Genomic DNA, 121,280 nt, shown 5'->3' on the forward strand with positions numbered 1-121,280 from the left:
TATTTCACACATTCTGCATAAATTGTAGAGACCATCACATGATATTGGATACACTAATACGCTTAAAAACAGAATTTTATCCCATGTTCTACAGAGGGCAACTTACGTTATAGCTTATTGAAATGAACCAGAAAGTCAGATCCATTTGCAAAGGGAAAACATACAGTAAAGTGGCTTATTTGTGACTTTGCCTTTTGTGTGAGCCCAGTTGCTGTTTTATAATCAATATTTTAACAATTGCAGTTTATCCAGTAAACATGATTAAACCACAGATGAGCATATGATAATGATAGTTTAATGTCTTCTGCTCACAGGAGAAGATAGATCAAAATATTCATATTCTGTATTTTATCAGTAGTGACAGTTTTAATTACAAACAATAAATTAAGCAGTTTTTAACTGAAAGTTTTAATTTGTATAGCCTCAAACCCAATAAACTATAAATATGAAGAAATATAAAATACCTAAAAATAATGTTTTTAACTGATGGCTAACTTATTTTTATTTGCTGTCTAAGTATATCCACTTAAGAAAAGCTGATATCTGAGTTGCTGCTGCCAATTTGTCTATGGAGAGTATCAGTTTTCCAGGTCCTGATTGTCCCAAAGGTGCTTTTTTAAGAGACAACTGGACTTTTCCTTGAAAATACTTAGTTTCTCATCCAAGAAGCTTTTTCAGTTCTGACCATCAAATAGAACATATCTAATTAAACATGTTTTTTACAAAAAGACATTGACAATTCCTAATTTTGGAAGAGCAGACATTCCTTTGAATGTTATTAAATGACACTGACATAAAATTACAGTGCATAAAAAATTAATAAATATTGAGTAAATATGCAGGAAATCAACATCACAATTTGAAAAGGATAATTTGACATTTTGGAAAAGCACAATTTTATTTCAGTCCCAAAGTGCAATATATAATGCTGATATCCAAGAGCACAAACATACATTTGTTCCCTTTTAATCAAAATTCAAACAAACTCTGGTCTATTCCAAAATATTTCAGGATAATATGAAGTTATGTCTCAAAAGAAAGATTGAAAGATTGAAAATAATAACCCCTAGTATATGTCTCTCAGTTTTTATTATTATATACAGTAACGACAAAAGTCTATCCATTTTCCCTTACTGTTTTCCAACTCTTACCCCTTGCAAATCATTTTCTCTGATTAAAATAAAGTCCACTGTCAATGTAATGTCAACCATAGTTTTTGAAAGCTCTATATTCTATAAGCTCAACGATAGTTTTTCCAGATTTTCAGATAATGAAATGTCTAAATAATGGGCATCATTTCAAAAAACTATGATTGAACAAAATAGATGCTTTGACCAAAAAGGGACCCCAAAATAATAGCCTAACTAGAACTAAACTCATGTTCAACTTCTTCACAAACACGGGTCCCTAAATTCTGTTGTTCTACAACTTCCATCATTCTAGAAATGTTTTAAATGTAAATTAAAATCTAAAATCTACTAACATGTTATTTCAACTCCATACATCCATACATTCTTATCGATTTCAAATTTTGTAGCATTTACTCCAAGGTGGGTATAAGATTGCGGCCTTATATTTTCCCAAACAAAATTATGGGAAACAAATACACCCTAAATTTTTAACTGCATAAGAAATGACCATAAGAAATAATAACTGTAAGCTTAAATACCTATATAGCAAATACCTATATAGCATAGATATAGCATTGCTTCCAGCTGTACGGATTCAGCTCCAGTGATCTTAGAAGCCGATGTCTTAGAAGAACTTGAACGATTAAAGATAAATAAGGCAATGGGTCCAGATGGCATCCACCCCAGAGTTCTTAAAGAACTCAGATCTGTCATTACTACCCCCATGACTGATTTGTTTAACCACTGATTTGTTTAACCAATCCTTGTTAACAGGAGAAGTTCCTGAGGATTGGAGAATGGTCAGTGTTGTGCCTATTCACAAGAAGAAGAAGCTGGTAACTACCGGCCAGTTAGCTTGACATCAGTGGTAGTTAAAATGATGGAGACTCTACTCAAAAAGAGGATAAATCAGCACCTAAAGAACAATAACTTATTGGACCCAAATCAGCATGGCTTTACTGAAGGCAAATCATGTCAGACTAATCTCATTGATTTCTTTGACTATGTCACAAAGGTGTTGGATGAAGGTGGTGCCGTGGATATTGCCTACCTGGACTTCAGCAAAGCCTTTGATATGGTTCCACATAAAGAGCTGATAGATAAATTAGTGAAGATTGGACTTAATCCCTGGATAGTTCAATGGATTTGCAGCTGGCTGAAGCATAGACATCAGAGAGTTATTGTTAATGGAGAGTATTCTGAGCAGAGTCAGGTTACAAGCGGTGTGCCACAAGGGTCTGTTCTGGGTCCTATTCTTTTTAATATGTTTGTGAGTGACATAGGGGAAGGTTTGGTAGGGAAAGTTTGCCTATTTGCCAATGACTCTAAAGTGTGCAATAGGGTTGATATTCCTGTAGGGGTCTGTAATATGGTAAATGATTTAGCTTTACTAGATAAATGGTCAAAGCAATGGAAACTGCAGTTTAATGTTTCCAAATGTAAAATAATGCACTTGGGGAAAAGGAATCCTCAGTCTGAGTATTGTATTGGCAGTTCTGTGTTAGCAAATACTTCAAAAGAAAAGGATTTAGGGGTAATGATTTCTGACAGTCTCAAAATGGGTGAACAGTGCAGTCAGGCGGTAGGGAAAGCAAGTAGGATGCTTGGCTGCATAGCTAGAGGTATAACAAGCAGGAAGAGGGAGATTATGATCCCGCTATATAGAATGCTGGTGAGACCACATTTGGAATACTGTGTTCAGTTCTGGAGACCTCACCTACAAAAAGATATTGACAAAATTGAACGGGTCCAAAGACGGGCTACAAGAATGGTGGAAGGTCTTAAGCATAAAACGTATCAGGAAAGACTTAATGAACCCAATCTGTATAGTCTGGAGGACAGAAGGGAAAGGGGGGACATGATCGAAACATTTAAATATGTTAAAGGGTTAAATAAGGTCCAGGAGGGAAGTGTTTTTAATAGGAAAGTGAACACAAGAACAAGGGGACACAATCTGAAGTTAGTTGGAAAGATCAAAAGCAAAATGAGAAAATATTATTTTACTGAAAGAGTAGTAGATCCTTGGAACAAACTTCCAGCAGACGTGGTAGATAAATCCACAGTAACTGAATTTAAACATGCCTGGGATAAACATATATCCATCCTAAGATAAAATACAGAAAATAGTATAAGGGCAGACTAGATGGACCATGAGGTCTTTTTCTGCCATCAGACTTCTATGTTTCTATGTTTCTACCTGGCACATCTTATTTTTTAGATAAATTCTTACACTGTATTTCATTTTTACGGATTCTCCAAATTCATGGATTTCACTGCCAAATTTCAGGATAAAACATGAAAGAAGCAGTACTGATATTGCTTAACAAATGCACGAACCCATCAGTTTTTTTAGAAGGAAGCAAAATATGTTTAACTGAATTTAATATTATTATGCATGCATCTATTCAAATTAATCAAAAATTAAACAGAAAATCTTGGGTATATAGACATATGCCTGATTTCAAAGAAACGATCTTTTCATGGGTGGACTTCAAAACTTTTAGCAAGTGTTCTCATTCCCGTTGCTGGGTGGGTGTGGCCATGGTGGGTGTGGCCTAGTCAGCCTCCTTCATAATGGGAGGGGCGTTTTTGCCCTCTCTGGACTCTGAAGGCTTTCTTCAAGCCTTCCTGTGCGCGAAAATGGCCTCCCCAGGCTTTAGAGGCCCTCTGGAGGCCAGAAACAGGCCTGTTTCCAGCTTTCCTGAACTTCTAGTAGGCCCATTCATTCATTCATTGTATTTATATCCCGCTCATTCCGAAGCAGATTTAAAGAGACCAACAAGTGGGATAAATACAATACAGTAGTACTAAAATACAATCAAAATGCATAATAAAATCAGTAATAGAATAAAACAATAAAATAATATCCTAAAAAGAACTATACACATACAGCAGTCAATCTATATCCAGGCCTGCTGGAAAAGCTAGGTCTTAACAGCTGCAGGTTGATTCCATAGGGTTGGAGCCGCCACAGAGAAGGTGCTGCCAACTGACATTGCTTTGCCTTCCCCAAGCTGCTGCGTGCGCCTTGCACTTACCTGTATTCAAAGTGGGTCGCGTGGTGGCTCTTGGGAGGGGTGGGGTTAGCCAGGAGTGGGATTTGGAAGTTCTCCAAACTGCACAGAATATTAGCCAGAGATTCTCCTGAACCTCTGCGAAGCCCCAGCAGCCCACCCCTGGTCATCTTGTGTGTGTGAAGTGAACTGCTACACTACAGAAACCCAATGTTGTGTGCATGGTGAGCTGCTCTGGCTGATAAGAGGAGCATGGAAGAAATCCCACAACTCAGCAGAAGTTTTCTTGAAGGGAATCAGTTTAGCAGAACTACAGTGGTGGTTGCTCTCAGAAATGCTGTACTGAGTAGTGGGTACTTTTGAAAATAATTTGGAAGAAACAGTTGAGATTTCACCCAAGTCTGATGGCAAGTCTCTCCACTTCCTCTCTGGAGCAATCCAACCCTTTTCAGAGTGAGGAACAAAAGCCTGTATGTAGTTTTTTTCCTCTTTCTCTATTTAACATTTTATTTAAGAGTCACTTTAACTTTAATAATGGATTTCTTTAAAAGGGCATCTGCTTTTCAGGGTTGTGCAGAAGCCCAGGCCTTCCCCTCCCAAGTCAAACTTCAATCATGAACAAAGAGCTCCCAATTTTAAGGCAAGGATGCCACTTCCTGTTTCCACATTTACTAAGGTAGATAAATGTATTTCAGTATACATACACAATTTGTAAAGCAAATTTGTAATTTGTTACCAGTTTTAAGAAGTAGTGGAAACAGGTCTATTCCATTAATAAAAATGACAGTGTTTAGCATAGATTATGTTACCTAGTCTGGGTAATGAAATGTCTGTAAAAAAACCAAACAAGCCCCAACTTCAGAACCAAGGACTCATTTCAACCCTGAGTTATATTTTCTTTTATTAATACAGTGGTACCTCTACTTATGAACTTAATTCGTTCCATGACCAGATTCTTAAGTAAAGAAGTTTGTAAGAAGAAGCATTTTTTCCCATCGGAATCAATATAAAAGCAAATAATGCGTGTGATTGGGGAAACCACAGGGAGGGTGGAGGCCGTTTTCTCCCAGGAGATTCCTAGAGAGACCCCACAGAGGCTTCTCCCCACCTTTTCTGGTCCTGTTTCCTCCCAGGAGATTCCTAGAGAAGCCCCACAGAGGCTTCTCCCTGCCTTTTCCGGCCCTGTTTCCTCCCAAGAAATTCCTAGAGAGGCCCCACGGAGGCTTCTCCCTGCTTTTTCTGGCCCTGTTTCCTCCCAGGAGATTCCTAGAGAGGCCCCACGGAGGCTTCTCCCTGCCTTTTCCGGTTACAGATTCGGAGGTTCGGGTTTGTAAGTGGAAAATGGTTCTTGAGAAGAGGCAAAAAAATCTTGAACATCCGGTTCTTATCTAGAAAAGTTCGTAAGTAGAGGCGTTCTTAGGTAGAGGTACCACTGTATTGCTGTTGGTTTTTTTTAAAAAAATTTCACCTCAGGATTTTTTTGAAAAGAGGAAGGTGTGTTATGTAGGCAGGCCACCTTGAGTTGTAAAAAAATTAAAAGGTAAGATAAATAAATTATAAGCAAGGTTAATTCTGTGCAAGTGGGTGTCAACTTTTAGAGACCAAATAGTTTTCCTCCACAATAAAATTGAAGTTGAATGACCTGAGACTAGATTGCAAATAATCTTTGAGCATTACTTCTGAAACCAAAATAGACTAACCAGAACATACAAAACTTTCGCCAGACCAATCCTTGAATACAGCTCATCTATCTGGAATCCACACCGCATTTCGGACATAAACACTCTCGAAAATGTCCAGAGATACTTTTCCAGCAGAGCCCTTCGCTCCTCCACTTGCAACTGAATACCCTACGAAACTAGGCTTACAATCCTAGGTTTAGAAAGCTTAGAACTACATCGCCTTAAACACGATCTAAGCATAGCCCATAAAATCCTCTGCTACAATGTCCTTCCTGTCAACAACTACTTCAGCTTCAACCACCACAACACACGAGCACTCAAAATACAAACTTAATGTAAACCACTCCAAACTCGATTGCAGGAAATACCACTTTAGTAATCGAGTACCTGACTGTAGTACCAACTCCTAACACCCAAAACTTTACCCTTAGACTATCTACTGTTGACCTCTCCTGATTCCTAAGAGGTCAGTAAGGGGCGTGCATAAGTGCACCAGCGTGCCTTCCGTCCCTCTCCTAATTTTTCTTTTTTTAAAAAAATTTACCTGTATCATGTATATGAATATTATTATAGCTTTACATACCCCCAATACGTGCTTGACAAAACAAACAAACAAATAAAAATGAATATATCTATACAATAATGCTCTTTGAAGAGAAGAACTTTTTGAGAAGCTTCTGTCCCTGCCCCAATGGAGAAGTCGCTTCAAAATTAGCCCTCTTAAATGTCTGTTCTAAACGAGGCCTGGGAAGGATCAACTTTTTCTGCCCCAGGAAATTCCCCGAAGTTTTGCCCGCCAGTTAAAATTACAGTACTGTATTTTAGACGTTAGAGCAGGGGTCTCCAATCTTGGCAACTAAGACTTTGTGAACTTCAACTCCCAGAAATCCTCATCCTTGCCGAGGTGAATTCTCAGCTTTGCTGGCTATGGAATTCTGGGAGTTGAAGTGCACAAGTCTTAAAGTTGCTAAGGTTTGGCTACCCCAAGACGCCTTCAAAATCTCGCCACAGGAGGAGAAATTCTGCCGCAAACATCGCGATAAGTGAGATTCCAGAAGTTTTAAACTTGCCAAGGTTGGAGATTTCTGCGTTAAGAGTTCCTAAAAGGCCATCAAAATCTCGCCAGGAGGAGGAGAAATTCTGCCGTAAACATCGCGATATGTGAAATTCTAGCGCGCTAAGTATCCCACTAACAACTTCTATAGGAAAATAACCGTTAACGGTTGATGGTGGACGTACGCATTCTTGACTAATAGTGATGTATTAAGGGTTTCCCCCCCTAATAATGAAGTATCTCTTAGAGATTGGGTTTTTTAATAAAAATTCCAGCTTAAATAGACGATCCCTGCAGGCAGCCATATTGTACGGTTTTCCCGGCAGCGCAGCGCGTGGAGAAAAAAAAGATCAATTTCCGCTTCCGGAAGAGGTCGCTTCTTCCTTTCTCTCTTTAGGCCTGGGCGAGTTGGCAGTGCCCGGCGAAGCGGCCTCCGCTGAATCCGACGCCATCCTCCGTCCGCCGCGGGAGCTCGAGGCTTCTCAGCCGCCGCCATGACGGAGCAGATGACACTGCGTGGGACCCTAAAGGGCCACAACGGCTGGGTGACCCAGATCGCCACCACCCCGCAATTCCCAGACATGATCCTCTCCGCTTCACGCGGTAAGGTTGGAAGCAGGACGGGCCACTCCACTAGCGGGGCAGAGGGGTGGCCCAAAGAATGGACAGGGAGAAACCATTGACGGGGAAGAACCTGGGAAAGTTACAATTTGTTTGCATGGGCGATCAGCGAGGCCAATATGGATTGCACGACCTGTTTTTTGGGGGAGAAAATTGCTCGGGGCCGGGCGGAAACAATTTATAGAGGGGGCATCATTAAGAATGGGGGGGGAGAATAGGAAGAAGATTACAACAATAAGAGGATGTTGAGTTCAGAATGGTGGGATGGTTGCAAATCTTAGGAAAGAGGTGTCTGTCCCAATGATTACATCTGACATTGTCTACTGATCTTTTTCAATGGAGGATCTGAAGACACGTCCTGCAATTATGATGGGACAGCAGAAAGAGGATCAAGAAAGGAAATAGAAGGGTTTTTAAAAACATTTTTATTTTTTTCCTCCATAAATTAAATCCCCATAAACAAAGCATAAATTTTTAAAAATCATCAAAAATACCTTGCTTTGGCGTCAATCTAAAATCTTTACTATCAATATCTGCCACTCTGGGCTTCCATTGTCTTTTCGCTTTGCCTTCCTCTACTCTTCTCCCATTTACTCTCTTTGATTTTCTCTCCCCCTTCCTTCTCCACCCTCTATCTCTTCCTACCTTCCTATTTCCTCTCCTTTCTTTCTTTATCCTGAAAATGGAAATTTTTGTTTGCTCAAAATTCAAAGCAGCGTGCTTAAACATCTTTTAGCAGTGGCCCCCAATTCAGGAAGATGTCAGTGTTAGAAATTTATTTATTAGTTTAATTTATATGCCGCCCAACTCCCTAAAGACTCTGGGTGGCTCACAACAAGGAGAACAACTTAAAAAGAACAAGGTAAAAAGATAATGTAAAACCCATATTAAAACCATGTACAATCTTTTGTGGCCCAATCTCGATGATACCTCATTTGCTCAACTTGATCAAATTTATTTATTGGATTTGCATGCTGCCCCTCTCTTTGGACTCACAGCAAATATAGAAAACATTAATACAATTGATGCAATTAATACAATTTAAAAACTTTTAAAAATCCTAAAACACTTTAAAATTTCAATTACCATTCACTCAATCTTAGGCTTTATGTATTAGTGCCAGGAAGAAAGATTTTGGACTTAAAGGGCATGGGCTTTTTAGTTGGAATTCCAAAGGGTATGGGCAAAATCCAGATGTGAAATGGTGAGCTGGGCTGGTAATTTGTGATCAAGTGCAGAACTTTATCAATAAGGATTTACAGGGACAAATCTGTCCTCACCCCCAAACACACCCCAGTCTTATATAGTAACTTTCTTAGTGGTTTGCTATAGAAAGCTTTATTTTCCAGTTCTAGCAATTATCAAACAACTGGGATCACAAGTGTTTACTGAGATCATGGTGTGTCTTATCCTGTCCTGGATTACAGGAAAACCCCAGTGAGTATTTCATATTTAGGCAACTCCATTTTAGGGTAACTCAATTCTCCTTTGGGAGCAACTGAAATTAATATCCTTGGAGGATTTACGATATTTAACCTTCTCCTCCAATAAAAGACTCTTTGGCATTAGGTTATAGCAGTGTTTCTCCACCTTGATGGCTTGAAGACATGTGGACTTCCAACTTCCAGAATTTTCCAGGCTGGGGAATGATGGGAGTTGACCCATCTACACATTTTTGAAGTAGACATGGTTGAGAAAACCCTCTTGTTATAGTGCCCAAGAAGCAGAGATAATATTAATTCATAACCCCCTTATGCTTCAAACCTTTTGCTCAGTAATTTTAGGATAGTCACTCTCAGCTCAACATGTCCCATGGGTTTATTGTGGAGGAAATAGATGGGTTGCCACCTTAAGTTTTATATATTTCAAAAAGCTGGATTAAAAAAATAGAATATAATTATTGGCCAAGTGTGATCGGACACACAAGGAATTTATCTTTGGTGCATATGCTCTCACTGTAAATAAAAGATACATTTATCAGAAATCATGAAGTACAACACTTAATGATTGTCATAGGGTACAAATAAAAAATCAGGAATAATAACAAGAGTTAAGAAAGCTGCAAAGATGGAAGTCCCAAAAACTGCTATTGAGGATGTTTTTATAACACACAAGTAGATGATGAGCAAGGGAACACTTATACTGCAATATAAGGAGTGAGAGTTTCTTCTGTCCTGGATGTTAATGTTGCTGATTGAATAAGTAGGGATGTGTAAAGATTTGAATATGAAAGTCCTTGATTAATTGATGTTTAAAGCGAGATCAAGAGATAGTTCTATTTTTAAAAAAATACCTAACTGGTTAAAGTAACCCATTTTTTATTAGAAGGAAAATTTTGGCAGGTGTCTTGTGTTGGCTATTTTTAAGATTTGTTCATTTTAACTCCCCAGCCAAACATGCCCCAAAACCAATTCTGGAAGCTGAACTCCACACGTCAAGGTTGAGAGAGACTGGTGTAAAATAAGTTGTGTGATGACTTATCGCATCATGTGGAACATAGTTCTGCATCAAAGGTTGAAAATTGTTTTTAGCTAGCATTCGACCAGCAATGTGTGGAAAATGTCCTTTGCTGATCAAGGGGGAAATCTCAAATCAACTAAAACCGCTGTACTTGCAGCTTGAGCTGTGGAGTTCACAGGGGCTTTGTTGCCACCCTGAGAACAGGATGGCATTCAGGACTGGAGATCAGAGGTCTTCAAGCATGGCAACTTTAAGACTTGTGGACTTCAACTCCCAGAATTCTCCAGCCAGCATAGCATAGTGTGGGAGTGTAGGAAGCAACCAGAAAATAGCATAGCTGGCTGGAGAATTCTGGCAATTGAAGTCCACAAGTCTTAAAGTTGCCAAGTTTGAGGGACCCCTGCTGTCGATGCAGAAGGTTGTAGCAAGAGAATCAGTTGTTTTGCTTTTGTGGGCATTTTCCTGATTTGAGGTTTAACGTAAGGAAGTAACCCTTTTGTGTCATCTTGCAGACAAGACCATCATCATGTGGAAGTTAACAAGAGACGAAACCAACTATGGGATTCCCCAGCGAGCCCTACGAGGCCACTCTCACTTTGTGAGTGATGTGGTCATCTCTTCAGATGGGCAGTTTGCCCTCTCCGGCTCTTGGGACGGTACCCTGCGCCTTTGGGATCTGACCACGTGAGTTGCAAGTTGTAAATAAAAGTGGCTTTTGTATTTCAAGAGGGGATAATTTGTTTCCTGGGGGCTTCTTGTTGTCTATTTTCTGGTTGCTTCCTACACTCACAATGATTAAATCTGGTAGTACATATCTAAAGACTCCATTATTTTGCCATTCTAGTAATAGGAAAAATGATTTTGGTTTGTTTTGAAGGATATTTATATATTTATAGCTGTGATGTTCCTTCAATACCAGGGTGATTAGACACAAAATGTAACCCTTCCCTGGTACAGAGCTGAAAGGATTGGATACTGTAGCCTAGAGGTTAATTCTCTGCCTTACAAGGCAAAGGTTGCAGGTTCAAGTCCCAGTGAGGGTATGGCTAGCTGATGAGGCCAAAATAAGGCCGAAATAGATCTATCCTAGTCTCCCTTAATTTTCAAATTCAGCAAAAACATGTGACTGACATACATACATATATATATATATTGCATAATTCCAGTGCTAAGCAGCTTGAAATGAATACCGTACCAATGTATTGATAATAAATTAAAGCCTCCAGGGGTAAGTTTGGCCGTCACTTAGGACAGATTTGCTCTTAACAGTGAAATGGTGAAGAACAGAAAGACGTTTTGTGCATCAAGGGCTCCTCTTCGAGCACATTCCAGTGCAAGGGAATAAAAGTCTCAAATCGGCTTCCTTTCAGAGGCACGACCACTCGTCGTTTTGTGGGGCATACCAAGGACGTATTGAGTGTGGCCTTCTCTTCCGACAACCGCCAGATCGTCTCCGGTTCCAGGGACAAAACCATCAAACTCTGGAACACCTTAGGTGTCTGCAAGTACACTGTGCAAGTAAGTCTCTTCTTCCAGTTCTTGGATGCTCTTAACACTCACTTAATGTGACAGTCTTTTAATCAGATGACACTGAAGTTGATCATGTACTATTGGCTGAAGACCGTCCCTGACTGTAAAGCAACACCCACCTACCCCCAAAAAAATAATTAGCTGTTAATAAAAACAGATTTATTCAATGCAAGATCAACCAAGCAGAGTCATAACATTTCCTCAAAGGCAACTCTGATTCTCTGGGATATATCCTGGGGAGGAGAAGTTTTGTTGGCACTTAATGAATAGAATATAATTTTTATTGGCCAAGTGTGATTGGACACAAGGAATTTGTCTTGGTGCATATGCTCTCAGCGTACGTAAAATAAAATATACATTTGTCAAGAATCATGTTAAGTGGGTTGTTTTGGGAGATATGTGATGCTTTCAGTTAATTTTCAGTCATCTTTTAGTTAATATTTGTGTAGTGCTATATTTACTAAAAATTTCCTAGGTAAGGAAGAGGAATGAATTTGTTATAAAATACATAATGCAAAAAATGCCACGCAGAGAAGATACAATGCAGGGGCAAATATAATGGGAATGAAACGGGTGGAGTTGTTTTTTTTTAAATGAATAGCTTTGTTGTGTTGGTAATAAACTAGCACCGAAGGATTGCTTTTCCAACCTGTTCTTTTTCTCTCTCCTATAGGACGAAAGCCACTCTGAGTGGGTGTCCTGTGTACGTTTCTCCCCCAACAGCAGCAACCCCATCATTGTTTCCTGTGGTTGGGACAAGTTGGTTAAGGTGAGGGGAATTGTTGCCCGGGATCTTCAGCCAGGCCTCCTTTTGTTTGGGGTATTCCCCCCCCCCCCCCCCCCGAAATCATGAAAGAGAGATTCCTTGCAGATTCATAAACAATGTAGAATCTCTTCATCTGTCATATACCAGAGAAGGGAGGCTGGAAACAAATGCCTGGGAGAGTACAATGGTCTTCTAAATCTATCAGGACATTTGAAGAAGTACTCTGGGGAAAAAGTAGAAATTTTAAAACAAAAGCATGTTCCATTATTCTCCAGCAGTACATGTTTACATATTCTCCTTTTATTTGTTCAACTTTAAATAGATTTGAAACTATTTGGGGGGGAAGTGATTTTCTTCACTTGAAAGTTATTTTGAAAGATGCTGCATATTTTTTTTTTCATGAAGACACAAGTAGTCTCTGAAATACTTTGCCTACCGACAGGCATTTATATAATTTTATTTCGTAAATGCATTATATTGCTACCCCTTGCCTTGTTGCAGCAACTCTGGGTAGGTTACAAAATGTTAAAAAGACTGTGCAGAATGATTAAAATTAATAAACGTTAAAAAATATACCGCATGTCTGCTATATAGCATTAGCACGTCATGCCTTGAAATGTGAATAGAATAGAATTCTTTATTGGCCAAGTGTGATTGGACACACAAAGAATTTGTCTTTGGTGCATATTCAATTCAATTTATTAGATTTGTAGGCTGCCTCTCTCCAAAGACTCTCAGTGTATAATTTCTTGTATTTCCTCCAATTTATAGGTCTGGAACTTGGCCAATTGCAAGCTGAAGACTAACCACATTGGGCACACTGGCTACCTGAACACAGTGACCGTCTCTCCTGATGGGTCATTGTGTGCTTCTGGTGGCAAGGTAAGTTAGTCTGGTGACTGAAACGAGGTCTCCAACCTTGGCAACTTTTAAGACTTGTGGACTTCAACTACCAAGAGTGCCTCAGCCATCTTTGCCAAAATTGGAGACCCCTAATTTAAAAGACCACCTTGTTTCCCTTTTTCTTTTTTCTGATTTTTAAAGATGGGCATTCTAATGAAAATTGGTTAGACAGATATCTTCTGTCCATGTTTTGATTTAGGAAATGTAAGGAGAAAGTTTTTTTTTTAATTGCACTCTTAGAATAAATGTCTGCAATTATTGGTTCAGAAGCTTTTAAAAAAGAGTGAGATTCAGGTCTTCAGGTGGGCCAATTCATTTCTTTCCCTTAACAAAGAAAGGAATCCTCACTGATGCAGCTCAGTTTGCCACCCCATTTTAATTTAATTTTTTTTTAGTATGACCGTGTTCTTAGAATGAGCATGTACCGAGGTAGATTATGATCCCGCTATATAGATTGCTGGTGAGACCACATTTGGAATACTGTGTTCAGTTCTGGAGACCTCACCTACAAAAAGATATTGACAAAATTGAACGGGTCCAAAGACGGGCTACAAGAATGGTGGAAGGTCTTAAGCATAAAACGTATCAGGAAAGACTTAATGAACTCAATCTGTATAGTCTGGAGGACAGAAGGAAAAGGGGGGACATGATCGACACATTTAAATATGTTAAAGGGTTAAATAAGGTTCAGGAGGGGAGTGTTTTTAATAGGAAAGTGAACACAAGAACAAGGGGACACAATCTGAGGTTAGTTGGGGGAAAGATCAAAAGCAACATGAGAAAATATTATTTTACTGAAAGAGTAGTAGATCCTTGGAACAAACTTCCAGCAGACGTGGTAGATAAATCCACAGTAACTGAATTTAAACATGCCTGGGATAAACATATATCCATCCTAAGATAAAATACAGGAAAATAGTATAAGGGCAGACTAGATGGACCATGAGGTCTTTTCCTGCCGTCAGACTTCTATGTTTCTATGTAACAAAGAAAGGAATCCTCACTGATGCCGCTCAGTTTGCCACCCCATTTTAATTTAATTTTTTTTTTTAGTATGACCGTGTTCTTAGAATGAGCAGCATGTACCACTTCCTAGTAAAGATTATGAAGGATCAAACCCAGTTCCTTAGGTTCTTCTATGGTGGCGGTTTTTCTAGGAAAGGATATTTGGGTACAGGATACCTTGTCTTAAGTGGGCAGGGGGAAAGCTGGACATTGGTGGCTTGCAAAGTCTCTGTGACATTTGTCACCTTAGCTGCTTTCTTGGTGGTTGGGGGTTTCAGGAAATGTGGTTCAGCTGTGATGAAACACACGAGCGCCATCTGACTCCCATGCAGATAACCCACACTCTTGTTTCTGAGCTGCCCAAATCTCTAGGTAGCGTCAGAGGGAATTTCTCAAGGGCTGTTGTATTACGAAGGGGGATTATATGACATATGGAGAAGAGCTTTATTTCCGAGCTTGTGTTTGGATTGTTTAAATAGAGCAGTGGTGATGGACCTTTTTTGGCGTGGCGTGCTAAAAGTCTAAGCGCTCACACATGCCGGCACCCATAATGCAGTGTGCGCCCCCATTTGCGCATGACCGCACTCCCCCTGCGCATGTGCTCTGCGATGCATGAAAATCCCTCGCTGCGCATGTGTGCAGCACCATCCCTGCACACGTGCCTCTCACTTCTTCCAAGAGAGCTGGTGCACCTCTTACCGGAGGACAACCAAGTACTGGTCCATTGCCTGGTGAGACAAAACGTTGTTAGCCACCCCAAGTGTACGGAGAGGGGCAGCATACAAATCCAATAAACAAATAAATAAACCAAACAGTAGCCAATCTCAAGACAGTGGCCGTTCTCTTACCACCACTATCTTAAAAGCGCCATTCTCTAGCCGGCGAAGCTCCCAATGTGTGGCCTTGCCTGGCATCCTCCCCGCTGGGAACCACCGTTTCCTGGCCGACAGCAGCTCTCTCTGGCCTCTACCCCCACCCTGGCAGCCGGAGAAGCTCCAACCATGCGACTATGCCTAGGATTCTCCTTATTGGTATCCGGCAGCAGCTTTCTCTGCCCTCCTTCCACCCCAGCAGTGCCATGTGACAGCCAGAGAAACTCCAAACGTGGCCTCGCCTGGGATTCTTTTTGCTGGAAACCACCGCTCCCTATTTGCCAGTATGGGAGAACAGTGAGCGCTGCCGGCGACTGGGGAACGGTGGATCCCAGCGGGGAGGATCCCAGGCAAGGCCGTGCGTTTGGAGCTTCTGCAGCTGCCGAGGTGGGAGAACAGTGAGCGCTGCCGGCGACTGGGGAACGGTGGATCCTAACAAGGAGCCCAGGCTGGATTCATCTCCGCAGGTAGCCCATTACCCCACCCTCGCTGGCTGCTCGTCCACCGGTGCTTTGGACTGCCTGGGGCCCCATGGGCAGGGAGGGAGGGAAGCCCTACTTACCTTGCTCTGCTCCCCTAGGAAGCGACTGCCGGGATCCCCTTAGCATCTTTTGCCACATGTGCCTGTTGCTGGACTTTGTGCTCACATGAACGCCAGAAACCAGAGGCGCTGGCCAATGCATGTATGTGCTCTGGAAATAGGAAGATCATTTTCCTGCAGTGTTCATGCACAATGGATGGCTGTTTTTCCGGTTTCTGGCACACCCTTGTGCAAGAAAACCAGCTGGCCGGCGCACCGGAACCCAGAAGGCCAAGGGGCAACAGCTCCACATACCCGGAGAAATGTCTCTGCATGCCACTTCCAGCACATGTGCCATAGTTTCGCCATCATGGAAATAGATAATACGGCTGTTAAATTTTAGTGAAGCATTAGAAAGTTTGGATCTTTATATAACGAAGGATGAAGAACACCTGGTTTAAGTGGGCTACATCTATTGACTTTTTTCTCCATTCTAGGACGGGCAGGCAATGCTGTGGGACTTGAACGAAGGCAAGCACCTTTACACATTGGACGGTGGGGACATCATCAATGCCTTATGCTTCAGCCCAAACCGCTATTGGCTGTGTGCTGCCACCGGTCCTAGCATCAAGATATGGGTATGTTGAAACAACCAACCTGTTCTAAATGCTGTGAAAAGAACAGTTGTGACAACCCCTGGTCGATGTTTCAAAGTAATAAATATGAAGCATACAAAAACTTGCCTGTGGAGGTTGTGAACGCGCCGACCCTTGAAACTTTCAAGGGGAGATTGGACTGCCATTTCTCTGGGGTGGTATAGGATCTCCTGCTCGAGCACGGGGCTGGACTAGATGACCTACAAGGTCCCTTACAACTCAAATAAGTAAATAATGGAGAACAAAAGCAAGCATTGAAAGTTTAATTTTACATTGTTGGGATTTTTTCCTTCTACAACACTTAGTGTGTCATATTCTGAGAAATACCTATGGTTGTGTCTGATATTTGTAGACTTATTTGTGATACCAACTCTAAGAGTTAAATAAGGTTCAGGAGGGAAGTGTTTTTAATAGGAAAGTGAACACAAGAAGGGGGACACAATCTGAAGTTAGTTGGGGGAAAGATCAGAAGCAACATGAGGAAATATTATTTCACTGAAAGAGTAGTAGATGCTTGGAACAAACTTCCAGCAGACGTGGTTGGTAAATCCACAGTAACTGAATTTAAACATGCCTGGGATAAAGATATATCCATCCTAAGATAAAACACAGGAAATAGCATAAGGGCAGATTAGATGGACCATGAGGTCTTTTTCTGCCGTCAGTCTTCTATGTTTCTAAGAGTGGTGTAAAATTTGTCTCAGGCTTATAGAGATTGGACACATAGTGGAAACAACTAGAAAGGACCTGGGCATACCAGAATAGAGACTTAATTTTTGTTGATGGTGGGCAGAGCCATCCCTGTCCACCATCATTGGACAGTTAGCATTGTATGCTTCTGACCTATCTATGTAACTGTGTTTCCTGGTCAGTAGCTTACGGGCAAAAGGTTGCATTTTTTGCTGTGATGAAACACACAATGCCATCTGATACAACTTCCCATGTTGAAAACCAGAGGCTGTTTCTGAGCCCATTTCTCTCAGTAGAGTTGGAAATTGAGGAAAGCCAGGGTGACGTCTCTTTGATCTCTTCTCTCCATTCTTATTTTCTCAACAGGATCTAGAAGGTAAAATCATTGTGGATGAGCTCAAGCAGGAAGTGATCACCACCAGCAGCAAGGCAGAACCCCCTCAATGCACCTCATTGGCCTGGTCTGCTGATGGGCAGGTAAGAGATGAGAATCCCATTATACAGCGGTACCTCTACTTAAGAATGCCTCTACTTAATAACTTTTCTAGATAAGAACTGGGAGTTCAAGATTGTTTTTGAATCTACTTAAGATAAATTTTCTACTTAAGAACCCAGAACAATTTCCCAGGAAATTTGAGAGTGGCACGAAAGCCTGGCCAGTTTCCTTCCATTCCCCCTTTAATCCCAGCCATCTCAGGCTTTTCTGGGCTGCCAAAGGAGCCTTTCTGTGGCGCTTAAGGAGGCTTTGGCAGTCCAGAGCAAACGGAGCGTTTTCATTTCTTTGGGCGCCACCTCAGGGTCCCTCTTTTTTTTAAAAAAAAAAAAACCCTTAAAGTTTTGGATTTTTTTGATTCCTCTCACCCAAATTCTGAGCTTTTATTTCTTTCCTAATGGGTTTGCTAAAAATGGCAGTGCTCAGTGTATAAGACGTACCAACATTTCCACCCTCTTTTGGGGAGGGAGGTGCAATTTATACTCCGAAAAATACGGTACATTACCCAGGAAGACGAAAGAGCATTTGAGTTGGCAGCCAGTTCAGAGTGCTTTAGCCAGAATGTCTTGTCTTAACTGGGAGGGAATTGCGAATGTCAGGGATAGCGGAGAGCACTAACAGCATGCAGCTGTTGACGTAGATGAGCGGTGGGGAAAGGTGGCTCCTTTATGACTTGTGGACTTTCAACTCCCAGAATTCCTGAGCCAGCCAGTCCACAGGCATGGCTGGCTCAGGAATTCTGGGAATTAGAAATCCATGACTCAAAAAAAGCCATCAGTCCACCTCATTTAGGTAGGCAGTTTCACCCTCCCCAGGTTCCAAAAACTGACTTTGGCAGTTTTATTGTTTCCCCTTAAATTTTGGTGAACTGAGTGGGGGAGCTAGACCTCAGGAAATAGCTAGAATATTGTAGGCTGGCAACTGAAAGCAGAGTTTAGTGTGCAGTATGCGGATTGCAGGTTGTGTTTTGTTTCTACTCTCACTTTCAACCCCACTTGAAAGGAAGAATTGCAAAATTAATTATATTTCTACGACGCCCAACTCCCTAGGACTTAAGGAGGCTCACAGCAAAAATAAACATAGGTCAATATAAAAACAATTCAATTTAAAATAATTGCACACACACACACAAACACAAAAATCCTTGAAGCAAGCTCTCAGGTTTATATAATGTATCCTGGTGTATTCCCTTGACTCATTTTGCTGGGCTTAGCACAGTGATTGCAAACCTTTTTTTCCTTGGGTGCTGAAAGAGCGTGGGCATGCACTATCATACATGCATGAGTGCCCACACCCATAATTTAATTCAATGCCTGGGGAGGGCTAAAATAGCTTCCCCCGCTCCCCGGAGGCCTCTGGAAACCAGAAATGGCCTATTTCCTGACTTCTGGTGGGCCCAGTAGGCTCATGTTTGGCCCTCCCCAGGCTCCAAAGGGAGCTGGGAGAGGGTAAAAATGCCCCTGGAGGCTCTTTGGAAGCCAAAAACGCCCTCCCAGAGCCTTTGTGTGAACCAAAAATCATCTGTGGCCTGTGCACAGGCACGTTGGAGGCTTAGCTAGGGCAGTGGCTCGTGTGCCATCAAATATGGCTCTGTGTGGCACCCGTGCCATAGGTTCGCCATCACTGGCTTAGCGCAAGCATTTAATATGCAACATCTGCATTTGGGATTCACGAAAGAAGATTTTAATGTTGCTGTGTACCAAAGCGATGCCAAGTCATTTCACCCTTTATCCTTCTGTTAACATTGGGGTTTTTTTCTCTTTCCATCTCCTTTCAGACTCTATTTGCTGGCTACACAGATAACCTGGTTCGTGTCTGGCAGGTCACTATCGGGACCAGATGAGAGCGGAGTTGTTGACCCACAAAGCAAAAACTATTATGTACAAATCATTCAATTAAAAAGAAACAAGGATTTGTGTACTGGAAGTGACGTGTTTTTAATAGGGAACTTAACATCCAACATTTATTCCCTTTTTTCCCTGCAGAGGTAGTTTTTTGGCTGATCCTTACTGTATTTTGGAGGATCAGCAGGGGACAGATCATGGAGGAAATGTATGTCTTCCCCAAAAACTTACTTAATGGCAGATAATCACTGTATTAATGTTTGCTTGGATAAGGCTTTGTATTTACTATTGCAGTTGTCCTGAAAGGTAAAACTAGACCTGCAAGATAAAGGTCTGCCCACCATATGTGTTTGGTTTCTCACACATACATATAAGTGACACTTATTTCAAGACAATCATTTTGCCATCTTATGAAAGTGTTGGGATTCTACCTTTATTTGCTACCGTTATTACCCCTTTGGTTGGGGAGACAGCCCTCAAATCTTCAAAGCTAACATGAAAAGTTCAGCAAAATAAATGAATATAAAAGGATTTTATAAAAAGGGCAAGGACCCTGTTTACATATAATTATGGTGGGATTCATTTTACAATGTTAATTATTATTATTTATTAGATTTGTATGCCGCCCCTCTCCGTAGACTTGGGGCGGCTCATTAATTAATTAGTTAATTCATTTTGAGGGGAAGTTGGGAGCAAGCAGTAGCAAATCTTGCAGATTTAGAAACTTGTTGAGACAGACTAAAAGAATCAGTCTACTGGTGGCTGGAGAGGCTGCGTAGATGACCACATTTTTTAGACTAGAAGATGGACTTTTTTGTTTCCAAAAGAGGAAAATGTGTATAATAATAACAATTTATTAGATTTGTATGCCGCCCCTCCGAAAACGGGGCGGCTCACGAAAATAACTATTATAGCGAAACAAATCTAATATTTAAAAAGCATATAAAACCCTATCATATTAAAAACCAAACAACACATACATACCAAACATAAAATATAAAGAGCCTGGGGGAAAGGTGTCTCAACTCCCCCATGCCTGGTGGTATAGGTGAGTCTTGAGTACTTTACGAAAGACAAGGAGAGTGGGGGCAGTTCTAATCTCTGAGGGGAGTTGATTCTAGAGGGCTGGGGCCGCCACAGAGAAGGCTCTTCCCCTGGGGCCCACCAAACGACATTGTTTAGTCGACGGGACCTGGAGAAGGCCAACTCTGGGACCTTATCGGTCGCTGGGATTCATGCGGTATTAGGCGGTTCCGGAGGTATTCTGGTCCAATGCCATGTAGGGCTTTAAAGGTCATAACCAACACTTTGAATTGTGACCGGAAACTGATCGGCAGCTAGTGCAGGCCAAGGAGTATCTTATAGATCGAATATTGCTGAAGAGACCCGCTTACCCACCGGCCTTTTTGTTCTTGCTTCCACACGCCCCCTATTTGGGCTTTTACCTGTTTTGGGGGCTTTCTGGCCTGTTTTTTTTTAGGCTTTCCCCGGGCCAGGTTATGCTGAAAAAAAGCCTTAAAATGGGCCAACATCCACCCCACCCCAAAAAACCAGGTCAAAATAGCCTCAAAACTGCCCCAAAGAACCCTGGAAAATAGGCTGAAAAATATCCTCATAAATGGGCAAAACAAAAGCTGAAATTGGCCCCCAAAATGGGGTGCATGGAAGCCGAAACCTTTTTTCTCCCTCTTTAAAATTTAGGTTTGTCTTATAGTCTGAAAAGTACAGTAATTTGGTGTGGGATTCCCTCTCAAAAGTTAGCTAAGGTAGCACAGCTTCCCAAAAAGGGCTACTTCAAGGGGCTCCCTGGGGTTTATTTACTTATTTATTGGATTTGTATGCCGCCCCTCTCCAGAGACTTGGGGCGGCTAACAGCGACAATAAAACTGTACAATAGTAATTTGGTATTGATGATTAAAAATCTATTAATATAAAAACCAAACATACATACATACATACATACCATGCATAGAATTGTAAAGGCCTAGGGGGAAAGAGGATCTCAATTCCCCCATGCCTGGCGGCAGAGGTGGGTTTTAAGTAGCTTACGAAAGGCAAGGAGGGTGGGGGCAGTTCTAATCTCTGGGGGGAGTTGGTTCCAGAGGGCCGGGGCCGCCACAGAGAAGGCTCTTCCCCTGGGTCCCGCCAGGCGACATTGCTTAGTTGACGGGACCCGGAGAAGATCCACTCTGTGGGACCTAACTGGTCGCTGGGTTGTCTTGAATACAGTGTTCCCTCGATTTTCGTGGGTTCGAACTTCGCAAAAAGTCTATACCACGGTTTTTCCCGCCCAATGACATGTCATTGCCAAATTTCATCCGCCTTTAATAATTTTTTTTAATAAACTAATAAATAAAGGATGAGTAATAATCTAAATGGTTGCTAAGGGAATGGAAAATTGTAAATTTAGGGGTTTAAAGTGTTAAGGGAAGGCTTGTGATACTGTTCATAGCCAAAAATAATGTATTTACTTCCGCATCTCTACTTCGTGGAAATTCGACTTTCGTAGGCGGTCTCGTAACGCATCCCCCACGAAAATCGAGGGAACACTACACGTGTTCTCTCCCAGCGCCAAGCCCCCCCCCAAAAAAATCAGATGCACACCACCGGATTAATAAAGGTTTTACTATACTGTATACAAAAGTCTTAGGCAGTTTGAATCTTTGTAAAGAAGGTGAAATATAGCAAAGGCTTCACCGGACTGATTATAAAAGTTTTAGCAGCTGGCCAGACTCCCAGAAACATAAATACAGCAGATAATTACTAGATCAGTGATGGCGAACCTTTTTCCCCTCCAGTGTCAAATGAGTGAGCAGATCCATAATTTAATGCATGGAGAGGACAAAAACGGCTTCCTCCACCCCCCCAGAAGCCTTCTGGAGGCCGGAAATGGCCCATTTCCCAACTTCTGGTGGGCCCAGTAGGCTCGTGTTTCACCCTCCCCAGGCTCCAAAGGCTTCTCTGGAACTGGGGAGGGTAAAAACGCCCTCCCCATCCCCCCAGAGCAGGGGTGGGCAATTAATTTTGCCACAGGGCCGCATGAGAAATTGGGATGGTTTTAGAGGCCCGGACTAATATAATTAACTCAGTTCTACCTAATACTGTAGAGACCCAGACCCTGGCCTGAAGTAAACACCCAGACGCACTCTACAGACCCCTAATTGTTTGCTTTACGACAACATGGTGCACCACAGTCACTGCGCTGGAGTGTTTGCATGGTTACTGTGCTCGGATGCTCTCGGTAGGAGGTTGGGGTCCGCTCCAGTGTGAGGATGAAAGAGGTCACCGCGTCTGCCGGGTCTCCTCCGGTTCCTGCTTTCCTCATAGAAACATAGAAGACTGACGGCAGAAAAAGACCTCATGGTCCACCTAGTCTGCCCTTATACTATTTTTTTGTATTTTATCTTACAATGGATATATGTTTATCCCAGGCATGTTTAAATTCAGTTACTGTGGATTTATCTACCACGTCTGCTGGAAGTTTGTTCCAAGGATCTACTACTCTTTCCGTAAAATAATATTTTCTCATGTTGCTTTTGATCTTTCCCCCAACTAACTTCAGATTGTGTCCCCTTGTTCTTGTGTTCACTTTCCTATTAAAAATACTTCCCTCCTGAACCTTGTTTAACCCTTTGACATATTTAAATGTTTCGATCATGTCCCCCCTTTTCCTTCTGTCCTCCAGACTATACAGATTGAGTTCATTAAGTCTTTCCTGATACGTTTTATGCTTAAGACCTTCCACCATTTTTGTAGTCCGTCTTTGGACCCGTTCAATTCTGTCAATATCTTTTTGTAGCTGAGGTCTCCAGAACTGAACACAGTATTCCAAATGTGGTCTCACCAACACTCTATACAGCGGGATCACAATCTCCTTCTTCCTGCTTGTTATACTTCTAGCTATGCAGCCAAGCATCCTACTTGCTTTTCCTACCGCCCGACCACACTGCTCACCCATCATGATTCATAAGGAAAGCAGGAACCGCACTGGAGCAGACCCCAACCTCCACGGACCGGTCACATACAGCCGACAGGCTGGATGCGACCCATGGGCCACCCCTTGCCCAGGTCTGCCCAAGAGGGATCTCCGGAAGCCAAAAACATCCACCCAGAGCCTCTGTGAGCCAAAAATAGGCTGGCGCACACATGCACGTTGGAGCTGAGCTAGGGCAATGGCTTGTGTGCCAGTAGATATAGTTCCGCGTGTCACCTGGGCACCCGTGCCATAGGTTTACCATTACTGTATTAGATTGTAGGTTTCTTATCAGAGACTTAACAGGAGTTAGCTGAAAGCCCAGAGTTCAAGAAAGCCAAGAATGGTTTTTTTAATGATGATGATGTTCTCTGCGCTGAAGCCTCCCATGACTCCATCTTAAATAGTCTGAGGACGTGGCCCAATATCCAGCAGTGCTACTCACGAGTAAGCCTCCTGGATAGCCACTCTTGTCTCCTAGAGGCCCTGTGAATCCTAGCATTGAGAAGAGGTTCCTCCTGAGTCACTCAGGAAGTGCAGAAGGCCCTGGTTGCTCTTCAGCCTTTGACACCTCATCGTCCTCGTGGTCAGTCTCGGATGCCAGGAACACAGGACGCCTGTACCACACTACTGTTTCCGAATCCTCTAGGTCAGGGATGGCAAAACTATGGCACGGGTACCACAGGTGGCACGTAGAGCCATACCTGCTGGCACGTGAGCCATTGCCCTAGCTCAACTCCCAACGTTCATGTGTGTGCCAGCCAGCTTTTTTTGGCTAGCACAGAGACTGGGAGGGCATTTTTATTTTCCAGAGAGTCTCCGGAGGGAAATGGGGGAGGGTGTTTTTGCCCTGTCCCGGCTCCAGGGAAGCCTTGGAGCCCAGGGTGGGTAAAACATGAGCCTACTGGGCCAACTAGAAGTTGGGAGAGGGCCTCCGGGAGACTGGGGGAGCCATTTTCATCCTCCCCAGGTATTGAATTATGGGTGTGGGCAACTCACGCATGCTCTTTGCCATCACTGCTCTAGGTCCATTACTTATTGCGTAGGACCACAACACGGGAAGAGAACCAAACTTGGATTGAAATTGGCAGTGAGCAAAAATAAAAATAAAAACACAGAACGCCTTTGGAGCAACTGCTGAAAGAACTCTGAAAGAAATAACTACAGTGCTGTGATGAAAGACATATCAGTTTGGATTTGTTGTTGTTTTCTTCTATGCAGTTCTCTGTGCTTACATGAAACTGGTAGTGAATCCTCTTTCCACATGGGACAGTGGTTCTCAACCTGGGGGCCGGGAACCCTTTGGGGGTCGAACGACCATTTCACAGGGGTCACCTAGGACCATGGGAAAAGGTTCAAATTTCCCAGTACATTAGGAACTAAAGCTTCTATTCTGGCACCTTGGAGCGTAGATTTACAATCCAGGCAATCAGGCGTTTACAGTGGGGGTGTCCCTCTGACCTTCCTGCCAATCAGCTTAAAGCTCTGTTGGGAGAATTGGCGCTAGGCTTATGGTTGGGGGTCACCATGTTGTGGTTAGCTCTGGCCCAGCTCCTGCCCCAAGGACTGTGGATGTGGGGGAGACATCCACATGCCGCAGGCCTGTTTTGCTCCTGGTGGAATCTGCTGATGAAGGCTCCTCTGACCAAGAAGACATGAGTGACAGGGAGGAGAGTGTGGCAGACAGCTCAGAAGGAGATCAATTATTTCTCTCCTCCTTGAATTCAGAACAAGAGTTAATGATACAAATTTCAGACACACACGTTTGAAAATTCAAAACAATATTCTTTATACTGAAAATTCAAATAAACTACGCACTCTTTTTGCATAGCAAAGAGCACTCATCTCCAAACAAACTGGTAAGTTGTACAAGTCCCTTATCAGTTCTGAGATACTTAGCTTGCAGCTGTGAGGCAATTCACAGTCCTTCTTTCACAAAGTGAAACACACTTTGCTCTGGTTTAGTTTCAAAGCGGGGAAAAATCAGCACACAAAGGTCGAAGTCAGCAAGGCAGGCACGAAACACATCAGATAATCCTCCACAATGGCCAAACCCACAGGCTGCTCTTTATAGCAGCCTCACTAATTACCACAGCCCCACCCAACCACAGGTGGCCTCATTTTGTTTGATAATAATCTCTCAGTTGTTGCTGCCTATGCATCGCTCTCCGCATGCGTGGCTGTATCATTAACTCTTGTTCCGAATCCAAGGAGGAGCTAGATAATTGATCTCCTTCTGAGCTGTCTGCCACACTCTCCTCCTCCCTGTCACTCATGTCTTCTTGGTCAGAGGAGCCTTCATCAGCAGATTCCACCGGGAGCAAAACAGGCCTGCAGCATGGGGATGTCTCCTCCACATCCACAGTCCTTGGGGCAGGAGCTGGGCCAGAGCTAACCACAACACAAGGCAGACTTTGGAGCTTGGGGAGGGTGAAACACGAGCCTACTGGGTCCACCAGACGTTGGGAAACAGGTTGTTTCAGGCCTCCAGGGGTGTGTGGGAAGCTGTTTCTGTCCTCTGCAGGTACTTAATTTTCGGTGTGGGCACTCATGCATGCGCGATAGCACACGTGCATACTTTCGGCACCTGAGGGAAAAAAGGTTCGCCATCACTGGGCTAGAAGGTCCATTCTAACCCTATGATTCTTAAAAGATGTTTTGCTCACTGCAATTGGGGAAAAAAATTGCCCTTGTCCAGGATCTGCCCAGCGGGTGAATGATCAAACATTGCATAGAGTCAGCCCTATACATGGTAGGATTGTGTTGTAATCACAGGTTCTTAGGCACTGAACATTGGGATAGAATATTGCTGAAGGGTGATGTTTTAGCCTAATGGGTGCTGTATAAACCTTATTCTTCCTCTATGGAAAGGCAGCAAAGCCCAGGCTGAGTAAGCAAGCTGCAGAATCCATGACCACGTGGAAAATAATTAACTTGATATACAGCATGAAGATAACGTACAGCTAACTTCCATATGAAATATATGCCTTGCTCTCATTCCTTTGCTAATCGCCAGTAAACATAATCCAGGAAAAGGCAATGAATGGAGCTTCCATTAATTATCTATAGGGAAGTCGCGAGGAGGTTGCCTTATACAGCGCATGACTGAATGGTAGTTGTGGTATGGCTTAATGTATGTGGCGTTCGCATGGAGGCCGTCTCACAGAGAAAATATTCTCTGTTGCTTCATTTTCATGTGCCAATTATGGCATCCTGTGCCTTCCTAGAGGTCGGCCCACTGGGGGAGGGCTGTTTGCCTTCAACTGGTGACCTCTCAACGTGATCCAGATAAAGGACACGTTTCCTGGTTTGTCCTGACTCACTGACAAAGAAGAAAGAAAAATAGTCAGCGCACCGAGGGCCGGCCATGAGCGTACGGAGCATCCTTTTCCGTGAGTATGGGATCTGAATTTTCTAAGTTGCAGATAGACCATTTTAAGGAATTCAGGGAAATAACCAGGTCATCCATTTTAATTTTGAAAAATAATGGGAAAATTTGCCTTTGCAATATTCTACTCCAGGACTGTGTAGTCCCTTCCAAAAGAACATTCTTAAGAATTCTTCATAACATTAAAAAGCCAACAACCCCCGACTGCTTTATTAAATAATTTCAAAGAATCTTCTCATTTTCAGTATTCAAATAAACCACAACAGCCAAGCTTTTGACGTGTAATCATTTATTCGTTTATTTATGTCTCAACCTTTTCCCAAAAAACTAGATTTATTTTTAGCAAAAAAATAGTTCAGAAGCAGCTCTGTCAAGCCAAAAAGAATGTTTTTTAAAAAAAACCATACATTATGGCTGGAATAGCTACTAAAACCTTCAGAGATTCAAGACACTTCACAGTGAAGGCCAAAACTAGTGAGTGACTAAAATAACTTATTTAAAGCACATGGTGGGAAGACAGAGAAAGAGGATGAGTAAGACAGCAATAATGGGATATCACAAACATTTACAATAATGACTGACATTCAACAGCTCAACAGACTTGGTACTGTTATTGCTCCAAATGGCCAGCATATGACATTTTAGAATAGATAAATGGCAGGAGAGATAGAGAAGAGCGTCAAAGGATGAAGAGACATGTCAAATGGAACATCACATGAAACCAGCGTAAAGAAGAACGTGGGACAGAACTTGCAATTTTTTATTTCTATTTTTAAATATTAGTACATTGCAAAAAAACAGGAAATCAGAATACAGGCATTGGAGCAATTAAAGAAGAATAGCATTAGAAATCTCAAAATATTTCCGTATCGTTATTTTAAACTGCAAAAGCTTATTGTGAAGGCTACAGGAATCCGGGCTCTGGAGACAGCAACACAGACGTAACTCCGGGACTATTCCTTTTCCAGATGTTACACCAGTGTCCTTCAACATTTAGGCTGTGATTCCTGGGTCTCTTAGAAACTGTCCTTCAGTAACATAGAGGGCGCACAAGCTCATCCCACCTTAAAGGTATGGACTTTCATCCAACCCCAATAACATATTGGAATAGTCATCTTGTCTGATCAGGGAAATTCAAAACACAGGAAAGTTACCACACACAGGTCTAGATTTTGTTTTAAGTAGTCAAAGCCCGACTGGAAACTTTTAGGCATCCTCAGGAAAGTCAAGGACAAGTCTTGGATTGCTAAACCCAAGTCAAAAAGCCAGGGGAGATCCACCAGCCATTATAATTGCATGCTCAATAAGGTCTAATTTCTCTTTTGAGATGCTGAAGGTCAGGGTCTCGGCTATCTAAAGATGAGGACGGTATAATCGGTCGATGTGTGATCATACCCCAAAAGTATAAGGAAAGAGAGAGACAGCAAGAGAGAGCACTTCTTCTTCTATTTTTTTGCTAAAATGGATCCGAAGCGTAAGCAAGATAAAGTCAGATTCGCGACTTGGTCAAGCACCAGAGAACTTTAACAGTGCAAAACTGAATTCACCGAAAGGAAGAATCCCTGTCAAAAAGGGATCTGAAATAGGAGTTAGATAAGGAATCCACTGAAGTCCAAGGAATGATGAGAAACTCTTATCAGCAAAATTAGGTGGGGGGGGGAGAGAGGAAGGGACGTGTGGGAGGAAGCAGAGGCCTCTCGAGGGATAAATTCAGCTATGTGCAACAGCCGCGATGGCATCAATTGCAGATTTTTATGCGGGTGCCCTTAGAAAGAATGCGGAAAAAGGGGAAGATGCGCTCGCGAAACGAAGCATTGAAGGTGTGGATGTGAGCCATGTTTTCAGCATTGTAGAATCCTAGCTGGCCCCGTTCGTAGTCCAGGTAGACACAAAAGTGCCGTAATTGCTCAGCCGAACAGAGGGACGTCTGCTCAGTGGTAGTCAAAGCCTGGTACTTCTTACCATTGGTCCCTATGCACCAGATCTCCCGTTTCTGGTGGGAACCATTGCTGGACTTCTCTTTTCGTCGGGCCGATTCGCGGGCTGCCCCTACAGCCCACCCCCGGCGGCCACCCACCTCCACTTCCCAGTAGTGGCGACCGTACGTAAAGCCCTGCATGGCCAACACGCAGTAGTCGGAATCGAAGCGTTTGGGGCTCTCCGGCAGATCCCGCCAACGTTCCCCAAGCCGGACGCTGAGAGAGTCTGAGGAAAGGGTCAGCCGTGGATGAGCGGTTTCCGCGTCCAGGCGCAAATCCGCTGTAAGAGGGGGGGGGGGGGGAGAAGAGCAAAAACGGTTTTTAAGGCGGGAGTAAAACTTTGAAGATATGCAGATTTCAACTCCCAAAATTCCCCAGCCAGCATTTGCCAAGTTTGAGAAACCATTTGAACTCCTGCAAAACACCAGGTACAAAAATAAATGGCTTTCACAGCATGGACTACAGTGGTACCTCTACTTATGAACTTAATTCGTTCCGTGACCAGGTTCTTAAGTAGAAAAGTTTGTAAGAAGCAATTTTTCCCATAGGAATCAATGTAAAAGCAAATAATGTGTACGTTTGGGGAAACCACAGGGTGGGTGGAGGCCCTGTTTCCTCCCAGGAGATTCTTAGAGAGGCCCCAGGGAGGCTTCTCGCCTTTTCTGACACTATTTCCTCCCAGGAGATTCCTAGAGAGGCCCCATAGAGGCTTCTCCCTGCCTTTTCCAGCCCTGTTTCTTCCCAGGAGATTCCTAAAGAGACCCCACGGAGGCTTCTCCCTGCCTTTTCCGGTTACAGTTTCGGAGGCTCGGGTTTGTAAGTGGAAAATGGTTCTTGAGAAGAGGCAAAAAAATCTTGAACACCCGGTTCTTATCTAGAAAAGTTTGTAAGTAGAGGTGTTTGTAGGTAGAGGTACCACTGTATATGAATCACTATTTCTGCAGAGGTTCTATTCCTTTTCTAATGACATTTTTACAATAAATAAATTCTTAGCTTCCGTTGCACAGTGCAGTGTTTCCCAACCTTGGCAACTTGAAGATATTTGGACTTCAACTCCCAGAATTCCGCAGCCAGCAAATGCTGGCTGGGGAATTCTGGGAGTTGAAGTCCAAATGTCTTCAAGTTGCCAAGGTTGGGAAACGCTGGCATAGTGGATGTACAGTATACACCTGTCTTATCCCTTAGATCCCTATTGGGACACTGACATTCTGGCAGGGAGGGAGGTCCTGGATGCTCCTTTACAAACATCACCTTGATGTACCTGCTTGGGAAAAGGAGGGGGATGGATTGGCCCGGGGCCGTTTGTTTTGTCTCGGCTCTGAAAGAACAGGCAAAGTTGTGCCTGAGAACAGCTTATCCCCTTCTCAGCTCGAGTTATTCTCACAACCTCGCACCTGTGGATTGGCTCCCCTCGGACTGGACATAAACCATTGCAGAAAACCCCTCTCTAATTGTTTTAAGTGGGAACTTCATATCCCATCTCCCTTTACTTGCTATCACTTTCTCTCAATAAAAGTTTCCTTTTTGAAATACAGTGATCCCCCGATTATCGCGAGGGTTCCGTTCCAAGACCCCTCGCAATAATCGATAACTCGCGATGTAGCGGCACGGAAGTAAAAACACCATCTGCGCATGCGCGCCCCTTTTTCCATGGCCGCACATGCGCAGATGGTGGAGTTTGCGTGTGGGCGGCGGGGAAGACCCCTTCGGCCGCCCAACAGCTGATCTGCTCCGCAGCGCGGCAGCAGCGAGGAGCCGAAGATGGGGTTTCCCCGTTGCCCAGGCAAAGGGGAAACCCCAAGATCGCTTGCCGCTTGCCCATTCGCCCGCCCACCCGGCTGCTCGCTTGCCGCTCGCTTGCAGCGCGGCAGCAGCGAGGAGCCGAAGATGGGGTTTCGCCGTTGCCCAGGCTGGTGGGCGGGCCGAAGGAACCTTCTTTGGGTGCCGCCCGCCGCTCGAGAGCAAGAGGGGGAGAGATAGAGAGAGAGAAGGAAAGAAAGAGATGAGAGAGGGAGGAAGAGAGTGTGAGAGAGGAAGAAGCAAGATAGAGAAAGAGAGAGAGAAAGAAAGATGAGAAAGGAAGGGAGTGACGTCATCGGGTGGAAAAATCACGATACAGTGATCCCCCGCTCGTTGCGAGGGTTCCGTTCCAGGACCCCCCGCAACGAGCGGGTTTTCGCGAAGTAGCGCTGCGGAAGTAAAAACACCATCTGCGCATGTGCAGATGGTGTTTTAAACTTCCGCAGCGCTAGCGAGGAGCCGAAGATTGGGGGGCGGCGCGGCTCTTTTAAAACATCGCCGCCGACATGGGGGGCTCGCTAGCACCCCCCCGAACCCCCAACCCAGGCTCAGTCATGGAAGGCAGCTGCTTGGCCCGGGATGCTGGGCCGAAAGGAGCCGGGCTTGAAGATCACAGCGCGCGTTGGCTGCGGTGGCGAGGGCTTGCGATGGAGGGTGGAGGAAGCGGCCATGGGAGGGCGAGCTGCCTCAGGGAGGAGGATCGGGCGGGACCAGGTGGGGGCTGGAATTTCTCCGCCAGGGCGAAGGGCGGGCGAGCGGCGAAGGGCGGGCGAGCGGGTGCTGGGGAGGGCTTCTCGCCCTCCCGCCAGCAAGAGGGGGAGCGAACGGCGTGGGCAGGCGAAGGGCGGGCGAGCGGCAGCGAGGAGTTTGCGTGGGCGGTGGGGAAACTCCTCGCTGATGCCAGCAAGAGGGGGAAGACCCAGGGAAGCCGCCCAGCAGCTGATCTCCCGGTTGCCATCTACGCATGCGTGCCCATAGAAAAAAAAGGGCACGCATGCGTAGATGGTATTTTGACTTCCGGGTTGAAAAATCGCAAATTACCCTGTTCGCAATGGTCGGGGACGCAATAACCGGGGGATCACTGTATAGCGATTCGCAATGATCGGGATCACGAAACTCGGGGGATCACTGTAATGCCTATTTTCAAGAGTTCTGCTTTCTTGAAGAGAGAGGAGAGGCAAATCCCTATAACATGGCTAGAAGCAAATATGTTTTTTCTCTGCATGTCTAACTGCAAGAGGAAAAGCAGCTCAATGACCTCCTTACCTTGGGGTGCTTTGCTAAAGACCTTTTCCATCTTCCTCATTAAAATATCTATAAGAAAGTAATTCCGGTATTTCTTCCCTGTGTCCACTGGCACCAACTCTGGATCTTGGAATGTGACGTTCTCACACCTGACAAAGGGACCATATCGAGAGCAAACATGTAAGGCGAGAAAAATGGCAACCAGCAAGAAAAGCATTGAGTAAGAAGAACAGAAAATACAATATACTGGACACGTGATAAGTCTATTCCTAGGGTAACTCCGCTGCTACAGAAGCCTTCCCTGGACCCAGCCATTCTTAACAACTATCGTCCAGTCTCTTGTTGAGAAGGTGGTGGCGCTCCAACTCCAACAGTCCTTGGAAGAAGCCCATTATCTAGGCCCTCAGCAGTCAGGATTCAGGCCCGGCTACAGCACGGAAACTGCTTTGGTCGTGTTGATGGATGATCTCTGGCGGGCCCGGGACAGGGGTTTATCCTCTGTTCTGGTGCTTCTCAACCTCTCAGCGGCTTTCGATACCATCGACCACGGTATCCTTCTGCGCCGGCTGGAGGGGTTGGGAGTGGGAGGCACTGTCTTGCAGTGGTTCTCCTCCTACCTCTCCGGTCGGTCGCAGTCGGTGTTAGTGGGGGGTCAGAGGTCAACTTCTAGGTTACTCCCTTGTGGGGTGCCTCAGGGGTCGGTCCTCTGCCCCCTGCTATTCAATATCTACATGAAACCGCTGAGTGAGATCATCCAGAGGCATGGGGTGAGTTATCATCAGTACGCAGATGATACCCAGTTGTACATCTCCACCCCATGTCCATTTGACAAAGCAGTAGAAGTGATGTGCCGGTGCCTGGAGGCTGTTACATTCTGGATGGGTGTCAACAGACTCAAACTCAATCCGGATAAGACGGAGTGGCTGTGGGTTTTGCCTCCCAAGGACAATCCCATCTGTCCGTCCATCACCCTGGGGAGGGGGGGAATTATTGACCCCCTCAGAGAGGGTTCGCAACTTGGGCGTCCTCCTTGGTCCACAGTTAACATTAGAGCACCATCTTTCAGCTGTGGTGAGGGGGGCATTTGCCCAGGTTCACCTGGTGCACCAGTTGCGGCCTATTTGGATCGGGAGTCACTGCTCACAGTCACTCATGCCCTCATCACCTCGAGGCTCGACTACTGTAACACTCTCTACATGGGGCTACCTTTGAAGAGTGTTCGGGAACTTCAGATCGTGCAAAATGATGCTGCAAGAGCAGTCATGGGCTTCCCTAGATATGCCCATGTCACACCAACACTCTGTATTGGTTGCCAATCAGTTTCCGGTCACAATTCAAATTGTTGGTCATGACCTATAAAGCCCTTCATAGCATTGGCCAGAATACCTCCAAGACCATCTTCTGCCAGCGACCAGTTAGGTCCCATAGAGTTGGCCTTCTCCGGGTCCCGTCGACTAAACAATGTCGTCTGGCGGGACCCAGGGGAAGAGCCTTCTCTGTGGTGGCCCTGACCCTCTGGAACCAGCTACCCCCGGAGATTAGAATTGCCCCCATCCTCCTTGTCTTTTGGAAACTTCTTAAAAACCACCTCTTCCGCCAGGCATGGGGGAACTGAGACATCTCCCCTGGGCCTATACAGTTTATGCATGGTATGCTTGTGTGTATGTTTTCTTTTTAATAAGGGGTTTTTAATGACTTTTGATTGTTAGATTTGTTATATATTGTGTTATTATTGTTGTGAGCCGCCCCGAGTTTACGGAGAGGGGCGGCATACAAATCTAATAAATTGAATTGAATTTCTCTATTTATGTAAGTTCTCCATATTATTTTCACATAGAAATGTACATGAAGCAAGCAGATTAATTCATTAAAATGGTTGAAGAACAATGCAAAAACCCATGAGGAAGATCTGTGGGCCCTCATCATATCTATGTGCAGTATTGCACTCAAATTCTGGCCAATGCTTGAAGTTCAATCCTGACGGGGCTTAAGCCTTTAGCCTTCCACCCTTCTGAGATCAGTAAAATGAAGACAGACTGATTGTTTGGGGCAATTTACCAACACTGTAAACTCCTCAGAGTGCTGTAAAAAATTATGGGGTAGTAGATAAGCCTTAAGTGTCTTTACTATTGCTATCACTACAGGTTGAAGCAGTGGTGAAATCCAAGATTTTAGTACTGGTTCTGTGGGCATAGCTTGATGGGCATGGCAGCAGAAGGATACTGCAAAAATCGCCATTCCCACCCCACTCCTGGAGGAAGGATATTGTAAAATCTATATCTCCTCTCCACTCTGGGGCCAGCCAGAGGTGATATTTGCCAGTTCTCCAAACTACCCAAAATTTCTGCTACCAGTTCACCAAAACCAGTCAATATCTGCTGGATTTCACCCCTGGAATGAAACCATTCTGAACACATGCATGTGAAGACTTTTCACTGGACCTACTTTTTCTGTTCCCAATAAAAGTCAGAAAGGACTGTGATCAGTTGATTAGCAACTACTTTGCCATAAATACCACCCTTGACCACAATAGAAAGCAGTACTGAATCACTGTAATTCCCCTGGCTCCTAGATTAGCTAGGCATTCTCTGGATACATACAGAAAATATATACGTGAACGGGTTTGCAGTAAATATTCTAACAAAATCCTTGAAAACCCAGAGTTTTAGCTTCTTAAATTAACTTTGTTAATGATGTTTCAATGTAGTCTAATAGATGCAGCAGCTAAACACAGTAAAATAATTATAGCTGCATGTTACCAGTTATACAATTGTTTGAGCTGAAACTACTAATATTGCCACATATACTTTCCCCCTATGGCCAAGCATAAATAAATGGATCTAGGTTTCTCAGGCAAAACTGCCATACGGGCATTAACCAACCTCAATGCTATTTAATGTTGTGGTTAGCTCTGGCCCAGCTCCTGCCCCAAGGACTATGGATGTGGGGGAGACATCCACATGCTGCAGGCCTGTTTTGCCCCCGGTGGAATCTGATGATGAAGGCTCCTCTGACCAAGAAGACATGAGTGACAGGGAGGAGGAGAGTGTGGCAGACAGCTCAGAAGGAGATCAATTATCTAGCTCCTCCATGGATTCAGAACAAGAGTTAATGATACACCCACGCATGTGGAGAGCGATGCATAGGCAACAACAACTGAGAGATTATTATCATAGAAAATGAGGCCACCTGTGGTTGGGTGGGGCTGTGGTGATTAGTGAGGCTGCTATAAATAGCAGCCTGTGGGTTTGGCCATTGTGGAGGATTATCTGATCGTTGTGTTTCATGACTGCTTTACTGACTTTGACTTTTTGTGTGCTGATTTTTCCCTGCTTTGAATCTAAACCAGAGCAAAGTGTGTTTCACTTTGTGAAAGAAGGACTTTGAATGGCCTCACAGCTGCAAGCTAAGTATCACAGGACTGATAAGGGACTTGTATAAATTACCAGTTTGTTTGGAGACGAGTGCTCTTTGCTATACCAAAAGAGGGCTTAGGTTAAGTGAATTTTCATTATAAAGAACATTGTTTTGAATTTTCAAACGTGTGTGTGTCTGAAATTTGTACCTGTGAATTTTTGGGAGGAGTCTACCAGAGAGCCCGACAGAACATTTAACTTCCAACAAGTTGATAAATGCCAAGTTTTCAAACCATTTTTGGGAAGTGTGTGCCTTCCTGTTGGTGGGCAATGAATAAAAATCCCTCAACTAATACTAAACTCAAACCAAGTGACAAGACTATACGATGAGATTACCAGATATTCTGGAGTACTCAGCCTGTTATTTGCAGAACTGGCTCAAAGGGGTTTGTGAAAAGCTATTAAATTATTTAAGAGTTTCGGCTACCACTTGGCTAATAGCGAAGCACAAATTTCAGGAACGTAAACCAGAAATAACCAGAAGAAATTCAACCAACCTGACTAAAGTGCCTTTGAAATCCTAGGGAAAAAGAAGAAGAAAAGTTAGGATTCTTATCCACCTAGATGTTATAAAATACAACAAATAGATTGAACGCAGGCAACCAATTTTCTGTACAATTCCCTGCGGATTTTTTCTGGAAATGGTTTTCTTGCTTTTTTGGGGGGGGCAGAGGGTCAATTTCGTAGGGTTCCAAATCTTATGTTTGTTGTCAAAAAACCACTTGTCAGGCTTCCTGGCTTGAATGCGACAGCCACTATCCAGATTCTTGACAGTGTATGGCTAGATATATTGCATATCTAGATATATTGCATATCAAGAGCCAGGGTGGCGCAGCAGGTAGAGTGCAGGCCACTGAAGCTGACTGTAGATCTGTAGGTCAGCGGTTCTAATCTCATCACTGGCTCAAGGTTGAGTCAGCCTTCCATCCTTCCGAGGTGGGTAAAATGAGGACCCGGATTGTGGGGGCAATATGCTGGCTCTGTTAAAAAGTGCTATTGCTAACATGTTGTAAGCCGCCCTGAGTCTAAGGAGAAGGGCGACATAAAAATCAAATTAATAATAAATATCAGGATGATTCACTTTAAACACGTGATTGCCTTCTTACTATGAAACTGCCTCCCCTCATAGAACTTTGTTATTATACCTGCAATAACAGCACATCCCTCCTAAGATCTGGATGGTTACAATTCAGTTGCCCTTTCTGAAGGCATTAAAATTTCTGATACTACTTCCTGATGTTAAGGAAGCCACATTGCTTGATAGCACATTGTTGCTCCAGTGATCTGAAGCAGAAGATTTTGGTTTTAGTTTTTTTTCTTTAAACTCCAGATATATTCTACAGTATAGGTTTTGTTCCTTTAAAGTCTTTGTTCATTCTAAATCAAATTCCGGGTGACTTACAATCAAACATGAAACAACATAAACATAATGGAAAATAAAAAAGAATAAAACCATCAAAAAACAGAAAAACTTGTTACTGCCAATACTTCCCTGATGCAACCCACATGTTATCTTCCACTTTAACCTCACTATCACAACTCTTGCGAAAAAGCCATGTATTAAGTTTTTCGCTGATAAAATCGCTCGGATCCGGGTGGACCTCGACTCCAATTGGATAACAGAGTCGACTGACAACGAGTCAGTCGAGGTGACTGGGGCACGTACTTGTCCACCTGTCTGGGAAGAGTTTGATCTGGTGACACCTGATGAAGTGGACAAGGCCATTGGAGCTGTGAGTTCTGCCACCTGCTTCCTGGATCCGTGTCCCTCCTGGCTGGTTTCGGCCAGCGGGGAGGTGACGCGGAGCTGGGTCCAGGAGATTGTCAACGCCTCCTTGGGGAGGGGGTCCTTTCCGGCTCCTTATAAGGAGGCACTTGTGCGCTCCCTCCTCAAGAAGCCTTCCCTGGACCCAGCCATTCTTAATAACTATCGTCCAGTCTCCAACCTCCAACCCTTTATGGGAAGTGTTCACCTTATGCTACATATTGATTTTATAAACTCTGGATTTGGGGATATAATTAAATCTTTATATGCCACCCAGCATGTCTTTGGTGAGAGGGGGGTAGGTATATATATATTATTCAAATAAATATCTCCTGCAGTTGAACTCTAGAATTTCTCATTTCATGCAGGTGACTTCCCCTCCTTCCTGCAATTCTTCAAACAGTGGCTGTGCCAGCTAATGGCGAGCATAGACACCTCTCCTCAGCTGAAGGTTGGGAGGCTGCTGTTGGCACCCTGGGGAGTCTGTGTTTCCCCTCAGGTGCTAATTCATGCCTCTCCTCCATCATCTCTCCTATAGAGATTCTGCCTGGATTTCTTTGGATTTTGAGCCTCCTACAGCTGGAGGTTTCGGGATTTCCCTCAGAACAGGGAAACACCATACCACTGTGACACTTGGCCATGCCTTCTCCTCCCCTATTTTTTGAACATAAGTATCTTCCACAGTTGAAATCTGGAATTTCTCTTTCCAGCTTTCCTAAGCTTAACAGATACCTAACGTAGTGCTTCTCATAGTGCTTTGAGGCAGTAGACTATTCACACAATCAGCATTCCTGCCCTGCCCTAGGAAACTAGCTCCACATTGTGAGCATCATTTAAAAGTTTTATAAACTTCTTATTTGTATTGTATTTGTATTTATTAGATTTGTATGCCGCCCCTCTCCGAAGACTCAATATAAAACAACAATATAAAAAGACAATGTAAACAAATCTAATATTAAAAACAATCTAAAAAACCCCAATTTAAAGAACCACTCATACATACAAGCATACCATGTATAAATTCTATAAGCCTAGGAGGAAGATAAATTTCAATTCCCCCATGCCTGACGACAGAGGTGGGTTTTAAGGAGCTTGTGAAAGGAAAGGAGGGTGGGGGCAACTCTGATATCTGGGGGGAGCTGGTTCCAGAGGGTCGGGGCCGCCACAGAGAAGGCTCTTCTCCTGGGTCCCACCAAACGACATTGCTTTGTCGACGGGACCCGGAGACGGCCAACTCTGTGGGACCTAACCGGTCACTGGGATTCGTGCGGCAGAAGGCTTATAGGAATTAATCAATAAATCATGTGGACCTGTGATCCAGCCAGCCTTTCCCCCCTCACCCCCTCTATGGCTGCTCCTCTCAAATTTGGCAGCTGACAGTATGGAAAGAAAGAATAAGAAACAAAAAGAAACATACAGAAGCAGCAGACAGGATAAAAAGGAATTAAAATGATAAATCAGCATAGGCTCAGTCACTCATTCGGATCCCCGTTTCTTAAAGGTCTTTGGAAAGTTGAAAGGATCCCTGAAAATATCTTTGTGGCTCTCAGCCCTCTTCTGCTACCAGAAGCACTCCAGCTTTGCAAAAGTCTTACCTGCTATCTGAAGTAGCATAGAATTTTTTTTTTGTTATCTTCCACATTTAATAGCTATCACTTCCTAATCTACCTGTTTTAATTCAAACACAGATCTAAAAAAAAGCAATTTCTACATGTGTGTAATACCATCCAAATCATACAAACTAATATGTGGGGCATCTACGGTAATTCAATGCAACGATCCGAATAAGTTTCCAAGTTCCACTTCTGTCCAGTTGAACAGAATATTAGTCAAATTCCCTTCCAAAGTGAATATCTGAATATCTACAAACTCCAAATATATTACAGTGGTCCCTCGATCATCGCGAGGGTTCCGTTCCAGGACCCCAAGCGATGATCGATTTTTCGCGAAGTAGCGGTGCGGAAGTAAAAACACCATCTGCGCATGCCCTTCGCCCGCCCTTCGCCCGCCCACCCCGTTGCTCGCGCCTGGGGTTTCCCCGCGCGCGTGCCGCCCGCCCGCCCACGCTGTTGCTGGGGCCGCTTCCCAGCTGGGGAGCGGAGCTGGGGTGTCCCCGCGCGTGCCGCCCGCCCGCCCACGCCGTTGCTCGCGCTGCCGCTGGGGTCTTACCGGGGCAAGAGGGGGAAGACCCAGGGAAGCCGCCCAGCTTCCCAGCTGGGGAACTCCACCATCTACGCATGCGTGGCCATAGAAAAAAGGCACGCATGCGCAGATGGTGGAGTTTACTTCCGGGTTGAAAACTCGCGAAATAGCCCTTTCGCGATGCTCGAGGACGCGAAACTCGAGGGTTCACTGTATTTATTTTGGGACTCTGGTTTGCAAATATAGGATGTGTCACATGTGCTAAATTTAACACGCTACAACTTGAAAAACAATCATTGTAGGAAATTGTCCGAACCAGCTGAAAAAAATTCCCCAAAATCCACAGGCATGTTAGCATTTATATTATAGATCATTTCCTATTAAACAGTTGAGTGTTCAAATAAAGTAAGAGATGATGATCAGATGTCCAGACAACCTCCTAAAATAAAGATGGGAAATACTGAGAGGTCAGATTTTCTGTAGAGCAGTGGTCGCCAACTGATGGTCCATGGGAAATTTTTAGTGGTCCGCAGAAAAATAATTTGCATTTTTTACATTGCACTAAATCGGGGGTCCTCAAACTACGCCCATAGGGCCACATACATGCAATTAACACTTGTGCTGCTGCAGAAAGTCTCCCTCTTTGGGGTCTTTGTGTGCAGGTCAGAGGGGAACAGAAATTCCGAGTTGGGGCCTGCTTCAGCCTCCAGGTGCTGGGCTTTGGGCAAAGGCTAGAAGCAAGCACCGCTGGTGGCAAAGAGCCAGAAGGCCTTGTTCCAGTGGGACTGTATCATGGCCTGAAGCTGGCTGACCATCTCAGTCTGCTGAGCCTCCAGACACCGGTACCTGGCCTTGCACTCCCTCTGCTTTGAAAGCCTATGCTCCTAGTCCTCAGTGAGGTGCCTCTGCTGAGCCTCTTTCTCAATCAGGTCCAATATGAACTGAACCAGCTATTTTGCCATCTCTTCCCCATGGTGGTTGCTTAGTTCCAACAACTGCATTCTGGAGCCCTAAGGAGCCGGGGCAGGCAGACAAGGAGTGGCTGGGAGGGGAGGGACGAGTAGAGGCCATTGAGGCGCCCCTCTATGTGAGTGACATTGAGTTGGCCACGCCCACCCAGTCACAGGAACACCTATCCATGCCCACCTAGCTGGTCATTAGACAGATCGTATTAGTGGTCCATGAAATTTAAAATTATGAATATAAGGGTCCTTAACAGTGTTCCCTCTAATTTCTTTGGGGGATGGGCGGAAAAGTATAGTGTCTGAGCGGCAGTCCCTTCGGGACTGGGCGGCACAAAAATAATAAACAAACAAACAAACAAACAAACAAGCAAGCAAGCAAGCAAGCAAGCAAGCAAGCAAGCAAGCAAGCAAGCAAGCAAGCAAGCAAGCAAGCAAGCAAGCAAGCAAGCAAGCAAGCAAGCAAGCAAGCAAACAAATAAAAAACCCACCCTGTTTTGCCTCAGAGAATTTCAAAATAAAATACTGTACTGTGTGTCTATAACAGTGAGCTCAGAATAGGGCAACTCAATCAATATCAAAATGCCACTTAAATAGTTGAGCTAGTTTCAAGCTAGATTTTGATTTTCTTTCTCTCTTCCTTACTCCCATTCTTTTTCTTTCTCTTTTCCTTCCTCTCTTTTTTCTATCTGTTTCTCTCTCTTCCTCTCTCTCTCCTTCCCTCTCACTCTTTCCCTCTCGGCTTCTGGGCAGGTTTGGAAAACTCGGAGTTGATGATGATTTTTAAGTGAGCGATTGCTCACTGCTCAGCTTAGAGGGAACTATGGTCCTTAAGGTCATAAAGATTGGTGACCTCTGCTGTAAAGGCTATCTAATGATGCCATATCTTAGGCCCTTTCATTAGGCTGGCAATAATGGAAGTGGAACATCTTTGGAAAAGAAACTACTCTCGCTACTACCCTTAACTATCTCTGAAAAGCAGCATGTAATCAGGCTGCCAACATTCAGCTGCCAAATGTCAATAATGCAACCTAGGGGTTCTAAGTTCAAAATCTACCCTCTGAGTCTCTCAAGGCTAAATTTCAACATTGCTATTATTTAGGGCGTGTATTTTAGATAATTGATATGCTGGTATTCTACCATCAGGATTGTTAAAATCTTGCTTGATTTAGACAACAAGCCAGATAGCTTTTAAAGCAATGTATGTATATTCCACAGGGTGAACTCTTATTTTTAACAGATCAAGCAATTCAAGGCTCATAACTTTGTATCTGTTCTTAATCATTATAACTGTCAACAGGCAGGTATGCTTGAAAGGAATCACAAAAAGGAATATGGGAAAAGAGATTTTTACCTTAAGCAGCTGCAGATCATCTTGCTTGCTCTTGTCTTCTGCTTCTGCAATAAGCCGGCTTAGGGCAGCACCTTGCTCCTCCAGGTGAGAGATGTTGCCACTCTGGTTGATTAGTAGTATGTCATAGCGATCTTCCAACTGGTGAAGCAGCATAGCTTGCTCTCCAACCAGGAACTGATGCAGCCGCTCAAAGTCTGACTCAAACTCTTTCGAATCAAGTTTCATCTTGTTCTGGGGGCAGATGAAGAAAAGAACAAGAAGGCAACACTGAGAAATGTACAAAGCCAAGATTTGGGATTATGCCACTTTATGGCAGGGAACATTAAACCTATGTCAGGTTCTTTAGCAGGCATCGGGACCAGACAATTCTGCCTGGCTTTATATACAGCAATCATGGCATCCTCTCTCCATAAATATTGTATGAATGTTTTACATCAATAAAAACAATTCTAATTGTCATACAGTTTACAAGGAAAGAAATAAAAAATGACTTTCTGCAAAAGATGAAGAGTTTTGCTGATTTCAACCATTTTAAGCATTTTCCTAAGCAGAACCTGAAATTCTACTTAAAGCCTGTTTAGACCATAAGGAATACTAAAGGAATTAGAAGATGAGACAAATTCTAATACTGATTGACCCACATAACCTCAGGCTGAGATCCTCTGATAAGTTCTTTAGAAGAATGGGACTGCACAATTCTCATGACTAGCAGATGAAGCCATCTATATAGTTAAAGCCAGGCCTCTAAAATTCAGGCTGAATCCTAGGCATGTCAATTAAGAATCTGGGATTTCTACTTCTCTAAATCCTTGACTTCAAGATAATCCCAAAGGAATCATTTTCTTAATGCAAAGACGACCATCCGCTCTTAAGACCAAGACAGTTCCTCTTGACCAAGCTTTATTAATAAAATTATACACTAAGAATACAGTAAAGCTTCAAAACAAGAGACCGACTGGAAATATAAGAGAATTTAGGGAATATTGAAGTTATTTATTTATTTATTTATTTTATTTATTACTTAGATTTGTATGCCGCCCCTCTCCGAAGACTCGGGGCGGCTCACAACACGTGGAAACAAATCATAAATAATCTAACAAATTTAAAATTAAAAGATTTAAAAGACCCCATATACTAACAGACATACACACAAGCATACCGTATATAAATTAAACATGCCCAGGGGAAGATGTTCAAGTTACCTTGATATCTGTTATCTTCTCCTCTTCACTCGACTTCTGATTCAAAACTGACTGGAGTTTACTTTTCAAGGGATCCAAATGTCTGTGGAGTTTAGTCTAAAAACAACCACAATAACAAGAATGCCACAGCTTAATTGTATTTATGTTTTACATTCATAAAAACAACAGCTGGCATAGACTTTTTGATAGCATTAAATCCTCATGTCTAGGTAACATAGTTATCACACTGTATTTGGATACTTCTGATATAAACAGATTTCCTATCTTTGCAATACAGCTTCTACACAATTCCATATTTCTCTTAAATAACTTCAATTTGTAGCTTCTATAGCTCAAGGGGAAAATGAACTATGTATTGTTTTTGACAGAAAATTGCAGGGTGGCTAAATAAGAGAATTATCTTTTACTGGTCTATTTATGTTTACATATTTGTATAAGCATATCACCCAGGGGTTTTTCTGTAGGCAAAGCAGAGACTCATAATGCCAGTATGCCATTAATGTTTGTCAAAACCTGGCAAAATTTATAGTACAGTGGTACCTCTACCTAAGAACGCCTCTACTTATGAACTTTTCTAGACAAGAACCGGGTGTTCAAGATTTTTTTGCCTCTTCTCAGGAACCATTTTCCACTTACAAACCTGAGCCTCCGAAACTGTAACTGGAAAAGGCAGGTAGGATCCTCCATGGGGCCTCTCTAAGAATCTCCTGAGAGGAAACAGGGCCTCCACCCTCCCTGTGGTTTCCCCAATTTCACACATTATTTACTTTTACATTGATTCCTATGGGAAAAATTGCTTCTTCTTACAAACTTTTCTACTTAAGAACCTGGTCACGGAATGAATTAAATTCGTAAGCAGAGGCACCACTGTATTATAAATGCTTTTATAAAACAGAGGGCTCCATCTTAACAAGATCACATACTAGCATTGGCACCATGTGGTTGCATTCCATACCTTATATTCTTGCACAATTTCTTCTAGTGGCACAACGCTGTGGTGTTTGTGGGCTCGTGACTCTCTGCACACCACGCAGATGGGCTCTTCATCGGCCTTGCAAAAGAGCTTCAGCGGCTCCTGGTGTTTCTCACACAGGGCTCTGGGAGCATGGCTGGCGGATGGCACCCCCGACGAATCTCCCGCCTCCACCATCTCCACCACATCGTCTGATGAAACAACAGGCTTCAGGGGCTGCGGGTGCATCTGCCGGATGATCTGCACCATGTTGGCCAGCTGAAGGTTGGGTCGGAAACTGCGGCGAGGGAAAGTTTTACGGCACTGAGGACAAGTGAAAGGCTGCCGCTGTGGAATCGGCGGTGTCGCCGGCACGGTGTATTCCGGCTCTTCCTCCATCACTTCCTCATCCTCGTCGTAATTATCAAAGAATAGATCATTCCCCACAGCAGCATCCCATATCTCCTGCTCCCAGTAATCGTCCCAGGGATAGTCGTCTTCATCGTCGTACTCCTCCCTGGAGGCATCCTCCTCCTCCTCCTCTTCCTCCTCCACCTCGTCGCCCATCTCTTCTCCATCGCCTAAGTAGTCACTGTCCTCCAGGTCATCGTAATCCCCGTCTTCCTCGGGGCCCAGGTCGTCGATGCCCCCGGCGCCGTCAGCGGCCCCCTCCGAGCCCGAAGCTCCCAGGTCGTCGTCGTCTTCGTCGTCGTCCCCGCCTTCTTCCTCGTCCGAGCGCCAAAGCCGAGTGATGCACACGCGGCAGAAGTTGTGGCCGCATCCGATGCTCACCGGGTCCGTTAAGTAATCCAGGCAGATGACACAGACGGCTTCCTCGTGGAGGGTCGCCACAGGGTTCAGGGAGCCGCCGGAGCCCCCCGCAGCTACTGCGGCTGCCATGAGGCCTCCAAGGTCTCCACGCCCCGAACGACTAGAAGACACTAGGCAGGGTTTCTCCGCTCGGCCTAACGGGACTTCCAGGCCTTTCCCTGCTCGCGCGCCCGCTTCTCTCCGCCCCCCCACCCCCGTAGCCCGCTCGGCCAACCCCGGGATATGCCGGTCCTGCGAGGCCCCTCGCCCTCGCGCCCTCAAGAGCCACAACCGCCGGGAGCCAGGCTGACACTCCGTCCGTCTCCCGCCGACCGAACTCTATCAAACTATCATCTTTCTCTCTCTCCCCCTCCAACCCCTCGCTTCACTCCGGAATTGAAAGGGAATGGCGTCCTAGACCGGCCTCCGCTCTATGGTACGGCGCTGCCTCGCCGGTGCGTCCCTTTAATGAACGGCGCCCGGACTGGGTTGCCGCGTGCGAAGTCCACCTTGCCTCAACGCCGTTGGCCGAGGACCAACCCCCAGGCCAAGGAGACGCGCGCTTCCAACGAGCCTTAATGGAAGCCCACAACTGTTTTGACGGCCCCCAAAGTTTCCATGTCACTTATAGTCACACACGGCGGAAGATCCGGTTTTACAGGTTTCCGGCAAAGGTACCGGAAGCCGGGGTGCGCTCTGTATCTTCCTTTTCCTCTTCCTCTTCCTCCTCCTCCTTCTCGTTATTGTTATTAATTGTTATTAATTTTTATTTTTTTATCATCGTCATCATAATCATGTCTTTTATGAGAGATGAGAGCATATGCACCAAATTCCTTGTGTGTCCAATAACACTTGGCCAATAAAATTCAATTCTTTATCCATAGAAGTTGAATGAATGAATGAATGAATGAATGTTATTGCAGAAAGCTGCAATTTCTTGATGTGTTTAATAAAATTCTTGGACATGGTAACAAGGTATTATTATTATTATTATTATTATCATCATCATCATCATCATCATCACAAAAAACTGTAATACACAGCAAATGAGATTTATATGCTGCATTTCGTATCACAATATCACAAGGGAGCTTCCCAAGTGTCTAGGACTCTGTGATATATTTTCGTATGATGCATGCAGATCCAAGTAGGGTGGCCTTTTACAGATCGTGATTTTGTCAATGTTTATTGTTTCCAAATGCCGACAGGTCTTTTGGCACAGCCGTGCCAAATTACCACTGGGACCACCTGTACTGGTTTATGCCAGAGTTGGTGTAGTTCGATTTTAAGATCCTGATATCGGCGAAGTTTTTCTTGTTGTTTTTCATCATCCCTATGATTGTGTAGGGTTCCACTTTCGAGATAGAGGAGATACCGTATGAAGAATGGGAGTGCTGTTATTTGCAAACCCCCTTAAAATGTTTTTTGCAATTGCTCATAGTTATTGCATACTACGCTTTTGCTCCATTCCTCCTCCTGCTTCTTCTTCCTCCTCTTCTTCATCTCCATCTTTTTCAGCCTCCTCCTCCTCCATTTCTCTCTCTCTTGTTCCTTCTCCTTCCAGTGGTAAATTTCCGAATAAAGATTTATCTTTGGATTACAGATTTATGTTTGGTTTTGAAAGAAAATGTCTATAAAAATTGCTTTATAACAAAAACTTAGTTTTCCCTAATCCTAAAACAACTCATTTAGTGGATAAAGGCAATTACATCTCCTTTAAGTTGTAGCATGTGACAACAAAGCAAAAATGGAAGTTGAGGAATAAAACGTGAAAGAGAGAAATTTAGGTGGCAAAATCTCTTTTTAAAATGTTATCTCCCTTCACCGTTTTTTTGAACAAGGCATATAAATGAAGGCAGATGGATTGATTATGTGCTACAAAGTTAATGTTGACTCTTATCAACCACATAAATAGGTGTTCATACGGAGGCAGAACTTACCATTATTATGAATAAAAATGGAAATAGAGCATATTTTAGTGGTATGTACAACAATCTTGACACAATGTCGTTCAATGTTTCAAACAATATTGTTTCAAGTTGAAGGAACAAACACTCCAGCTACAAATTACACAGTATAAATATCTCTGGATATTGTTGTAAGGGGTATTAAAGACTATACCATGGAAGTGAAGTAATGCAGTGTCCTCTTGATGTGTAATTATCATGACATGTCTGTTTTACCGCAAGCTTGTATTGCAGCAGGAGTTGAAGAATTTTAGACTTGAATGGCATATAAACCCTTCTAGACAAATATAGACGGCCAAACCATGATATACAGGTAGTCCTTTACTTATGACCACAATTATTGAGCCCAACATTTCTGTTGCTAAGTGAGACATGTGTTAAGTGAGTTTTCTCCCATTTTATGACCTTTCTTGCCACAGTTGTAAAGTGAATTATTGCAATTGTTAATGACATGGTTGTTAAATGATAGCTTATTTGTCAGAAGATTGCAAAAGGGGATCACATAACTCTGGGATATTGCAACGGTCATTAATATGAACCAGCTGCCAATCATCTAAAATTTGATCATGTGGCAGGGGATGCGGCAACAGTACATTAGTAAATGTAAAAAACAGTCATTTTTTTTCCAGTTCTGTTGTAACTTTGAATGATCACTATTTGAAAAATTAACATTTTTGGCAGTGTCAGAAAGAAAAAAGGCATTTTAACTTAATAATTAATTAATTAATTATTCCTCCCTTATGTATCATGCCCAGTGGATGCAGTCAATTTAAAAAATACTCTGTATGAATCACTCTTCTACTAATGCTGCCTATTTTAGCCTATTTTTTCACATGTATTTTAGAATAGAATAGAATAGAATAGAATTCTTTATTGGCCAAATCTGATTGGACACACAAGAAATTTGTCTTGGTGCATATGCTCTCACTATATATAAAATAAAAAATAATTTCATTAAGAATCATAAGGTACAACACTTAATGATAGTCCCGGTACAAATAAGCAATAAAATCATATTAGGAACCAGTCAATATAAATTGTAAGCATACAAGGAACAAAGTTACAGTCATACAGCCATTTGTGAGAGGAGATGGGTGATGGGAACGATGGGAAGAGTAATAGTGCAGACTTAGTAAATAATTTGACAGTGTTGAGAGAATTATTTATTTAGCAATGTGATGGTGATTTTTAGCCTTGAATATCAAAAGTTATTTTTAGACTTGGATATCACAATATTAATGATTCTACTGCATTTATTGTATTGGAAATACATCAGTGCCCAATAAAGCCTGTAAACAGAGTAAAATAAAATAAAATGCAACTGAGCACTCTGTCCTTACAGAAATAGGCACGCTGCCAGAGAAAAGCAATAGCTTGTTTAGCTATTGGAGTAAAACAAGACTGGGAGCCCTCTGGATGAGGTGTAGGGGCAGCAGCTTTGCTAGCTATAGTAAGAACCCTATACATTTGATACAGTACTTATGGTTCCGTGCAGGTTTTATTAGAGACTTTAATAAAATATGATTATAGCCTCTATATTTCATCTTGTCTGGCTGCTTCCCAGAATTGGCTTCCAGCAGGAATGCTTTTAAAAATATCTATCGATTAGCTCTGGGAGCTATTATTACAAGTAACCAGGAAACATTTTGCGAACGTTGTTTAGTTCCAGCACTAAAGTGTTGTAGGTTATAGGGGAAAGGCAGGAAGCAGCCGGTTTCTGTAGTGTAGTGGTTATCACGTTCGCCTCACACGCGAAAGGTCCCCGGTTCGAAACCGGGCAGAAACAGCTTGTTCTTTTTTATATAATCTTTAAAAATAATATTTCGGACGTCTATGCTTAGTGGAAACTCTTTTCCCCCCCATGATATATGTATATATCGATTTATGTTATAATTCAGAACAATCTTTTTGCTGGTTTGACGCTGCATTTCTAAACTTAAAAGCAATTTTCCAAGTAAGTCAATATCGGCCAAGATTTACTCATCAACCGAGACAATAGTAGCACAGTAGTAGTACAATAGTAAAGTATGCTGCAACACAGTAGAGCACAATAGGATAGTGGAACGAACTCAGAAATACAGAGTTAATACATTTTAGGTTAAGTGAAATTTTGGTAAAGGTGGTTTCCCAACAGCCCGGCTAGCTCAGTCGGTAGAGCATGAGACTCTTAATCTCAGGGTCGTGGGTTCGAGCCCCACGTTGGGCGCAGTATGTTTTTCCTCCCTTTAAGAAGAAAAACACCAAAAATGAATATACTGCCGTTCTTTATTATTATTTTCCCCCCAAGGGATCGCTAGTTCTATTATTTGCACTTAAAGCAACAACGGTGGGAATGAAAGAGGACGGGGGAATCATTCTAGGAGTGTTTTCTTTACTAAATTTTGGTTTTCTTCACTTCACATTCTGCCCTGAGTATACAGTACTGCACTTCCATTAGATCCGCATATCTCCGGAGTCTCCGGAGAGGGGCGGCATATAATAATAATAATACTGTAATAATAATAATAATAATAATAATAATAATAATAATAATAATAATAATAATAATAATAATAATAATAGTCTAATAAACTATGTATATAAATTGATTGCAGCCAGCTGTATATAGGTGCACGGTTTTGCAGCCTCTGAAGAGACTCTTGTGCGAGAAAAAAGTTTCAGCATTAAGCTCTAGTATTAGTATTACTGTAGTTTAGTATTAGTATTTTCTTTCATGTACCCTGAGAGCATATGCACCAATGACAAATTCCTTGTGTGCCCAATCACACTTGGCCAATATTCTATTCTATTCTATTCTATTCTATAGTGTTGTACCTTATGGCTCTTGACACATGTATATTTTCTTTTATGTACAGTACACTGAGAGCATAGGCACCAGACAAATTCCTTGTGTGCCCAATCACACTTGGCCAAGAAAAAATTCTATTCTATTCTATTCTTGTCTTGTCTAGCCTAGTCTATATTCTTTCTCCATATTCTTTTATTCTTTTTTTTTAAAAAAGTCATTGGCATTCCTTGTTTTTTAAAAAGGCAAATTGTTGTTTGCTGATGCTGAAAAGTTTAGAAAAGGGATTTTCTAAATGACAGCAAGGAAGGTTCTCCAAGTTATAAGGGGGGTGGGGAAGGGAGCCCTGATGAGCCACTCCGAGTCTCCGGAGAGGGGTGGCATACAAATCTAATAAATTGTTTTTAGATAAATAATAATAATAATAATAATAATAATAATAATAATAATAATAATAATAATAATAATAATTATTATTATTATTATTATTATTATTATTATTATAATTATTATTATTATTTTGCAAGCGTTTGGGACACCGGCTTGCTGAGGTAGATCTTTGTCCCCAAGTCCCTCGCTTCACTATCACCACCATCTTCCCCCAATAGGATCCCTAATACTAATGATATCCCATCTCTGCCAATTTTGCAATACGTATTCTATTTGGTATCCTCGCTTAAGTAAGCGGGAAACGCAGGAGAACTACACTACCCAGAGGGCCTTTTCGCGGCATCCCGTTTCTTCGCTCTCCAGACTACATTTCCCACCATGCTTATCGGGGGGGCAACACAAAAGGCCGCAAGAATCTGGACGGAAAGTGCCTCTTGCGATGAGCATCGGCGCTCCGGCGCTGCGGCTTAAGAGCCGCCTCGGGATTGAAAGTCCTCTAAAGCGGCGCGCCTGGCTTGGGCATGGAGCCCGGTAAGTTCCTGCGATGGGGCTGGAGCGAGCCAGGGGCCCGGACAACTTTCCGGGTTCCTCCCGAAGCAATGGGGTGCCTAGAAAAAAAGATGATTATGGAGCATTGCGCCGGCCGTTGGCTTCATTGATTGAAGTGGTGGCTTCTAGGTTGTGTGAACGAAGGCAGAAAAGATTTAAAACCTTTTGGGGAAAGGGTGCGAAACTTAGGCGGGCGAGCCTTTTCTTTTGTGACATGTTTGCTCGCTTTTCCATTTCAGGAAAAATAGAAACGGAATAAGTTTCTTTTCCCCTCGCAAGAATTTTGGTCCTTTACTTTGTATGAAATTATCCTTTACTTTCTTTATTAAATATATATATATAGCCGTTTATCACGCATACCTGACACTCAGCATCATACAGTAACACATTCAGGCAAGTAATATGGCCACTAAAAAATTTAAAAAACATTTTAAAAGCAAATAGAATAGAATAGAATTTTATTGGCCAAGGTTGATTGGACACACAAGGAATTTGTCGTGGTGCATATGCTCTCAGGGTACATAAAAGAAAAAGATACATTTGTCAAGAATCATAAGGTACAACACTTTAGAATAGAATTAAAATTAGAATAGAATAGAATTTTATTGGCCAAGGTTGGACACACAAGGAATTTGTCTTGGTGCATATGCTCTCAGGGTACATAAAAGAAAATATACATTTGCCAAGAATCATAAGGTACAACACTTTAGAATAGAATTAAAATTAGAATAGAGTAGAATAGAATTTTATTGGCCAAGTGTGATTGGATACACAAGGAATGTCTCAACCTTGCAGTTTGGTATTTAAGGAACCAGAAAAGAAATAGAATAGATATGCCAGAGCTAGACTTTTGACATTGATGATTTTAACAAACATAAGCCTATCTCCATCAGCGATAAGACATAACAAAGCCTTGAACGCAGTGAGAGATTTAAGTTTCCCTCTTTTTTCCCACTGGCTCCCTATTTGTTCCTCTGTGGTCAAAACCCCAGATTCCTTTTGGCCTCCTGGTGGAGAATAAATGACCAATGAGCAGCTTTTATTTATTTATTATTTATTTATTAAATTTATATGCCACCCCTCTCCGTAGACTCGGGGCGGCTCACAACAGTAATAGAAAAACAATGCAATACAAATCTAATAATTAAAACTAAAAGCCCATAATTTAAGAAAACGTACACACAACATACCATACATAAACAGTATAGGCCTGGGGAAGTTATCTCAGTTCCCCCATGCCTGACGGCAGAGGTGGGTTTTAAGTAGCTTGCGAAAGGCCAGGAGGGTGGCGGCAGTTCTAATCTCAGGGGGGAATTGGTTCCAGAGGATCGGGGCCACCACAGAGAAGGCTCTTCCCCTGGGTCCCGCCAAATGACATTGTTTAGTTGACGGGACCCAGAGAAGGCCAACTCTGGGAGCTAATCGGTCGCTTCTCTTCTTTTTAGCAGGTGAAGGCTGGATCAAGAGAGAAGGTAACGAAGGATCTCTCCAGCCCCTGAGGGATACCCTATGGGTTGATGTGGAACAGCCAATCAAAAAATTATCGGAGCAAAGTGAAGATTTCCTGGAATCTAAACCATTGAAATCTGTAAAGAGAGTTCTGGACATGCGTCAGCATCCGTTCACAGAGGAGATTTGTTTCGACTATGAGAACAGCCCTCGGAAGATGTACCCAAGCGACCGTCCCTTTAAGTGTGACATGTGCGAGAAAAGCTTCCGCCACAGTTCCAGCCTGTTAACCCACCGAAGGCTTCATACTGGGGAAAAACCGTATAAGTGCACCGACTGTGGGAAGAGCTTCAACACCAGCTCAGCGCTGATCGTGCATCGCCGGACCCACACCGGAGAGAAATCCTACGCCTGCTCAGACTGCGGGAGGCATTTCAGCGAAGGTTCGGTGCTCATCAAGCACTGGCGGATCCACACCGGAGAGAAGCCGTACAAATGCGCCATCTGTGGGAGGGGCTTCCGGCAGAGCTCCCAGCTGCGGGCCCACGAGCGGACCCACACGGGGGAGAAACCTTACGCCTGCCAGGACTGCGGGAAACGCTTCAGCACCAGCTCTAACCTCTCGGCCCACCAGCGGACTCACACGGGGGAAAAACCATACGTCTGCCCCGAGTGCGACCGACGGTTTGGTCACAAGTCGCATCTCGTCTCCCACCAGAAGACGCACACCGAGAAGCTGCACGCTTGCTCCGACTGCCCAGCAACCTTCCGCATGCTCCACCAGCTCCTGGTCCACCGAAAGTCCCATCAGGAAGAGAGGCGGTACAAATGCCTCCTGTGTGGGAAGACTTTCAGCTACAGCTCAGCCCTCTTGGCACACCAGAGGATGCACACAGGGGACCGGCCATTCAACTGCCTGGAGTGCGGGAGAAGTTTTGTCCGGAATTCAGACTTGAACAAACACCAGAGGATCCACACAGGGGAGAAACCCTACGAGTGCCCAGAGTGCGGGAAGCGATTTAACCAAAGCTCCCACTTGGTGAGCCATCGGAGAGTCCACGTGAAAAGCGCTGGGAAGAATCCTGGCTCAAATGTCCCCGTTCCAAGGGGGACGACAAATAGTGTCTTTCCGATGAGCTCTTTGGCAACGTTTCTTGATTGACAGTCTACATCAGAGGTCTCCAAACTTGGCGTACTTTAAAACTTGTGGACTTCAACTCCCAGAATTTATTCATTTATTTATTGGATTTCTATGCCGCCCTTCTCTGAAGACTCGGGGCAGCTTACAACATGTAATAAGAAAACAATAAAATACAATGGCAGATCCAATTAATCTGCATCGGACCAGAATATCTCCGGGACCGCCTTCTGCCGCACAAATCCCAGCAACCAGTTAGGTCCCACAGAGCGGGCCTTCTCCGGGTCCTGTCAACTAAACAATGTTGTTTGGCGGGGCCCAGGGGAAGAGCCTTCTCTGTGGTGGCCCCGGCCCTCTGGAACCAACTCCCCCCAGAGATCAGAATTGCCCCCACCCTCCTCGCCTTTTGTAAGCTGCTTAAAACCCACATCTGTCGTCAGGCATGGGGGAATTGAGATATACCTTCCCCCTAGGCCTATACAATTTATGCATGGTATGTTTGTGTGAAAGTTTGGTTTTTAATAAGGGTTTTTAGTAATTTAAATATTAGATTTGTTATATACTGTTTTTATTATTGTTGTTAGCCGCCCCGAGTCTATGGAGAGGGGCGGCATGCAAATCTGCTAATTAACTGAATGAATGAATGAATGAATGAATGAATGAATGAATAACCTAAAATCCCTAATACTTTAAAAATCAATCATACACATTCAGACCTGAGCCATACATAACATTCATCGTCCAGGAGGCCTAAGACCTAATTGCCCCAAGCCTGGCGACATAAATTTATTTATTTATTATTTATTAATTGGATTTGTATGCCGCCCCTTTCCGAGGACTCAGGGCGGCTCACAACATATCAGAACAATATCACAAATACATCTTAAAATCTAATTAATATGTCTAAAAAGACTTTAAAAAGCTCTAATATAGTTTAAACAGATTCATTACCATTCACTCAACAAAACATATTAATACACTCGTCGGTCAGGGGGCTAGGATCTAATGGCCCCAAGTCTGGCGGCATAAATAGGTCTTTAAACTTTTATGGAAGGAGAGGAGGGTGGGGGGAACTGATTCCAGAGGGCCGGACCCCCCACAGAGAAGGCTCTTCCCCTTGGCCCTGCCAAGCGACATTGTCTGGTTGACGGGACCTGGAGAAGGTCGACTCTTTGGGATCTAATAGGCCGCTGAGATTCATAGGGCAGAAGGATTCCCCAGCCAGTATGGAGAACTCTGGGAGTAGAAGTCCACAAATCTTAAAAGTTGCCAAAAGTTTGGAGACTCCTGGTCTATGTTATGAAGGCTGCAGTTTTGTGCTCCTTACAGGAGAATAAAATGTCGCCCCTTTCAGTGGGACTACATTAATTACAGATAAACCTGTAAGACTATTGTGGGGTTTTAAGCCACACATGAAGAAAAAAAAAATCTGCTCCAGGAGATTTCAAATGATTCATTGAATGACAATAGGTTAACCCTGTGTTTCCCAACCTTGGCAACTTGAAGATATTTGGACTTCAACTCCCAGAATTCCCCAGCCAGCATTCGCTGGTTAGGGAATTCTGGGAGTTGAAGTCCAAATATCTTCAAGTTGCCAAGGTTGGGAAACACTGGGTTAACATAGTCAGGATATCTAATGGAAGCTGAGACATAGGTTAGTTGATATAATTGGAGCTGTTTCTGTAGAAAAGATCAAAAACAGCTGCAAGACCAAGATACTGTTATCTGCTATTGAGAAATATTGTTCAGCCCTTCTCTGACGTCTGTTTGTCTTATGAAGCACGTTTTTAAGCTTATCATTGCAACAGTGAGGACTTATAAACTTGTGATATTGTTGCTGTTTAATCAAGTTATATTCTTGAACTGAAACCGTGTTTGGTCAAGGCAGTTATCTCTTTATAAGAATGCAGAATGCTGATACTGTTTAACGCAATGGTTCTCAACTTTTCTAATGCCGCGACCCCTTAATACAGTTCCTCATGTTGTGGTGACCCCCAACCATAAGTCTAGCGCCAATTCTCCCAACAGAGCTTTAAGCTGATTGGCAGGAAGTTCAGAGGGACACTTCCACTGTAAACGCCTGATTGGTCGATTGTAAAAATATGTTCCAAGGTGCCAGAATAGAAGCTTTACTTCCTAACACCATGGGAAATTTGTCTTTTCCTATGGTCTTAGGTGACTCCTGAAACGATCATTCGACCCCCAAAGAGGTCCCAACGCCAAGGTTGAGAACCACTAGTTTAACGCAACTGAATAGTGTTTTTCCCCCTCCAAAGTTGGATTTTCCCCCAGTGTTTTTAGATATGAAGAACCTCAGTGGTAAGATCCACTGGTGAAGCCAAAGTGTAGAGACAACAAACTTTACTTGATGTGGGAAAGAAGAGTTTTAATTGTTTTTTGGCTACCAAAGGTACAGAAAAATAATTTGACATCCACCTATTTTCTATAGATTGTTCTGGTTTCTGGTAGAATTTTAGCTATTACAAATAACTTTTACTAAATGCAGTATTTCATAAACAAAGAAACTCCATCTTTATTCTCTTCCGTATTCAAAATACACTTCATACTAGCACATTTCTTGTTCTCCCGTTATCTCTCCTAATTACATTCCTTTTGCATTCCTCCCAGCCTCCTCCGTTCACCAAGATTTATGTACTCACAGCATGATTCAAAAACAGCAGAAATGACTAGAAAATAACAGAATGAGTTTGCTTGCTTGGGAGCTGAATGGGAACACTTTCCATTTTTGTTCTACAACATTGAAACTCCACCCTTCTTCCCCACCGACCCCCTGACGTCCCAAATACACCATTCCAGTATTTAACCCATTCCTCCCCTTAATATCTTCTTCCAGACACTTGTTCCTTACGTTTTTGGACCCTTCTTAATTTAGGATCGACCCAGCGAATGTCTGATTCTTCCTCGCTAGATTCTGGACTCATAGCCACATCCTGTGGTTGGCCTCCCACCTGTTCTACTACCTGTAACGCTGGGCCCACCACTAATTCATAAACACTGTCTGAATCAGAGTCCACAAGTTCTTCATCATCCTCCAACTTACCAGGAGTATGTACAACATAGATCACGTATGAATGTACTATTTACTTTCAAAAGAAATAGAACTCAATTATTTTCAGTCAATTTATTTTCAGTTAACGCTCCCCTCCAGGAAGAAGTAAACATTTCGCGCTCCCCCCAACTCTCCACCGACGCGCGTCTCACGGCCTGCCCCACCCGACCTGCCACCCCCTAATTGCACCCCACCGCGAGATGCGCGTCCTACATGACAGTTCTACTGGTATCTCCATCATCTTCCTTGGCGTTGTGTTCAGAGCAGCCCGTTCTAAAATAAAACGTCTCGCGAGTTTGAGAAGTTTGAACTCACAAGACGTTTTCTTTTAGAACGGGCTGCCCTGGACACAATGCTGAGGAACACTATGGAGCTGCCGGTACAAGTGTCAGGTAGACCATGCGTACTACTCCCTGTGGGGAAAAAAAATCACATTCCCAGGGGTCACGTACCCTCTGGCATCACTCTGCGCGCCCCCAAGGGGGACGGACCCACTATTTGAGAAGCACTGCATTAACCATTCCCCTTGTCTTAATAAAACTTTAAAGCTGAAGAATACAGTGGTACCTCTACTTATGAACTTAATTCGTTCCGTGACCAGGTTCTTAAGTAGAAAAGTTTGTAAGAAGCAATTTTCCCCATAGGAATCAATGTAAAAGCAAATAATGTGTATGTTTGGGGAAACCACAGGGTGGGTGGAGGCCCTGTTTCCTCCCAGGAGATTCTTAGAGAGGCCCCAGGGAGGCTTCTCGCCTTTTCTGACACTATTTCCTCCCAGGAGATTCCTAGAGAGGCCCCATAGAGGCTTCTCCCTGCCTTTTCCAGCCCTGTTTCTTCCCAGGAGATTCCTAGAGAGGCCCCATGGAGGCTTCTCCCTTCCTTTTCCGGTTACAGTTTCGGAGGCTCGGGTTTGTAAGTGGAAATTGGTTCTTGAGAAGAGGCAAAAAAATCTTGAACACCCAGTTCTTATCTAGAAGAGTTTGTAAGTAGAAGCATTCTTAGGTATTGGTACCACTGTAGTCTTAAAGGAACGTTGTTGCCTTTTTATGTAAAAAAATGTAAGAGTGCCCTGTTTTATGTCACTTCTTTATCAAATATAGTGGCTGAGTTCATTACTACTGGCTTCTATGAGACGTCGTAATTATTACAGAAGTTGATCAGTTATAAATAATTCCCATCATCCAGATGGCTGCACTACACTTTGGATGGCTTACTTAAAAATTGTGGCATCTGAATTTTCATGTATGAAACATATATATCTCAAAGACCTGCCTGGCTTTAAGTCATCCATTTTGCCTCTTGAGCTTGTAAACCTCTTCACCATTGTGGAAATGCAGGCCACATGGGTTTAAAATTGTAGTCTTATTGTGGGGTCCTATTTTACTCAAAAGTTCTTGTCATTTAGTCTTAAGTACTGTTCTCTGGTAGAATCCTCCCAAAAATTCACAGGTACAAATTTCAGACACACACACATTTGAAAATTCAAAACAATGTTCTTTATAATGAAAATTCACTTAAACCAAGCCCTCTGTTGGTATAGCAAAGAGCACTTGTCTCCAAACAAACTGGTAATTTGTACAAGTCCCTTATCAGTTCTGTGATACTTAGCTTGCAGCTGTGAGGCAATTCACAGTCCTTCTTTCACAAAGTGAAACACACTTTGCTCTGGTTTAGTTTCAAAGCGGGGGAAAAATCAGCACACAAAGTCAAAGTCAGTAAAGCAGTCACGAAACACAAGGATCAGATAATCCTCCACAATGGCCAAACCCACAGGCTGCTATTTATAGCAGCCTCACTAATTACCACAGCCCCACCCAACCACAGGTGGCCTCATTTTCTTTGATAATAATCTCTCAGTTGTTGCTGCCTATGCATCGCTCTCCTCATGCATGGCTGTATCATTAACTCTTGTTCTGAATCCAAGGAGAGAGATAATTGGTCTCCTGAGCTGTCTGCTACACTTTCCTCCTCCCTGTCACTCATGTCTTCTTGGTCAGAGGAGCCTTCATCATCAGATTCCACCGGGGGCAAAACAAGCCTGCAGCATGTGGGTGTCTCCCCCACATCCACAGTCCTTGGGGCAGGAGCAGGGCCAGAGCTAACCACAACAAGTACTAGTTGACTTCAATCTTTTTATTAGAGTTCCATCATTATTTTTGCTCTTGACATCATTTTGCCAGCAGAAGTTTTCCCTACAAACACTGTATGGGGCCAATTCCATGACTGTTTCTTGGTCTTGATAAAGCAGCTCTCTGAAATAGAGTATATGCTGCAATAAATATGTTAGTCTTTACAACAGATGTTTAGGCCCAATTAAATATCCATTGGATCAGTTTCAGTTAAATTGTGTTTTTCTTGACAATAGACTGGGCAGCCTTTACAATGCAATAAAATAATCACCCGCACAAGAAGAATGCTGTTTTGAATAAATATGTTTATGATTTTACCTTATGGATCAAATTATCTGTTGCAAAATCCAAACCTTGCAGTGTATTTTGCACTTAAGGTAGGTCAGCCTTTCTTACTCGTTACTTGATGTGTGAAACCAGTGACAATGCCTCTGAATTTTTATTGGTGTTATAGGACAGTGATTTTCAACCTTTTTTGAACCGCGGCACATTTTTTACATTTACATTTATGAGCGTGGGGAGGGTGGGGGCTAAAAAAAGTTTGGACAAAAAAATTCTCTCTCTCTTCCTCCCTTTCGCTCTATTTCTCTCTCCCTCCCTCTTTCTCTCCCTTCCTTCTTTCTCTCTCCATCCCTCTTTCTCTTCCTTCCTTCCTCTTTTTTGCTCTCTTTCTCTCTCCCTCCCTCCCTCTGTCTTTCTCTCCTTCCCTCCCTCTCTTTCTCTCTCTATTGCTTTCTCTCTCTCTCTTGCTTTCTTTCTCTTGTTCTCTCTCTCTCTTGTTCTTTCTCTCTCTTTCTTTCTCTCTTTCTTTCTTTCTCTCTCTGAGCTTCGCGGCACACCTGACCATGTCTCACGGCACACTAGTGTGCCGGGGCACACTGTTTGAAAAACACTGTTATAGGAGACCCTCTTTAGAAAGATGTCACAATATATAAGCTGTGCAGTACACAATATTTCTTCCCTTCCTCCTCAGTTTTCCTTTCCATGTTTTTATATCAAAGCAATACAAAAATGGTCATTCAAATAATAGTGAATCAACATTGCAAAATGAAGCACGAGGAGCTGATTTGAAGCGATTGGGTATTATTCACAGTAGTGATGGGTTTTTGTTTTAAAGTAAGTGTGTCTGTGTGCCAGATTAGTTACAAAATATGTTAAACGTTGCAACCAGAAAACTCCAAATCAGCTGTATGACAGTGCAACACAAATATATGCTTTGTGCCATGGAATAGCCTTATATAAATGGATATATGATTGTATTTGCTTGCACGATTCATTTTTAAAATGTACAGTGGTATCTCTACCTACAAACACCTCAACTTATGAACTTTTGTAGATGAGAACCGGGTGTTCCAATATTTTTTTGTCTCTTCTCAAGAACCGTATTCCACTTACAAAACAGCGTCTGAAACTGTAACCGGAAAAGGCAGGGAGAGGCCTCCATGGGGCCTCACTAGGAATCTCCTGGGAGGAAACAGGGCCGGAAAAGGTGGGGAAAAGCCTCCATAGGGCCTCTCTAAGAATCTCCTGGGAGAAAACAGGGCCTCCACCCTCCCTATGGTTTCCCCAATTGCACACATTATTTGCTTTTACATTGATTCCTATGGGAAAAATTGCTTTTTCTTACAAACTTTTCTATTTAAGAACCTGGTCATGGAACGAATTACCGTAAGTTCGTAAGTAGAGGTACCACTGTACATGTTATTTCCAACTCAGTGTGGAAGTAACTTCCTAAAAGTAGGTGGGAAAAACCCCAAAGCAAATTCTGCTGGCAGTTGAAATGCAATGTGCTTCACACAGAAACCTCAGCATTGGAATAGATATAGGAAGCCTCTATAGCAGAAGAAAATGAATGGAGAGGGATGGGGTAGGTAGGAATTTCAAGACACAAAGCTCTTCTGCTCCCAGTGCATGATGTAATGGGAATATAAATTATCTACGATGTCCCAGAAATTTCTCTGTTGAAGGCTTTGACTTCAGATTAGCCAAAAAGATAGGTGGCCATCAGTTTGATTCTAAATTCTTTTTCAGATGTGTTTTTATTGATTTTTCACAGTCTACATATTATAATATTCCTCCAATGCTGGAGGAACCCTAATACACCCATTGAAAGTTTGATAATCAAGAAGATATGTGATTGCATAGAAATGTACAAATTAACTATAGAACTTAAGAGGACAAAAGGACTCAGGCACATTTATTTCATTTTGCACTCTGCTACAGAGTGGTATGGGAGAACAACTCTCCTGGGAGATAAGTGTCCATTTTCAAATCAGTGTTTTTTTTCCTCCTACCATCAGGGCTTTCTGTCAGTCAAAAGCCATTTTATACCGTTGCAACTTCTGCCATTAAAATACATCCCTGAGTGGCACTTTCAGTGACATTTAATGCTTCCCTAAAAACTCAAAAACTAATCATTCCTCTGCTGAATACAGTTAAGCAAAGAAGTCCCACAGCAATTTTCACATTGCTCATATACGTACAAAATTACGCAAGGTTTCTCGACTGGCTGAAATCCCAAGTCTGGAATAATGCAGAAGAATAATGACTTGTTTCCAATTTTGTTAGCCACCGGAGTTGGGCGGCATATAAATCCTGTTAAATAAATAAAAAATACAGTGGTACCTCATCTTATGAACGCCTCTTCTAACAAACTTTTCAAGATACGAACCCGGTGTTTTTTTGCCTCTTCTTCTGAACTATTTTCACCTTACAAACCCAAGCCGCTGCTGGTGGGATGAAGGGGTTTCTTTTCCCCCCCTTTTTTGAAGAAAGAAAAGGGAGGGGCGGCTTGGAGGGGGAAAGAGTTTGCAGAGAACAGCGTGCTTGCAGAGGTACTGAAAGGGTGTCTTTTGAAGAAAGAAAAGGGAGGGGTGGCTTGGAGGGGGAAAGAGTTTGCAGAGAACAGCGTGCTTGCAGAGGTACTGAAAGGGTGTCTTTTGAAGAAAGAAAAGGGAGGGGTGGCTTGGAGGGGGAAAGACTTTGCATTAACAAAAGTAGAACAGTGTGCTTGCAGAGGTACTGAACGGGTGTCTTTTGAAGAAAGAAAAGGGAGGGGCGCCCCCCTTGCCTTTCTTCCCACTCACCCTTTAGCCTAGCCTTGCTTCTTCCACCCGCCCCCTTTAGCTGCTCCTCCTTGCCCTCTGTTCGACTCCCTTCTAAAGTTTGGGATTTTCCTGAAGGATTTGCAGGCATTATTGGCTTTTCCATTGATTCCTATGGGAAACATTGTTTCGTCTTACGAACTTTTCACCTTACGAACCTCCTCCTGGAACCAATTAAGTTCATATCATGAGGTACCACTCTAAATCAATCTCAGGGGCATAAGGAGAGCTGAGATCCAGATGCTACCCAGAACCAAGGGTGAATCCTCTCTTGCTTGAACGAGGTGGGTGGGAAAGTAAAGATGGGAGCGTCCTGCTCTGCATCGAAAAAGGCCACCCACCCTCCCTCGTAATCCAGATGGACCCTGATCCTCTTGGGCTTCCTGGGGAGAAACAGGATAGTCCAGTGAGAGGTCAGGGCCTGCAACTGGCCCCAGCACTGCTGTATTGCCCAAACGCCTTGCTCTGGGTTGAGGTTGAGATTGCCCTTCCTTCTCACGGACTCCCGGGCAACGCCAATGGCCCAGTTGTGCTCCTGCTCGATGTTCACCACCCAGGAGTGTTTCCCAGAGCGGAAGCATTCGCGGCCCAGCACAAAGGACTCGGCATCAAATCTCTCAGGATTGTCCGGCAAGACCTTTGCATGACCCAGGTGCGTGACCGTCTTCTGATCCAAGGAGAGCGAGAGATGGCGATTGGCCGTGCGTGGGTCCAGGGTTATGCAGCTGACAGGAAAGACTGAGAGAAAGAGAAAAAGGGTGGGTGGTTATGCTGTCTTCTCAGCTCCAACCTCCTTTCTCAATTATCCAATTAATTAATGGTTATGACCTATAAACCATCTTTCAGCTGTGGCGAGGGGGGCATTTGTCCAGGTTCGCCTGGTGCACCAGTTGCGGCCCTACCTGGACCGGGACTCACTGCTCACAGTCACTCATGCCCTCATCACCTCGAGGCTCGATTACTGTAACGCTCTCTACATGGGGCTACCTTTGAAGAGTGTTCAGAAACTTCAGATCATGCAGAATGCAGCTGCGAGAGCAATCATGGGCTTCCCTAGGTATGCCCATGTTATACCAACACTCCGCAGTCTGCATTGGTTGCCGATCGGTTTCCGGTCACAATTCAAAGTGTTGGTTATGACCTATAAAGCCCTTCATGGCATCGGACCAGAATATCTCTGGGACCGCCTTCTGCCACACGAATCCCAGCGACCAGTTAGGTCCCACAGAGTTGGCCTTCTCTGGGTCCCGTCGACTAAACAATGTTGTCTGGCGGGACCCAAGGGAAGAGCCTTCTCTGTGGCGGCCCTGACTCTCTGGAACCAACTCCCCCCAGATATCAGAGTTGCCCCCACCCTCCTTGCCTTTCGCAAGCTCCTTAAAACCCACCTCTGTCATCAGGCATGGGGGAATTGACATTTTCCCTCCCCCTAGGCTTATAAAATTTATGCATGGTATGCTTGTATGTATGATTGGTTCTTTAAATTGGGGTTTTTTAGATTATTTTTAATATTAGATTTGTTTACATTGTCTTTTTTATTGTTGTTAGTTGCCCTGAGTCTTTGGAGAGGGGCGGCATACAAATCAATCAATCAATCAATCAATCAAATAAATAAATAAAAAAAGCCCTACATGGCATGGGACCAGAATGCCTACGAGACCGTCTTCTGCCGCATGAATGATGGTGAGACCACACTTGGAGTACTGTGTACAGTTCTGGTCACCTCACCTCAAGAAGGATATAATGGAACTGGAAAAGGTGCAAAAAAGGGCAACAAGAATGATCAAGGAAATGGAGCCTTGGTCTCTTCAGCCTTGAAAGACAGTGCTTAAGGGATGATTATCTTAGGATGGATATATGTTTATCCCAGGCATGTTTAAATTAAGTTAGTGTGGATTTATCCACCACGTCTGCTGGAAGTTTGTTCCAAGGATCTACTACTCTTTCAGTAAAATAATATTTTCTCATGTTGTATAGAGTTAAGAGGAACCCGCCCCTACTACGTTGTCATTGGTGTGACCTAAGTGTAGCACATAAAATGATCTGATACAAGGCCCTACATGTCAATGACTACTTCAACTTCAACCACAACCAAGCACGAGCACACAGTAGATACAAACTTAGGGTAAACCGCTCCAAACTCGATTGAAGAAATTACGACTTTCAGTAATAGAGTGATCAGTGCCTTGAGTGCACTACTTGACTCTGGTTTCTTCCCCAAACCACCAAAACCTTAACCTTAAACTGTGTACCGTTGACCTCACTCTATTCCTAAGGGGTCTCTAAGGGGTGGGCATAAGAGCACCAATGTACCTTCCATCTCTGTCCTAAAGTCCCCATGTATACTTAACCATGTTTATATGTTTTACGTATTCACTGTTAGTACAGGGTACGTGTTTGTTAGGGTTTGCCACTGTAAACTTGTACTATCACTTTAAATGTTAAATATTCTAGGCTGGTTCGTCATAAGAGGGCGCCAGTACTTTTTCCCTCAAATGACGCTATAACGTTCATTTCTGCCCTGTCATTTTTATTTTGCTTTGCCTTGAGTGGGGAGTGTATTTGCTTTGTGCGTATTTTATTGTATTTGCTTAGCGCTTATTATTAATCATTTCTATCTTATGTCTATATGTAAATAGTACTTATTAAGCATAACTAAGTCTGTGTATTTTTATTTGGCTTTATCACATATCCACGCTCTGTTAAAATTCTCTGCTCGGTGTATGTCGAAGGTCTCATAGCCTAGCTATACCGAGACATACCAACATTCACAATCGTGTTTGTACTTTTTCTGTAGTTTTATATATGCTTGCCTAAATAAATAAGTAAGTGAGTGAGTGAGTGAGTGAGTGAGTGAGTGAGTGAATGAATGAATGCCTTTGGGAGTTGCAAGTTCCAAAAGTATGCAAGAGTAAAAAAAAACCAAAAACCCATCACCAATTAAGTAGCATGACCTTTCTTACATGCTTTGAGGACATCGTTATACAATCCTTGCCGGAAGATCTGGGGATGACTGGGCTGATCAGTCTGACCCGGAATGACAGCATTAAACCTTTGAGTTTTGCTTTTCTGCAATTCGTCCATCAGTGATTCTAGACAAGAGAGAAGAATGAAGATTTAGTCCTATCACGAACACACTGGAGAATTTGCTCTTTTTACATGCACATGCACACACACACACACAAACATTTATCTATCCATCCATTCTTCCTTTCCACTGGGACGAGTTTTAAAATTGATCCCCAATGAGCCCTAGAATCTCTGAAATAAGGACTCTAAAAATTAAAAAGATTCGGAAAATTTCTGCTCAAAAAATTGTCACAGTTCTTAGAAACATAGAAGATTGACAGTAGAAAGAGACCTCATGGTCCATCTAGTCTGCCCTTATACTATTACAAAGTATATAAAATATTATATTATATTATATATTATATTTATATAGTGTTCCCTCGATTTTCACTGGGGATGCGTTCCGAGACCGCCTGCGAAAGTCAAATTTCGGCGAAGTAGAGATGCGGAAGTAAATACACTATTTTTGGCTACGAACAGTATCACAAGCCTTCCTTTAACACTTTAAACCTCTAAACTGCAATTTCTCATTCCCTTAGCAACCATTTAGATTATTACTCACCATATTTATTAAAGTTTATTAAAAAAAATATTTATTAAAGGCGGACGAAAGTTTGGCGATGACGTATGACATCATCAGGCGGGAAAAACCATGGTATAGGGGAAAAAACAGCAAAGTATTTTTAATTAATATTTTTGAAAAATCGTGGTAGCCGTTTCGCGAAGTTTGAACCCACGAAAATCGAGGGACCACTGTATATTATAAAATATTATATTATAATATTATTCTTCAGAAGGTATTGTTAACTGGGAAATGGAATTAAGAATCATTTGTGGCATCAGGAGCCCTGAGCATGTCTTTACAATTTTTGTTTAAAGGTAACATAATCTCACACCCCATTACTCCAGAGCTGAGGTTGGATACCTGGGACTCCCAGCATTTCCCATATCTGGCCATGCTAGGTAAAACTGTTGGGAAGTTTAATTAAAGCAACATGTGGGTGGCTTTAATGTTTTCTGTCTCTGCTCCAGAAAAGGAAAATTGAAAAATTGAGATCTGTTTGCACAACATCTTGCCACATGATTGCCACAAGATAATTAGTAAGACGTGTACAATCTCCTGTTGCCCAAAATGTAACAGGACCCCATAAATCATCCTCAAGGAGATGTCTACCATGCACCCACTCCTCTTTTAGAATTCCTCTTTTTCTTGCAACTGCTGTTCCAATCATCTTTTTCAAGTGATTGGTTCTCAGACTGGGCAAAATATTTTTCTTGGACATTCTTGTGTAAAACAAGTATCAAACCTCTTTCTTATAGGCTAAGAACTGTACTGAAATGCTTAAAACAGCATTAAAAGGTTAGACAAGAACAGAATTGGACACACAAGGAATTTGTCTTGGAAAGGAATTTTCTCAATCAAAACAGCAGATTCATATATAAAATGGACCTTTTGCAAAATGGTAATTGTCAATACTAGGAGCTGCCATTTAAATTTTCCATAATACCCTCAACCAATATTTCTCAACCTTGAAAACTTTAAGAACTGCAGACTTCAATTCCCAAAATTCCCCCAGCTATCATGTTGGCTGGGAGCTGAAATCCACACACCTTAATCTTGCCAAGATTGAGAATCACTGCCCTCAACATTACCATAATACAGTGGTACCTCGTCTTACGAACCCCTCGTCATACGAACGTTTCAAGATACGAAGCCGGGGTTTAAGATTTTTTTGCCTCTTCTTCCGAACTATTTTCACCTTACGAACCTCCCGCCGGTGCTGGGATGCCCCATCTCCGGACTTCCATTGCCAGCGATGCACCCGTTTTTGAGCTGCTGGGATTCCCCTGCAGCATCGCAAAAACGTGGAAGTCTTGAGGTGGGGTTTCCCATGGAGGGGAGCCTCAGGGGAATCCCAGCAGCGCAAAAACGGGCGCTTTGGCTGGCAAAAGGGGTGAATTTTGGGCTTGCAGGCATTAATTGCTTTTCCATTGATTCCTATGGGAAACATAGTTTGTCTTACGAACATTTCACATTATGAACCTCATCCTGGAACCAATTAAGTTTGTAAGACAAGGTATCACTGTACTTTGGGCCAAGGTGTTATTTCCACATAATTACTTTCAGTATTCATGGAAGTAGAAATTCTCATCAAATCTAGAGGAAAAAGTCCTACGAATTAATCTATTCCTTCTTTCGACCCTCTCTACTTTTTCCTTATTTGAAGAACATTTAACAGGAACAAGGTTTACCATACCATACTTTTGAGGAGTGTTCGGAAACTAGTAGTATGTTTTGTTGTGTGAATGATAATGAATGATTTTAATTAAATTAAATTAAATTAAATTAAATTTAATAGACTTGCATGCCGCCCCTCTCCGCAGACTCGGGGCAGCTCACAACAAAATAGTGACAATGTAGCAAATCTAATATTAAAAACATTCTAAAACCAACATTGGAGCCATACAACACAATCATACCATGCATAAACTGAATAAGCCTGGGGGTAGGTGGGTGGTATCTCAGTTCCCCCGTGCCTGGCGACATAGGTGGGTCTTTAGTAACTTACAAAAGGCAAGGAGGGTGGGGGCGGTTCTAATCTCCGGAGGGAGTTCATTCCAGAGGGCCGGGGCCACCACACAGAAGGCTCTTCCCCTGGGGCCTGCCAGACGACATTGTTTAGTCGACGGGACCCAGAGAAGGTAAACTCTGTGGGACCTTATCGGTCGCTGGGATTCGTGCGGCAGAAGACGGTCCCAAAGGTATTCTGGTCCGATGCCATGTAGGGCTTTTAAATCTTATTAGAGCTTTTTAAAGGTTTTAGTATATTAATTGGATTTTTAGATATGTATATGGTATATTGTTTTTTGGCACATTGTGAGCCACCCCGAGTCCAATAAATAAATAAATACAATTACAGAAATGCGTATTTCTTATGTAGCTTCCGTACCTCTAAATTTCTTGATGTTTTCCATTAATAGACCACTTTGCTGAGAGATGGCCCTGAGATCTTTTTCCAGGTTAACAGGTTTCTCTTGGAGGCAAAGGAGCTCACCCTTTTCACACCTAAGAGATCAGAGAAGTCCCAAACTATTTTAGTTCTGTGGCTTTCCCTGATTTCTGGCTGCCTCTTAAGTATCTGGTAAGAAAAAAATCAGAAGGACAGCCAGGCTGTCTGCAAATTAAATTTCCACTGGGTCTCTTTAAAAGAAAGAATAGGGATTTTTTCTCTGCTAGTCAGAGCTCACAGAGGAGCATAAAGATTTTTTCAAAAAAAATATGTAATCTTTCAAATACTTTCCTAGCCCCACAAGATTATAAATCAATTTTCCTATTTTATTGTTTGTAGTTTGTTGCAGTATAGCATAAAAATGTTAGAATAGGGTTATATCATATTATATATATCTGGACCTCTAGCATATAAATGCTCTGCTTACCCTGATTCTATTATAGCCAGGATAGGATGGTACTAACTGCTTAATCTGTATTTCTGGTGAATTACAACAGGGAAAACAACTGACCATAAAAGGGCTCAATAAACATCTCACTGATAAACAAGTTTACATCACCCCAGACAGGACTTTATACGATCAAAGGGGGAGATTTACATTGCCTGAAGCAAACACAGGACAAGAGGGTGATTAAGGAGATTGGTTGTGATAAGGCAGAAGGCTTCAGAGAAATTAGGTGTGAGAAACATTTGCTCTGAGGAAGAGTTTCTAGGAAATTGGTTTGTGGGAAAGGAAGGACTCAAAGATATGTCATGTTTGAAGTTATGTTATTGGATGTTTGTGTATCACTTGACATGTACGTGTAATTATCCCCATTTTGCTCATGCTCCCAAATAAAAAGAAGTACACAACTCTATGCTGTGTCACTTCACCCAGAGAGAAAATGTGTCCAAGTCTTCTTTCTAGGGTTCACGTTCGTGAGTGATCCCACACGGCTGGGTTGCTCTTAGCCCCTTTGAAGACGTTGTCTTCATCAGGGACTTTGACAGCATCCACAGTAGTTGATAAAAGTCTTCTTTTTTTTTTGCAAGAGTTTTGGAGAATACGTAAGAAGGAGGAGTAGGCACTATGGCATACCTGAATTACTTAAGAGAAGGGTATTCATTCAATAAGGTTTAAAGGAAATTAAGTTTGAATTCAGTTAGATGAAAATTAGATATATAGATGACAAAATTAGAGGTCAAGTTTGGGGGGGGGGATTGATACCAGAAGTAATTAATTGGGAACTAATAATTTTTGGTAGATTACTTATAAAGAAAATTACTAACTCGATACTGTTTTTATTACAATATGAAAATATTTTAAATTGTGTTGAAGAAGCTTGTATGGAGAAAAATAAAAAGAACTTTACCCTCCCCCCCAAAAGATTATAAATCATATACCTGATTAACGTTTCCTTGAGATCCTAGAGAAATCAGAGAGACATTTGAGTTACTTTGTGAAGAGGAAACAAATTATCAGAGGAAAAGTTTGTTCAGGAGGATTTTACAATTTTTTTTCATTTATTTTACAATATAGCATATAGCTAAGGGGGATAATCTGAAGCAAGAAGTGGTTCTTAAAAGCAGAATTCCTCCTAAAATGCTTAAAAAATATCCCACTGAGCAGAGAGAGGTCTGGTTTGAAGCTCTACCTCCCTGGATTTATTGTGTCAGGGGGATTCTGGGAAAATCAAGTGTCACAAGATTTTTACTGAAATTACATCTTAGTTCCCAATGCAGATTATTGTTTTTGTTTTGCCATCTAAACACCTTTGCCAAACATCCTTGCAAAGATACTTAGCTTCAAGGAGAAACAACAATTTCTGTTTAAAAAATCAATAACCCTAGAATGCCTACCTGTAAAAATTCACCTGCAGGCCTCTGACAGTGCTTCTCTAAGTCACAGACCAGGTCATCAAGAGAAGAAAGGTTGTTTGAAAGTTTGGTGTTACTTTCATCCTGTTGCTTCTCCACGTCACTCAAGCGAGCCAAGAGGCTACTTTCTTGCTCTTCGAGAAACAAGCGGAGTTGCTGGAATGTCTGCGCAATCTTTCTTCTCTCTGCTTTGATGTCTTCCTGAAGTCGACAGAGAAAGAAAATAAAAAGTCAGCTGCGAGAGCAATAATGGGCTTCCCCAGGTATGCCCATGTTACACCAACACTCCGCAGTCTGGAGTGTTGGTTATGACCTATAAAGCCCTTCATGGCATCGGACCAGAATATCTCCGGGACCGCCGTCTGCCGCACAAATCCCAGCGACCGGTTAGGTCCCACATAGTTGGCCTTCTCTGGGTTCCGTTGATGAAACAATGTTGTCTGGCAGGACCCAGGGGAAGAGCCTTCTCTGTGGTGGCCCCGACCCTCTGGAACCAACTCCCCCCAGAGATGAGAACTGCCCCCACCCTCCTCGCCTTTCATAAACTCCTTAAAACCCATCCCCACCTCCGCATGGGGAAATTGATTCCCCTGAGCCGTTTCCGCTCTATGTATGGTTTGTCTGGGATACATGACTGTTTTTATATTAAGGGTTTTAAATGGTTTTTAACTATTGGATTTGTACTGTGTTTTCTTGTTGTGAGCCACTCCGAGTCTTCGGAGAGGGGTGGCATACAAATCTAATTAATAATAATAATAATAATAATAATAATAATAATAACAACAACATTATTATCATTATTATCATTATTATCATTAATTTTATTATTATTATGTGTTTAGTGGACAAAAATTGCTCATGATTACTTTTCAGGCCCTCAAAATAAAACTGTTTTGTTTTACAAAATGTGCATCTAAGTGGGGGATGTATTTCAGTCAAGAGAAACCGCTACGGCTTTCCTTAGTGCTGTATATGAATAAGTTACCTACCAAATAAGCAGCTGTTTGTTTCTCCTGAATCTGCTTTGATCCTTCAGCAGCCATTCTCCTCAGCTTCAGTCTCTGTAGCTTGATCTGGACTGCTTTCTGAGGAAACAAAATCTGTTAGGATTATTCCCCAGCAATGATGGAAATGCTAAATCATTTAGGAAGCTGATTTTATTGGGGGACTGAAGCAGAGGTGAAATTCAAATCCCCCCCCCTTAGGAGTGGCTTAGTGGGTGGGGTGGGAGTTGCTTAGTGGGTGGGGTGTGGGAGTGGCTTAGTGGGTGGGGTGTGGCTTAATTCTGTAAACCAGTGTTTCCCAACCTTGGCAACTTGAAGATATCTGGACTTCAACTCCCAGAATTCCCCAGCCAGCATTCGCTGGCTGGGGAATTCTGGGAGTTGAAGTCGAAATATCTTCCAGTTGCCAAGGTTGGGAAACACCGCTGTAAACCACTTAGAGAGGGCTGCAAAAGCACTATGAAGCTGTATACAAATCTAAGTGCTATTGCTATAATCTGGCATACAGTCAATCCTGGGAAATCCAGCTGTTGCCTTCGCCATCACTTGAAGCCGTAATATGGTGGTTGGGTTGTACAGCACATACACAGTAATAGTGTTATTCAAGTGGCTTTAGAATTAAGTGTATTGTGCAATGCCAGATTTTTAGGAAGTATCCAATCAACTCCCAAGTTCAGGAGGAGGGCTCTCAAGGTTTCTGCAAGCAGGGTAGAACTCCATTGCCTCAAAACAGGGAAGAAGGACAGTATCTGCCTCACTAATAGACCAGCCAAAGTTAATAAGAACAGAGTTGGAAAGGACCTTGGAGGTCTTCTAGTCCAACCCCCTGCTTAGGCAGGAAACCCTACACTACTTCAGACAAATGGTTGTCCAACATTTTCTTCAAAAACGTCCAGTGTTGGAGCATTCACAACTTTTGGAGGCAAGCTGTTCCACTGGTTAATTGTTCTAACTGTCAGGAAATGTCTCCTTAGTTCTAAGTTGCTTCTCTCCTTGTTTAGTTTCCACCCATTGCTTCTTGTTCTACCCTCAGGTGCTTTGGAGCAGTGTTTTTCAACCAGTGTGCCGTGGCACACTAGTGTGCCGCGAGACATGGTCAGGTGTGCCGCGAAGCTCAGAGAAAGAAAACAAGAGAAAGAAAGAGCAAGAGAGAGAGAAAGAAAACAAGAGAGAAAGAAAGAAAGCAAGAGAGAGAAAGAAAGAAAGAGAGAGAAAGAGAACAAGAGAGAAAGAAAGCAAGAGAGAGAAAGAGAGAGAAAGAAAGCAAGAGAGAGAGAAAGACATAGAGGGAAGTAGGGAGGGAGAGAGAAAGAGCAGAAAAGAGGAAAGAAGGAAGAGAGAAAGAAAGGGATGGAGAGAGAGAGAAAAAAGAGGGAGAGAAAGAGGGCGAGAGAAATAGAGCAAAAGGGAAGAAGAGATAATTTTTTTGTCCAAACTTTTTTTAGCCGCCCCCTCCTCAATGTGCCCCATGGTTTTGTAAATGTAAAAAATGTGCCGCGGCTCAAAAAAGGTTGAAAATCACTGCTTTGGAGAATAGATTGACTCACTTCTATGTGGCAACCCCTGAGATATTGGAACACTGCTATCATGAATCCCCTGGTCCTTCTTTTCATTAACATGGCCAGTTCTTGCAACCATTCTTCATATGTTTTAGCCTCTAATCTCCTAAACATCTTTGTTGCTCTTCTCTGCACTCTTTCTAGAATCTCAACATCTGTTTCACATTGTGGCGACCAAAACTAAATGCAGTATTCCAAGTGTGGCCTCATTAAGGCCTTATAAAGTGGTATTAACACTTCACCTGATCTTGATTCTATCCCTCTATTAATGCAGCCTAGAACTGTGTTGGTTTTTTTGGCAGCTGCTGCACACTGCTGGCTCATATATAATAATAATAATAATAATAATAATAATAATAATAATAATAATAAGAAGAAGAAGAAGAAGAAGAAGAAGAAGAAGAAGAAGAAGAAGAAGAAGAACAACAACAACAACAACAACAACAACAACAGAGTTGGAAGGGACCTTGGAGGTCTTCTAGTCCAACCCCCTGCTTAGGCAAGAAACTCAACACTATTTCACACAGATGGTTATCCAGCATCTTAAAAATTTCCAGTGTTAGGGCATTCACAACTTCTAGAGCCAAGCTGCTCCACTGATTAATTGTTCTGACTGTCAGGAAATTTCTCCTTAGTTCTAAGTTGCTTCTCTCTTTTAGTTTCCACCCATTGCTTCTTGTTCTACCCTCAGGTGCTTTGGAAAATAGGTTGACTTTAATATTTAAATGTTTGTCCACTGGGACTCCAAGATTCCTCCTCTCACAGTTACTTGGGAGTCCTAGTGCAGTGTTTCCCAACCTTGACAACTTGAAGATATTTGGACTTCAACTCCCAGAATTCCCGGGAGTTGAAGTCCAAATATCTTCAAGTTGCCATGGTTGGGAAACACTGTCCTAGTGGACAACCGTTTAAATATGAGCCAGCATTGTGCAGCAGCTGCCAAAAAGGCCAACACGGTTCTAGGCTGCATTAACAGAGGGGTAGAATCCAGATCCATTTACCTTGTAGTCTTCAGCTGCCTCCTCGACGGGAAGTACCAGGTGGGCTCGGTGCTTCTTGGATTTGCCGCACACCACGCAGACGAAAGCGCGGTCCTCCCAGCAGAAAAGCTTGAGGGGCTCCCGGTGTTGTTCACAGAGGGCTTCTCCGCGCAACCTTTCGGCGGCTTGCAGGCGCAGCCCTTCCGACGGCGTCCTGGATTCGGAGATCCGTTTTTCAGGGCTGTCCTGAACCCGGGACGCGAGTCTCCCCAGATCCCCCATGGTCTGGACCAGCAACAACACCTGGGCGGGGGGGGAAAAGCTCCAATTAGCACCTGGACGGGGGGGGCTCCAACCAGCTCCTCTGCAAACACTCCGGAGGACGAAAACTGGGGCGGCGGCGGGGGGGGGGGGGAAGCGTTCCGCATTCAAAACACCCTCGGTAAGTTTCGCTTTACTCTAAGCAACCTAAGCGATGGGAGGAGTGCTTTTCCCACGTGTCTCGCGTCCGATTGGTGGAAGGGAGGGACCCTCGATGTGGGAAGGGTGGGGCGAAATGTTAGTCACAGTCTCCCGAGAGAGGCGAGGTTTTACGGTGACCAATTTGAAAGAGCTTAGCGGGGATTTCTGCAGGGTGGAGCCACAATTTAGGCTTAGAATAAGAATTAGAATAATTGAAATCATTATGACTGTAACTTTAAAATGACATCTCGTTGCCTACAATCTCACACTACTCACAAGAGCCTACAAAACTTGCCAGACCCATCCTAGAATACAGCTCATCTGTCTGGAACCCATACCACATCTCGGACATCAACACCCTTGAAAAGGTCCAAAAATATTTCACCAGAAGAGCCCTTCACTCCTCCACTAGAAACAGAATACCCTACGAAACGAGACTTACAGTACTGGGTCTAGAAAGCTTAGAACTGCGACGCCTAAAACACGATTTAAGTATTGCCCACAAGATCATATGCTGCAACGTCCTACCTGTCAATGACTATTTCAGCTTCAACCGCAACAACACAAGAGCACGCAACAGATTCAAACTTAATATTAACCGCTCCAAAGTTGACTGTAAAAAATATGAGTTTAACAATTGAGTTGTCGAAGAGTGGAACTCATTACCAGACTCAATAGTGTCAACCCCTAACCCCCAACATTTCTCCCTTAGAGTTAGACTATCCACAATTGACCTCTCTTCAGGTTCCTTAGAGGTCAGTAAGGGGCGTACATAAGTGCACCAGTGTGCCTTTCGTCCCCTGTCCAATTGTCTTTCCTTTATCTCATATATCACATATATGTTCTTCCTTTCATATATCTTCTCTATTTTATATTTTTCTTTATACTGTATATATTACCTCATGTCTATTCTTTTCTATGTATTGTGTATTGGACAAAATAAATAAATAAATAAAACTCCCAAAGGGTCACCACCTCCAACATACACTACGTAAACATGATGATTATTATATATTATAATAATATATAACTATGCCTGCAGGCAGGCAGGCTAGAGGTGATAGGTAGAATAGAATAGAATAAATCCATTTTGTAATAATTTAATAAATATTACTCAGTATACATCTTTGGTTTTGACATCTCAATATTTAAAAACTCCAACTGTATAAAATTCAATCAATCCCATTGTTATGTTTCCAAATCCCCTAAATCTTTAAATTTCTTTAGTATTTTACAGCCTTGTGGTTTTTCAATTACATCTCTTCCCAATTGTTCAATTTTTAAAGTTTTATTTAACTTTTCTTGTTTTCTTTTTTTAATCACCATTCTATTTTGCATCATAGAGGACAGTCTGTTCTGTCAAATAGAATAGAATTCTTTATTATTTTGCCATCCTAGAATACAGCTCATCTGTTTGGAACCCATACCGCATCTCGGACATTAATACCCTCAAAAATGTTCAAAGATACTTCACCAGAAGAGCCCTGCACTCCTCTACCCGAAACAGAATACCCAATGAAATTAGACTGACAATCCTGGGTCTTGAAAGCTTAGAACTATGATGCCTTAAACATGATCTAAGTACGTATTGCCCACAAGTTCATATGCTGCCTGTCAACGACTACTTCAGCTTCAACCTTAACAACACAAGAGCACACAACAGATTAACAGCTTCAAACTTGATTGTAAAAAATATGACTTTAGTAATAGAGTCCTTGAAGCGTGGAACTCATTACCAGACTCCGTAATATTATCAACTAACACCCAACATTTTTCCCTTAGACTGTCCACGGTTGACCTCTCCAGATTCCTAAGAGGTCAGTAAGGGGCGTGCATAAGTGCACTAATGTGCCTTCCGACCCCTGTCCTATTGTCTCTCCTATATCACCTATATCTTTTTCCTAGCTCATATATATCTTTTCTATACCTATATCTTTTCTTCTATTCTCTCATTGATATATTTTATTCCTATGCTCTCTCCTCTTTCTTTCTCTAATATATTTTACTTGGAGGTATCCTCTATTCCCTTCATTGTGTATTATTGTTTATTGGACAAAATAAATAAATAAAAAAGAGTGATTGGACACAAGGAATTGTGTCTTTGGTACATATGCTCTCAGTGTACATAAAAGATTTGTCAAGAATCATGGGGCATGGGGGGGAGGGCATTGCATTATGGGCATGGGCACGCATGCGCTATTGAGCGCACGCATATCCTTTTGGCACCAAGCAAAAAAATATCTGCCATCACTGATATTTTTATTTTATTTATTTATTCATTTGTCCAATACAGAAATACTTAGGAAGAAAAATAGACACTTAGTAATATATATAAGGGTAAAGTGAACTTAGAGGAGAGAATATATGAAAGAAAGAAAGTATATATGATAAGTGAGAGAAAGGAAAGACAATTGGACGGGACGAAAGGCACACCAGTGCACTTATGTATGCCACGTACTGGCCTCTTAGGAACCTGGAGAGGTCAATAGTGGAGAGTCTAAGGGAGAAATGTTGGGGGTTAAGGGTTGACACAATTGAGTCCGGTAATGAGTTCCACGCTTCGATAACTCAATTGTTGAAATAATATCTTTTACAGTCAAGTTTGGAGCGGTTCGTATTAAGTTTGAATCTGTTGTATGCTCTTGTGTTGTTGCGGTTGAAGCTGAAGTAGTGTTTCCTGCCAAAGGAAAAGAATGAGTTACTCTTTTATAAAGGATGGTTAATACACTAGCAAGTTTTATATTACGAAGCTATAATACTTTTTATAAACTAACCCAGAACGTATTCAGTAACACAAAGTAGAATGACGTAGAGCCGGGGTGGCGCAGCAGGTAGAGTGCTGTACTGCAGGCCACTGAAGCTGACTGTAGATCTGTAGGTCAGCAGTTCAAATCTCATCACCGGCTCAAGGTTGACTCAGCCTTCCATCGTGCCGAAATGGGTAAAACGAGGACCCGGATTGTGGGGGGCAATAGGCTGGCTCTGTTAAAAAGTGCTATTGCTAACGTGTTGTAAGCCGCCATGAGTCTAAGGAGAAAGGCGGCATTAAAAATTGAATAAATAAATAAATAGAATAATTCCCCTTGGAACATACCCAAGGCCAGGCCACAGGAACACCCATGGTCAGGCTAAAATACGGTAAGATAAAAAAGACATCCAGGATCAAAAACTACTGGAAGACAAGATAAGATAGTTATGACTATGGGGAGAATGGCCATGTTTACCCTTTAGAATAGAATAATATATATAATGTTATGGATTGTAAAATGTATTTCTGCTCTCCTTGTGCTCGATCCAACTTGGGAGGATACTTGGAACATCTTTGCAAATGTGTTTTCTTTTCAATAAACCTTTTACAGTACTTGTGAACCAAACCTGCCCCGTATTACATCATTAGCAAACTTACCAATATCTCACACTGCCTAAGCAGGGGGTTGGACTAGAAGACCTCCAAGGTCCCTTCTAACTGTTTTGATTGATATTTATTGATAAAATTGAACGGGTCCAAAGACGGGCTACAAAAATGGTGGAAGGTCTTAAGCATAAAACCTATGAGGAAAGACTTCATGAACTCTTGAGGACAGAAGGGAAAGGGGGGAAGTGATCGAAACATTTAAATATGTTAAAGGCTTAAATAAGGTTCAGAAGGGAAGTGTTTTTAATAGGAAAGTGAACACAAGAACAAAGGGGCACAATCTGAGGTTAGTTGGGGGAAAGATCAGAAGCAACGTGAGAAAATATTACTTTACTGAAAGAGTAGTAGATGCTTGGAACAAACTTCCCGCAGACGTAGTTGGTAAATCCACAGTAACTGAATTTAAACATGCCTGGGATAAACATAGATCCATCCTAAGATAAAATACAGGAAAAAGTATAAGGGGAGACTGGATGGACCATGAGGTCTTTTTCTGCCGTCAATCTTCTATGTTTCTATGTGCACGCAGCACACTGGTATAGAGTTAAGACGACTCTAATGCTACGTTGCCATTGGTGTGACCTAAGTGTAGCACATAAAATGATCTGATACAATGCCCTACATGTCAATGACTACTTCAACTTCAACCACAACCAAGCACGAGCACACAGTAGATACAAACTTAGGGTAAACCGCTCCAAACTCATTTGAAGAAATTACGACTTTCAGCAATAGATTGATCAGTGCCCACTACTTAGAAACATAGAAACATAGAAGACTGACGGCAGAAAAAGACCTCCTGGTCCATCTAGTCTGCCCTTATACCATTTTCTGTATTTTATCTTAGGATGGATATATGTTTATCCCAGGCATGTTTAAATTCAGTTACTGTGGATTTACCAACCACGTCTGCTGGAAGTTTGTTCCAAGGATCTACTACTCTTTCAGTAAAATAATATTTTCTCATGTTGCTTTTGATCTTTCCCCCAACTAACTTCAGATTGTGTCCCCTTGTTCTTGTGTTCACTTTCCTATTAAAAACATTTCCCTCCTGGACCTTATTTAACCCTTTAATATATTTAAATGTTTCGATCATGTCCCCCCTTTTCCTTCTGTCCTCCAGACTATACAGATTGAGTTCATTAAGTCTTTCCTGATACGTTTTATGCTTAAGACCTTCCACCATTCTTGTGGCCCGTCTTTGGACCCGTTCAATTTTGTCAATATCTTTTTGTAGGTGAGGTCTCCAGAACTGAACACAGTATTCCAAATGTGGTCTCACCAGCATTCTATATAGTGGGATTATAATCTCCCTCTTGCTGCTTGTTATACCTCTAGCTATGCAGCCAAGCATCCTACTTGCTTTCCCTAACACCTGACTGCACTGTTCACCCATTTTGAGACTGTCAGAAATCGCTACCCCTAAATCCTTTTCTTCTGAAGTATTTGCTAACACAGAACTGCCAATACAATACTCAGATTGAGGATTCCTTTTCCCCAAGTGCATTATTTTACATTTGGAAACATTAAACTGCAGTTTCCATTGCTTTGACCATTTATCTAGTAAAGCTAAATCATTTACCATATTACAGACGCCTCCAGGAATATCAACCCTATTGCACACTTTAGAGTCATCGGCAAATAGGCAAACCTTCCCTACCAAACCTTCCCCTATGTCACTCACAAACATATTAAAAAGAATAGGACCCAGAACAGACCCTTGTGGCACACCGCTTGTAACCTGACTCTGCTCAGAATACTCGCCATTAACAATAACTCTCTGATGTCTACACTTCAGCCAGCTGCAAATCCGTTGAACTATCCAGGGATTAAGTCCAATCTTCACTAATTTATCTATCAGCTCTTTATGTGGAACCGTATCAAAGGCTTTGCTGAAGTCCAGGTAGGCAATATCCACGGCACCACCTTCATCCAACACCTTTGTGACATAGTCAAAGAAATCAATGATATTAGTCTGACATGATTTGCCTTCAGTAAAGCCATGCTGATTTGGGTCCAATAAGTTATTGTTTTTTAGGTGCTGATTTATCCTCTTTTTGAGTAGAGTCTCCATCATTTTAACTACCACTGATGTCAAGCTAACTGGCCGGCCCTTCTTGTGGATAGGCACAACACTGGCCATTCTCCAATCCTCAGGAACTTCTCCTGTTAACAAGGATTGGTTAAACAAATCAGTCAGAAGGGTAGCAATGACAGATCTGAGTTATTTAAGAACTCTGGGATGGATGCCATCTGGACCCATTGCCTTATTTATCTTTAATCGTTCAAGTTCTTCTAAGACATCGGCTTCTAAGATCACTGGAGCTGAATCAGTACAGCTGGAAGCAATGCTATATCCCTCTATAGTATTATTTTGTACGGTGTCTTTTGAGAAAACTGAACAGAAGTAGCTATTGAAATGGTCAGCGATCTCCTTATTCCCATTAATGCATGTATTATTCCCGGTACTAAGCTTCATGATGCCGCAGTTTTTCTTCTTCTTATCACTAATATATCTGAAGAAGGTTTTATCCCCCTTCTTTACAGATTTGGCAATTTCTTCCTCTTTTGAGGCTTTAGCAGCATATATTATCTGTTTCGCCTCCTTCTGTCTCATTTTATACACCTCCCTATCAGTTATACTTCCAGACTCTTTATACCTCCTGTAGGCAGCCTTTTTTTCATTGACTATAGCCCTTACATCATTGCTAAACCATAGCGGTTTCTTCTTCCTTTTACCTTTAGTTATTTGTCTTACATACAGTCCAGTGGCTTTTAAGATGGCCTTTTTTAATACAGTCCACTGGGTTCTCGTTCCTGCCATTTTATCCCTCCCCTTTAATTCATTATCTAAATATTCCCCCATTGCATTAAAATTTGTTTTTCTGAAATCCAATACTTTGGTTGCATTATAGGATTGCTCACAATGAGTTTTTACATCAAACCACAAACATAGATAGTCACTGCAACCTACATTTTCTCCCACCTTGACCTCTGAAACCCAATTCCCATTCTTAAAAACTAAATCTAGAATATTCTCCCCTCTAGTTGGTGTCTTAAGCAGCTGTGCCAGAGCTGCTCCTGTAAAGGCCTCTACTATATTCTTACTTTTGCATGTAAGGGCACTGGGGATCTTCCAGTCAACATCAGGCATGTTGAAATCACCCATAACCACAATATCTCCCTTTACTGCCATTTGGGTAATTTCATCCACCATCTTGTTGTCATATTCCTCGGATTGCCCTGGAGGCCTATAGATCACCCCAATTCTAATGACAGAACCTTCTTTATTTTGCATGCAAATCCAGAGAGTCTGTAGATCTTGACATGTATTGCGAATTAGTGTTGTTTTTAGACTTTCTTTAATATAAATGGCTACTCCACCTCCCCTTCTCTCTATTCTATCCTTCCTATACAGTGTATATCCTGGTATGGATATTTCCCATTCATTAGAATCCTTAAACCATGTCTCAGTTATGGCAACCAGGTCCAAATTATCTCTATATATTATGGCCATTAATTCACAGAGCTTGTTGCTCAAGCTTCGAGCATTCGTGCACATTACCCGAATAACATTATTTTCATTATTAGTTTGCCCCTTATCATCAACAACTACATCTATTTCATTTGCAGCTCCCTTTTCATAAGCTTCCAAAAACTGCTTTATCCTTATTGGTTGGGGACAGAAATCACCCACATCAGTTACATCTCTGTCCCCTTTACCTAGTTTAAATGCCTGTCCAAAAAAGTTCTGAATTCCTCACCGAGCACCTGGGTACCTCTGTATGATGGATGCAAACCATCCCTCTTAAACAACTCCCTATTAGACCACCTACTGACATCATGACTTACATAGCCAAATCCTTCAGCATTACACCACTGCCTTAACCACACATTAAACTCTCTGATACACATTGTTTTATCCTCTTGGCCACAAACCGGTAACACCTCTGAGAAAGTCACTGAATCAGTTATTTTACCCAGCTCCACACTTAGACATTGAAAATCTCTTTTTACTACATTAACATTTCTCTGGGACAAATCATTTGTGCCAAGATGCACCACCACATCAACGTTATTACCTTTACTCACAGCCTCAACAATGTTTGTAATCCACCTCCTGTCCCTGCTGGCAGTGGCCCCTGGGAGACACCTCAGCACCTTCACCACATCCTTGCTCTGTCCCAAAACAACACCTCTTACAGTCGAATCACCCACAAGAAAATGTGTCCTCTTTTTATTTCTAACTGCACTTGATGGTTTGGTGACATTTACGACAACTTCCCCTTTGAACATCCCCTCCTTCTCTGCCTGAGGGACCTTGCTAATATCTCCAACATCCTTACTATTTAAATCCGAGTGGATGCTTCTTCGTTCATTGAATAAACACATTTCATAAAATGTGATGAATTACTTATTTGGAGAACAGAGCAGGGGGTTGGACTTGATGGCCTTCAAGGTCCCTTTCAACTCGAATAATAAATAAATAAATAAATAAATAAATAAAAAATAATAAATAAATAAATAAATAAATAAATAAATAAATAAATAAATAAATAAATAACAGCAACAACTTGAGGAAGCACTGTCATCCCCATTAGGTAGATTGGACGGAAAAAAATCAACTATGTTTTTTATGGACATTGGCTATAATAGAATTTTGCTGAAAATATATAACAATATGGTTGTCTGTGTCTCTGTCTGCATTAGTCAGCTCTGATTCCAAGACTGAAGTTGGAGGAGAAAGTAAGGGCTTAAAGGGCCTTTAAGTAGATAGGCAGATAATGGCTGGGGAAATGGCATGGCTCAGTAGTGGGTTCTAAATCCTGTTGCTACTGGTTCTCACCTGCGTGCAGAAGCTTCCGTGCATGCACAGAAATGTTCCAGGTGGGTGGGTGGAGCCTCCTGCTGCTGCTACCAGTTTGCAGAACCGGGCTGAAGTGGGAAGCAACCCACCGCTGGTATGGCTCCTTGTGACTTGGCTCCAGGTCTTCTCTAACTGCTGATTTGGAACAGGTGAAAAATAAGCTGCAACTTGCAATTCACAATGCATTGGTTCTGGCTGGAACAGTACTGAAATCCTCTGCGAGACTGGTAAAGAAAGAAAATGATGCACCCTCAAAGTTTAAGAGACGCATCTCACCTAAAGTAGAGGCACAGGAATCTTTTGATGTTGGACAGATATATTTTTTTAAAGCAGTAAAGGCTCTTGTTATTTTCTCAAGTCTCTTACACTGATTTTTATTGCAAAACCGATGTAAACTGATGAACAAATTGATTGCCAAGGTTTTTTTAAAAAACCCTATGATGTCACTATACTATATACCAGTGATGGTCAACCTTTTTGGCACCAAGTGCCGAAACTGGAGTGCGTGCACGCATGCACCAGAACACCGGAACCTGGAAGAGAGCTGCTCTTCCAGGCTTTGGTGCACACATGCACACCAGCCAGATGCTCTCTTCTGGGTTCCAGCACATATATGCATGCTGGCCTGTGCATACTGGAATCTGGAAGAGAGCAGCTGTCCGGCATGCATGTGTGCGACAGAACCCAGAAGAGCAGCTGGTGACGGCACACATGCCCAGAGAGAGAGCTCTGTGTGCAGAGGTTTGCCATCACGGCTATATACAGTAGATCACAATTGTGCAGACCATGAACATTCTCTTCCCTGTAGCACTCTATGGAAGTGAACATTTGAACTTTGAAGAAGCAGGATAGGAAGACTATTGACAATTTTGAACTTTGGTTTTGGAAAGACTGCTGAAAATATTGCGGACATCCAAGAAAACAAACAAATGCTTCGTCGAACAAATCGAACCAGTTCTCACTTGAGGCAGAAATGACCAAACTCCAATTATCCTACTTCAGACACATGATGCAAAGACATAGCTCCCTGGAGAAGGCTGTAATTCTGGGAAAGATTGAAGGAAAGAGAATAATAATAATAATAATAATAATAATAATAATAATAATAATAACAACAACAACAACAACAACAACAACAACAACAACATAAGATTTGTATGCCAGAAGCAAGATGGATCAACTCAATTACAGCAGTGATAGGCACAACATTAAAAGACCGCCAGATCAAGTTAGATACATATTGTTATGGAGAAAATCTAAGTGTACACAGAGTCAATAATGACTGGATGGCATATCATCCATCCGTCCGTCCGTCCGTCCGTCCGTCCGTCCATCCGTCCATCCATCCTATTATTACTTTAGCTCCAGAGTTTGAGGTTTGATAGAGCCAAAAGCAGGCTGCTGGAGGTTCGCAGAGATTCAGGAGAATCTCTCGCTAAGATTCTGTGCAGTTCAGAGAATTTTCAAATCCCACATCTGGCTGGCCCTGTCAACCCCTGCCCTCCCAGGAGTCCCCATGCAGCCCATTTTAGATGCAGGTAAGTGCAGGGGGAATGTGGAGGTTTGGGAAGGTTGAAAAATGGGCCTATCAGATGTTTGAGGGCCTCCGAAGCCTAGGAAGGCCTTTTTCGGCCTTCCTGGAGGCTTGAAGAAAGCCTCCAAAGCCCGGGTAAGGCAAAAATGCCCCCCCCCCCGGAGGTTGACTAGGCCACAGCCACCTAGCAATTGGGCAAAGAAGTCCTTGTTAAATTTTTGAAGCCCACTCCTGAATCAAAAGTTCAACAAATGCTGCTTGTAATTAACAGACCTCTTCTATAATAAACCCAAAGGCCCGCTGCGCTAAGAAGATTCTGTCGAGTCTGTCTGATTGGAAAAGCTGCTCATTTGATGGAGAGTGGAACGGGGTATTTAGTGACCATTCACAGTTACGATGGAGATGAAAATATAAGTTTATTGAGAGCATTTAAACAAACTGCATCACCGTTTGGTTTGGTGGTAGCAGCGCCTCAGATAGAAAATCCCCACAGAGAGTGGTAAGGACAGCCGAGAAGATTATAGGAAGCTCACTTCCCATTATTCAGTCAGTCTACTGTTTATAAGTAAAAATGGTCTGTTTCTGTTGCTCCCCTCTGGAAGGAGGGTTTGACGTATTTATAGCAGGACTGTCAGATTCTGTAACAGCTTTGTTCTCTATGCCAATGTTTCCCAACCTTGGCAACTTGAAGATATTTGGACTTCAACTCCCAGAATTCCCCAGCCAGCGAATGCTGGCTGGGGAATTCTGGGAGTTGAAGTCCAAATTTCTTCAAGTTGCCAAGATTAGGAAACACTGCTCTATGCCATCCATCTGGTAAACTCACAATACTATTTGTTTCTCTTGCCATGTACATATATGCATCCAAACTAGACTGTGTTGTTTCTCTGTGCCATATATATGGGTATATGCATATTTTGTATTTATTTATTTGTTTGTTTAGTCACGTTTATGTAGTGTATATTAGAGGTGGAGCTCCTTTGAAAATTTCATTTTAATGTATGCCAATTATTGTACATTTAAAGTGACAAAATTATAAGTCTAAGTCTAAGGTTCTTCTCTCTGTATTTCTGAGATTTTCATGGCATTCTGGGTTCCAGAAATTTCTCATCGATTTCTGGGGTCAAGGCCATTATCTTTGTTATGTATCTTCTTAACTGTAATTTTTATATTTGTGTTACTTCTTCTGTGGTTGTGTCTCTAAACTACAATCTATATCTTGTAGGCCATACTTATGTAGATTGAGGTATGGAATGCATTTGAAGTAATTTTCCATAAGGCATTTTCATGCCAAAATCAGCTGGTGGACGTGTCATTGGGATGAAAAGTTCACTTCAAAACAGTTATATCATTCCGGATAAATCGTTTGCCAGAATACAAAGAAATAATTTGTTCACAAGGAAATTGTTGCATAACTGGGGATTAAATATTCATACGGAAATTGTCAAAATCCTATCATCGGGAGAGGAAGTTGCGGCTAATTCTGAGGCAATTGGAAGATAGCTATTTAAATATTGATATCATAAGTGAATTGCCATTGCAGAATTTAACCCAGATCTTGCTAAAAAAAGAGCATAGCATTTTTATATGCAGTAAAACCCACTTTCCCCCCCTCTTCAATATTTGTGTCTGTCATCTTGGAATAATGGATTCCGCGCCCCTCCCTCCCCCTGGCTTGTTACACCTGCCAGCATACCAGAACGGCAGAATATCACCCATTCCCATTCTTATGAATTGTAATTGTAATGACCACTAGCACGAAATTAATTAATGGTAGAAATTTAAGAGATTTTATTTATTTATTTATTTATTATTGATTGATTGATTGATTGATTGATTGATTGATTGATTGACTGACTGACTGACTGACTGACTGACTGACTGACTGACTGACTTACTTACTTACTTACTTACTTACTTACTTACTTACTTACTTTAGTTACTTATTAGATTTGTATGCCGCCCCTCTCCGTAGACTCGGGGCGGCTAACAACAGTAATAAAACAACATATAACAAAACTAATATTTAAAATAACTAAAAACCCTTATTAAAAACCAAACATACACACAAATATACCATGCATAAATTGTATAGGCCTGAGGGGAATGAATATCTCAATTCCCCCATGCCTGACGACAGAGGTGGGTTTTAAGGAGCTTACGAAAGGCAAGGAGGTTGGTGGCAATTCTGATCTCTGGGGGGAGCTGATTCCAGAGGGTCGGGGCCACCACAGAGAAGGCTCTTCCCCGAAAGACATTGTTTAGTCGACGGGACCCGGAGAAGGACAACTCTGTGGGACCTAACTGGTCGCTGGGATTCGTGCGGCAGAAGGCGGTCCCGGAGATATTCTGGTCCGATGCCATGAAGGGCTTTATAGGTCATAACCAACATCTGAATTGTGACCAGAAACTGATCAGCAACCAATGCAGACTGCGGAGTGTTGGAGTAACATGGGCATACCTAGGGAAGCCCATGATTGCACTCACAGCTGCATTCTGCATGATCTGAAGTTTCCGAACACTCTTCAAAGGTAGCCCCATGTAGAGAGCATTACAGTAGTCGAGCCTCGAGGTGATGAGGGCATGAGTGACTGTGAGCAGTGAGTCCCGGCCCAGGTATGGCCGCAACTGGTGCACCAGGTGAACCTGGGCAAACGCCCCCCTCGCCACAGCTGAAAGATGTTTCTCTAATGTGAGCTGTGGATCGAGGAGGACGCCCAAGTTGCGGACCCTCTCTGAGGGGGTCAATGATTCCCCCCTCAGGGTGATGGATGGACAGATGGAATTGTCCCTGGGAGGCAAAACCCACAGCCACTCCGTCTTATCAGCGTTAAGTTTGAGTCTGTTGACACTCATCCAGGCCCCAACAGCCTCTAGGCACCGGCACATCACTTCCACTGCTTCGTTGACTGGACATAGTATTGTGTGCTGTACATGCATGTTTGTAAATGTAAGAGACAAAACTCACATGTGTCAGTCATCTAGAATGCTTGAGAAGATGTGAATTTGGGAAAAGGTGCTAGAACAGTGATGGCGAACCTTTTTTTCCTTGGGTGCCAAAAGAGCGTGGGTGTGCGCTATCATTCAATGCCTGGAAACGGCGAAAACACATTCTCCTGCTCTCTGGAGATCCTTTGGAGGGCGAAAATGGCCTGTTTCCCAACTTCTGGTGGGCCCGGTAGGCTCGTGTTTCGCCCTCCCCAGGCTCCAGAGGCTTCCCTGGAGCAGGGGGAGGGTAAAAATGCCCTTCCCATCTCTCTGGAGGCTCTCTGGAAGCCAAAAACACTATCATCTATCTATCTATCTATCTATCTATCTATCTATCTATCTATCTATCTATCTATCTATCTATCTATCTATCTATTTATTTATTTATTATTGGATTTGTATGCCGCCCCTATCCATAGACTCGGGGCGGCTAACAACAACAAAATAAACCCAGCATGTAAATCCAATACCAAAACAACTAAAAAACCCTTATTGTAAAACTAATCATACATACAAGCAAACATACCATGCATAAAATTGTAAAGGCCTAGGGGGAAAGAGTATCTCAGTTCCCCCATGCCTGATGGCAGAGGTGGGTTTTAAGGAGCTTACGAAAGGCGAGGAGGGTGGGGGCAATTCTAATCTCCGGGGGGGGGGGTTGGTTCCAGAGGGCCGGGGCCGCCACAGAGAAGGCTCTTCCCCTGGGGGCCCGCCAAATGACATTGTTTAGTTGATGGGACCTGGAGAAGACCCACTCTGTGGGACCTAACTGGTCGCTGGGATTTGTGCAGCAGAAGGCGGTCCCTGAGATAATCTGGTCCGGTGCCATGAAGGACTTTATAAGTCATAACCAACACTTTGAATTGTGACCAGAAACTGATCGGCAACCAATGCAGACTGCGGACTGTTGGTGTTACATGGACGTAGACAGGGCCGCCGATAGGGCCGTACTACTGGGAGTGGTGTACCGGGCCCGGCCATGAGGGGAGCCAGGTTTTGCCCGCCGTCGCACATGCGCAGTACCGGCCCTCTCTTGCCGGCTGCCTGCCTCACCAACGAAAAAGGCGGGCCCTCTGGCCCTCGCAAGGCAGGACTCGAAGCCCCGACGGAGCCTTTGGCAGCGCGGTCCTCCAGTCCCAGAATAAAGCGTGCGGCGAATGTAGGAGCCCCTTCGGGGTGGCGGTTGCGCTTGTGTTAAATTTTGTTTCTTTCCTAAGCAGCCTTCTGTGTAAAAAAATCCATTTGGGAACAAGTCGTTCCCAAATGGATTTTTTTACACAGAAGGCTGCTTAGGAAAGAAACAAAATGTAATGCAAGTTGTAGGCTTCGCACGCGTGCGCCAGCGTCCCCCAAAAGCCCCCCCGTGCACCCTTTTCCAAGGGCGCGCACGAAGCCGCGGCCGCCACTGCCCCCTGCGCCTCTAGCCCCCTCGCGCCCCCGTGGCTACTCGCCGCTGCCCTCGCCCGGCCGCCCGCTCCGCCTCTCTTCCCTGCAGGCATTCTCACAGCAGGGGCCACCGCGCTCTCTCCATCTCCCTGCTAGCCTGCCCGGAGCAAAGTAACAGCGAAGGTTTTTCTTACTTTGAATTTTCTGGGTTGGGTTGGCAGCAGGGGATGGGTTGGAATAAAGGAAGAAGGGAAAGAAGGAGAAAGGGGAAGGGAAGGAAGGAAAGGAAAAGAGGGAGGGGGGAAAGGAAGGAAGGAGAGATAGGTTGATTGTAATTGAAAATTACAATTGAAAGTAATTGAAAATTACTTTCACCAGCCTCCGGAGAACGAGAGAGAGTGAGAGCAATGACAGAACAAGATAGAGAGAAAGTGAGAGAGAGAGAGAGAGAGAGAGAGAGAAATAGGGGGAGAGAAAGAGATAGCAAGAGAAAGAGAATGAGAGAGAGAAAGAGTGTGAGAGAGAAAGCAAGAGAGAGAGAGAAAGAAAACAAGAGAGGGAAAGTGAGAAAAAGAGAGAGAGAGAAAGAGGGGGAGAGATAGAGAAAGAGAGAGAAAGAAAAGAGAGAGAGATGAGAGAGGAAGGAAGAGGGAGAGAGAGGGAGAAAGCAAGATAGAGAAAGAGAGAGAGAAAGAAAGAAAGTAAGAGATGAGAGAGGAAGGAAGAGAGAGAGAGGAAGAAAACAAGATAGAGAAAGAGAGAGAGAGAGATGAGAGAGGAAGGAAGAGAGTCAGAGAGAGGAAGAAAGCAAGATAGAGAAAGAGAGAGAGGGGAAGAAAGAGAGAGAAATGAGAGAGGAAGAAAGAGAGTGAGAGAGAGGAAGAAAGCAAGATAGAGAAAGAAAGAGATGAGAGAGGAAGGAAGAGAGTGAGAGAAAGAGAAAGAAAGCAAGAGAGAGAAAGAGAAAGAGAAAGAAAGAAAGAGATGAGAGAGGAAGAAAGAGACAGAGAGAATAGTGGAAGGAAGAGAGAGAGAAATATTAGAAAAAAGGGGAGAAAAAAAGAGAAATGAGAAAATGATTGAGGCAGAGAATGACAGAAAAGAGAGAGAAACAGAGAGAGAAGTGACTCATGATTTAAAGCATATGGTAAAAGCACTTAAATAATAACAGAGAAAAAAACCCAGCCATCACCTGTTTTTATTAATAGTTTTGCTGGTTGTTTTAGTTTTAATAGTAATGGATTTTGGTTTTTTTAAATTATTATTGACAAAATTGAACGGGTCCAAAGACGGGCTACAAGAATGGTGGAAGGTCTTAAGCATAAAACGTATCAGGAAAGACTTAATGAACTCAATCTGTATAGTCTGGAGGACAGAAGGAAAAGGGGGGACATGATCGAAACATTTAAATATATTAAAGGGTTAAATAAGGTTCAGGAGGGAAGTGTTTTTAATAGGAAAGTGAACACAAGAACAAGGGGACACAATCTGAAGTTAGTTGGGGGAAAGATCAAAAGCAACATGAGAAAATATTATTTTACTGAAAGAGTAGTAGATCCTTGGAACAAACTTCCAGCAGACGTGGTAGATAAATCCACAGTAACTGGATTTAAACATGCCTGGGATAAACATATATCCATCCTAAGATAAAATACAGGAAATAGTATAAGGGCATCAGTCTTCTATGTTTCTATGTTTCTATTAATTTCTTTTAATAATAAAGAAGGGATTTATTTATTTATTTATTTATTTATTTATTTATTTATTTATTTATTTATTTATTTATTTATTTATTTATTTATTTATTTATTTATTTATTTATTTATTTATTTATTTATTTATTTATTTATTTATTTATTTATTTATTTATTTCTATGCCGCCCAGTCCCAGGTTTTTCCTTATTTCCAGATTGCATTTCTTCTTGGTGAGGTTCCGCCCATTGCTTCTTGTACTACCTTCAGGTGGCATGGAGAATAAATAGATGCCATCTGCTCTGTGGCAGCCCTTTAAGGATTGGGAAACTATTATATTCCCCCTCAGTTTTCTATTTATTGAGCTAAACATACTCATTCTCTAAGCCCTTGTTCATAGGATTTAGCCTCTAGGCCAGGGGGGTCAAACTCAATTTCATTGAGGGCCACATCAGGGCTGTGTTTGACCTCAGAGGGCCGGGGGAGGGCTTGCCCAGGGTGTGTGGCCATGGTGGGCATGGCACGGGATTTGGGGGGCAGTAGTTTTAAAATGGCCAGGGGGGGGGGCAGACACTTAGGCTGTATGGGGCCCCAAAATTCCTGATGGTGGCCCTGGGCGTAGATGCACGTTGGAGCTAGAGCAACAGCTTGCGTGCCAGCAGATATGGCTCCATGTGCCACCTGTGGCAGCCGTGCCATAGGTTCGCCATCACTGTGCTAGAACCATAAACAATGCAACCCCCAAAATTTTGCAATAAACACGGTCAAGATACATAAACAGGTGTCACTCATTCTAAATCCCATTTTATTTGTATGTCAATAACTAGTTGCTTTTGCTGTTTCTGAAGGGAAATTCTCCAGTCACAAATATGAATGTTTGGAAGGACAACATCCTGAGGAGTGAGATCTTTTTTTCTAACGAAACCTGGGTCCTCTTCTTGGCTGATTCTCCTTCTCAAGGCCCTTCTGTGTGAAGATCTGCTATATTCCTTGACTATTGTAGGTGGGCAAGGTTGTCGTCTTAAGATGATTGGGTTTGGGGGGTACCTTAGATGGTCTTCCATCGGGTGAAAGATGGGATTTTTCTCAGGCTGGCCACTTGTACTCTTCCTCCTCCCTTTCAAAGAGTAGTCTGGGCCAGCCAGGGAGGGAGGGAGGGGACGATGGTTCGGCTAATAAGGAGAGATGCTAGGGTCACTGGCAAAGAAGCATGGTATCACTTCGCCGATGCCCATGGTGGCTTGGCCGGCCATGTAGTTGCTGAGGTAGCAGTGTTGCTCTCCGTCTTGTGTTACCAGGAGACACCTCTGTGCAAAGATGGCTTTTTTATTCCCCTTCATTGACATCTTTTGTTGGGAAAGGAAAAAAGGGGGCAAAAGCTTGCCCTCAAAACTGTCAGATGGACGTTCCCACTTTCTCACGTGACTGATCGTCAAGTTCCTTCGTTGCCGGTTTCTTCCTTGTTTCCTCTTCTGTTTCTGTCCCTGTTTCTTCTGAGGTTGTAACTTTTTCTGGGTTTGGACAATAGCCATTGTGTTCATCTTCTGCGTTTATGCTCACCTGAAGTTTGTACTGATGTGCCTCAGCAATGTCTCTCCCTTTTCTGTGATATACTGACTTGTATTCAAAGGAGGGACCAGCCCTTTGCCCTTTGATTGGTCAGCTAGAACAATGCTTTACCTGAAAAGCCCAACACTTCACAGTAAGCATTGTGAGCTCTCCCTCTCCCCTAATGGACACATGTGATGCCTATTGACCAATAGGAAAGGATAGAACAGATAAGTTACGGAAATTTGAAAAAAAAGAAATTAGAGGGTTTATCTAGTAGCCCTATTTCTAATTGATGTTTTTACTAAAATATAACATGAATTAATATTGTAGTAGTAATAGGAAACAAATACTGTATATATAGATGTCCCTAACTCTTATTTCTTTGCCTGTCTTGAACAAGAAACATTATATGTATAAAATATTTTGTGCAGATAAAAGCAGGCATGAAAATTGAGACCCATTTAGTTCTATGGGAACTGATAAATGCTGAGGACTAGCAACCATCACACATATTTCCCTTTTTCTTGCACAACAATTTCTTCCCAGAAAGAAAGATGGGAATTATGTATACATCTGGAGATATTCATATGGGGAAATCTAATTTAAGACGTTTGAACCAAGAAATGCCATTAATGACTAGTGGCACCCAGAGATTGGCATCGACCAAACCGGTTCCGTGATTTCATTGTGACCAGGGTGTCCAGCAAACCTGGAAAACAGGGAAATCAGGGAATTATCAGGGAAATCGGCAGTTTGGAAAATATCAGGGAATTAGTGAAAAAAAAATAATTGAATAAATCAGGGGGGAAAACCATACTGTATTAAAAGTTATCCTTTCCCCCTAGGCTACTACAAGTTATGCATGGTACGTTTGTGTGTATGTTTGGTTTTTTTTATAATAAGGGTTTTTTAGTTGTTTTTATTAATTGGATTGTTCATGTTGTTTTACCACTGTTGTTAGCCGCCCCGAGTCTGCGGAGAGGGGCGGCATACAAATCCAATAAATAATAATAAATAATAAAATGTTTAAAAGTCAGGGAAAAATCATGTAAAAAACCCCAACGGACCGTGCTGCCTGGCAGAGTCAAGCAAAAATGAGCTCTCCATGGCTTAGCCGTTTGGTATGACATCATTTACAACCACGCCTTAACTGGATTGCAAATTACAGGGAAATGTCAGGGAATTTCAAAATGCTTTCCCCCCTGGACACCCTGGTGATGCAACCAGCAGGTCGCTTCCGGTTTGGGTGAAACCGGTCCGAACTAGGAGGAACCCATCCCTGGTATACAGGAAAGACCTTGAAAGATGGAACAAAGAAATGCTTGTGCTTCCTGTGTGGTCTGCCTGTTAAGGCTGACATCATCCTCCAGATGCAGGCTATGATGGTTGGAGGATGATGTCAGCCTTAACAGGCAGACCACACAGGAAGCACAAGCAGAAAAGCTAAATTAACAGGAGCTTACAACTATGAAAGGACAGTCTTCCCACCATTTCCTTTCAACCCTGAGCAACTAGGGAGGGTCCCTTCTGAGTCTCTTGCTGTACTCACTATCCAACTCTAGTCTAAGATCCCTCTTATCTGGCCATTTTCTAGGCAGATTCTCTTTGTCTCCCAAGGTCTTTCTCACATTCCATTCCATAGTTACTATTCTATGCCGATGATTCCCACAAATGGTAGATTAGGCATCCTATTTTTATGAATATTGATTGTTTCTTCATTGCTTATTTGGACCCCTATGACAATCATTAAGTGTTTTGCAACATGATTCTTGACAAATGTATATTTTCTTTTATGTACACTGAGAGCATATGCACCAAAGACAAATTCCTTGTGTATCCAATCACACTTGGCCAATAAATAATTCCAGTCTATTATTCTAAAAGAGAGGATTGTTGCTCCATGCCTAAAATCTGATGCAAAGCGTGTCGAAGACTTTTCACATCTCAAAGGTTATGAGTTGTTCAAAGTTCAGAGGCAATTGAAAATCATCTCCAAGAGTTAGCTTGTTTATTAGTTTATTATATAGATTTGGTCTTATCAAACCACTCTGTGTGACTAACCAACAAAACATCTGAAACATACATATCAAAATAATAGACCACCACCACCACCACCACCACCACAGGATGCCAGGCCAAGAAAAAACCCACACCAGCCCAGGGCAAGAATGCTTCTGCCAATATCCAGGCCCTCAAGCCTAGAAAAAAAAGAATCCAGGTTTTTATAGGCTTTCTTAAGGTAAAAAGAGGGTGTTTCAAACCAATCTTGTAGGGACCAGCTGCATAAGAGAGCAAACTCTACCCAGTGTTTATAGCTATTTATAACTTAATCTCTCTTTTTACTATGCCCGCTTCAAGGTGCAGGCTCTCTTGAGGCAAATCACTGGACTAGAAGCCCTGAACTCCCCCAGAGATTAGAATTGCCCCCACCCTCCTTGCCTTTCGTAAGCTACTTAAAACCCACCTCTGCCGCCAGGCATGGGGGAATTGAGATTCCCTTTCCCCCTAGGCCTTTACAATTTTATGCATGGTATGTCTGTATGTATGTTTGGTTTTTTATATTAAAGGGTTTTTAATCGTTTTTAGTATTGGATTATTATTGTATGCTGTTTTATGCTTGCTGTTAGCCGCCCCGAGTCTTCGGAGAGGGGCGGCATATAAATCCAATAAATAAATAAATAAAATAAATTTAGGAAGATGTTTTCCAGTGGCCTGAAGTCAACCAAAAAACCTACAGGTAAGAAGCACATTCAGGAAAGGCAGCACACAGAGAACTGCTGGAGCAACTACAATATTTTATTCTTTATTTTTAAAACATGTACCTAGCATGCAGTTTACTATTGATGTAAGGAATGGCAAACCTTTGGGGTTCAGTGGGTCAAATATTTGAAAAATGCCTAATGATTCTGCTGGTGTGTCTCCCCCTCCCCGAGAATAAGAATTCCTTACCACCCCCCTATCTAGCCTACCTTGAACAGCAGCACTTAGCAAAGAAACAATATTATAGCAGCAGAAAAGTGGGAAAACCAGGTTTAACTGGCTTCAATGTGCCTTAAACAACAACATTTGATTATTTGGGGGGAAATCGTTTCTTACTTTATCTGATCTTGAAAGGTTGTCACTCAAACAAAAATATCAGGATGGTTGTAGAATAAGAAAATGGAAATAATTGTGAATATTCTCCATTGGACTTCTACAAAAGTAAGTGAGCCTCAACAGTACGAGGCTTGGTGGAATCCTGGTGACTATTTTCAGGCAACTCTGCTGATTGGTGTCCTTCACCCAGTTACTTTCTTCCATTCCATTCATTGCGGGGGACGCACCAACTGTCTGGCCACTACATCTAAATTAACAGTCTTCCCAGCTGCTGCCAAAAAGGCCAGGATTTCTGGCCTTCTGTTTTGCTGGAGGGGAGATCTTGCATAACCATCACAAATCCACCATGGACATCATTAGGGGGCTGAACACATCTACTATGTACTGTTTCTTTTCCAGTTTTTCTATGTGACTCTCTGGTGGTAAAAGCCAAAAGAACAATTAAGATGTAATGCCTAGAATGTTCATGTCTTGTAAGTTTACTCTAGCCTTAGGCTATGGCAGGTAGGTATATTACTTAACCTTCAGGTCAGCTGCTTGGACAATCTAGCTTAAACATTGTGTGTTCTGTACACTTACACACATGCTACTTGATTTCCAGAAAATTAGAGATGCTTGATTTAAGAATAAACTTTCTTAGGGCTAATCGATGGGCGCCAATCATACCAGTTTTACTGTTCACATAAAATACTACCTCTCATGACTCAGTTAAGCATGTTGGGTGAATCTGGCTGTTATGCAGTCATCTGGATGAATAAATAGACTGGAACAGAAATCAAAACAACCATTTAAATATGAACCAGCAGTGTGCAGCAGCTGCCAAAAAAGCCAATACAGTTCTAGGCTGCATTAACAGAGGGATAGAATCAAGATCACGTGAAGTATTAATACCACTTTATAAGGCCTTGGTAAGGCCACACTTGATACTGTATTCAATTTTGGTTGCCATGATGTAAAAAAGATGTTGAGATTCTAGACAGAATGTAAAGAAGAGCAACAAAGTTGATTAGGGGACTGGAGGCTAAAACATATGAAGAACGGTTGCAGGAACTGGGTATGTCTAGTTTAATGAAAAGAAGGACTAGGGGAGACAGGAAAGCAGTGTTCCAATATCTCAGGAGCCACCACAAAGAAGAGGGAATTAAGCTATTATCCAAAGCTCCTGAGGGTAGAACAAGAAAGAATGGGTGGAAATTAATCAAGAGGAGATGCAACTTAGAACTAAGGAGAAATTTCCTGTTGGTTAAAACAATTAATCAGTGGAACAGCCTGCCTCCAGAAGTTGTGAATGCTCCAACACTGGAAGCTTTTAAGAAGATGTTTGATAACCATTTGTCTGAAGTAGTATAGGATTTCTTGCCTAAGCAGGGGGTTGGACTAGAAGACCTCTGAGGTCCCTTCCAACTCCGTTTTCCTATTCTATTGTATAAATCTCCTTTTGAATCCTGCTGAGCACAAAAGGCAAGTCTTAAATGCCTCTTCTGTCTTACCACTACCGGATTTAGGATATTTTTTTTTTCTGAAGTGTCTCGTGTGATTACAAAATAAGCTTCAATAAAATAGACATGCATGCGCGGGAAACAAAAACAAAATTAATCTAAGTGTTTCTCACAGTCCCAAATGAGGTTTTCGTAGAAAACAGTAAGAACTTTTACTTAGTTTCAGGTTCTCCTGGAGTACAGAACTACCTATCTGGAAGACAGTGCCACTTGTTCCTAAGAAAATCGAAGACAGCCAGCATGGCATCAAAGACTTCACATGGAATGTCTACTGTTTACTAAGCAGCGTCAGGTCAATCTTTTAAAAAGGCATTTTAAACAACAGAGGCCTCCAGTTCTTATAAGACACAAAATTTTAAGTTCCAAGCACACACTGCTTCCCTCTGGCTCCATAAAAGCATTTGCAAGAGAGTTATTAGTGAATTCCTGCAAAAATATTCATATAAAAATTGCATGAATGTATTTCTCAGTGCATTCCCAGTGCTTACAGCAACATATACAAGGATTTCTTTTCCCCTGTGGGAATTCTTTCGTGCTTAATAAAATCTGATCTACTTCAAAAAAGTATTCTGACATTCAAAGCACACAAAAAAAAATTCCTCCCAGAGTGAAGCAGCTGGCGTTTAATTAGCTGATTTTTTCCCCTCTCAGGAATGTATATGGCTTTTTTCCTGTATGGATTTTCTGATGCCTAGTTAGGCAACATTTCACCCGGAAGGTCTTTCCACAGTCTTCACACTCAAATGGCTTCTCACCTGTGTGGATCCTGTAATGTGCTTGCAGATGGGACTTCATGAAGAATTTTTGGCTGCAGTCGGGGCAGCCATAAGGTTTCTCTCCAGTGTGGACACGCAAATGGACATTAAGGTTAAACTGCTTATTAAAACACTTCCCACATTCAGTACATAGATATAGCTTTTTTCCTGTGTGGATCCTCTGGTGTGTAATAAGGTGTGAACATTGATCGAAACTTTCCCCACACTCAGGACAGACAAAATTCTTGTCTGACACTGCAGGGGGCTTCCTACTTATACTTGTGATGAAATTTTCTGCTTCAGGAATTGCACGTGTCACCTCTGGTAATACTGCCTGGGTACCGCCTGCTGATTTGCTCTCCATTGGTCTGGACAGCTTGGGGCCCCCTGCATGGGTCCGGCGGTGCTTATTTAGGGAAGCTTTAACAGGGAATCTCTTCCTGCAGACTTCACACTCATACGGCTTCTCCCCCGTGTGCATCCTATAGTGTCCAAGTAAATGAGATTTAGTGCAAAAGCTTTTGCCACAATCAGGACAGCCGTAAGGTCTCTCTCCAGTATGGAGACGCAAATGGACAGTAAGGTTAGATTGCTTATTAAAACGTTTCCCGCATTCATAACAGACGTAATTCCTGTTCGACACTGTTATCCCTACTGGGGAATTGGCACTGATAACTTTCACTATTTTTTCTGCATCGGAAACTGTGCACACCTGTATCACTTCTGGCAATACTGCCTGGGCATTGCCTTCTGGTTTGATCTCTGGTATGGGCAACTTGGGATCTCCGGAATGGATTCGTTGGTGCTTATTTAGAGAAGATTTAACAGGGAACCTCTTCCCACAGTCTTCACATACATAAGGCTTCTCCCCTGTGTGTATCCGGTAGTGTCCATGTAAATGATATTTGGCATTGAATCTTTTGCCACAATCAGGGCAGCTGAAAGGTTTCTCCCCACGATGGAGGCGTGCGTGGACTTTAAGGTTGGACTGTTTGTTAAAACGTTTCCCACATTCAGTACACGGATATGGCTTTTCCCCTGTGTGGATCCTCTGGTGTTTAATCACTTTTGACGGCTGATCAAACCTTTTCCCACACTCATCACATCCATATTTTTTTCTTGTTGCAGTAGTAGCTGATCGAGAACCACTTCTAGGCATTTTCTTGCCAGCCTTAGAAGCTTGTGATACCTCCAGTGGTAATTCCTGCCGCCTGCTGGGTTTGATCCCCATTTTTTCAGAATGGGTGGGGTCAAAGGAGACATCCCACTGCAACGGTCCATAAAACTGCTCTGCTCCAGCCTTCTCTCGAGGAGGATTCTTTCTTGTGTCCACATTTTCTGCAAGAACAAGGAAGATATTCTGTAGTGAAAACAGAGGCAAAAGAATTAACCATAGCCAGCAAAGTGAGGGTGGAAAAAATGGTGTGTGTGTGTGTGTGTTATTGGAAAGTTGTTAGTGGGAGAACTTTCCCACTATATCCCAGCTATTTTGTTCAAGTAAGGTGATAGCTCCATCAATATTTTCTATTCCAGTACATGCCTAAAATAATAAAGAATGACAAAGTTTCAGCTGAAACAAAATCTGCCAAAAATAATATTTTGTTAAAAATCCTACAGGATAAAAACTGCACTCAGCAGGATCACAACCTCTTGATATCTAGATGGGAGGAGTGCTTTTCCCACGTGTCTCGCGTCCGATTGGTGGAAGGGAGGGACCCTCGATGTGGGAAGGGTGGGGCGAAATGTTAGTCACAGTCTCCCGAGAGAGGCGAGGTTTTACGGTGACCAATTTGAAAGAGCTTAGCGGGGATTTCTGCATTGTGGAGCCACAATTTAGGCTTAGGATAAGAATTAGAATAATTGAAATCATTATGACTGTAACATTAAAATGACATCTCGTTGCCTACAATCTCACACTATTCACAAGAGCCTACAAAACTTTTGCCAGACCCATCCTAGAATACAGCTCATCTGTCTGGAACCCATACCACATCTTGGACATCAACACCCTTGAAAAGGTCCAAAAATATTTCACCAGAAGAGCCCTTCACTCCTCCACTAGAAACAGAATACCCTACGAAAGGAGACTTACAGTACTGGGCCTAGAAACTTTAGAACTAAGACGCCTTAAACAAGATCTAAGTATTGCCCACAAGATCATATGCTGCAACGCCCTGCCTGTCGGCGACTACTTCAGCTTCAACCGCAACAACACAAGAGCACGCAACAGATTCAAACTTAATATTAACCGCTCCAAACTTGACTGTAAAAAATATGACTTTAACAATTGAGTTGTCGAAGAGTGTAACTCATTAACAGACTCAATAGTGTCAACCCCTAACCCCCAACATTTCTCCCTTAGACTATTCACAATTGACCTCTCCAGGTTCCTTAGAGGTCAGTAAGGGGCGTACATAAGTGCACCAGTGTGCCTTCCGTCCCTTGTCCAATTGTCTTTCCTTTATCTCATATATCACATATATGTTCTTCCTTTCATATATCTTCTCTATTTTATATTTTTCTTTATATATATTACCTCATGTCTATTCTTTTCTATGTATTGTGTATTGGACAAAATAAATAAATAAAACTCCCAAAGGGTCACCACCTCCAACATACACTACGTAAGCGTGATGATGATTATATATTATAATAATATATAACTATGCCTGCAGGCAGGCAGGTTAGAGGTGATAGGTAGAATAGAATAGAATAGATCCATTTTGTAATAATTTAATAAATATTACTCAGTATACGTCTTTCGTTCTGACATCTCAATATTTAAAACTCCAACTTTATAAAATTCAATCAATCCCATTGTTATGTTTCCAAATCCCCTAAATTTTTAATCTTTAAATTTCTTTAGTAGTTTATAGCCTTGTGGTTTTTCAATTACATCTCTTCCCAATTGTTCAATTTTTAAAGTTTTATTTAACTTTTCTTGTTTTCTTTTTTTAATCACCATTCTACTTTTGCATCATAGAAGACAGTCTGTTCTGTCAAATAGAATAGAATTCTTTATTATTTTGCCATCCTAGAATACAGCTCATCTGTTTGGAACCCATACCGCATCTCGGATATTAACACCCTCAAAAATGTCCAAAGATACTTCACCAGAAGAGCCCTGCATTCCTCCTCCCGTAACAGAATACCCTATGAAACTAGACTGACAATCCTGGGTCTTGAAAGCTCAGAACTACAATCTAAGTATTGCCCGCAAGATCATATGCTGCAATGTCCTGCCTGTCAACGACTACTTCAGCTTCAACTGTAACAACACAAGAGCACACAACAGATTCAAGCTTAATATTAACCGCTTCAAACTTGACTGTAAAAAATACGACTTTCGTAATAGAGTCTTTGAAGCGTGGAACTCATTACCAGACTCTGTAATATCATCCCCTAACCCCCAACATTTTTCCCACGGTTGACCTCTCCAGATTCCTAAGAGGTCAGTAAGGGGCGTGTATAAGTGCACTAATGTGCCTTCCGACGCCTGTCCTATTGTCTCTTCTATATCTTGTATATTTTTTCCCTATCTCTTTTCTATACCTATATCTTTTCTTCTATTCTCTCATTGATATATTTTATTCCTATGCTCTCTCCTCTTTCTTTCTCTAATATATTTTACCTGAAGGTATCCTCTATTACCTTCATTGTGTATTATTGTGTATTGGAATAAATAAATAAATAAATAAATAAATAAATAAATAAATAAATAAATAAATAAATAAAAAATAAAAAAAAAATAAAATAAAATAAAATAAAATAAAAGAGTGATTGGACACATAAGGAATTGTTTCTTTGGTACATATGTTCTCAGTGTACATAAACGAAAAGATAAATTTGTCAAGAATCATGGGGCAATGGGGAAGGGGTTGTGTGAGTATGTGTGGTGCAGAGGGCATTGCATTATGGGTGTGAGCATGCACGTGCTATCGAGCGCACGCATATCCTTTTGGCACCGAGCAAAAAAAAATATCCACCACCACTGATATAGTGTTTCCTGCTGAAGGAGAAGAATGATGAGTTACTCTTTTATAAAGGATGGTTAATGCACTAACAAGTTTTGTATTACGAAGCTATCATACTTTTTACAAACTAACCCAGAACGTATTCAGCAGCACAAAGTAGAATGACATAGGATAATTCAAGGCCAGTCCAATGGGACGCTCATGGTCAGGCTAAAATACGGTAAGATGAGAAAGGCACCCAGGGTCGAAAACTACTGGAAGACAAGATAAGATAGTTATGACTATGGGGAGAATGGTCATGTTTACCCTTTAGAATAAAATAACCCAGAGAATGACTTTTAACAGTGTTTCCCAATCTTGGCCACTTGAAGAGGTCTGGACTTCAATTCCCAAACTTTCCCAGCTAGCATTTGCTAGCTGGGGAATTCTGGGAGTTGAAGTCCAGTTATCTTCAAGTGGCCAAGGGGGGGGGGGGAGGGAGGATTATTAGTCTTGGGGTGTATTAAGTAGAAAGTATAAAATGTTATAGATTGTAAAATGTGCTTTTGCTCCCCTTGTACTCGATCCCACTTGGGAGGCATCTTTGCAAATGTGTTTTCTTTTAAATAAACCTTTTACTTGTGAACCAGACCTGTCCCTGTATTACATCATTGGCAAACTTATCTCACACTGCCTAAACAGGAGGTTGGACTAGAAGACATCCAAGGTCCCTTCCAACTCTATTGATTGATATATATTGATAAAATTGAACAGGTCCAAAGACGGGCTACGAGAATGGTGGAAGGTCTTAAGCATAAAACGTATCAGGAAAGACTTAATGAACTCAATCTGTATAGTCTGGAGGACAGAAGGAAAAGGGGGGACATGATCAAAACGTTTAAATATGTTAAAGGGTTAAATAAGATTCAGGAGGGAAGTGTTTTTAATATGAAAGTGAACACAAGAACAAGGGGCCACAATCTGAGGTTAGTTGGGGGAAAGATCAGAAGCAACGTGAGAAAATATTATTTTACTAAAAGAGTAGTAGATACTTGGAACAAACTTCCAGCAGACGTGGTTGGTAAATCCACAATAACTGAATTTAAACATGACTGGGATAAACATATACAGGTATATCCATTTTAAGATGAAATACAGGAAATAGTATAATAGTACTAGATGGGCCATGAGGTCTTTTTCTGCCGTCAATCTTCTATGTTTCTATGTTATCCTATTCTAAATTATAGTGGAGAGAACCTCACCCAATTTTAAGTTCTTTTTTGTCATGATAATTAAGTGAGTCATGAAGTTCTTAAGTGAACCGAGCTTCTCCCACTGACTTTGCTTTTCAGAAGCTAGCTGGAAAGGTCACAAATGGCAATTTAAGTGATCCTGGGACACTGCAAATGTTGGAAAAAGATGCCAGTTCCCAAGTGCTTGAATTTTGATCATGTGATCCTGGGGACTCTGACAGTCATAACTGCAAAGCATTAAGTCTCAAGTAGTGTAGGGTTTCCTGCCTAAGCAGGGGGTTGGGCTAGCTAGAAGACCTCCAAGGTCCCTTCCAACTCTGTTGTTCTTATTATTAAGTACATTTTTTCAGTGTAACTGTAATTTTGGACAGTCAGTAAATAAATGGTCGTATGTAGAAGACCTATCTGTAAGTGCTTGGTTACATCAACTTCTAAGCCTGGCTATACTGTAACACCAAATGAGGGGCTGATGAAGATCAGGTTGCAATCAGAGCAAAAGTGCTACAGTGCCTGTTGTGCTTAAAGGACAAAATGCTACTTTATTTTTTTTAAATAATTTTTATTTTATTTTTTTTAAACAAAAACAAAAAGAAACGCAATGTGTAACAAAAACATCAAATGTGAAAAACATAATCACAATTACATTTCTGTGTCTTTGGTTTCTCCATTTTTCTTTAAATTTAGTCATTCTATTTCCTTTTTTCCATCAATCCAATCATAAAATTTACCCCACATGGTATTTTTTATCCTGTTTATTCTGTAACTCTAAAGTAAGTTTACCCCATTTTGCACATTCCAATATTTTCCTAATTAGTAAATCCTTTGGTGGTATGTTTTCTTTCTTCCAGTTTTGAGCAAAAACCAGTCGAGTCACAGTTAATATATGTACAGTGGTACCTCTACTTACGAACTTAATTCGTTCTGTGACCAGGTTCTTAAGTAGAAAAGTTTGTAAGCAGAAGCAATTTTTCCCATAGGAATCAATGTAAAAGCAAATAATGCATGCAAACCCATTAGGAAGGAAATAAAAGCTTGGAATTTGGGTGGGAGGAGGAGGAGGAGGACAGTGGCTGCCCAGAGCGAAGGAAGCGTTTCTTTTCTCTGGGCGCTGGCAGAGGTTTATTCCCTTTCCAAGTGCCTAGAGAAAGGAAAATGCTTCATTCGCTCTGGACTGTCAAAGCCTCCTTAAGCACCACCGAAAGGCTCCTCTGGCAGCCCAGAAAAGCCCTAGATGGCCAGGATTAAATGGGGAATGGCGGAAAACTGTCCGGGCCCTCGTGCCACTCTCAAATTTCCTGGGAAATTATTCTGGGCTTGGGTTCTTAAGTAGAAAATGGTTCTTAAGAAGAGGCAAAAAAATCTTGAACACCCGGTTCTTATTGAGAAAAGTTCTTAAGTAGAGGCGTTCTGAAGTAGAGGTACCACTGTATTATTAAATAATAATTAGCCTTTTCATGTTGACCTCTAATTATTCCCAATAAATAAGTCTTGAGTTTTAGTTCTACTTCATACTCTAGTATCTCTTTTAATATTTTTTGAGTCATGATCCAATTTTTTTTTTGTTTCTGGACATGTCCATCACATATGGTAATAAGCAGGGGTGGGCAGCAGGCAGGACAGGGTGGAACACAGTTCCACCAGCAGAAATGAAGATGCGTGCGCAACTCCAGCTGTTCGGTGACTGTCACTTCCTGGATTACTGGTCTCGGCTCAGTTCTTTTTTTCATTCCTGCTGCTGCTGCTGCGTCTGCGCTCCTTGCTTTTTTCCTCTTTCCTCCTTCCTGGCCTCGGACAAGCTTCCCTCTCTCCTGCCCGGCTCCCCTCCAGCCTCACACGGCCACCTCCCACCTGAGGTGCAAGCAGAAGCCTTGGGTGGAAGCAGCACTGGCAGCATTTATGCTTCTGGCAACACCCGTTCGCCTAGCTACCTAGCCTGAGGTGGGGGGGGGGGTGACCCAGGAAGGAGAGTGCGGGAAACACGAAGCAAATTGTCACCCCAGAGAGTGACACAGGTGAGGTTGTAAGTCGAGGACTTAACAGGCTTGAACGATGATGATCGTTCAAGCCACTCCCACCTGGTCACATGGCTGGCAAGCCACTCCTACTCAGTCACATGACCATTAAGCCACACCCACAAAACAAGCCACCCCCCCCAGTGTGGCAGTAAAAACTTTGGCTGCCCATTACTGGTAGTAAGTACCAGGTAATGATTTGCATTTCCGACATTTGCCTTTTAATTTTGGGCAGATTTTTGCTACTTTAATATTAGACGTTCAGGACAATTTTAAGCTGCTTGGGGAATCTGATAGATTATAAACATGTGGCTGAAAAAAGAGATTGCTGGGGAAAAAGTGTCATGTTCAATGCAAATGGGGAAAAACTCCAAAAGCACAAGACAAGCCTGAGCATTTTACATATTGATCTTCTTTTCATTCTTATTGAGGTTTTTGATAGCAAAGTTGTTTGGAAGGGGAAACTAAGCAATCTGACACAGACGTGAAACATTTTTTTGTATAGCTAGTACAGTGGTTGTGTTGCTTCTGCTGAAGTATCGCTGTAATAATTGGTACAGAATTCCACCTAGGATAGCAGACACTGAGATGGTTTTTGACATTTCTCCACGTTACCTATTTTTTAAAAAGAGAAAAAAAAAGAGTATTAGAAAGTAAACACAAATTTATGGATTTATTTCGCAGCACCTGAAGCCCCAGTGAAGGCTGATTATTATGACTTTTTCCTTATAGACTCTAGTCCCAATATTTTAAGGAGATAAACAAATTTTCTTTATACCATATTTCAATAATAAGCATCCGTTGCTAATGTCTGCAGATGTAATTACCATATGAAATCACAGTCAGCTGAAGAGGGAAGGGGGCACAATAAAAACGGGGAACTTAGCCTTTGTACCCACTGTTTATATCAAAGGTATATTTGTGTGATTTTTTTGGCTTTTCTAAAAAATGAAAACTGAGAAAGTCAGACAAAATACAGAGATAAACCATTGTAATGCACTTACTATTTCCTACTGGTGACTGCTGAGATGATGAAGAATGCAATCTGCTCTCTGGGCTATAATCAAAAGCATCATCGGCAGTTTCGCCTTCCTGTTTCCTCTTTTTTGCAATAAAAAAGCTCGAATCTTCCTTCTTCCTAATAAACGTAGGAACATCTGGCGGAAACAAATAAAAAAAATTCAAGAGTAAACAGAGGCAGGGGATTAAAATATCTGTATAATATATATAATATATTCTGGTCCTAATCTGTTTTAGGATCAGATTACTTAAGGGACCGTCTTCTGCCTCATGTATCTCAGCGGCCGGTTAGGTCCCACAAAGTCGGCCTTCTCAAGGTCCCGGCAGCTAGGCAATGCCTTTTCTCTGGTGGCCCCGGCCCTCTGGAATCAATTCCCTCCAGGAATTTGTACCCCCCCACCCTCCTGGCTTTCTGTAAGGCTTTAAAAAGTCACCTCTGCTGGCAGACTTGGAGCCGTTGAGTGTTATACCTAGGTCCAGCTATCGATTGGAATGTATACTGTATAGCATGAATGTGGATCATTGTTTTAATGTATTGGGGTTTAGATCTAATTTTAAATGCAGATTTCTTATATATTGTATTATTGTATTTATTTTGTTGTGAGCCGCCCAGAGTCTGCAGAGAAAGGCTGTATAGACATTTAATTAATTAATTAATTAATTAATCAATTATGTCTACAAATGTATACAAATATAATTACCACATGCAATCACACTCAGTGAAGAGGTTACAACAAAAATGGGGAACTTAGCCTTTGTACCCATTGTTCACATGAAAGGTACAGTGGTACCTCTACTTAAGAACTTAATTCGTTCCGTGACCAGGTTCTTAAGTATAAAACTTTGTTTGCGTGCAAACCCTTTAGGAAAGAAATAAAAGCTCGGAATTTGGGTGGGAGGAAGAGGAGGAAGAGGACAGTCGCTACCGAAGGAAGAAGGTAAGGGGAGAATAATTAAAAAAATGCAAAACTTTAAGGCTTAAAAAAAAGAAAAAGAAGGACTCTGAGGCAGTGAGGAGGAGCACACCCCTCCCATACATTGTGCCAGAGAGAGAAACCTAGGGGGAATGGCAGGAAACTGGACGGGCCTTCATGCCGCTCTCAAATTTCCTGGGAAATTTTTCCGGGCTCAGGTTCTTAAGTAGAGAATGGTTCTTAAGAAGAGGCAAAAAAATCTTGAACACCCGGTTCTTATCCAGAAAAGTTCTTAAGTAGAGGCGTTCTTAAGTAGAAGTACCACTGTATATTTGTGTGATTTTTTGCTTTTTTTTCAAATGAAAACTGAGAAAGTCAGACAAAATACAGAGAGAAACCATTGTCATACACTTACTATCTCCTACTGGTGACTTCTTATCAGACTGCTGAGACGACGAAGAATGCAATCTGCTCTCTGGGCTATAATCAAAAGCATCATTGTCAGCTTGGTCTTCCCAATTCCACTTTTTTGCAGCAGGAGAGCTCGAATCTTCCTTCTTCCTAACAGATTTTAGAACATCTGGTAGAGGGGAAAATTCAAGAGTAAACAGGATCAGGGGGTTAATATACAATATCTGTATAACATACACTGCTCAAAAAAATAAAGGGAACACTCAAAGGACACACCCTAGATCTGAATGAATGAAATATTCTCATTGAATACTTTGTTCTGTACAAAGTTGAATGTGCTGAGAACAAAATGAAATTGATTGTCAATCAGTGTTGCTTCCTAAGTGGACAGTTTGATTTCACAGAAGTTTGATTTACTTGGTTATATTGTGTTGTTTATTTTTTTTTTGAGCAGTGTATATAATACACCAAGCCAAGCCGAGGTGGGTTGCTCCCTGTTCGGATCCCTTTTATAGAACTGGTAGTGGGAATTTCCCCCCCGCTCGCCAAACCGGAAGCCTTTGCCAGTTGGCCACGCCCCTGAACCAATTCAAATGGCGGTGCTGTCATCTTGTTTTTGGCTTCTGCACATGCACAGAAGCTGGGTTTTTTTTGCATCTTTCCATGTGCAGAAGCTTGGTTTTCGGTACTGCACATGGGCTTGCGCAACACAGCCATGCGGTGCACAATGTGCAGACACCCATGTGGTGGGGGAAGAAGCGAACTGGCACCCACCCAGTTAGCACCCACCTCTGAAGCCAAGTCTCAAAATGCTAGAGAATTCCTGGAAGCCTGGTACTCAGACAAATCAGCTATCAACCAGCAATTAAATATGTCAAAGGGTTAAATAAGGTCCAGGAGGGAAGTGTGTTTAATAGGAAAGTGAACACAAGAACGAGGGGCCACAATCATAGTTCCCTCTAAGCTGAGCAGTGAGCAATCGCTCACTTAAAAATCATCATCAACTCAGAGTTTTTCAAACCTGCCCAGAAGCCGAGAGGGAAAGAGTGAGAGGGAAAGAGTGCCGCCCAGTCCCGAATGGACTGCCGCTCAGACACTATACTTTTCCGCCCATCCCCCCCAAAAATTAGAGGGAACACTGGCCACAATGTGAGGTTAGTTGGGGGGAAGGTCAGAAGCAACATGTGAAAATATTATTTTACTGAAATAGATTTGACCTGGATTAATAGAAAGCGTAAGGAAGTGCAGTGGACAGAAATGGAAGGTGTAGAAAAAGGCAGAGTTATACATATATGAGATATGGACGGACTGATGGGTTGATGGACGGATGGACAGACAGAGCGATAACCATATTATAATTATAATAATAATTTATTAGATTTGTATGCCGCCCCAAGTCTGGTCTGTATGAGATGTAGGATTGTTTTTATGTTAAGGGTTTTAAACTGTTTTAAATATTGGATTTGTACTGTTTTCTTGTTGTGAGCCACTCCGAGTCCTCGGAGAGGGGCGGCATACAAATCAAATAAATGAATAAATGAATAAATAAATAATAATCCAATAAATTATTATTATTATTATTATATGGCGTAAGTGTTTTTGGTGGTTCCCTGATTAGGTTGTTGTTTACTGTTAACTTGTTTGTCTGAATTTCTTGATTGGGGTCTTGTTTATTTCTCAAATGTTGGTACTGTATAGTGTTAATATTGTTGTTAATCTCTGGTCATCTGGGTATTGATCGCTAACAGGGTGGTGTTTTGCTCTGATAGTTTCCTTTTTGGTTTTTTGAATGGTAGGTAGACGTTGTCTGTCTCTAGGTGCCTATTGATAGAAACATAGAAGATTGACAGCAGAAAAAGACCTCATGGTCCATCTCATCTGCCCTTATTCTATTTCCTGTATTTTATTTTAGGACGAATATATGTTAATCCCAGGCATGTTTAAATTCAGTTACTGTGGATTTACCAACCACGTGTGCTGGAAGTTTGTTCCAAGCATCTTTCAGTAAAATAATATTTTCTCATGTTGCTTCTGATTTCCCCCCCAACTAATCTCAGATTGTGCCCCCTTCTTCTTGTGTTCACTTTCCAATTAAAAACACTTCCTTCCTGAACCTTATTTAACCCTTTAACATATTTAAATGTTTCATAGAATCATAGAATCATAGAGTTGGAAGGGACCTCCAGGGTCATTGGGTCCAACCCCCTGCTCATGTCCCCACTTTTCCCTTCTGTCCTCCAGACTATACAGATACTTTAATGTAGTGTTTCAGGCTGCTTTGAAATTTCTTGTGATAGTGAAGGCAGGATGCTCATCTTTCAAAACATACATGCTATCTTCAGAAACAGGAACTACACTAGAGCATAGCAAAACAAATCGACACTTTGCATATGCATGTAAGGTTCATGGAATGTATCTCTTAGTTTAAATGTAAATTTGGCCCCCAAATGTAAATTTCAATATCAGCTAAGCTCATACCTTTGCATTGCTGCAAAGTACGTAGAACAACCTCATTTTGTCTTGTTTGATAAGCAAGCTGTTTTTCCATTTCAGGAAGAAGATCGTCGAACCCTTGAAACATCTTTTGCTTTAACCTAAAATGCGAAGGAAACATTTGTAGATGCAGATCAAGTGGCTGATTTTAAGGTGAAAGAGGCCTATACAGACCATTTGTATCATTTTTTTTGCCCTGAAATATATCAGGAAATCATAAAGCATCAAGAGGTAAACTTCCTGCTTTGTCAAAGATATTATGGAATACAGTGGTACTTACGTACTACTTACGAACTTAATTCGTTCTGTGACCAGGTTCTTAAGTGGAAATGTTTGTAAGAAGAAGCAATTTTTCCCATAGAAATCAATGTTAAAGCAAACAATGCATGCAATTGAGGAAACCACAGGGAGGGTGGAGGCCCTGTTTCCTCCCAGGAGATTCCCAGAGAGGCCCCATGGAGGCTTCTCCCCGCCTTTTCTGACCCTGTTTCCTCTCAGGAGATTCCTAGGGAGGCCCCACAGAGGTTTCTCCTTGCCTTTTCCGACCCTGTTTCCTCCCAGGAGATTGCTAGAGAGGCCCCACAGAGACTTCTTCCTGCCTTTTCCGGCCCTGTTTCCTCCCAGGAGATTCCTAGAGAGGCCCAAAAGAGGCTGCTCCTTGCCTTTTCCGACCCTGTTTCCTCTCAGGAGATTCCTAGAGAGGCCCCACAGAGGCTTCTCCCCACCTTTTCTGACCCTGTTTCCTCCCAGGAGATTCCTAGAGGGGCCCCAAACCATGGTTCTTATCTAGAAAAGTTCGTAAGTAGAGGCGTTTGTAGGTAGAGGTACCACTGTATTTGGAAAAGGCAAAATACTAGGTCAGGGCAAATACAGATGAGGAGCTGGGATTTAGGGCACATTTATCGGACTATACCAGTGGTGGGTTCCTACAGGTGCGGTCCAGTGCTGTGCATCGATATGAGCCAGGTGATGACATAATTTTCAATGATTTTTTCCATATTTAGATGGCTTCTCCACGTCCTGTGCTTTCGGAAAAAGCATCCCCACCTGCCCTCGCATCAATGCAGACCTTTATTCTTTGTCCGAAGCACTGCTGAGAAACTCCTCAGCTGTGTTTTGGTCTGTAATGTCGTCCTGAGCATGCGTGGAAGTGAAGCACGCGCAGTTGTGCACCTGTGGCAAAACGAAACTGGAAACCTGACCGTGGGTGACACAATTTTTACCTACGGATTTATACTTTAGTTTTCATTTGATTTCACCATCTCAAAATGGCGGCCATCTACGTTGTACATTCCTGACCACAGGGGCCTTCATGAACTGTGGAAAGGAGAGTTGTAGACTGCAGTGGTTCAGCTGCTTGTGTTAACCATCTCACAATAGAATGTAACAGAATCAGAAGGGACCATGAAGGTCTTCTAATCCAGCCCGTTATACTATTTCAGACAAATGGTTGTCCAAACTCTTCTTTAAAAACCTCCAGTGTTGGAACACCACAACTTCTGGAGGCAAGCCGTTCCACTAGTTAATTGTTCTCACTGACAGTAAATTTCTCCTTACTTCTAGGTTGGTTCTCTCCTTGATTAGTTCCAACAACCAGAGAGCAGCTTCCATCTTATATTTAAGAAGAAGCAGAGCTTATAATGAGTTGATAACCTGAGCTGTTTTGCTCATTAGCTTTCATTTTAATTTCTGATTGATTGATATGATTTGATTTGATTTCTATGACACCCTTCTCCTGAGACACAGCAAATTTATGCAAAACACATTAGAAATCTACAATAAAATCTACATTAAAATATGGTCTGAAAACCCCAATGCTTAAAATGAATCAATTACATCCATACATACATTCAATCATTGGCTGGGACTAGATTGATTGATTGATTGATTGATTGATTGATTGATTTAATTTGTATGCCACCCCTCTCCGTAGACTCAGGGCGGCTCACAGCAGGGATAGAAACAATGTACAATACAAATCTAATAATACGAAGTTAAAAACCCATAATTTAAAAAACATGCACACAACACACCATACATAAATTATATAGGCCTGGGGAAGATATTTCAATTCCCCCATACCTGATGGCAGAGGTGGGTTTTGAAAAGTTTATGAAAGGCAAGGAGAGTGGGGGCAATTCTGATCTCTGGGGGGAGTTGGTTCCAGAGGGCCGAGGCCGCCACAGAGAAGGCTCTTCCCCTGGGTCCCTCCAAATATCATTGTTTAGTCGACGGGACCCGGAGAAGGCCAACTCTGTGGGACCTAACCGGTCACTGGGATTCGTGCGGCAGAAGGCGGCCCTGGAGATATTCTGGTCCAATGCCATGAAGGGCTTTATAGGTCATAACCAACACTTTGAATTGTGACTGGAAACTGATCGGCAACCAATGCAGACTGTGGAGTGTTGGTGAAACATGGGCATACTTGGGAAAGCCCATGATTGCTCTTGCAGCTGCATTCTGCACGATCTGAAGTTTCCCAATACTTTTCAGAGGTAGCCCCATGTAGAGAGCATTACAGTAGTCAAGCCTCGAGGTGATGAGGGCATGAGTGACTGTGAGCAGTGAGTCCCGGTTCAGATAGGGCTGCAACTGGTGCACCAGGAGAACCTGGGCAAACACCCCCCTCACCACATATTAGAAGCTCAGTGGCCCCAAGCCTGTTGGTAAAGGTGGGTTTTCAGAAACTTATGGGAGGCAGGGAGAGTGGGGGCAGTGCGAATCTCTGGGGGGAGTTCGTTTGATAGGGCCAGGGCCACCACAGAGAAGGCTCTTCCCCTAGTCCCTGCTAGTCAGCATTGTCTGGCTGACAAGACCTGGAGAAGGCCAACTCTGTGGGACTTGACCGGTCGCTGGGATACATGATTTAGATAATTCAACGCAAATCAGAAGACAAAAAAAGTCAAATACCTCATTGATGTAGTCTGAATCTCCTGGGAAAGGAAAGATAAGAAGTATTTTAGCAGTACATAATACAGAGTCTACAGCAAAATACTGCCATGTGATGCTGCAGTATAGCAAATTATGTTAGAATAGGATTGTATTAAAAATCTGGACCTCTAGCATAAAAAAATACTCTGCTTGACCCTGATTCTATAAAACCAGGACAGGAGGACACTAACCCGCCTAGTCTGCATTCCTGGCAATCACAACAGGGAAACAAAAGGGCTCAAATAAACATTTCACAATAAAGGAAGCCTTCACCACTCCAGACAGGACCAGGACTTTATAGGATCAAAGGGGGGGGGGGGGGATTTGCATTGCCTGAAGCAAACAACAGGAGGACAGAGTAATTAAGGAAGATTAGTGAGATAAGAAGCCTTCAGAGAAATTAGGTGTGAGAACATCTGCTCTTAGAAAGAGTTTTGTAGGAAATTGTTTATTGATATCTATGGGAAAGGAAGAGCTCAAAAGATACGTTTGAAGTTGTGTATCATTTGACATGTATATGTAATTATCCCCCATTTCCTTATGTTCCTAAATAAAAAGGGGTACATGGCTCTACACCATGTCACTTCACCCAGAGAGAGAATGTGTCCAGGTTCTTCTTTCTAGGATTCGCGTTCGTGGGTGACCCCACACGGCTGGGTTGCACTTAGCCCCTTTTGAAGGCATTTTCTTCACTAGGGACTTTGACAGCATCCACAATGTGATTCAGAGCCTCTAACTCTCTTCCAAGATATTCCATTTCCCCCCAGGATGTGGCTTCTCATTTACTCTTAACAGACCTTCAGCATGTACTGACTATTGAGCCTGCAATTTGGTTGATACCTTCCCCGAAGCCAGTGTTTTCAAATTTGGCAACTTTAAGATGGATGGACCTCAACCCTTCAATGCTTGCTTGGGAATTCTAAGAGTTGAAGCCCACCAAGGCTGAGAAACACTGCCATAAATCTTTCTGATACTCTTTCTTTTTTTTCCTTTTCTTTTTTGTGGATGATGCCATTTCTAAGACCAGTGCCTATTTTCATTAGCACATAGCACATTAACTGTCTGGTTTTGACGACAGGTTTATAGAACAAGCCATAACATTGTCAATCATAATTTAAAAACCGCAATCATTAGTCAAAACAATGTGTGAATCCAGACTTGCATCAGAAATATGGGAGAGGAAACCAACCTTTTTTCCCCTACCATATGATCACGATGTTATCTATTTAGTTGCATCTGACTTTAGACTATGGGCCTGATCTCTCCACATCTTCTGATCTTGCAATACTTCTTCAACTTGTTCCTGACATATATCACTTTATGAGCCTCTCTCACAAGTATCCCACATGGGAAGCAATGACTTTGTTAAGCTACTTTCATCTAGTTTTGCTTCCCCCCCCCCCACACAAGCCACCTGTAAATGCCCTAATTAATTCATGGGCCACAAGCCAAACTCCAAAAGAAATATAATAATTCATTAGGAGCGACATCTCGGCAATACTCTGATGTAGTCAGAACTGAGCTCACATAGGTACGTGTCTTCAAATTAAACATGTCATAAATCACATTCTCCAATGAATCACATTGGTGGGCTGTGACACCCCACACCCCTCCTTCTGATTCCGATAATCTAGGACACAATCAGTAAAAGAAACACTTGTGGAATGCAGTTTCAGGTTCTCAACCTTTCTAATGCTGCGACTTCGTAATACACTTCCTCATGTTGTGGTGACCCCCCAACTATAACTCTAGCGCCAATTCTCCCAACAGAGCTTTAAGCTGATTGGCAGGAAGGTCAGAGAGACACTCCCACTATAAACGCCTGATTGGTCGGATTTTAAAAATAAGTTCCAAGGTGCCAGAACGGAAGCTTTAGTTCCTAACACCATGGGAAATTTGTCTTTTCCCCTGGTCTTAGGCGACCCCCGTGAAACGGTTGTTCGACCCCCAGGTTGAGAACTACTGATGTTAGTACAATCAGCCAATCGATCAGCTCTCCTCCTCTCTGTTTTATGGCAACTTGAAAGCTTTGCAAGTTGACGCCACCTTCCTGGTCATGCGGCTAGGATTATGCAAAAACAGTACACCTAGTGGGAGTAGTTCGGGAAAGAGAGATCTACCATAAAACGAGGACTGTCTGTTCCTGGTTCCCTAAATTTCAAGAACTACCCTAGAGATATTCTCCTACCACATCTTTGGTAAGATAACCCTTCTTTACCCCAGAACAAAATAATGTCAACTTTCTAACCTAAAGGGGAAGAGCCTTCTCTGTGGCGGCCCCGACCCTCTGGAACCAACTCCCCCCAGAGATTAGAATAGCTCCCACCCTCCTTGCCTTTCGTAAGCTCCTCAAAACCCACCTCTGCCGTCAGGCATGGGGGAATTAAGATAATCTTTCCCCCTAGGCTTCTACAATTTATGCATGGTATGTTTGTATGTATGGTTGGTTTTATAACAAGGGTTTTTAGCTGTTGTAGTATTGGATTTTTACATTCTGTTTTTTGTCACTGTTGTTAGCCTCCCCGAGTCCACGGAGAGGGGCGGCATACAAGTCCAATAAATAAATAAAATAAATAAATAAACCTGTAAAACCTCAAGCTCTAGTGTTGGCTGTCTTTCTTCTGCCCTAGTGATAAGGCTATCCAGGCGAGAAATTTCCTCTGCAATTGTGTCATTATGAATTTCCTGGTCCTCAACTGCTGTCTGGAGTGAATGCCACTCGGCCAGCACCAGCTGCTTCTGTTCCTCAAGGGATTGATAAGCCTGCTTAAAGGCCAACAACGTTTTCTGAATCCCAGCGTCGATTGTATTCTGCAATAAGTTCCAACAGAGAAACATGGTTACTGCTCTAAAAGACACACTGAGGAAAAATTCCAGTTTGCCAGAAGATAAATTGAAGAACCTACCAGGGCTTCTTTGCTCCTCGCTGCATTCATTGCCTGAAATTTAACAAGTTTTTCTCTTTTTGTCTTCAAAAATATCAATTGGTCCTGGATTTCTTGCTAAATAAAGAAGAACAGTGTTTGATTTATTAGACCTTTTGATCTTAGCTACATACAAATGAATCTTCCCTGTGTGGAGCATCTTAATTCAGCTAATTATTCTTGAGCTGAGTCTTCTATCATATTTAAGATTAAATCACTAATGCAATATACAGTATCTGCACTCCAGAGTTACCATATACAGGTATTACGGAGTATGAGATGCACTGGAGTATAAGATGCACTTTAGTTTTTGAAGAGGAAAATAGGCAAAAAAAAAATCTGCCTACCAGGTATTCGTCTAGTTAGCATCCTTAATCTAAGTCAGCTTCAGCACATTATTTTATCCCTGGAAAACATTATTTGGAATGAGTAACAATGAAAGAGCCTGCAAGCTGATAAGAGCTGGGAAGATTGTTCGCACCTGGTTAGAGCTTCAAAAAAGCTACATTCAGGAGTATAAGCCGCACCCAAATTTTAGCCTATTTTAGGGAGGAAAAAGGTACATCTTATACTCTGAAATTATCCCCATGAATGGCATATTAATTCGTAATACCTTAAATTATTATGTAACATAATAAACATTATGTTTATTATAAACTGCCCAGTCACAGGTGAGACTATCAATGTAGAAAGGTGATATATACACAATTTGTATGACTTTTGAGGGTATCCTGTAGCTTAAAAAGTTGACGTGATAGACAAAAACTGTGGTTATTTTTGTATCCAGAGGCCAAAAGTTAGTTGAAAACAAGTCACAGATTTAAGACAACGAAGTTGCTGTTCCCCAGTGTTATCAATATAGAAAGGTGATAAATAATAAATATATTGATTCTTCATTTACTAACTGCCAACCAAACAACATCTATTTTTTCCCAATCTGCCACAAGAGCCATGAAGCTAGTATACCAAACATGTCAGACAACAAATGAAGAATACAGTGGTACCTCTACCTAAGAACGCCTCTACTTACAAACTTTTCTGGATAAGAACCAGGTGCTCAAAGGTTTTTTTTGCCTCTTCTCAAGAACCATTTTCCCCTTGCAAACCTGAGCCTCCAAAACTGTAACCGCAAAAGGCAGGGAAAAGTCTCCGTGAGGCCTCCCTAGGAATCTCCTGAAAGGAAACAGGGTTGGAAAAGACGGGGAGAAGCCTCCGTGGGTACCCTCTAGGAATCTCCTGGAAGGAAACAGGGTTGGAAAAGGCAGGGAGAAGCCTCCGTGGGGCCCTTTTAGGAATCTCATGGAAGGAAACAGGGTTGGAAAGACGGGGAGAAGCCTCCGTGGGGCCCCTCTAGGAATCTCCTGGAAGGAAACAGGGTTGGAAAAGGCAGGGAGAAGTCTCTGTGGGGCCCTTCTAGGAATCTCCTGGAAGGAAACAGGGTTGGAAAGATGGGGAGAAGCCTCCGTGGGGGCCCTTCTAGGAATCTCCTGGAAGGAAACGGGGTTGGAAAGACGGGGAGAAGTCTCCGTGGGGCCCTTCTAGGAATCTCCTGGAAGGAAACAGGGTTGGAAAAGACGGGGAGAAGCCTTTGTGGGGCCCCTCTAGGAATCTCCTGGAAGGAAACAGGTTTGGAAAAGGCGGGGAGAAGTCTCCGTGGGGTACTTCTAGGAATCTCCTGGAAGGAAACAGGGCCTCCACCCTCCCTGTGGTTTCCCCAATCGCACACATTATTTGCTTTTACATTGATTCCTATGGGAAAAATTGTTTCTTCTTACAAACCTTTCTACTTAAGAACCTGATCACGATACGAATTAAGTTCGTAAGTACAGGTACCACTGTACATAAAAAAGTGGCCTACCTTTTAGTCCTCACAGCAAGAAACACACCACCTAACATTGTTTGATCTTACCTCCACAGGATACACCGTATGGTCCTTGTGCTCTTTCGATTTGTCACACACCACACAGATCGCCATTTGATCACTTTTGCAGAAAAGCTTCAGTGGTTCCCCGTGCACTTGGCACATTTTCTCTTTTGTCTTTTCTTTGCCTTTGTTTTTTTTGTCCAGCTTTGGGACAATTCTGGCGATGTTTCCCAGCTCTCGATTAGGCTTCAGGATTCTTTTCCGACTGGTTGCGCTACACTTAGGACAGTGGAAAAATTCTCTGTTATTGAAAATCCAATGTGTAGTAATGCAAGCTTGGCAGAAAGTGTGCCCACAGTGTATGGAGACAGGGTCATGGAAAGAATCCAAGCAAATGAAGCAGATCAGCTCTCCTTTAAGTCTTCTCGTCAATTTCTCTGTGGACATGATACTTGTCTGTGCTAAACAGTTGCTTTCTGCCGCTAGGTATCCCTCCGATGAAACAGTCCTCTGTTCTCACTGCTTTCACTAAAAAAAAAATGTCCTCAGGATTTACACAAACAAGATTAACAAAACTTGTGAAGACTTCAGAGTTTCACATGGGGGGAAAAAAAGAGAGAGAAAAGTAGTGAAAGAATTAAAATCTGAGAGTGAAGAGCCCTATGTTTTAGGCTCAAACAAGATCCTGAAGGAAAATAATTGAACAGAAGTACTGTATCAGGAAATGCTGGAAACGATGATTCATGTATCAGGTTGGGCCCAACCCTATTCTATAGGATGTTTTGTTGGGGCTGATTGGCAGAACTCCAGGTTCCTGGCTAAAGAGGAAATATGAATAGAATATAATTATTTATTGGCCAAGTGTGATTGGACACACAAGGAAGTCTTGGTGCATATGCTCTCAGTGTACATAAAAGAAAATATAGATTTGTCAAGAATCATGTGGTGCAACACTTAATGATTGTCATAGGGGTCAAATAAGCAATGAAGAAACAATCAATACAGTGGTCCCTCAATTTTCGCGGGTTCGAACTTCGCGAAACGGCTATACCACAGTTTTTCACAAATATTAATTAAAAAATACTTTGCGGGTTTTTCCCCTATACCACGGTTTTTCCCGCCCGATGACATCATACGTCATCGCCAAACTTTCGTCCACCTTTAATAAATAAACTTTAATAAATAAACATGGTAATAATCTAAATGGTTGCTAAGGGAATGAGAAATTGCAGTTTAGGGGTTTAAAGTGTTAAGGGAAGGCTTGTGATACTGTTCATAGCCAAAAATAGTGTATTTACTTCCACATCTCTACTTCGCGGAAATTCGACTTTCGCGGGCAGTCTCGGAACGCATCCCCCGTGAAAGTTGAGGGAACACTGTATTAATAAAAATCTTATCGTACAAGCAACAAGTTTCAGTCATACAGTTACATCCTACGTACAGTAATGGCAGCCAAAATTTTTACTGCCAAACTGTGGGAGTGGCTTATTTTGTGGGTGTGGATTGATGGCCATGTGACTGGGTAGGAGTGGCTTGCCGGCCATGTGACCAGGTGGGAGTGGCTTGAACAATCATCATCGTTCAAGTGAACTGTTATTGCTGCACAATGGTTTTCATCTCAGCTGTGGGCAGAGTGAGGGCTTCACAAGGGGAAAAAGACCGCAGCCCAGATTGCTTCAGCGCTGCGCTGCGCTCCTGGTCTTGGGAGGTGGCCGCGTGAGGCTGGAGGGGAGCCGGGCAGAAGAGAGGGAAGCTTGTCAGAGACCAGGAAGGAGGAAAGAGGAAAAAAGCGAGAAGTGCACAGCAGCAGCAGCAGGCATAGTTCCCTCTAAGCTGAGCAGTGAGCAATCGCTCACTTAAAAATCATCATCAACTCAGAGTTTTCCAAACCTGCCCAGAAGCCGAGAGGGAAAGAGTGAGAGGGGAGGAGAGAGAGAGGAAGAGAGAGAAACAGATAGAAAAAAGACAGGAAGGAAAAGAGAAAGAAAAAGAATGGGAGTAAGGAAGAAAGAAAGAAAATCAAAATCTAGTTTGAAACTAGCTCAACTATTTAAGTGGCATTTTGATATTGATAGAGTTGCCCTATTATGAGCTCACTGTTATAGACACACAGTAGTACAGTATTTTATTTTGAAATTCTCTGAGGCAAAACAGGGTGGGTTTTTTGTTTGTTTGTTTGTATGTTTGTTTGTTTGTTTGTTTATTTATTATTTCTGTGCCGACCAGTCCTGAAGGGACTGCCGCTCAGACACTATATTTTTCCGCCCACCCCCCCAAAAAATTAGAGGGTACACTGGCAGCAGGGGAAAAAAGGAGAGCCGGATGAGACAGGTAATCCAGGAAGTTAGTGCCACCGGTCAACTGGAGCTGTGCATGCAGCTTCATTTATAATTTAATAACAATAATAACAATAATAACAATAATAATTTATTAGATTTGTATGCTGCCCCTCTCCGAAGACTTCAACCAGTGGAACTGCATTCCACCCAGTCCTGCCTGCTGCCCACCCCTGCCTAGGTGGGAGGAAAAGGGTGATAGGAATGATGAGAAAAAACTAGTAGAAATAGAAGTGCAGATTTAGTAAAAAGTTTGAGTGTTGAGGGAATTATTTGTTTAGCAGAGTGATGGCATTCGGGGAAAAAACTGTTCTTGCGTCTAGTTGTCTTGGTGTGCAGTGCTCTGTAGCGACGTTTTGAGAGTAGGAGTTGAAACAGTTTGTGTCCAGGATGCGAGGGGTCAATAAATATTTTCACCGCCCTCTTTTTGACTCGTGCAGTATACAGGTCCTCAATGGAAGGCAGGTTGGCAGCAACAGAACAGTAGTGTCCTGCTTGAGTAGCCAAAATGAAGTGAGAAGGGAGAGAAAACCTGTAAATTGCAAATAAGATGGAACAGAATTTCTCTCTGACAGATTCCACCCCCCACACAACTACAGACCTCTTCTCTCTCGCCCCCACATTTGCACTGCTGAAAAAGTCTCCCTTCCCACATCTGAGGAAGGAATGAAAGAACCTAGAACTAAAGAGAAATTTCCCAATAGTGAGAACAATTAACCAGTGGAAGGCTTTCCTTCAGAAGTGTTCTGATTTGTATGCCGGAGAGGGGCGGCATACAAATCTAATAAATAATAATAATAATAATAATAATAATAATAATAATAGTAAGCGTTGATGGAGGTCAACAATAGGAAGCTTCTCAAGGTGAAGCAAACTAAGGACCAGTACAGAAAAAATGTAACTCAATGTCGTATGGACAGTTGGCGGAACAAAGCATTGCATGGACAGTTCTTGGAGAAGATTGAAGGCAAAGTGGATAAAGAAAAGACCTGGTCATGGCTTGCAAGTGGAACACTCAAAAAGGAGACAGAAGGACTGATACTGGCGGCACAAGAACAGGCCATTAGAACAAATGCTGTCAAAGCCAGAATTGAAAAATCAACAGACGATCCAAAGTGCAGACTCTGTAAAGAAACAGATGAAACAATCGATCACAGACTCAGCTGATGCAAAAAGATTGCACAGACTGACTACAAGCATAGACATGATGCTGTGGCACAGATGATCCACTGGAACTTGTGCCGGAACTACCATTTACCAGTGGCAAAGAACTGGTGGGATCATAAGCCCGAAAAAGTGGTCGAAAATGAGCAAGCAAAACTACTGTGGGACTTCCGACTTCCGACTGACCGAATTCTGGAGCATAACACACCAGACATTGTGATAGTGGAGAAAAAGAAAGCATGAATCATCGACATCGCAATCCCAGGAGACAGCAGAATTGAGGAGAAGCAGCTAGAGAAATTAGTGAAATACGAAGATCTAAAAATCGAGCTGCAACGACTCTGGCATAAGCCAGTGAAAGGGGTCCCAGTGGTACTTGGCACGCTGGGCGCAGTACCAAAGGATCTCAGCGGACATTTGAAAACCATCGGAATTGACAAAATCTCCATCTGTCAATTGCAAAAGGCCGCTTTACTGGGATCGGCAAACATAATTCGCCGCTACATCACGCAGTCCTAGGTGCTTGGGAAGTGCCCAACTGGTGATGAAATACAAAATCCAGCTTAGTGATCTCGTTTGCTGTGTTGTACTGACATAATAATAATAATACTAATAATAATAATACTAATAATAATAATACTACTAATAATAATACTACTAATAATAATAATAATAATAATAATAATAATAATAATAATAATAATAATAATAAAGTTGTGGGTGCTCCAGCACTGGAGGCTTTTAGGAACGAATTGGACTGCCACATGTCTGAAACAGTATAGGGTCTCCTGCTTGGTCAGGAGGTTTGTTTATTTATTTATTTATTTATTCATTCATTCATTCAAGTACGCATTGGTAGTATACAAAGATATAACAATGTTTATATAAGGGATACTAGTAAGAGAGAAACATTAGGACAGGGGACGGAAGGCACACCCCTTACTGACCTCTTAGGAATCAGGAGAGGTCAACAGTGGATAGTCTAAGGGTAAAATTTTGGGGGTTAGGTGATGGTACTACAAAGTCAGGTAGTGAGTTCCGTGCATTAACTACTCAATTGATAAAGTCGTATTTCCTGCAGTCGAGTTTGGAGCGGTTTAAGTTTGTATCTGTTGTGTGCTCTTGTGTTGTTGTAGTTGAAGCTGAAGTAGTCGTTGACAGGAAGGATGTAGATGATTTTATGGACTATGCTTAGGTCGTGTTTAAGGTGACGTAGTTCTAAGCTTTCTAAACCTAGGATTGTAAGTCTAGTTGTGTAGGGTATTCTGTTGCAAGTGGAGGAGTGGAGGGCTCTTCTAGTAAAGTATCTCTGGACATTTTCTAGGGTGTTTATGTCCGAAATGAGGTGTGAGTTCCAGACAGATGAGCTGTATTCAAGGATTGATCTGATGAACGTTTTGTATGGTCTGGTTAGTAGTGTGAAATTAATAATAATAATAACAGAGTTGGAAGAGACCTTGGAAGTCTGATCAACCATTCTGTCAGGAAATTTCTCTTTACTGGAGATTACCGTAGCAGAAGCTACTTAGGTTAACAACTAGAAGACCTCCAAGCTCCGTTCCAATTCTTATTGTTCTGTAATTAATGCAGTTCGCCACTATCTTCACCATCACCACTGCTCCACCCCCATTTTCTAGCAGGCTGACGGGATGGAGATTATCCACGGTTGACCTCTCCAGATTCCTAAGAGGTCAGTAAGGGGCGTGCATAAGTGCACTAGAGTGCCTTCAGTCCCCTGTCCTACTGCTCTCCTATACGTGTATCTCCAATACCTTTCTTCTATTCCTATATCTCTTCTTCTATTCTTTCATTGATATGTTTTATTCCTATATCTTCTCTTCTATTCTTTCTTAGATATATTTTACTATGAGTATATCCTCTATAACAGTGTTTCCCAGCTGTGGCCACTTGAAGATATCTGGACTTCAACTCCCAGAATTCCCCAGCCAGCATTTGCTGGCTGGGGAATTCTGGGAGTTGAAGTCCAAATATATTCAAGTTGCCAAGGTTGGGAAACACTGCTCTATAACCTCCATTATGTATTTTACTATGTGTATACCCACTAAAACCCTCATTGTGTAATGCAGTGTTTCCCAACCTTGGCAACTTGAAGAGATCTGGACTTCAACTCCCAGAATTCCCCAGCCAGCATTCGCTGGCTGCGGAATTCTGGGAGTTGAAGTCCCGATCTTTTCAAGTTGCCAAGGTTGGGAAATACTGGTGTAATGGACTGACTGACTGACTGACTGACTGACTGACTGACTAAATAAATAAAATAACGCGCAGCCGCCTAACTGGGTAGCGGCTTGTCGTCGACCAAGCTCTTCCTGCGGGGCACCCCGACACCTCCGCAGCGCGGCTGCTTTCATTGGCGGTGCGACCTCCTCGCACCGACCGTTGCGGAACCGAGGCGGGCGCTACGAGAGTTTCCGCAAAGCGATGCTAGTTGGCAGGCTTCGGGCCTTGTTCCA

General features: G+C 42.5%; 6 protein-coding genes and 2 non-coding genes across 9 annotated transcripts; 4 read left to right on the forward strand and 4 right to left on the reverse strand.

Annotated features, from left to right (window-relative positions):
* Nucleotides 1-6,985: 6,985 nt before the first annotated feature.
* Nucleotides 6,986-19,322, forward strand: RACK1 (receptor for activated C kinase 1). Its single transcript, XM_070737977.1, has 8 exons — nucleotides 6,986-7,483; nucleotides 10,474-10,645; nucleotides 11,332-11,479; nucleotides 12,165-12,260; nucleotides 13,029-13,139; nucleotides 16,055-16,195; nucleotides 17,270-17,380; nucleotides 19,174-19,322. Exons 1-8 carry the CDS (start codon nucleotides 7,375-7,377, stop codon nucleotides 19,237-19,239), a joined length of 954 nt encoding a protein of 317 aa, XP_070594078.1. The 5' UTR covers nucleotides 6,986-7,374; the 3' UTR covers nucleotides 19,240-19,322.
* Nucleotides 19,323-26,873: 7,551 nt separating this feature from the next.
* Nucleotides 26,874-44,885, reverse strand: TRIM41 (tripartite motif containing 41). The gene is made up of 6 exons (XM_070737924.1): nucleotides 43,422-44,885; nucleotides 42,467-42,562; nucleotides 41,265-41,495; nucleotides 35,539-35,561; nucleotides 31,647-31,774; nucleotides 26,874-28,860 (listed from the first exon to the last, which is right to left on the reverse strand). The coding sequence occupies exons 1-6, from the start codon at nucleotides 44,316-44,318 to the stop codon at nucleotides 28,340-28,342; spliced, it is 1,896 nt and encodes a 631-aa protein (XP_070594025.1). The 5' UTR covers nucleotides 44,319-44,885; the 3' UTR covers nucleotides 26,874-28,339.
* Nucleotides 44,886-47,908: 3,023 nt separating this feature from the next.
* On the forward strand, nucleotides 47,909-47,981 carry TRNAV-CAC (transfer RNA valine (anticodon CAC)). The gene has a single exon. It is a non-coding gene; the product is annotated as a tRNA-Val (tRNA).
* A 347-nt stretch (nucleotides 47,982-48,328) lies between these two features.
* On the forward strand, nucleotides 48,329-48,401 carry TRNAK-CUU (transfer RNA lysine (anticodon CUU)). Its single transcript has one exon. It is a non-coding gene; the product is annotated as a tRNA-Lys (tRNA).
* A 1,384-nt stretch (nucleotides 48,402-49,785) lies between these two features.
* Nucleotides 49,786-52,701, forward strand: LOC139160262 (zinc finger protein 79-like). Its single transcript, XM_070737957.1, is given in 3 exon segments — nucleotides 49,786-49,901; nucleotides 51,365-52,476; nucleotides 52,478-52,701. Coding segments are annotated over 3 exon segments (1,149 nt in total). The 5' UTR covers nucleotides 49,786-49,891; the 3' UTR covers nucleotides 52,505-52,701.
* Nucleotides 52,702-57,694: 4,993 nt separating this feature from the next.
* LOC139160255 (E3 ubiquitin-protein ligase TRIM7-like) lies at nucleotides 57,695-72,795 on the reverse strand. The gene is made up of 7 exons (XM_070737941.1): nucleotides 72,311-72,795; nucleotides 69,736-69,831; nucleotides 68,729-68,947; nucleotides 68,273-68,295; nucleotides 66,830-66,945; nucleotides 63,773-63,901; nucleotides 57,695-61,547 (listed from the first exon to the last, which is right to left on the reverse strand). Exons 1-7 carry the CDS (start codon nucleotides 72,569-72,571, stop codon nucleotides 61,021-61,023), a joined length of 1,371 nt encoding a protein of 456 aa, XP_070594042.1. The 5' UTR covers nucleotides 72,572-72,795; the 3' UTR covers nucleotides 57,695-61,020.
* A 20,375-nt stretch (nucleotides 72,796-93,170) lies between these two features.
* On the reverse strand, nucleotides 93,171-100,089 carry LOC139159379 (zinc finger protein ZFP2-like). Its single transcript, XM_070736698.1, has 2 exons — nucleotides 100,069-100,089; nucleotides 93,171-96,894 (listed from the first exon to the last, which is right to left on the reverse strand). The coding sequence occupies exons 1-2, from the start codon at nucleotides 100,087-100,089 to the stop codon at nucleotides 95,407-95,409; spliced, it is 1,509 nt and encodes a 502-aa protein (XP_070592799.1). The 3' UTR covers nucleotides 93,171-95,406.
* A 1,189-nt stretch (nucleotides 100,090-101,278) lies between these two features.
* On the reverse strand, nucleotides 101,279-116,052 carry LOC139160259 (zinc finger protein RFP-like). 2 transcript variants are annotated; one of them, XM_070737954.1, is made up of 8 exons: nucleotides 115,355-116,052; nucleotides 113,428-113,523; nucleotides 113,114-113,332; nucleotides 110,501-110,523; nucleotides 107,576-107,691; nucleotides 105,102-105,266; nucleotides 103,757-103,909; nucleotides 101,279-103,367 (listed from the first exon to the last, which is right to left on the reverse strand). In XM_070737954.1, exons 1-8 carry the CDS (start codon nucleotides 115,754-115,756, stop codon nucleotides 103,321-103,323), a joined length of 1,221 nt encoding a protein of 406 aa, XP_070594055.1. In that variant the 5' UTR covers nucleotides 115,757-116,052; the 3' UTR covers nucleotides 101,279-103,320. The 2 variants fall into 2 exon arrangements, with proteins under 2 accessions (XP_070594055.1, XP_070594054.1); XM_070737953.1 differs by having other exon boundaries at nucleotides 113,105-113,332; nucleotides 115,355-116,013.
* Between the last annotated feature and the right edge of the window lie 5,228 nt (nucleotides 116,053-121,280).

This window comes from Erythrolamprus reginae, chromosome 2 (genome assembly GCF_031021105.1).
Source record: "Erythrolamprus reginae isolate rEryReg1 chromosome 2, rEryReg1.hap1, whole genome shotgun sequence".
In the NCBI taxonomy this organism is placed as follows: Eukaryota; Metazoa; Chordata; class Lepidosauria; order Squamata; family Dipsadidae; genus Erythrolamprus; species Erythrolamprus reginae.

What these genes read in the sequence shown, in the direction of transcription:
- RACK1 (XM_070737977.1), top strand. Translation starts at nt 7,375, where the DNA reads ATGACGGAGCAGATGACACTGCGTGGGACCCTAAAGGGCCACAACGGC. An exon ending in GATCCTCTCCGCTTCACGCG is followed by an intron (nt 7,484 to 10,473) that starts GTAAGGTTGGAA and finishes GTCATCTTGCAG; the next exon opens with ACAAGACCATCATCATGTGG. An exon ending in GTTGGGACAAGTTGGTTAAG is followed by an intron (nt 12,261 to 13,028) that starts GTGAGGGGAATT and finishes TCCAATTTATAG; the next exon opens with GTCTGGAACTTGGCCAATTG.
- TRIM41 (XM_070737924.1), bottom strand. Translation starts at nt 44,318, where the DNA reads ATGGCAGCCGCAGTAGCTGCGGGGGGCTCCGGCGGCTCCCTGAACCCT. An exon ending in AAATTGTGCAAGAATATAAG is followed by an intron (nt 42,563 to 43,421) that starts GTATGGAATGCA and finishes GGTTGTTTTTAG; the next exon opens with ACTAAACTCCACAGACATTT. An exon ending in CTTTAGCAAAGCACCCCAAG is followed by an intron (nt 28,861 to 31,646) that starts GTAAGGAGGTCA and finishes CCCCTCTTACAG; the next exon opens with CGGATTTGCGCCTGGACGCG.
- LOC139160255 (XM_070737941.1), bottom strand. Translation starts at nt 72,571, where the DNA reads ATGGGGGATCTGGGGAGACTCGCGTCCCGGGTTCAGGACAGCCCTGAA. An exon ending in AACAAACAGCTGCTTATTTG is followed by an intron (nt 68,948 to 69,735) that starts GTAGGTAACTTA and finishes TGTCGACTTCAG; the next exon opens with GAAGACATCAAAGCAGAGAG. An exon ending in AAACATCAAGAAATTTAGAG is followed by an intron (nt 63,902 to 66,829) that starts GTACGGAAGCTA and finishes TCTCTTGTCTAG; the next exon opens with AATCACTGATGGACGAATTG.
- LOC139159379 (XM_070736698.1), bottom strand. Translation starts at nt 100,089, where the DNA reads ATGCCTCCCAAGTGGGATCGA. An exon ending in TGCCTCCCAAGTGGGATCGA is followed by an intron (nt 96,895 to 100,068) that starts GTACAAGGGGAG and finishes TTTTCACTACAG; the next exon opens with AATATCTTCCTTGTTCTTGC.
- LOC139160259 (XM_070737953.1), bottom strand. Translation starts at nt 115,756, where the DNA reads ATGTCCACAGAGAAATTGACGAGAAGACTTAAAGGAGAGCTGATCTGC. An exon ending in CGAGGAGCAAAGAAGCCCTG is followed by an intron (nt 113,333 to 113,427) that starts GTAGGTTCTTCA and finishes AACTTATTGCAG; the next exon opens with AATACAATCGACGCTGGGAT. An exon ending in GAAGTCACCAGTAGGAGATA is followed by an intron (nt 103,910 to 105,101) that starts GTAAGTGTATGA and finishes TGTTTCCGCCAG; the next exon opens with ATGTTCCTACGTTTATTAGG.